Raw genomic sequence first — 144,179 nt, 5'->3', positions numbered from 1 at the left:
AAAAATAAAACAAAATGCATATTGAGGAACAAAAGATCAAGAATCTCAAAGGAAATAATGGGAAGAGGCAAGTGGAAAGGAAGGGAGCATAGCAGTACTAAGTTTCAAACCACATTACAAGCAATCATTATCAAAACTATGTGTTACTGGTTAAGAAAAAAGAAAAGTTGACCAGTGGGACAGGCTGGGTACATAACATACAGAAGCACAGGAATATATTAGTATGGTGTTTGGTAAGCCAAAAGACCCTACCTGCTGGGGCTTACTATTTGACAAAAATCATGGGGGAAACTGGAAAACAGTCTATTAGAAAATAGACTTAGAACAATACATCACAGCATATACCAAGACAAGGTACAAATGGATACATGACTTAGATATAAAAGGTCACATTGTAAAAAATTAGGGCAGCAAAAAATGAAATATCATATTTATTTTTAAATTTTTATTTTATTTTCAATTCATAATTACATCCTTTCTCTTCCTCTCACCTGCCCTTCATCAAAAAAGAAAGAAAAACAAAAGACTTATAACAATTATTCAGTCAAGCAAAACAAATTACCACATTGGTCTGTCAAAAAAAACTCCTCTGTCAGGAGGTGGGTCGCTTGTATCAACATTGATCCTCTTCTATTTTTTCTAGTTTTATTATTTCTTGCTGCCTTATAACATCATTTGATTCCTCTTGCCCAATTCTAGTTTTCAAGGAGTTATTTTCTTCCTTAAGATTTATATTTATATTGGTTAACTTTCTTTTCAAAATTTTCTTAAATTGCTTTTATTTTTTCTCAAAATTTTCCTCGATCTCTCTTATTGATTTTAATTCCTTTTTAAGTTCTTCCAAGAACTCTTTTTGGGCTTGTTTTCTTTTTCTCCAGTGAATCACACAGCAGGGAAATGTGGTTCCCCTTCCCTCCAAATATCAATTTAGTCCTCTCCAAAGCCCAGATTTTGCTTTATAAGCATTTAAACAGCCTGGATGCATCTCCAAAGGCCCACTGCTCCCAGTCAATAGCTTAGGAAAAGCATCTTGTATATGTTTTTGGTCTGGTTTGGTAAACTTTCCTAATTTTCTACCATTCCAGAGCCTGGCACAGTGGTGGACAGTAGGCACTTAAAAGGCTGATAAAATCATAGATCACAGCTGGAAGGGACCTCCGAGGTCATCTAGTACAACCCCCTAATTTCACAAGTGAGGAACCTGAAGCCCAGGGAAATAGTATGATTTACATAAGGCTTCCCAAGTTCAGACATTGGCTTTGAACCCAGATCCTTTGACTCCAAGTCAACTATCTGGAGAGTAACAGAGACAGCAGGGTAGTGAAAAGATCTAGTTCCTGCTTTGTCCTTCCTTTACGTGTGACCGTGAGCAAGTTTTTTAACCTCTGTTGAACCCAATTCTTTATCAGCAAAATGGGCAGGTTTTTACTAGATGATCCCTTAGGCCCCTTCTGTCTCTGACATCCTATGAGTATAGGAGGGAGAAGAGGAGGAACAGGAGGAGAGAAGAGGAAAGGGGAAAGAAAAGAGGAGAGGGAAAGGGAGAAGGAGAAGAAAGGAGGGAGGGTAAGAGGAGAAGAAGGGAAGGGAGAGGGAAGGATAGGAAAGGAAGGGAGATTCAGGATACTGATGCTATTGAAATTCAATACCCCTGGGGCAGTTAGGTTGTGCAGTAGACTGAGCACCAGTCATGGAACCAGGAGAACCTGAGTTCAAATCTGGTCTCAGACACTAACCAGCTGTATGGTTTTGGGCAAGTCACTTAACCCACAATTACTTCCCCCCTCAAAAAATGGGGAAAAGAAGAAATTAGTCCTGATCTTATCTTCTAAACACAGTAGTGTGCTGGTAAATGTTTAACAATAGGCTCTCTTTAAAAAAGTATGCTTATATACTTTTAAGTTTAATCTGTATTCTTAACATTTTCTTAAGTCTAGACAAACAACAAACCAATAAACCAAGCCCTGATTGGTAGCATCTGCTAATTTTTAAGGTGCAAAGGCTCACATTGAAAACTTAGTTACCAGTTCCTGTTCAGTTGGTGCCAGGACACCCCTGGCTATACAAGTCAGCAGTATCAGAGAGCCATCTGGCACTAGGCCTACAGCACAGAGAAGAATTCAGCATTCTGTGACCACTTCCAAGGGAATCATATTCTCTTAGTCTCCTCTTCCCTTCCTTCCTTTCCTCTCTTCTCTCTTCTACTTTCCCCTAGTACTAGAATAATGGAACCTAATAACTGAAAGAGGCCTGATGATAGAGTCCAGTAATGGGATTTGGATTTCTGAGCCACATATAAAAAATATAGAACTGATGGCCAGGGGTGGAGTGCTCCTTAAAAGGGCTGGTGAAATATATTCTCCTGGGGCCTTATGGATCTAAGCAGAAGAGTGTTAAACTGGTAATGGAGGGGAAGGTCCTTCAGCTCCAAATTAAGGACTCACTGACTTGATGGAATAAGACCCGTGGATAGAATATGGTTCTGGGAGGGCATGCCACATCCAAAACTAATAGAATAATGCTAACTGAAATTTGCATAGCTATTACTTACATGGTGTCTCATTTGAACCTCCTAGTACCTTTCCGAGGAGAGTGCGACAAGTCTTATTGGCCCCATTTTGCTGGTGAGGAAACCGAGGCTTATCCATGGTCACACTACAATAAATGTTGGACATGGGATCTGAACTTGTGTTCTCTAACTCTGAGTCCTTCACTTTATATATTACATTGAGCTGTCTCTTCCTCATGGCGGGTGGTGGTAGTAATATTGTTACCGAGAATTAATCAATTAGCTAATAAGCATTTTTCAAGTGCTTACTATGTGCCAGGTACTGTCCTAGGTGCTGGGGATACAAAGAAACCCAAAAGATGCCTGCCCTCGCAGAGTTTACACTCTAATGAGGAAGACAGTATGTACATTAATGTGAAGAAATTCAGAAACAAGAGAAGGAAAACGTGGTAGAGAGCATTTGGATGAAGGTCAGTGGAGAAAGAAATGAAAACGATGTTGCTGTGGGTGGCTATTAGTGCACTGGGGACTGGCCAATGAGGGCTCTGCCTGGTTCCAAACCCACGGGAGCCTTACTGAGCCTCCTTCTGAGGATATTGTACACAAAGTGTAATGGAGAGATCCCTCCCTCCACTTCAAAGCACTCTCAGGTATCCTGGGTCTGTTTCCTGTTGGCCTACTGGTGTGTGTGTGTGTGTGTGTGTGTGTGTGTGTGTGTGTGTGTGGTGTGATGATGAAAAGCTTCAGGCTGAGAAAAATCTCTAGCTCTCTTTCCTGGAAGCTCTCAAGTGAGGAAGAACCAAAAATTGCTGTGGGCTTCAAGGGAGAGTGGTAGCATCAGGCCCTCTCTCCTACCTGACTACCATGTGTCCGCAAATGCATGGCACCTCTGTTGTGTTTCTTCTTCCCTTATCTTGGATGAATGACTATCTTGTTGTGATGGGAGCACCCAGGCAGCCACTGAGACCTGGAGATACATCCAGGGATTCCTCAAAGACACCCAAGATCCTACCTACTGTCAGAATCCAGGAGCCAATGACAGCAGTAGCTGAGTCTAGTGAAAAAACTACATAGTAGACCAGAGAAGTGACCAGCTTGACCTATCCCAACAAAGAGCCAGCTCTGCTGAGCTCATCCAACAGCTATGTGACACCCAGAAGGGAAATTGGTGAAGACTCCTTGGAGGGAGAAAAGGACTCCCTGGGCCAGGAAGGCTACCTCCTAGGTTGGGGGTGGGGCAGAATGGATGTTTAGTAGCAGACACTTTAAGTTTGAGTACATTAACTCAAATCTGATTGAGGGGTCAAGTGAGAGCAGACAGGATAATCCACCTTCTAGTTTGGGGGAGGAGGTAGCGGTAATTTTTTTGTACTTTGGTCCTTGCTAATATAGACATTCTCAGAAAATATCCCTTTGTGATAATTAGTGCAAATTAATATTAATTTGGGAGATATTATCTGGTTAAATGATATTGGAGAAATACACCCAGCGGAGGCTTGTCCACAACCTTTCAGGGTTATCCCTAGAACTCTGAATAGCTTTTCTCTGGGATCCCAGCCCACCAGGGCAAGTGAGGACTGGGAGAGGGAGCCCAGAACATCTGATTCACTCTAAACAGCCTGAAGAGAAGGAGGAAACAAATGAGAAGTTAGAAGAGGTGATTAAAGCTGGTGCAGAGATACAATACAAGTGTACTAGCAGGAATCAATGGATGACAGCTGGATTTGGAATTAGCAAAGTGTGACCTGGAAAGAAGGTGAATGAGGGAGTTGGGAAGAGTGGAATCTTCCAAAGGCCCTTCGGAAAATAAAAGAAGCTTTTGTGGGGAACCAGACGGAAGTCAGAGGGCGGTGAACTGGATTTGGGCTCCTGGCGCCATTCTAGAACGGGTTATTAAAGCGACAGTTTGTGAGCATTCAGAAAAGAAAGATGCCAATTCTAAAACTCAGCAAGGTTTGATAATGCTGCTGCTGCTGCCTGGCATTTATACAGTGCTCTATGGCTTGAAAAATATTTTACATAGATCTCACTATATTCTCAGAGGGAAGAGTAGGAGCCCCTCTCCCAATGCAAGCTGGGATTGAGAGAATAGGTCAAGAAGCAGAAATGCCCAATAGTGATGCACAATGATCACAGTGATTAGAAGCGTCTCTCCCTAAAGACTCCATGACTTGGGCAGCACAAATGTTTTCCTCTTGGACTGCAAGTCAGGAAGGCCTGGCTTCCATTTCTGGCTCCAACACTCACTTCTGTGTGTCCATGGTCAAGTCCCTAAATGTCTCTGAGCCTCCGTGTTCTTATCTGTAAAGTGGGGATAATAGTAACTGGTTGCTAATCATGGAGGATACAGGGAGGCTTAAGTGAGATGACGGGTAGCAATTTTCAAACTTTAAAGCCCATGTAAATGTCAATTGTCAGCCCTGTTTTACACATGAGGAAAATGAAGCTCAGAAGGGTTAAATTCAGATCCAGGACAAGAATCTAAGTTTCTATCTCCTTTGTGGTGACCCCACCCACTCCGCCTCTGCCAGCGGGCCGCAAACTCCCCAACATCTACAGCCAGGCTTCTTCCCTTCCCTCCCCTCCACTCCACTCCACTCCACTCCCCTCCCCTCCCCTCTCCTCTCCTCTCCTTTTTTCTTTTCTTTTCTTTTCTTTTCTTTTCTTTTCTTTTCTTTTCTTTTCTTTTCTTTTCTTTTCTTTTCTTTTCTTTTCTTTTCTTTTTTCTTCCTTCCTTCCTTGCTTCCTGTTTTCCTTCCTTCCTTGCTTCCTTTGTTTTCCTTCCTTCCTTCTTTCCTTCCTTCCTGCCTCCCTCCTTTTCTCCCTACCTCCTTCCCTCCCTTCCTTCTCTTCTTCTTCTTCTTCTCCTCCTCCTCCTCCTTCTCTCTTCTTCTTCTTCTTCTTCTTCTTCTCTTCTTCTTCTTCTTCTTCTTCTTCTTCTTCTTCTTCTTCTCCTCCTCCTCCTCCTCCTCCTCCTCCTTCTTCTTCTATCTACATGTGTTTAATTGCCTGAATATATTTGCAAGATAAGCAGCACTTGAGTCTGTTCCCTTTTTCCCCTTTCCATCTCTATTTTTAATAGTATTTTTCTAATTATACATAAAGACAAATTAATTTAATTAATTTAAAATTTTTGAGTTCCAAATTTTCTCCCTCCCTTCCCCCTTCCCCTCCTCCCTTCACTAAGACAGTAAGTGATTTGATGTTGGTTATATATGTCATGCTTCTTTTCTTAATGGCCGAGTGATCTTGGGCAAATCACAAAAGTTCTCTGCACCTCCATTTCCTCATCCAGAAAATGGGACCATAAGATTTACTCTCCCTACCACTATATTGATAGCTTGGTTTAGTGGAAAACACATTATACCTAGAGGAAGGAGACCAGTCTAGGAGGATAGATTGAAAGACAGAAGGGACTTTAGAGGCCTCACTTTACAGATGAGGAAACCAAGGCACATTAGGAACATTCCTCAGTAAACTGTTATAATTAAATATCGCAATAATAGTAATGACAATTTTTGTTGTTGTCGTTCAGTCATCTTTCAGTTGTGTCTGATTTTTTGACCCCTATTTGGGATTTTCTTGGCAAAGATACCAGAGTGGTTTGCCATTTTCTTCTCCAGCTCATTCTACAGGTGAGGAAACTGAGGCCAACAGGGTTAAGTGACTTTCCCAAGGTCACACAGCTAGTAAGTGTCTGAGGCCAGATTTGAACTTAGGAAGAGGATTCTTCTTGACTCCAGGTCCCACATGCTATCCACTACTCCACTGTAGTAGCAATTTAGATTCGAAGATCTTTCCTACCCATTAATAGGCCATGTGACCTGCTTATACAAGAAGCCCAAGTCACATGTGGTAGGAGGACCTTGATGAGAGGAAAAGGAAGTTATGTCATAGGAAATGTGAGAGAGCAGTTACAGCAGTTAGAGCTGAGGGAGAGAGAGCAGACATGTGGTGGCTGTGAGTGAGCTTCTTTGTGGGAAGGCCCCAGCAGGGGGCAGATGGTTTGGGGATGGCAAAGCTCCATGCTGTGATGTTGGGTATTGAATTCTTTGCTGCTGTGATGGATTTGGCGTATTGGTTATGGGATCTGGTCCTCTGGTGTCTGAATCAATGGTTTACTTCTTCTACCTTCTATGTGGAGAGGCTTGTAAACTTTGTGATACAGAACCACATAGGCATGTTGACAATGATCATATATATTGACACACCCACCTAGCTGCCCTGGATGATTTTAATAGCTAACAAGCATATGGTTTGTATATTATTAAATATTACATATAAACTAAGTATGTGGCTTATAGGATTATATGTAGTACTTGCTATATGCCTGGCACAGTGCTAAGGCTTTATAATTATCATCTCATTTGATCTTCACAACAATCCTGGGAGGTAGGTGCTGTTATTATCCCCACTATACAGATGAGGGGCCGAGGGTCACGCAGCTATAAGAGTCTGAGGTTTTGTGTCCCGGATTTCAGCCCAGTGTCCCTTATTGATATTAATGTGAATTGAAATAGCATTGTCCAGCAACAAGATGACCTCTCCTGTAAGGTGGTGTGGCTAAAAGTATTCGAATAGAATGTGGACGACCTCCCCACCAGGTGAGCTTTGGAAGGGATTTCCAAGTCAACTGGGAGCTTGGATTGGATGGTCTCTGCATTAACTGGAAGACTTTACATCGATTCAGCCTTGCTCTCTAAACAGTGGCTTATTCTGCCCTCTGGTGGCAAATGTGTTCCTAGAACTGTGTCTGCCTTGAGCAAAAAGCTAGTTTAGTAAGGAGAGGTAGGAAAGGAGAAAAAGATAGAGATGGGAAGGGGGAGAGAGAGAGAGAGATGAGAAAAGATAGAGAAAGAGAGATGAGGAAAGAAAGAAAAAGAGAGATGAGAAAAGAGAAAGAAATAAGAAAAGAGAGGAAGAGAGATGAGGAAAGAGAGAAAGGGAGATGAGAAGAGAGAAAGATGAGAAGAGAAAGATGAGAAAAGAGAAAGAGATAAGAAAAGAGAGGAAGAGAGATGAGAAAAGAGAGAGAAAGAGAGATAAGAAAAGAGAGGGAGCGATGAGAAAAAAGGGAGACAGATGAGGAGAGTGAGATGCCTCTGAGGTCCCTTCCAGCTCTAGGTCTGAGACTCTGTCATCCCATGACCTCCTTAGTGACAGTCTGCCTCAGTTTCCTCAACTGTAAAATGAGGATGATAATAGCAGCAACTTCACAGGTTGTTGTAAAGATCAAATGAGATCATTTTTGCAAAGGGCTCAGCGCATTACATTGGTAAAGGGACGGGCACATTTACATGGTGCATAGTAGGTGCTCTATAAACGTTAGCCATCATTACTACCATGACTGTCATTCTCCTCAGGGAGCCCCCTCCACTGTTGGACAGCTCCCGTTGTTAGGGTTTTTTTTTTTTCTATTTTCTGGTATTTTGCTGTTAGGTCTAAGTTTGTCTCTTTGCCACTACTATCTATTGAGAAGGAAGGCAATTAACTGAGCATTTATTAAGCACCTACTATGTGTCAGCATCGTATTGGTTTCTGGGGATACAAAGACAAAGATAAAAAGTCCCTGCCTTCCAGGAGCTTATACTCTGTCAAGGAAGATACCATACACACACACTCACACACACATACATATATGTATATATATGAATGTACAAGATCTATGCAAAATAAATTTGAAGAATTGGGAGGGTGGGCTGACATCTGGAGGGAGGAGATCAGGAGAGGCTTCATGAGGCTACAACATGCTATAGAAATGTATTATTATTCCTGCCTCTGGACTGCTTCTCATACTAGGATTCCTGCCTGATAGGCCTTTCTTGGTCTAAGTCTCTCCAGTTCTTTCTTCAAAACCCAGCTCTAAGCCCACCTCCTTCAGGAAGCCTTCTCTGACTGTCCCAGATCTCAGTGATACAAACAGCCCTTAGATTCATAGGATTAGGGGCTGGAAAGAGCTTTAGAAAGGATCTCTTCCAGCTCCCCCCACCCCTTATTTGGACTCAGGCATGGGCCACTTTGCATTATTATTTATTTCATGTGTGCCTGTGACATCCTCCCCAGCCAGACTGCAAGTTCCATGGACCTCTGGCAGAGACAGTGAGGCGGACGACTTTGCGCAGCTCTGCCTCACTCAAATCCAGCTCACGAGCAGGTCAAGATGCCACCCTCATGATGTCATCAGTCCTCTTCCAGAAAAAAGGACCAACAAACAACAACACGGATTCTGCATGAGGTCTTCACTGAGAGGGATTTCCAGAACAGGTGATGTGTGTTAAACCCTGTCACCCATTTCTCACACATGCACCTCACTACAATTACGGCCTAAACTGAAGCCTCCTCCTCCCATTGGGGCTGTGTGCACTCGTGCGAAGGAGTGAACCAGGTTCTTATGAGAAGGTTTTATATTAATTGGCTTTGCCATGTTGTCTGAGAGTAGTAGGAACTGCCCTTTGGAGACCCGACCCGGCCGATTGAACAAAAGCTGGGAAATGTTGCCACTATGTTGAAAGGAAAATTCTCCTTTGGGTTTTCACCCTGATTAATGAGGCAAAACTCAGGCCAAAGAGAATTGAAAGGATTTTATTATAAGTACATCTGGGTAGCCGTCCATTGACAGGACAGCCATCACTGAATATCAGCCATGGCTTCAAGGTGGGGCCAGCTTTTACAGGTAACTCTAAGACAATCCAGACAGGTCCACCTGCGCAGAAGAGGCTCAGCCCTTGCATACCATTCCTCCTCAGGTAGCAAGAACATGACAACTTGCAGGGAGGGGTGGGTGACAAAGAGCAGGTGATGTAGAAAGCTATCAACTTGGTATCTCCTTCCCCATGAAAGCCTCCTCCCAACACTGGTGGATAAGCAAGTCTCAGCAACTCCCCTACTTGGTGCTAACCATAGAGACGGAAATGACTGAACAACAAAACCAAACATAATCTGGTTTGGCACCACGTTCAATCTCATAGTGTCCCTGTATCCCCAACATCATCATCCTAATCTCTGCTGCTGTTTGGGCCAAATTAGCACCTATGAATGAGGGGACTTAAACTCACAATAGGAAACAGGTGTCACAGACCATAATCCATGTTTCCATCAATGTCATAAAATTGAATAAACTTAGTCACAATCTCATGTATCCCCCAAGGAGACAAGCTTTGGTAAATAGGCCCTATATGTAGCTGTAACACACTCAAACCACTTAGAGGGCACGCCATGTAACAATTTTAGAGGGGAGGTGTACATATCAGCCAAGTCACCAAGAAAATTCAGTAAACATAAATACCAGGAAACAAAAGACAAAAGCAATACAAGAATGATCGTCAATATCCAGTAACAGCAGTCCCCTTGTAACCTACTCCCAATGTCCAGTTAATGGGCACGTTTCACCTTGAGTTCCAGATATCCCATGAAGTTGTCTGGTCTCTGGGAACATCTTCCCCTGGACATTCCAGAATTGTGCTCCTTCTCAGGCAGCCCTGGAGAGGTCTCTTTCCAGTGGGTTTGCTTCTCTGCCTCCAAGGCACCTGCAGAGTCCCAGCTGTAAAACAGATCTCAGTACATTCAGTGCTCTCTCCTAAATTTGCTTTTCCCCAGTAATGAGGTTATGTGGTGAAAACCAGCTCAGGCCTCATGATTCTAGGCACATTGACAATAGAGCCATATGAACATCAAATTGAAGAACCACACTTCAATTATGACATGCCACTTCTTTATAATATCAAAGCAATTTTATATATAAAGTCCTAAACCCAACCGATGGCTCTGGAAGAGAGAACAAGGCTGAGGACTTTGTGGCTCACTCAAATCCAACTCCCAGGCAAGTCGAGATGTCCCGCTCCTGCTGTCCATGGTACTCTTCGAGAACAAAGGATGAGGAACACAACAAAAACAAAAGCAAGGCCATGAGGTCTGGGTCACATCCTTTCCATCCCTGGTGCAGAGCAAAACCACATAAACACATCTAAGAAATGCTTGCTGTTGTAGATGATTGCATGTGCTGCTGTTAATCTTGTAGGAATGAAACAAACTGGAATGGGATAGGCCTCAGTTTCCCTGTTTGTAAAATGATGAGGCTGGACAGGAATTGTGGGTATCCAGAACAACCATGACATCACCACCTGAGGGCAGCAGAGGACTTCATGGCAGCCTTGGCCCAAGAGAAGTCAGTGAAGACTGGCTGACTTCTGGAGGAGAAGAGCCGGGGCGATGTAGAGGAGAACCTCCACCCTGGGCTCCTGAGTCAGTGTGGTGCCCCTGACTGAGTCTGAGGAGCTGGGTTCCAATCATACCTGACTTTGTCCATTCCCCTCTCTCCTGTGCCAGTCTTGGGTCATTTGTATTCTCATTATCTGTCCAAATGCCAAGTCCTCTTTCAGACTAGTCTACATGACAGAAGGACCCAGAATCTGTCCAAACAGAAGCCCAGGGCTCCCCACATTCAAAGGCCTGAAGAAATGAGGGATTAGTTTCTTCCTAGCTGAGGACAGTGGCTATTGCTTTGCTTCCCCTGTTCCCCCACAGAATCTTGTAGGACCCAGGACTGAGCACATAGCAAAAGCTCACATTTTTTTTAAGGTGACCAGACCAAGAGTGGAGACCCAGCCCTGACCTTGCCTGGGACCTGGAAGAGGATTCTCTTCCTCCACCAATTATCTTTTATCTGGTTCTTTCCTTTGTGGCCTCATCATGCCCTTACAATTCACTGGATCCACAACCCCAAAGGTGGGGGCAGTCTCTCCACAGGTGCACATTGCGACCCCTCTGTGATGTCTCATCCTGTGCCTCTCTTGTCCTTGTCCTTCTGGAAAGCCTCCCCAGTCTGTTGAAGGCCTTCCTTCTTCTGGGTCTTTTCACATTCAGTGGGTCCCAGTGTATTCTCCCCACCCCCACAACTATCCATCTGAATTACTACCTTCTATTATCCTTTCTAATCTAACAAGCATTTATGAAGCACCTACTGTATGCCCAGTGAAAGGGCAGCATGTAGTCAAACTCAAAGGCTGGAGGAGCCCGTTGGCTTCACCTAAAAATGGAAAAGAACAAGCATCAGGGACTGAGGATTGAGGCTCTTTCATGGGTCACAAGGTCTCATGGCTTTGTCTGTCACCAGGTGCTGTGAGAAAAGGAACCTTACCCATGGAGGGCACCTGAAGGCGATGGTGGAAGCCAGCTGAGACCTTCTGATCACCTCCACGACCAAGCTGGGGGACTCCCAGGCACCACATGATCAGCTGCACAGAACCAGTCTCTCTAAGGAGCCTCCATTCCACTTTATCAGAATTCTCCCAGGAAGCCAAGATGGCTGCTGGAAAGCAGGGACTTGCTTAAGCTCTGCCCCAAATCCCTCCAAACACCTGTAAAAATGGCTCTGAACAAATTCTGGAGCTGCAGAACCCACAAAATAGCAGAGGGAAACAGGTCTCGAGCCCAAGAGAACCTGGATGGTCACCGGGAAGGGTCTATTGCACAGTGCTGGGAGCAGAGTGCAGTCCAGCATGGGCTGCGCCAGGACAGACCAGACCTGGAGTCAGCCAGCTGGAACAGGCCTTAGGGCCATGAATCATTGAGCTGTGGCAGTTACCAGACTTCTCAACCCACAAATACCAAAGAGCAGGTTAGTGGGAAACTGCAGGATCCAGGTTAGAGCAGTCCAACCCCATCCCTGGGGGTGGCGGAGGTGGTGCAGCAGTGAAAGCTCTTGAGGCTGCTTCCAGAGCACCAGCATCAGCTGCTTCCCGAGTCCCTGGCTCATATGGTGGGAGGAATCAAGCAGCAGATCAGAGCAGGAGTGCAAGGAGTGCTTTGTGGGCACAAAGGCAGATTCTCTTGCTATGCCCTGCTTGGAGCTGGAGTGCAGTCCTGGTTAGTGGTTCTTGGGGGAGGAGGAGTGCTGCTGGGACAGAGCCTGGGGTGGAGTAGAAGTAGCTCTGAAAACAGCAGTGCTTGGACCCTAAAGCTTGGGACAAAGTACTCTTTACTCTGTCATATCCTGACAAAAAGCTCAAGGGTCAAGTAATGGGCTGGGAACATGAACAGGCAGCAAAAATGAACTCAGACTCAAACTCAAACACTAGATTCCTTTTTTTGGTGACAAAGAAGATCAAATCATGCAGCCAGAAGAAGTCAACAAAGTCAAAGAGCCTACATCAAAAGCCCCCAAGAAAGATATGAATTGGGCTCAGGCCATGGAATAGCTCAAAAAGGATTTGGAAAAGCAAGTAAGAGAAGTAGAGGAAAAACTGGGGAGAGAAATGAGAGTGATGCAAGAAAACCATGAAAAACAAGTCAATGACTTGCTTAAAGGAGACCCAAAAAATACTGAAGAAAATTACACTTTAGAGAACAGACTAACCCAAATGTCAAAAGAGCTCCAAAAAGCCAATGAGGAGAAGAATGCCTTAAAAGGCAGAATTAGCCAAATGGAAAAGGAGGTCCAAAAGACCACTGAAGAAAATACCACCCTAAAAATTAGATTGGAGCAAGTGGAGGCTTGTGACTTTATGAGAAATCAAGACATTATAAAACAGAACCAAAGGAATGAAAAAATGGAAGACAATGTGAAATATCTCATTGGAAAAACTACTGACCTGGAGAATAGATCCAGGAGAGATAATTTAAAAATTATTGGAGTACCTGAAAGCCATGATAAAAAAAGAGGCTAGACATCATCTTTCAAGAAATTATCAAGGAAAAATGCCTGCTATTCTAGAACCAGAGGGTAAAATAGAAATTGAAAGAATCCTCCCATTGCCTCTTGAAAAAGATCCCAAAAAGAAAACTCCTAGGAATATTGTTGCCAAATTCCAGAGTTCCCAGGTCAAGGAGAAAATACCACAAACAGCCAGAAAGAAACAATTTGAATATTGTGGAAACACAATCAGGATAACACAAGATCTAGCAGCTTCTACATTAAGGGATCAAAGGGCTTGGAATATGATATTCTGGAAGTCAATGGAGCTAGGATTAAAACCAAGAATCACCTACCCAGCAAAACTGAGTATAATGCTCCAAGGCAAAATATGGGAAATAGAGGACTTTCAAGCTTTCTCAATGAAAAGATCAGAGCTGAATAGAAAATTTAACTTTCAAATACAAGAATCAAGAGAAGCATGAAAAGGTAAACAACAAAGAGAATTCATAAGGGACTTACTAAAGTTGAACTATTTTGTTTACATTCCTACATGGCAAGATGATGTGTGTAATTCATGAGACCTTTCTCAATACTAGGGTAGTTGAAGGGAATATACATATATATAGACAAAGGGCACAGGGTGAGTTGAATATGAAGGGATGATACCTAAAAAAATAAAATCAAATTAAGGGGTGAGAGATATATATTGGGAAAGGGAGAGATAGAATGGGGTAAATTATCTCACATAAAAGTGACAAGAAAAAGCAGTTCTGTTGGAAGGGAAGAGGGGGCAGAGGAGGGGGAAAGAGTAAATCTTGCTCTCATCGGATTTGACTTGAGGAGGGAAAAACATACACACTCAATTGAGTATCTTACTCCACAGGAAAGTAAGGGGAAGGGGATTAAAAAAGGGGGGATGATAGAAGGGAGGGCAGAAGGGGGAGGAGGTAATCAAAAGCAAACACTTTTGTAAAGGGACAGGGTCAAGGGAGAAGATTGAATAAAGGGACAGGATAGGATGGAAGGAAATATAGTTAGCCTTTCACAACATGAGTATTGTGGAAGTGTTTTACATAATGATACGTGTGACCGATGTTGAATTGCTTGCCTTCCTAGGGAGCATGTGTTGGAAGGGAAGAGTGGAGAGAATTTGGAACTCAAAGTTGTGAAAGCAGATACTCAAAAAAAGTTGTTTTTGCATGCAGCTGGGAAACAAGATATATAGGGAATGGGCATAGAAATCTATCCTGCCCTACAAGAAAGTAAGGGGAAAGGGGATGGGGGGGAGTGAGGTGACAGACAGAAGGGAGGGCTGACTGGGGAATGAGGCAATCAGAATATATGCCATCTTGGAATGGGGGGGAGGGTAGAAATGGGGAGAAAATTTGTAACTCAAAATGTTGTGGAAATCAGTGTTGAAAATTAAAATATTAAATAAAAATGATAAAAAAATGAAAAAAAGAATTCTCCCAGCAGTGATCCCCTCAGCTTCTCTACATGGGACACATCATCCTAGGCACCTATGCATCCTGGCCCTCCTTACACTGCATGAGGATATGGGGAGACGGAAATAGAAATAAGTGGAAACTGATATTCACTGGCACCCACAGACAGGCCAATTCAATTCAACTAGACAAATCTTTATTAAGCTCCTACTGTGTGCTAGGCACTGGAGATAGAATGACTCCCCAATGTGATGGCAGCTGACATGAAGCCATCCATGATACAGTGAAAGTGAAGGCTGGGTCAGTGCCAAATGGGGTAACTCCATAAGGCACTGATTTGTTCTAGGTGACCCCCACTTTAACGTGCCACCAGCCTGCTTCTTGCCAAGGTGGCATATCCTCCCCTGATGTTTCTAATCCCCCCTTATAGTACCTGATGCCTCAAGATCTTCCCCCTCATCCTCCTATTATGCTCTATAGGCACCAGAACTCCTGAGTGCACTCCACACTGCTGGTGGAGCTGCAAATAGGTTTGGGAAAATATTATATAACATAAAAATTTAAACTATTTAAAGTATGTCAAAAGCCATTGACCCAAGGGTCCCACACTATTTACACTCTCACCTCCTCCCCTTGGAATCCCTACCTTTTTTAAAACATCAATCAAGTGTCGCCTACTACAATAAGACCTTTCTCCTCTTCAGTGCCCAACAGTGAATTGGAAATAGCCAGCAAATGTGAGTTGAAACTCTAAGATTGATTCTGCAGGGATGGAATCAATATGGAAGAATAAAGGCAGGGGCTGGTCTGAGCTCTCCCCAGTTCCCCTCCAAACAACTTTAAAATAATGCCTCAAAATGAGCTCTGGAGTGGCAGAACCAACAGGTTGGGGTGAAATGATTTTCCAGCACAAGACAACTTAGAAGATTTGGAGGAAAGGTCTGTCTCCCTGGGGTGAGAGTATATTGAGGTCCAGACATAACTTATGTCAAATTGCTTGCCTGCTTAAGGAGGGAAAGAGAGAGGGAAAGAATTTGGAACTCAAAATTTTAAAAAGCAAATGGTAAAAATTGTTTTTCAGATAACAGGGAAAAATAGAATATTTTTTTTAAAAAAAGAAATTTTAAGATTCCCCTGTTCTACCTGCCAGATTAGCAGAGTATTAAAAATGACTTTTACAAGTCCAGTGCTGGTTGGATTATGAGGGAGAAAGGCATCTTATTAAACAGTCATAAGTAACGGTGACAGAGGGGGCTTTGTCCCAGGACACCTGTATTGGCGAGTGTGCGTCCTTCCCCTGAAAGCCCTCTAGCACATCATGATTTTTCTAGTTCTTCTGATTATTAATGATCCTCCCCTGTCCCAGTGACACTGTATTTAGTAATTTTGTGTTTTTTTAGTAACATTATACTTATTTTGTTTGTGTAAATGTACTTGCTGTGTAAATATTTCCTCCCAGTAGAATGTAAATTTCTGGAGGGCAGGAACTATTTTTCATTTTATGGTAGCATTCCCAGTTCCTAGTACATTGTGTTATTCTAATGGGGAAGGGAGATGTAGAGGGGATTGGGTCTGCATCTGTGATGGTGATGAAGATGTAAGGATGTAAGGAGGAAAGTCCTTCTATTAACAAAGATCAGCATTTGATGGTCTGGAGAGATACCCAGGGGAATTAAAAAGTCAAGTGCCTTGCCAGGGTCACACAGCCAGCAAATCCAACCATCTGCCAATCAGCAATAAATTTATTAAGTGCTTGCTATGTGCCTTTAACCTCCGGGGAAACAAAGAAAAAAACAACAGCCCCTACTCAAGGAGCCCCCAATCTAATAGGGGAGACAACTTATAAAGAATCAGAACCTATGAGATAAATACAGAATAAATCAAAGGTAGCCTTAGAGAAGGGTGCTTACCCTAGGGCTGTGACCTTACCTGCCTCCTGACTTCCCTTCAAGTCTCATCTAAAGCCCCTCTTCTACGAGAAGCCTTCCAGGATCCCTTTTCATTTGGGAGCTTTCTCTTCAATTGTAGCTTGTTTATACAGTTATTTGCATGTTGTCATACTTGAGATTGTGAGCTTCTTGAGGGCAGGGACTGTATTTGGTCTTTCTTTGTATCCCCAGTGCTTAGCCCAGAGCCTGGCATGTAGTAGGTATTTAATAAATCCTATTAACTGACTGACTATATATATGCATTATATATACAAATACATGTATATGTAATAACTGTATTTCAGTATAATTGTTTTCCTTCACAATTCTCTGTATTATATTTTATCCACTCAAACACATTTTTCTGAGAAGGAGGCTCATAACCTTCACCAGACTGCCTAAGGAATCCACACAAAAGCTAAGAATCCCAGCCTGAAAGCAGGGAACCCAGAGCCAAGGGTAGGAGCAGAGCAACCTCCTGGAGGAAGTGATGTTTGAGGAAAGTCCTAAAGGAAGTTATGTTTTTAATAGTCAGGGGTTGGGAGGGAGAATATTCTAGGCATAGAAGAGCCTGTGCTTTTCACCCCTAAGCAGCTTATACTCTGCCTGATCTTGGGCTTCACACATTTGCTGACTGAGCCACAGTGACATGCAGACAAAAGGGCTGTCAGGCTCATCCTCTGCCGTCTCATGGGCCATTCAACCATCAGCGTCCACCAGACCTGGAAAGACTCAAATGCACCTGAGGTAGCCTTTTGTCTTTCTGAAGACACAGGAGCTACAATGAAAAAAAATGAGCCTGTTTAATGCCCTGAGATTAGGTGGTGGGGTGAAACAATGAGCCAGCTCCCATGACCTCTGTTTCCATAGATACCCCGTAAGAGAAAGAAGAGCCTTCCCAGAAGAAGGGCAGAAATCAAAGTAAAGCACCAAATCTGACCTCTTTTCACCAGGCTAGCCTCCAATACTCTGGTGGGGGCACTGAGCCTGACTTTTTGTGAGCAACTAAACACTCTTCTCACCCAATAGCACTGCGCTGACAGACTTGAAAATAGGAGACCATAGAGATGGTGAGATATAAGTCTCCCCCATCCCCACACAGCAGATGATGGCCACAGTTTCCAAGGGAATGGCTGACATCGACTGTAGGGAGTTAGTGCCGACCCCGGGGCTGCTCAGACCCTAGCGCTTGGCCCGTTTCCTGGGTAATACCAGACAGGCCTAGTAGGAGTTGGAACGGTAGGCGCCTGGAGGAAAGACTTCTGTCCCTAGCAGCCCCCCTAACAGCACCCCCCTCCTGCTCTGATAGCCATCCTTTCTCATGCAGGCCGAGTCCATCCACCAAGGACTCACAAGCCCAATAGGAGGAACACAGCTGGCCACTACCTAATGCTCTTCAACCAGTGCCCAACACAAACATGCTTTAATTAATGGGAACTTCTTTGATACTTTACAAGGGTATCCTGCTCCATGCCTCACATAGCTCATACAGCTCTGATATCAGCTGGCTACATGCCTGAGCCTTCCCATGCCTCCATAGATACTGTAGGATACCACCCCCCATTCTGTTCCCATACTCCTATGGAAACCACCTTATCACAGCCCTAGTTTTCCCATATGCTTGCAGGCAACATAGTTTACAATAATCCAGATTCTTCCCACCAGATATCGATCTTCCCATGCTCTCATCCCCTTACCCCTTGAACACCTGCTTCTGCTTATGTAGTGCAAAACCCTATAAAACTGGATAATGTCTGCCAATAAATCAGAGTTATAACCATCATTGCTCCCGCCTCATTATTACTTACTGAGATAGGGCAACTTGCTGGTCAAGACCCTAACAATCAACCAAGCCATGGAGTGGTTAATGGGTCATAGGTAGTGATGTGTTAAAGGAGGGCAAATATGGTTGGGGACTTTCATGGCCTAGATAACTAGGTCCTGGTGACTGCAGATCGGAAGTTCAGAAACTGCTGCATCCTGCTGCCACAGGCTGATCCAACCTGTGCCCTGTACCCATAGGGCAATCAAGAAAATAGAGATAAAAGAAGCTAGAGGACATGACGAACTGATGAGGGCAGCCCTGACTGCAAAGGAATTCTACCAAGTCCCTTTTCTGACCCACTCAAGGTGAAGTCCAGGTCCCTTGTCAATCTCACAGCTCCTAAAATCTGTGGACCCCTATGGTGGTTGGGGATAGCTGGCTCTCCCATTTTCTGGGAGCCACAGCTATCTGAGTCAAAAGGTAAAGATGGCAGAAAGGCAAAAAAAGGTGTTAAGTTGTCTTACACCCTTCTTATCAAGATAAGGGAGCTTATCCACAGCATTCAAAATCTCTCCATTTGTGGTATGATGCTGGCTGGTGGAGAACCTCTGTTTTCTTGGTGTTAATTGTCAGGCCAAAATGACCACAAGTAGCAGAGAACTGAGCTATATTCTTACATCTCAGCCTCAGAGGCTGCATTGAGCACACAATCATCTACAAACAAAAAGTCATGCACCAACTCTCCCCCTACTTTAGTCTTGGCTTGTAGTCTTTTCAAGTTCAATAATTTACTGTCAGTGCAGTAGCTGACCTTGATGTTGTTTTTGTCCTCTTCAAAAGCATCCGACAATATAGCTGAAAGCATCATGCTGAAAAGCATGGGAGTGAGCCCCCAGCCTTGCTTCATTCCATTGGTGACTGGGAACGTGTGAGAGCATCATCCACAATCCAGAACCCATAAAGCCAGGAAGACATGGGCTCAAGTTCCTCCTTTATGACCCTGGGCAACAATCAGAGACTCTGAGTTACAGAGTGGGTGACTATGTGCTTTGTTAGAGGAAGTTTCCTCATCTGGGAGATCCCCGTACCAGGGATGAAACCATTAGTTTAGGTCCAAAAACAACCACACACATGATGGGTTCCTGGGTCTATCACAAAATCAATAGCTGGACAAATGAGGAAATTGAGACCCGGGGGGGAGGAGTCATATAGCTAATAAATGGCAGGACGAGGCTTGGGGCTGGTTCCTTCTGACCCAGTGCTCTTTCCACAAGGGATTTCCACCATAGGAATTCAGAAAAGGTTAGAGGTCACCGTGGACTGGGGCAGTGGATGGAGACTTCTTGTGGAACAGGAGGCTTAGGCTGGGCAGGATTTGGACAAATGGCCATGAAGAAGGAGGACACTGTGGACAAAGGGTAGGGTGCCATGAGTAAGTTATGAAGAGGAGGAAGAGGAAGATAACTGGCATTTCTACTGCGCTTTGTGGCTGTGATTCCCTAGTGAGTTCATTTGATTTGCAGGTATTTTTGTACCCATTCTTACAGCTGAGGAAACTGAGGCTGAGAACAATTAAGCAGGATGAATGTGGGTGTGGCATCTTCCTGATTCCGTGAATAGACCAGAACAGTAGGAACATCGGTTGTGTGGAGGAGAGCAGAGATGGGGTGGTCTTTGAATTTTTCTCCTGTGGATGTGGAGGGAGCTCTTCCACTGCCGCTCAGATTCAGTCATTTCCTACGTGGGGAATGCTGGAGGTGGCTGGGAGCTGGTCACAGCTGAAGCTTGTTCAGAACATCCGGGGAAGGAGCTTAGGCATAGAGGGTAGACAAGATGTAGATAGGGTGGTGTGAACTTGGAAAATAGAGCTTTTAACTGTCTACATCATTACCATCCCCCATCCCCACCATCAATTGTCTCCCCTTGGACTTTGGTGACTGATGTTGCCACCATTCCCACCCCTTTGGTACTTCTCTGCCCTGTCCCTCTCCCCGCTTCAGCTAGCTTCCTTCAGTGCTTTGTCCTTCCCATTTAAATTATAAGCTCCTTGGGGGCAGGGACTGTCTAGGTCTTTTTGTACTCATATCTCCAGCTCAGTGCCTAGAAGACAGTAGGCATTTAATAAATGTTTATTGACTGACATCAACCTCCTCAGCCATTGACCATTAGCATCATGGAGTAGTGATGGTGTCCCAGACAGGAATAAGGAATTAAGAAGGGGCATCCAGCTTTGAGTTTGGGAAGGGAAGTGCTGAGTCTGGTTTTAAATGTGAATTGGAGATGATGCCAGGACATCAATGTGGGAAATGTGGAGCTGGCTGGAGCCCAGGAGAGACAAGTCTACAAGACATACACAGAATCCCGTATTGAGACATGGAAGGGCCTTGGACAACATCTAGTCGGAGGATCCTCTCCTTGGAAAGGACCTTCATGGCCATTGAATCTAAGCCCATCATTTCACAGCCAAGGCAGATGAGCCTCAGAGGGGTGATGTGACTGGTCCAGAGTCACTAAGTGCCCAAAGGTGGAATTCGAACGCAGCTCTTTCCCCAGCACTCTCTACTGCGCCACACTGCATCTCATACTCATTCCGTCAATTGACAAACATTGAGTCCTACTGGCTGCAGCGCTGCACTAAGCGCTGGGGATATAAAGATAAAAAAAATCAAAGGTTGCTTTGGGCAGGGGGTGGGGTGGCCAGGTAAATGCATAGAGATTTCTGGGACCAGGACATTGGCAACTGGGGGCAGTAGAAAAGGGTTGAACTATGGAAATGTTGTTGTTCGGTCGCTTCAGTTGTGTCCGACTCTTTGTGACCCCTTTGAGGTCTTTTTTTTTTTCAGATTTTTTATTAATTTATTTTAAACTTAAATACCAAAATTTAAAGGCATTGTAAGAAAAAGAAAATAAACCTTATAAACTTAAATAGGAAATAAGAAAAGAACAAAAGCATTGCCATGTGCACAGCAGAACATAAGAGAGGATTCAAAGCACACGGCGATAAATTTCCATTTCCAGAAAGCCTATATAATAAATACCATGCATTGTGTTCTGAGCTGTCCAGCTTTTCTTTGCTTCCTTGTGAGTTTTCTTTTGTTCTCTGCTAAGCTCTTTTTACTTTGTTCTTTATCCCCCCTCTTCCTCCCCACCAAAGAAGGCTACAACTGAGCTCATACATACACATAAGCTCATACACACACAAACGTATATATATATATGCATATATATACACCTACATACATATACCTACATACACACATATATTTATTGCAGCAAAATACTAGAAACAAAGTGGCATCGGTTGAGGAATCAATGACCAAATTGTGGTACCTGAATGTAATGGAACATTATAGAATTGTGATCTCCTCTTCCTCTTCTTCCCTCTTCTCTCCTCCTCACCAGCTGCCTTAGAAGCCTGGACAAAGCCTCTGCCCTCCTGATTTGTGACTGCCTGCCCCAACAACCATTCCAGGAGAAGCTCCTCGATGCCTCCCTTCACTCATGACTCTCCACACTGTCTATCTCCTCCTCCCTCTCCCTCTCCTCCTCTTTCCCTCCTCCTCCTCACTTCCCTCTTCTCCTCCCTCTCCTCCTCTTTCCCTCCTCCTCCTCTTCCTTCCCTCCTCCTCTTCCTTTCCCTCCCTTTCCATGCAGCCACTTTGTCCCAACACAGGTATTCTTCCTCTGCTCTCCCCAGCTTTCCAGCCTCCATTTATTCATTGTCTGGCCCAGGGTCCCACACCATGTGTGTCTGTTGCGGGGGGGCCAGACTGGAGGCCCAGTCTTCCTGGGTTTCTGTCTTTCTATCCACAATACCCCCGCCTACCTCTCAGACCACATGCTCATAGACACAGTACATATGCTGAACTGGACTGGACTGAACTGAATTGAACTGAACTGAACCGAGTCACAGCATCTCTGGAAAGGCTTTCCCACATTGGGGGTCAGGGGGCCGCCCTCCCAGGGCTATGTCCCTCCATGGGAGTCTCCCCAGGAGGTAGTGATCATGCTTACCCCCAGCCCCAAAGCTATAGTCAACTTCCTCTTCTCTCCTCTCTGCCTCCGCCAGAGCTACTGTGGGTTTTTTACTTCTAATGAATTATTTTTAACATATGTTTATTGAAATTTTGAGTTTCGAATTCCCTCCCCCCCTTCCGTCCCTCCCCTCCCATCCCCATTGAGAAGGCAAGCAATATATCAATTATACATGTGAAGTCAGGCAAAACGTATTTCCATGTTAGCCATAGTGCCAAAAATGAGGAGACTGAGGAGCAGGGCAGCTAAGTGACTTGCCCAGGGTCATGCAGGCAGAATCACTGGGTTCTAGATTTAAAGCTAGAAGGAGCCTTAGAGGCCAACTAGCTCAATCCCTTCATTTACAAGTGGGGAAAGTGAGGCCCAGAGATGTTCTGTGATTTGCCAAAAGTCACACAGCATTAAGCAGATAATCTGGGATTAGAACTCAGGGCTCATCCTACTACAGGATGGCAGAAGCCTAGATTTCAAGCCAAAGGAAACAGCTACCCTCAACTCTTTACAAGCATTTTGCAGCCATTGTCTCACATCAGAATAGCCGTGTGAGAGAAGAACAGTTGGTGTGGGCAATAAGGTGACTATTTTGAAGACCCTTCTGAGTCTGTCAGTAGATCCCAGGAAGAAGTTCAACAGGACTGTTATATGCAAGGGTAAGAAGCAAATGACAAACACAAGCCGGCTGGTCAACACCATGGTCACATTCTTGTGGATCTGTCTGACCTCAGATATCTCCCTTCTCTGAACCCTCAATAGGCTGCCCACGATCTGGAATGTACAGAAGACCAGGATTCCTGGTGGAATAAAAAAGCCAGCAGAGAGAATATTACCACTGAGATATGGATCTCTGGCTTCCTCCAAAAGCAGAAGGTGCCATCTTGGATCTGCCATATGATATGAAAAGCCAGCATGCTAATGTATGGATGTATATTTGAGTTCCTGAATTTGGGATTTGGGCATCAACTGACCAAAGGGAAGAGATTTCTGTAATAGCACAATTTCCAAAGACCATCACCATTGGGATCCTCCTCTGCCTAAAGGACTAAAGTAATCCATGTCCTGGCCGATCAGAAGATCAGAGGGGAGGGAGAATTCCCTCTCTTTCCCTCCACCTCCACTAAGCCTCTTGCCCCCAAATAGCTCTACCAGCAATTCCTAAAAATCTCCCATCAAAACTTCATAGGACAATAGATTTAGAACCAAAAGAAGACTTATTTTTTTTCTTTTGCAATTATGTAAAACATTTCCATATTAGTCATTTTTTTTACAAGAAGACTAAAATAAAAGAAGAAAAGAAAGAAAGAAAGTGAAAAATGGCATGCTTCAGTCTGTATTCAGGCAATATCTGTTCTTTCTCTGGAGGAGGATAGGATGTTCCCTCATTAGTCCTTAGGGATTGTCTTGGATCACTGTATTGCTGAGAAGAGCTAAGTCATTCACAGTTCTTCATCGAACAATATTGCTGCTACTGTGTACAGTGTTCTCCTGGTTCTGCTCACTTCACTTTGCATCAGTTCATGTAAGTATTTCCATATTTTTTCTGAAATCATCCTGCTTGTCGTTTCTCATAGCACAATAATATCCTGTTACAATCATATACCACAGCTTGTTTAGCCATTCACCCAGTTGATGGGCATCACTTGGATTTCCAATTCTTAGCCACCATGAAAAGAGCTGCTATAAATATTTTTGTACAAATAGGTCTTTCCCCCCCCTTTTTTGATGTTTTTGGGTTAGACCTAACAGTGATGTTGCTGGATCAAAGGACATGCACAGTTTTATAGCCCTTTGGGCATAGTTCCAAATTGCTCTCCAGAATGATTGGATCAGTTCACAACTCTACCAACAGTGCATTAACGTCCTAGTTTCCCATATCCTCTCCAACATTTTCCTTTTTGGTCATATCAGCCATTCTGATAGGCATGAGATGGTACCTCAGAGTTGTTTTAATTTGCATTTCTCTGATCAATAGTGATTTAGAGCATTTTTCATATTCGTATAGATAGCTTTGATTTCTTTGTCTAAAAATTGTCTGTTCATATCCTTTGATCATTTATCAATTGAGGAATGACTTGTACTTTTATAAATTTTACTCAGTTCTCTATATATTTGAGAGATGAGGCCTTTATCAGAGATAATTTTTGAAATTTTCCCCAGTTTCTGCTTTCCTTCTAATTTTAGTTGCATGGCTTTGTTTGTGCCAAAATTCTTTCAATTTATATAATCAAAATGATCACGTTTACATTTTGTAATGCTCTCTCTATCTTCTTTATTCTTTCCTTACCCATAAATCTGACAGATAAACAATTCAAAAGGTGACTTTGGAGGTTATCCAAGCCAGTCCCTTCTCCTTTTCCATTTGAGGAAACTGAGGCCTAGAGACATCAGCTGCATGTCACACAGCTAAGACAGCCCAAGCCTCAGACAGCCTAGGTCTAAGATAAAGACAAAATATTGATCCATGAGTCCAAAGAAGATCTTGAGTGACAGCGAAGGCAGCCTAAACCTCAGACAGCCTAGGTCTAAGATAAATACAAAATATTATTCTAGTAGTCCTAAAGAGGATCTTGAGTTTCTGGGCATAATGTTATATGTTCCCTGTATTTATTCGCACTTGATTTGTGAGTCCTTCGCATCTTATATAGTTTTGGGGGTAGAGGAAATAAATGGCTGTTCTAGAATGATGCCCATCTCGTACACTGAGTACCTTTTCTAGAATGGAGTTTTGGGTAGACTCTAGACATGAGCGATCCATAGGCTTGGTTTTTAGAGATTTCTCTAGAGGAGCCCAGGTGGAGTAGAGGCAAAGAGAGCATCTGACCCTCTAAGGGCAGGTCCTTCAGGATACACTCCAGCCCATATGAGCCCATCCTTCTCTTGATGGGTTCCCTGGGCTATTGGTGATAGCTTGGAGGTTTGGCCAGGATGTGAGGGTGTATTTCCAATATCGACCAAGTACTTGCTTAATCTCTTTTTGGGAATCCCAATGAGGCTGCTTGTTCTGGCATGGGGTGAAGTCAGACTGTCATTTGGAATACCCTATGTTTTGCAGGGATGCAGTGAGGAAATTTTAGGCTGCCTCTGACATACACTGGCTGGGCACATCGCTCACCAGCTTCCTGCCCAAGCATCCCTCTGAGACTGTAAATAGAAGAAAAGGCTGATTTTGCAGAGGGAGCTTCCTCACCAGAAAGTTCTCTATACAATGAACGATTCTAGTTCCAATCCATCTATCCCTGTGTTCTTCCGAGGCCCACTGAAGAGGTTTCTCCTCTGGACCTGAGTTGCCTTATGCCTTCAAAAGGGTCTGTTGGAGGAATTTCCCATTCAGACAGAACATAGACAAACATGAGCGTGCTATCTGACATTCTGCATCTCAATTATCCTTACTTAACTGACTTGGCAATGGGAAAAACCTGGGTTTGACTCTGGCCTTTGACACTTCCTAGCTGTATTGGCCCTGGGAAAGTCATTTGGCCTCCATGGGCCTCAGCTTCTTCATCTGTAAAATGGGGGTAAAGACAGCACCTACCTCCCAGGGCCACTGTGAGGACAAGACAAGGGGATGTCTTCATGGAAATCTCAGTTTCGATTGTCCTTATTTTTATATAAGTCCAATGACTTGGCCAGCCCAGTTAGATAAAGCTTCCCAATTAACGGTGATTCTGAAAAGAGGAAGGGAGGATTTCCCCTCTCCCTTCTCTCCCCTGCCCCACATCAACACTTCATAGAATAATAGATTTAGAGGTCATCCAGTCCAGCCGCTTCTCCTTGTACAGATCAGGAAACCTGGTCTCAGATAAGTCAGGTAGTTTGCAGAACATCACACAGGTAAGACGGCTTAAATCCAGGGCACTGTCCATGGTAGTGCACTGCCCTCTTCCTTTGGATTCAACATTACCCTCTACAGGCTCTACCTAAAAGACCCTGGGGAGAGCAAGCATTCAGAATGAGAGAATCCTGGAGTGTCACAGCTGGGAGGGACCTTGGAGATTCTTAAGCTCCATCCCCCTATTTTCCTGATGAGGAAGCTGTCACCTAGCTAGGAGGCATCTGAAACAAAGCCAAACCTAGATTTCTCCTGCTCCCAAGGTCATGTCTGAATTCACCCCACACTTGATCAAACAACCTAATTCTGAAAGAAATGGAATAACCTTAGACGAGTTCCAAATGTCTGTGCAGCTCCCCAAAAGGGATTAAGCACTTAAAGTGGGTTGGAACTCCAACCCTTACATCTTGGACCAGCCTCCAAGGTGTTCCCACTGGCCCAGCAGAGCCCATTGAGGGAGGGCCTGGGTTCACTGAGCTGGGCTCCATCTTGAGTGCCCTGCCCTTAGGGAGTCAGGTGGTAAGCAGAGATGGGCCTTTTACACTAAAATTCAGAATTTTTCCTTGTGTGCCAAGCTACCACACAGGTCCCCTTAACTAGAATGTAATGCTTGGGAACTCTCTGAGGCTATCTCCACTTTTCCCTTGTTCACAGAGGTCTGGGTGGTCAGTGCCTGGGCTGCCTTGAGTCTGACTCTGGAGGAATCTAGGCATGCCTAAGAACAACCCTACTTCTTCCTGGAACTCCTGGGCCAAAAGTAATATCCCATGGCATCTAAGCAGCAGTTGGCATAGGCAAGGTGGGAGGTCACCCTGACAGAAGTGACCCCATGTTGAACAACAGGGCAGGAGGTCCCCATATAGTCATGAGCTTGGCCAATAAAGTCACATGCTGGGGGAGGAAGCAGACCACAAAGATGACCAGATTAACTGAAACCACATAGAAAGCTTTGTGGATCAGCCTCCTATCCTGTGCCTTTTTCCTGACCAGGTTCTGGAGTACCCACATGGAACAGAAAACGAGGACCACGAGAGGAATGAAGAAGAAAAAACAATGGCCCATGTGCCCCGAATCTGACTCTTCCCAAAGCAGAAGTTCTGGCTGTCTAGCTTCCAGGCAGCAGGTAAAGAAACCAGGCAGATGATGAGCATCCAGAGGAGAGCACAGGTGCCTGCAGCCTGAAGGGAGGAGCACCACATCCTGGCCCACAGAGCATACTGGATGGCAACGTAGAGATAGACAGTGATGGCGGTGATGACATACATGCTCATGTAACCGTTGATCAGGTAAATGCTCTGGGACACCATACACAGCAAGTCCTCCGAGTGGTCCCTGACTGTCATGTACAGGACTGTGGGCAGGCTTAGCAGGAGGCAGCAGTCTGCCCCAGCCAGGCTGGCCATGTACACCCGGGTCTCTGTCCACTTCCTCATATGGCACCAGAACACCCACAGGGCCAGGTTATTGAGGACAGTCCCCAGGACCTGGAGAATGGACAAATACAGAATGGTGACAGTCTGGGAGAAGTCATTCCTCATGGTACTGCAGTCGAGGGGATTCATCTGGACTGCCAATGACTGAAACCCCATGATACCTAAGCAGAAAGGAACCCTGTGCAGGACAGAACACGAGAAAGCTGTTACTGGAGGGAGCATCAAGGGGTAGAATAAGCCAGGAGGCTAGGTGCTGCCACTGACTGTGTGTGTGTGTGTGTGTGTGTGTGTGTGTGTGTGTGCGCTCTAGAGAGAGTGCACGCCCGAGCATGTGCATGTGAGAGACACACGGACAGAGACACAGAGACAAAGACATAGAGATAGACAGAAACACAGAGACAGAGATAGAGACAAAGACTGAAACAGACAAGGACTCAGAGATAAAGAGAGACAGAGATAGAGAGATAAGAGGACAGAGTGACCTCAGCCTTCATGTCAGGAGGGACCTCAGTTTAATCCCACCTCCCATGCTGACTAGCTGTGTGACCATGAGCAAGTCACTGTCCCTCTTTGTGCCTTGGCTTCTGTGTCTGAAAAATGGGCATGACAAGACTGGAAGGAAGTGGCTGCCTCCCAGAGACACTGACCTAATGTCTGTAAAGTGCTTTGTAAAATTTCCACCACTGAACCAATGGCAGTGACATTGATGATGATAATGACGGTGATGATGGTGATGGTGCTGGCCTCAGTTCCCTTAGATACTTGGCATCTAAAGCTCTTCACAACTTGTCCCCTTCTCATCTTTCTGGTTCTATTGCACCTTCCTCTCCACTCAAACTTTTTCGGTGACACTGGCCTACTCGAAGGGGCTTGAAGGAAACTTCTCATCTCTCCCCTCTGGGCCTTTGTCTCTCCTTCTTGGGCTGTTCTTCCCCTCCTCTTTGCTTCTCAGTTTCCCTGGCCTCCTTCCAGACTCAGCTCCAATGCCACCTCCTCCAGAAGGCCTGGAAGTCCTGCTCGCACCTGTGAGTGCCTTCCTTTCCTAGAATGCTCCTCATCTACCTTGTACATATCTGGTGTTTACCTAGTTGTTTACATGTTGGCACAGGCCTGGAGTCAGGAAAGACATGAATTCAAATTCAGTCTCAGACCCTTAGTGTCTGTTCCTTGGAAAGTCACTCTGCCTCTGCCTGTGTTGATAAGCAAAATGGCCTTTGTTTTCTTTGAGTAATTTAGTGAGCCTTACTAGGTGCTAAGCCCCAGGCCCAAACCCCATTAGGTGTTAACATAATCCATGTGGATGTGAACCTCCCAGGGTCCTAAGGGGAGGGGCCAACTCAAGAACCAATCACCATAGCCTAAGCTCTGGTCATTCAGATGACGTTTGATGATGTCTGAAGCCCTATAAGAAGGGAGGACAGAGCCATTTGTGCGGGGCTCTGGAGATGGTGTTGGTGAGGAGACTCTGGGCAGCTGTAGCTAAGGAGCCCTCCAGCTTGTAAACCCAGATGCTGAGACTCTGTTGAACTCTGGCAACTCTGTGTTGGGATTTGAATCAGACAAGGTCTGTCTGTTGATGTTGGTAATTTGTTTGCATTTTGTTTTGAAGTTCAAGGTGCTGGCTTTTTCCCCTGAACTAACTGAATGATTTAAATGCTGAATTAAAAGTAAGCTTGTCAACCCCTTCACCTTGCTTTCCTTAATTAAGCAGATCAGAAGAACCCATGCTGTTGGCAGCTTTCTGGGTGCTGGCTGTGGGTGGACCTTACACCCCCACAGAAGCTGCTAGCCAGGTTGTTAAAACACTGCCTCAGTTTCCTCATCTGTTCAAATGAGAATAATAATGGCACCTGCCTCCCAGGGTTGTTGTGGGGATAAAAGGAACCAATATTTCTAAAGCACTTTCTTCAAGTACCAGATAAATGCTGGTTATATCAGTGATGGTGATGGTGAGGATCATGATGGTGAGGGTGAGAAAGGTGAGGGTGATGATGGTGAGAGTGAGGAAGGTGAAGTTCAGAATGGTGAGGATGGTGAGGGTGAGGATGGTGAAGGTGAGGGTGAAGGTGGAAAGGTAATGATGGTCATACTGAGAATGGTGAGGATGGTGATGGTGAGGGTGAGGATGGTGATGGTGAGGGGAAGGATGGTGAAGGTGAGGACGATGATAGGGAGGGTGAGGATGGTGAAGGTGAGGGTGAGGATGGTGAGGGTGAGGATGGAAAGGTAATGATGGTCATACTGAGAATGGTGAGGATGGTGAGGGTAAAGATGGTGAAGGTGAGGATGATGATGGTGAGGGTGAGAAAGGTGAAGGTGAGGACGATGATAGGGAGGGTGAGGATGGGGAAGGTGAAGGTGAGGATGATGATGGTGAGTATGGTGAGGGTGAGGATGGTAAGGGTGAAGATGGTGAAAGTGAAGAAGATAAAGGTAATGATGGTGATGGTGTGGGTGAGGATGGTGATGGTGTGGGTGAGGATGGTAAGGATGGTGATGAAGGTGAGGAAGGTGAAGGTGAAGGTGAGGATGGTGATGGTGAGGGTGAAGATGGTGAGGGTGAGGATGGTGATGGTGAAGGTGAGGAAGGTGAGGGTGAGGAAGGTGAAGGTGAGGATGGTGATGGTGAGGATGGTGAAGGCGAAGTTCAGAATGGTGAGGATGGTGAGGGTGAGGAAGGTGAAGATGAGAGTGAAGATGGTGAAAGTGAGGAAGGTGAAGGTAATGATGGTGAGGGTGAGGGTGAGAATTGGTGAAGGTGATGATAATGTCTCCCTGGCTTCCGAGTACAGCTCCAGCTCTAACTCTATGAGAATATACCTGTGTGACTATGAGGGGCTATGGTGGGGGTGTCAAAAAGGCAAGAGTAGATCTTATAGAGATAAAAGGTCCAAAGACAGTCTCTGGGTTGAGGATCCAGGAGGCAGCAGCCATTTGGAGAGGAGGGAGGCTGTTTGAAGGAGGCCTATGGCCACTGCCCACAACCTCAAATTAGACTCTGGGTAGTTTTTTCTGCTCATTATTTCCTGAAGGTGAGCCTGGGTTCTCCTATCAGACCCTGAGCTCAAAAGGGGCTGGATCTGTGACCCAACTCCTGTCTTCCCCTGGTCTCCCCTCCACCCTGGGCACAGACTTACTGAATCTCCTATATTTAAAAGATGGGGAAACTGAGGCTCAGAGAGATAAAGTCATTTGCCTGAGGTCACACAATTACTCCGCATCTTGGGTCTGAAGCAAGAAAGGCTCTGATGGGTCATCCAGTCTAACTCCTTCATTTTACAGTTGAGGAAACTGAGGCCAATGAAAGTTAAGTGACTTTTCCTAAAATCACATATATAGTAAGAGCAGACAAGAGATTTGAACTCATGTCCTTTGATTCCAGAGCCAGTGTTCTTAACAATAATAGCAAGTAGTATTATTGTGTGGCAAGGTTTGCAGATATATGCTAACTCAACAACTCAGGAGAGTAGGTTCCATTATCATCCCAATTTTACAGATGAGGAAACTAAAGAATTCACAGGTAAAGTGACTCACCCAGGGTCACACTCCTAACAAGTATCTGCATCCAGATTTGAATTTAGGTCTTCTGGACTCCAAGTTTTATCTACTACACCACCCAGCCACCTCTATCCCATGCATTCTCACTCTTCAATTCAGTTGCTTTAATGGGCGCTCACTCAGAAGTGACTCCTAAGCCTCCATACCTTCTTGGAAGAGGTGGGGGACTGTGGCTGTGGAGCATTGCCTACAGTGTCCAATTTGCTTGATGTGTTGGTTAGTTTTGCTGAAATGTTTTTTTTTTCTCTTCCTTTTTTATTCTTTATTATAAGATCTGGTTTCCTATACGGGGGAGAGGATGGACATATCAGGAAATGAAAGTGATATGAAAATATCTCAATAATAATTCTTTTTTTTAACAGAATGAAGTTTCTACAACGTTCAAAGAATGGGGGTACGAAGATAAATCCATTATAGACCCTTGACTCAAGAGTCTTACCATATGTGGGTGAGAATCGGACCTTCAGATCCCCCAAAGCCAACAGACTTTACAGTTTCATTGCCAGTCCATGGGAAGTCTTAAATGCTTGTTGATGGGTCAAATTGATTGATTTATAGAAGGGGAGTTTTGAGAGTCAAGACTGTCTTTTTCTCCCTATTGTCTGGCACATAGTAGGTGCTCAATTAAGGCTTGCTTGCCTGATTGGCTGATTGGAGCTCCCCAGGGGGAAGAAAGTCCAAACTCAGTGACTCCACCTATAGTGATAAAGTCACCGATGAAGTGCACGGCTGGGTTCCAAACTCCAGTGACTGGTGCCTCAGCCCAGGCCCCATGGAGACTGGGAGATAAGAGAAGGGGGTATATTCCCAGAAGCATACTCAGGTCCCCTCCTTCGAGTTATCCATACCCTTCAAGGACCAGTCAGTCAACAAGTATTTATCAAGCACCTACTATTTTCTAGGTACTGTATTAAGTGCAGGAAAGACAAAGAAAGACAAAGACAGAAACCCTCCAGGAATTCGTATTCCAGTGTGGTAGACAACATGCAAATAGCCATGCACGAACAAGATGTATCCTGTGTCAATGGGAGTCAGTCCCGGAGGGAAAGGGCTAACATTAAGGAGGGCTGGGCATGGAGTGTTGCAGACAGGAGGATATTTGTTAAGCCTCAAAGGAAGCCCTGGGCAGAGACAAAAAGGAAGAGCCTTGGGGGCAGCCAATGAAAATGAAGAGAGCTGGGATGTGGTTTGTTGTGCATTGGGAATAGCTGGGTGCCAGTGTCATTAAATCATTGTAGGGCACATGGAGGGGAGGAAGGTTTAAGGAAATTGGAGAGGTTGGAGCAGGTCGGGTTCTGAAGGGCTTGTAAAGTCTAACAGAGGGGTTTATGTTTGACCCCGAAAGGAATCAAAAGCCATGGGAGTTTATTGGACAGTGGCATGACCTGAACTCATAGTTCCAACTATAGCACGTTAGTGCGCCTTCCCCCCCACAACTCTGTTTTGTTTTTAGTCCTATTTACCAATCTGATGGGCGTAAGGTGGAATTGGAGCTGCTTTAAATTGCATTTCTCTGATCATTAGTGACCCAGAGCAAAAAAACTAAACACAGACTGCAGCTCATGCAGTCTGAACCAGATTAAAATGTATTGGGGAAAGATTTAACAACATAAATAAAAATACAATAGAACATAGATAATGTTAATATTTGGTTTTCTAAATCAGCATGCAGCCTGCAAGAATCCTTATGTGCAGTTTAGTGGCCCCTGTTTTTATTTGAGTTTGATATCACTGATTTGGAGCACCTGCTTCATATGTTGTTGACAGCTTAGATTTCTTCCTCTGAAAATTACTTGTTCATATCATTTGAACTCTTGTCAGTTGGGGAGTAGCTCTTGTTCTTATAAAAATGTATCAGTTGCTTATGTGTTTTGGAAATGAAACCTTTATCAGAGAAACAGGGAAAAGACTGTTTCCTACTTAAGTCTTTTCCTCCTAATTTTAGCTACATTGGTTTTATTTGTGCAAAAAACTTAAATTTTACATGATTTAGATAGTCCATTTTATCTTCATTATATATAAAGCTAGTTCTAGCATCAGGTGATAAGACTATTAGCGTCTGTGTTCTTTGCTTGATACAATCTGTATTTTCTCCCCTGCTCCTCTTCCCTTCCTCTTATCCAGATCCCAATTACAGATTCTTACATTTTCTTTCAATTCTTACATTTTCTTTCATTCCTTTGAAATCCCTCTTAAGGATCCTTTTCCCAAGGTTAGCATTTGTTTTGCTTATGACTTATCCTTTTTACCCACTTATTCCCTTCTCTCTCTCTTCTTGTTCTCTCTTATTTCTCTCTTGAGTTGAATGCATTTCTGCACAAAATCTCTGCTTATGCATCTTTTCTTTGACCAGTTCAGGTGAAGTTCATGTACTCCTCTCATCTCCTTCCTCCTTGTTTGTACTGAATTGTATTTTTGCTTTTTGTTTTTTGTTTTTGTTGTTTGATTTTTTTTGGACACCAGGTCTCCCTATGTCACCTAGGCTGGAAGTGCAATGGCCATTCACCAATGCTGATCAGCACACAAGATTTGACCTGCTTCATTTCCAACTTGGGCTGGTTTGACCCTCCTAAAGCAGCTTGGTGGTCCCCGTCTCCCCTGGGACTTCGTGCTGACACCAGATCACCTTCAGCCCTCCAGTAGCTTGGAACTCCTGAACTCAAGAGGTCCATCAGCTTCAGCCTCTCCAGTAGCACAGACTACAGGCATCTGCCACCACAGTTGGCTTGTATGGATTTCTAATGCACACTCTGCTTATATGAGATAGCAAGTTTTCCCATCCTTCCTCCTATCTTACCTAGTATATTCCTTTCCCCTTCCCTTTCCTTCTTTCTTTTAATACCATCAAAACACCATGAGCCACTCCCAGAATCCCCACTCTATCTTATTTAATTCTCTCAGTGAGCCCTAGTAACCTTGGGGCTATGTGGGGACAGTGGTATCATCTATTAGAATATAAATGCTGCAGCCTTGAGTAGTCTCTTCTGATTGGTCACTCACACTTACCTTTTTATATTTTCCCCCCATTCACTCCAAATATTTACTGTCATATTCGGGGACCTGACCAAGGTACTATTGGGCTGCAGGGGCAGAGAGAGGTGAAGGTAGGGAAGGAAAGGCTTTCTTCACACCTTAGCAGCTCCTTCTTCCCCTTACACACAGTCACCAGAAGCCAGTCATCAAACTCAAGCACAGAGAAATGTCTGATACAGTAAAAGTGACAACAATCACTTTTCTACTTGGGAAAACGAAAGAAAGAAATCACTCTCTCTCTTCTTGACTGACTAAAGAAATTTACTCAGACAGAAGGGACAAGGCAGGCAGAGGGAAAAGAGAAACTAATCCTGCCTGGTGACGATTAGAGGGAATCGAGTCACAGAAAGTCAGAGACAAGAAGGGATCTGGGAAGTCCCCTAGTCCAGCCCTCTAATTTTACAGATGAGGAAACTGAGGCCCATCCAGATGAAGAGACTTGGCCATGTAAGAAATGGGAGGAGGAGTTTTGTATCCACAGAGCTAAAGGTGTACTTCCCCCTCTCCCCCACCCCAGCTTTAGCAGAAACCAGGCCTCAAGGTTGGTCAGGTGAGAGGTCAGAGGCTTGTAAGCATGCTCATGCTTTTTGAGAAGGCAGTCTGGGGAATTAGAGAGGCCAAACCGCTTGAACCAGTTCAAACTTATCTAGGGTCTGGTCTTGGTCAAGGATCCAGGCCTACTGATTTGCATAATCTGCATATGTTAAAGAGGGAAAGTAGGGGAAGTAAAAGAATGTAGTTTAATACTAAACTAAGACAAGGAAAATCTAATTAACTTCACTTTTGCTTCTGTATCCTTGTTATCCTACCTATACAAACTGTATAACCTAGGAAAACTATGTAAAAAATAAAGATTGTAAACTAACCGTAACTCTAGCAGGAGTGGAGGCAATGGTTACCCCTGCTCCTGCAGCTGTATCAGTGTGAGTGTTCCAGTAAGCACTGCACCAGCTCTCTTGAGGAACATAATAAGTCATTTCATCTGCCTACTCTGGTCCTGAGTTCTTTGGGTGAAAACGGGCAAATCACATGGAAGGGAAGCAATAAGCAGCAGAAGCTCCTCTCAGGGGAACCCTGTGGTCTGCACAGCCTTCTTAAGGGGACATCACTTGGGTCTTCTGGCCCTGTCTCGGGAGCCTTGTGATCTTACTGCTGTTCTAAGGGGCCATCACTTGGGTCCTCCTAGGGTCTGACCCTAGGAAGCCCTATGATCCCCACAGATTAAGGGGGTGGGGCTACCACTTGGCCTTCCCCTGGGAGTCCTGTGCTCTGCACAGCCTTTCTTAGGGATTATCACAGGGTTCTTCCTCAGGACTTTGGCCCTGCCTAGGAGGTCCAGTGATCCCCAAAATCACGTTTCTCACAGCCAGAATCACCCCAGTAGCAAGCAAGAGCATAGAATTTAAAGCTGGAAAGGACCATAAAGGTGATTTGTCTCCGTATTTTAGAGATAAGAGAACAGAAGTCCAGACAAGTGAAGAAACTTACCCAATGTGACATAACTTGTGAGTTGTAGAACCAGGACACAACTCAGTTTTCCTGGAGCCCTGCCCCATGCTTTTCTCCACACTGTGCTTCGAGGAGCTCTAGCCTTTCCCTGTCCTGGTAGAATGGCTCAGCAGTGTCTTCTTTCTCCCTGATCAGGGCAGTGCCTGAGATTCTCACACCTCCACTCATTCAGAGAAAGGGCTCCCTTACCATTCAGTGCTGATGTATCCAGCTGAGAAAAATGAGGTTCTCTTCAAGCAGGAACCATGAAGCCAGGTCTTTGGTCAGCTCCCTTATCTGTCCTCCCCATGCACCCAAAATGGCTGGCCTGAGTCCAGGATGGCCCCTGGCAGCACCTCTGCCTTGCAGTGTCCAGCAGCTCCCTTCTGCTGCTCTCACCTTTGTGTGTCCTGCCACCAGGAATTAGTAAGTTGCAAGGTAAGAATGATCATTTCAAACATCCTGTCCTGAATTCAGGGTTATTTCTGTTGTGGATGCTAGTCACAGCTGAAGCCCCTGCTCCTTTCCCACATCCCCATTCCTTCTGGTGGTCTGAGACTGACACCTCTTCTGCTTTCCTGTATCCCCAGGCTTGGCACCTCACGCAGCTTCCTGCCAGGCTGCTCAGATGCTGTGAGCAGAGTCCAGGCTATCTACAGGAGGAGAAAGGGAAGGTACACACACACACACACACACACACACACACACACACACTCAGACACCACTAAAGATTCCTCTTTTTTACCCTTAGGGTATAGAGGTGGTATCACCAAATCCCTCACCTCAAGGTGAGCTTCCCTCACCCCCAGTGCCACCACTTATGGGAAGCCTTTACTGATCCTGATCTCAGGAGAATGTAATCTACTTGAGGGCAGGGACTACATTTAACTCCTCGTGATATTCCCAAGTACCAAGTATCTAGGAGATACTTAACTAATATTTTCTGAATTGAATCAAACTGTTGGCTTGTATTGTGTCCTAACATGGTAAAGGCCTGGTTCTGATGCAGACCGACTGAGTGGCCTTGGAGAAGTCAGTTTTATCTCTTGCTTAGACTTAATAGATTCTGTAGCACAGTTTAATCTGTTATCAGTCTTCAACTTACTGGGGCATGCTTCAATCTTCTCTCAATCGTGCACACCTAAAAGTGAAGGAAGAATTTTATGACCGTAAATATGAAAGGGCTACCGTCACTAGGGACCTGGAGGGATTTGCAAGTGATGGGGAGCCCAGGGACTCCCAAAGACTTATTTGGATGCTGTGTGTTTGTGTTGACGTACTTGCACATGTATACTATCAGACCAAGAACTCTGAAGGCCGGAGCCTTGCTTGCTGCATCACCTTCAGAATCTAGAAGAAGAAGGCTGGGCTCAGAGTAGATGTTAATGATGAATTTGATAATCTGTTCAATCTAAAACTAAAAGCTATTGGACTGCATCTCTGCCCACTTCCTAGAACCCAGCCCAGCTGATGGTGGCTGAAGAACGGCGCACTAGCCCTCTCCATCTCCTGGCTGACCAGAGATCTCAAGCCACATTCCAGCTCCACACTGCATTCAGCTACCCAGCCACCCAGCAGCCTGGCTCATCATCTACCTGCTGCCTCCCTGCCCCACTTGTAACCTCAGTCCCATACCCTCCTGCTCCCCTGGGATCTTCCCTTCTTTTTCACAGGTCTTCAAAGTCTTTCCATCTCCACGTGCTCTTTCCCCTCTACTTACAAACAAGATTAAGTCTCCCAAAACCACTCTCACTCTCCACCCCACCCTAAAAATAACCCTTCCTAAAAGAGACCTTAGAAATATCTAGTCTGACCTTTTGTGTCAGTAATTAAGGTGGGACTTTTTTTCTGTTTTCTCTTTTAGCGCTTATTTAATCAAGTGCCCTTTAAGAGGCTGGCCTTTGTTTCTTTGATTAAATCAGGAGTCTTTGATGACTTCCTTGCCTCAAAGGAAAGCCTAGTTTATATGGGTTTGAGTCACATGTTTGTGATACCAGAAGCTTGGGTTCTTGTGATTCCAGAAACGTGGCTTTGAGTCGAATGTTGTGACGACCTTTGACTCTGAACAGGGTATATAAGATCCGAGGTTGGTATTTGACTTTTGGGGCTCCCACTCACTGGAACAGTGGCATGTGACCCTGGGAAAGCCATTGTACCTGCCACCCCCCCCTCCCCGCCCCGGCTTTGCTAACCCAGATATTGGTTTGTATTTAGTCTGTTTATGATACATATTTGTAATTTGTTTGTATTTGCTCTGAAGTTCAGGTTGCTAGCTTTTCCTCCTGAACTGAGTTTATATATGTAGGTGTGATTAAAGTGAGATTGTGAACCCCTTAAAGTTACTTTCCTTAGTAAAGCAGATCAAAGAATCCGTGCTAGCTGCTCTCGTTGCTAGTCTTATACCTCAACAGCTGCTGCTAGCCACATTATTGCTACACCTTTTCAATTTAGAGGTGAGGAAACAGGTCCAGAGAGGGAGAAGTGATTTATCCAAGGTCACAGAGCCAGAAAATAGCAAAGCTGAGATTGGAACCCAGATCCTCTGACTCTGAAGTCAATGCCCAGACCACCATACTATTGATTGACCACCCACCCCATTCTGGGAAATCACTTCTATAGGCTCCAGACACTGTGTCCTCAGTGAGGAGAGAGTCTCATACCAATGGACTCTGGGGTTGGGTTCCATTCTAGCCCTGAGCTGAACCTCTTTTTAGACTCTTGTAAAGATCAGCTGGAGCAAATTATGCTCAGTTAATTCAACTATAAAAGGAAAGTAATAATACCACCTACTTCCCAGGGTTGTTGTGAGCATCAAATGAGTCAGTATTTGTAAAGTGCTTCACACAGTGCCTGACACATAGTAGGTGCTCATTAAATGTTTATTCCTTTCCCTTCTCCTTTGGAGTCTCTTCCTGCTCTAGATCCTATGAAAAGACCCTTATACAGTATAAACACAAGCATCAGCACTTTAAAACCCCAATTTTCCAATATACACATTTTGAAAGGCAGTTGCTAGCTGCATATTGGGCTTTGGTAGAAACTGAGCAACTGACTCTGGGCCATGAGGTGATATTAAGGCCTGAAATCCCGATTATGACTTGGGTACCCCAGCATCTCCCAGAATTGGACATGCGCAAGAGGCTAGCATAATTAAATGGAAATGGTAAATTCATAATAGGTCAAAAACAGGCAAAAGTGGAGTTTCTGCTCTACATGAATCTATAGCAAGCATAGACATTGATGAAAATAATAAACCCTCTGAACCAAGGCAACAGTTGGTACAACCCTTGGTAAAATGGAATGATGGATATGATGGACTGACTGAAGAACAGAAGAAACATGCATGGTTTACTGATGGGACAGCAAAATATTTGGGCCACCAGAAACATTGGAAAGCAGTAGCCTATAACCCATGTACTAAGAGAACTTTGGAAAGTACTGGGATAGGTGGAAGTAGTCAATATGCTGAACTTATGGCAGTACATCAAGCCATTAAAACAGAGAAAGGAAGACAGTGTCATATATTCACTGATGAGTGGGCAGTAGCTAATGGGTTAACTACATGGATGCCAATGTGGAAAAATAAAAATTGGAAAATTCATGATAAACAAGTTTGGGGCAAAGAATTATGGGAAGATATATGGGACATGTCTTTGGTTACTAATTTGTCAGTTTTTCATGTAGATGCTCACATGCCCCTCACTACGCCAGAACATGAGTACAATGCACATGCTGATCTACTAGCAAAGATTGCTACTGAACATATTGTCCCTACTCTAACACCAACTGTTGATCTGGTACTAGCAAAGTGGGTCCACCAAACAGCCAGTCATTTAGGAGTCCAGCCCATACACCGGTGGGCACAAGATCGAGGTATTAGTATCTCTTATTCGTTGTTAAAGCAATTAACAGAGGAATGTCATATATGTCAATTGGAAAAGGAAAGAACTGTTCCCCGGGTAGTAACTGGAGAAACAGCAAGGGAAAAAGTTCCAGCCCAGATTTGGCAGATAGATTATATTGGGCCACTACCCCAAGATAAAGACGAAAATGTATATGTACTTGTGTTGACACCTATTCAGGTGTATTAGTGGCTTGTCCTTGTAAGAATGCAACCCAGAAGAACACCTGTAACACTCTAGATATTTTAAGTCTATATTATGGAACCCCAATGCAGATTCAGAGTGACAATGGATCACATTTCAAAGGTAATGAGATGAAGAAATATTGTGTATTGAACAATATACAGCAGATATATCATATTCCATATTATCCACAAGCATCTGGATTGATAGAAAGAATGAATGGATTGTTGAAAGAACAGTTAAGAAAGTTAAGTTCTTATAATTCATATCAACATTGGAAGGATAATTTGTTCACTGCTTTACGTAATTTGAATAATAGACCATTAGGAGGAAGTACACCTCTGGACAGAATGATGACCCTGAATCTGCAAATTAGAAAACAGCAAACACATAAGATCCAAAATACTGAATATTGGACTGTGAGGGAAGATGTCCCACCACTGTATCCAGGAATACCTGGTTCGGTGGGATATGATTTACATTGTTTAAAGAACTTTTGGTTGGATAGAAAAGAGATAAGAAAAATCTCTACTGGGATATGTATGAGAATCCCTAAGAATCATTTTGGACAGATATTACCTAAACCAGGATTAGCAGCTCAAGGAACACATGTATTGGCTGGAGTGATAGATTCTAGTTATCAAGGAGAAATTATTGTGACACTCCAGAATTTGGGAGTTGTGTAAAAATGATAGAATAGTTCAATTGATTATTATTCCTTGTGAAACAATACCTCTTGTGAAAACTGACCCTCCTTCCAAAATAACTATCAGAGGAAAGGAAGGATTTGGTTCTACTGATAGAATAAAATTGGGAGCTAAAGTATGGGTAAAATGGAAGTTGGATGATGTTCCAAAGGCTGCAGAACTTACAGCACATGGGAAAGACAATACTGTAACAGTAGTTTACCCAGGAGAGAATAATTATGAAGTTGTACCCTTGATTCATGTATTCTATCTTGAATGAGGCTATGATATTCCCTTTGTTTCTTTTTGGATTTTTGTCTGTTAAATTTGTTTGTGAGATTTGTTTCCTGCAGGCTTAGTACCATCCACCTGAAGATGCCTGATTACTTAAGCCAGATGTTATCCTCTGATGTGTTTAGATGTCATCTCTGGACCTGTCCATGACTGTGATGTGTCATCCCTGGACCTGGCATCAACCAAGTTCCAGATGCCAGCTTTCTAAATAACTGACCTCTTGAATAGCACTCTTAATCTCTTGGGGCAGGGACAGCTCTATGTCCAATTTCAGCAGGAAGAAGCTTTGGAAGATGAGACCTCTGCCCCTTACCCTAAGATTTTGAGCCCCATTCCTTCAAGGGGGAGAATGATGACATTGTTTTATATACTTATCTTGTGTTATCCCTGTTATATTGTTGTGTAAAGTTCTGTTGACACCAGTTATCCCAGAATTCCCATTGTCCTATGTAATGGATATGAAAGATCTTGGGACTGAATGTAGCAGCAATTTAGATTTGAAGATCTTTCCCACCCATTAATAGGCCATGTGACCTGCTTATGTCACAGGAAGCCTAAGTCACATATGGTGGGAGGAGCTTCCTGGCAGGAAAAGGAAGTTATGTCACAAGAAATGGAGAGAGAGAGAGAGAGAGAGAGAGAGAGCAGTTATGGCTGCTAATGGCTGTTAATGGCCACCCTTGTGATTGTTAGAACTGAACAGGGTAACTTAGCTGTACTGTGAGTTTGTTTTGGGGAAGACTCCAGCAGCGGGTCAGAGAGGTTTTGGGATGCAAGACTCCATGCTCTGATTTGGTGTTCTAAGTTCTTTGCTGTTATGATAAAGTGGGCTAACTGGCTGTGGGAGCTGAATATTTAGTAATGGGATATGGTTCTCTGGTGTCTGAATAAATGTTATACTTCTTTTACCTTCTATATGGAGAGTCTCTCATACTTTGCGATACAGAACTACATAGGCATATTCACGATTACCATTGATGTTGTGTTTATTGCCTTACTGATACACCCTTCAATCTTTTCCCCAAATCATTAGAGGGTTTCCAAGGGGGTGATAGATTCCTGCCTAGGAACACTCTCTTATCTCTTCAGGGTGGGTGTAAATTGATGACCTAGGTGGAGCTGTCAAGAACAGAAATGAGACAGGCTGCAACCAGAAGAAAAGGGAAGGAAGGCTTGTTGGTTGGGAAAAGATCGAATATTTGATTCAGAGGGTAAGTCCTTTTATTCTCACCCAGGACTTTCTTCATCCTATGCTTGAATTTCTCAGATACTTATGCTATCAGATGTAGGATCCTGGAGAACACAGAGCACCTGGCATTGGAGAAGGTAGGTTGAAATCTGGGCTCCTCTACTATTTTAATGATGTTAGACAAATGTGAGGGGATTGGACTGTATCAATGATTTCCAATCTTTGGGCCCCAGAATTTTTGCAACAGTTATATGTCTAGTCATGTACTTCCTCATGTAATGGATATCCACAACACATCTACTTTTATGTGGAAGGGTTTAATGTGAAAAAGAGGTCATCACACATGAAAAGACTGGGATGATTTCTAAGGTCCATTCGAGCTATCATTTGAATTAATTAATTGGATTAGATTCATCAAATAACCTTGACAGAAGGTGCCTGAACTTTTATGGCTAGAAGGGACTTTTGGGATTACCCAATTTATTGTACAGATGAAGGAAATAAAATTCAGGAAGGGAATGATTTGTCACATATGTGAGGAAAGCTCTTTGGAATAAATGATTGGTGGTAGTCAAGACTAGAACTTGGGTCTCTGGGGTCCCAGAATTTTTCTGTTCCACCACACTGTACAATATATATTATACTAATGTATATAAATATATGATATTCAAGTTTCAACCTCAATCCCGTCTTGTGAAAAAGAACCTTAAAATACATGATACAGGTATTATGGACATTGTTCTGTTGGTCCTGCCTTCTTCACACTTCCCTGAATTCTCTACATTCACCCTTCTGTGCAGCATAGTCAGCCTCTTACTAATCCTTGGGCAGACTTTATTTTCAGGTTTTTCTTATTGAAAACAATGGTGCCATGGGCATCATTGAATGCATAACTTCTTTCTTCCTGCTATTAATCTCCCTGGAGTAGAATCCAAGTAGTGGAATTTCTGAGTCAGAGGGTATAAATGATTTGTAACTTTTCTTGCATAATCCCAAATAGTTTGCCACATGATTTAGACCAATTTATAGCTCTACCAGCATTGAAATATCATGGCTGTGTGCTCAAGGACTCTTTTCACTACCCCTACAACATTCCATTTCTTTCTGCTTTGAAACTTACTAAAAACACCACCAACAATACCCTACCCACATGCCCACCACCATGCCTCTTTTCCCCTAACATTTCTTTTCACAGTACTCAGTTCAGTCGTTGGACTCTAAAGTTCCTGATGCTAATCCTATAGATTTATGTCATGCTAGAATATTTGTCCATATTAAAACGTCCCTTTTTCACCTTTGCTAAACATCTTTTAAAAAATAAACTAAGCAGAAGACTCCTAGCCTGAGTGCTGATGTTTCTAGGATTTAAACATTGTCATTGCAATGAAAATTAATATAACATTAATTAATTAATTAATTAATATAACAATATCCACAATACCTGTATCATATACACTCCACTCCCAAATGTTAGATGCTCCTCCTGTTTTCTTTTCTCCTATTTTAGGCTCTTAGAAAAACTTTGTCGTAAAAAATGTTACCCAAGAGTCTCAGGCACTAGGCAAATGGAAGCATTCCAAGAACAGAGTTTTGAAGTGCTGAGAATGGAATTCATAATGTAATATTTCCTTCAGAACAACTTTGCCCCCTCAGTATTGAAAACAGGAAAGAATTTCTCTATTGTGATCAGAATATAAATAAATTTAACTGATCCACATCAAAAGGCACTCAGCGGTGGGAGTTTCAACAAGAGTTCCCAAGCTCTTTGGGGTTCCCATATTGGAGTGATTTGATCAGGAGCACCTGATTTTGTTCCCGTTTCCCAGCTGCAGCTTGTCCTTAGAATCCATTCTGGTTCTTAGGTACCCCTACCACCTTCTGAAAAGCAAAGCAGAGCAGAGTTTATGTTGATCTTGGATCCTTGGAATGGCCTTGAAGATGTTGTGGGGACTGGAGCTTGGGGAGGGAGATAGGAAGTCCCCTTTCTTGTGAGGAAGGGGCTGGGGAGTTCTAGTTGATCTCTACTAGACCACAAGCCTAAGGGGTTCTGTTGGCAAGGGAGAAGATCAGCTGGAGCCTGAGGAGGGTAAGGGGTGAGAGGGGGAGGTACCCCAGAGACTGCCATGGCGGTAGACCACAAGGTCTGAGAGGGTACCACCTCAGAGAGAAAGGCTGGGGAGGAGATGTTGCCATGGGGGCTGGAACAAGAGTAGGGGTTGCCAAGGGGGGAGGTGCCATGCGAGGAGATGCAGAGTAGGAGACATGGATAGTGAAGGAGTGTATTGGTAATTAAGGTGGGACTTTTTTTTTTTTACTGTTTTAGAATGCTAAATTAATTAAGTGTCTTTGATTGAGTCTTACTAGGTGCAAAACTCCTGGCACACACCATTTGCTAACTAAGTGTAAAGCCCCAGGCTCTTGTCCTTTTGCTGATTAGGTGTGAATCCTTTGAGCCCTGAACAGAGTATAAAAGCTTGAAGGTTAGTATTCTGTCTGGGGCTTTCACTCATGGAGGAGTGTTGGTATGGAGACTCTGGGCAGTTGTCGTTAGGAGCCGCCCGGCTTGTGAACCCAGATGTCAATGCTTTCCTGGTAACTATGAATTGTGATTTGGTCTGTTTCTAATGTATGTTTGTAATTTGTTTGTATTTGCTCTGAAGTTCATGTTGCTGGCTTTTCCTCCTGAACTAAGTGAATGATATTTGTATGTTGGATTAAATTGAGATTGGTAACCCCTTAATGTCGCTTTCCTTAGTAAAGCAGATCAAAGAACCTGTGCTGGGAGTTCTTGTTGCTAATCTTGTTGGGTCTTACACCCCACAGCAGCTGCTAGCTGAATTGTTGGTACAAGGAGGCAGGAAAAGAGGGGGGTTGGGCTAGAGGAAAAAGGAAGGAAAACTAAGGGAAAGAGGGGGTGGCCATGGAAGGGGAAGCACAGGAAACAAGAGGGCTAGCGGGAGGTTGGGGAGCATATGGAGGGGCTGGGACTGAAGCCCTGGAGGCCATAAGAAGTGGGTCATCCAAAATGTCCTGCTGACCCCCAATGCCCCTTTGTTGGGGGGCTGTAGCTACGAGGATCTTACAATCTTTTCTGAGAATGGGGTTCCAAGAGAACTCGACGAAGGCCATTATGTAGGAAATTTCCATCCATTTTCCTTCTCTGTGGCAGTACAACTCCAACTGTAAGAGAGTATTCTATTGTAAAGTCCCAAAAATGGGCAGTGCTTCATGGCCTTCTAGGTGATACTGAGACCAAACAGTGTTGCAAAAGAACACCAGCTTTTTATTTTTAAGTTCTTCAGAGAAACTAAATTTTTTCCAGTTTTGTAAAAGACAACCCAAAGGTGAATTTTTGGGGATTGAAAAGGATTGACCTGGGCGGGGGGCAGCCAAGATGGCAACTGGAAAACAGGGACTCACTTAAGCTCTCTCCCAAATCCCTCCAAACACCTGTGAAAATGGCTCTGAACAAAATCTAGAGCTACAGAACCCATGAAATAATAGAGGGAAACAAATCTCCAGCCCAAGATGGCCTGGATGGTCTCTGGGAAAGGTATATCGCACTGTGCTAAGAGTGGAGTGCAGCCCAGTGTGGGCCACACCAGGACAGACCAGACTGGGTGTTGGGCGGAGCAGGTGTAAGGACCCTGAATCACTGAGCTGTAGCAGTTACCAGACTTCTCAACCTACAAATGCCAAAGATAATGGAGCAGGTTAGTGAGAAAACTTCTGGATTGGGGTGAGAGAAGTGTGCGCTCTGGCCCCAACACTGGGGGTGGTGGAGGTGGTGCAGCAGCAGCAGCAGCAGGAAGCTCCTACAGTTGCTTCCAGAGCTCCAGTGAAGGCTGCTTCCAGCCCCTGGCCGGCTGGGTGGGAGGAATCAATCAGCAGATCAGAGCAGGAGTGCAGGGAGTGCTCTACTGGTGCAGAGGCTGGGTTCTCTTGCTTTGCCCTGCTTCGATCTGGGTCGTGGTCCTGGCTGGAGGCTCTTCGGGGAGGAGGAGCACTGGTGTAGCAGAGCTTGTGGTAACTGTAGAGTAGAAGTAGCTCTGAAAACGGCAGTGTGAGGCCCCTAAAGCTTGGAACAAAGCACTCTCCATTCTAAAAGTAGTCATACCCTGCTCAAAAGCTCAAGGATCAAGTAGTTGGCTGGGAACATGAGCAGGAAGCACAAAAGAACTCAGACTCAGACTATAGAATCTTTTTTTGGTGACAAAGAAGATCAAAACATAGGCCCAGAAGAAGTCAACAAAATCAAAGAGCCTACATTAAAAGCCTCCAAGAAAAACATGAACTGGTCTCAGGCCATGGAAGAGCTCAAAAAGGATTTGGAAAAGCAAGTTAGAGAAGTAGAGGAAAAATTGGGGAGAGAAACGAGAATGATGCAAGAAAACCATGAAAAACAAGTCAACGACTTGCTAAAGGAGATCCAAAAAAATTCTGAAGAAAGCAACACCTTAAAAAATAGACTAACCCAAATAGCAAAAGAGCTCCAAACGGCCAATGAGGAGAAGAATGCCTTGAAAGGTAGAATTAGCCAAATGGAAAAGGAGGTTCAAAAGACCACTGAAGAAAATACTACCTTAAAAATTAGAATGGAGCAAGTGGAAGCTAGTGACTTTATGAGAAATCAAGAAATTGTAAAACAGAACCAAAAGAATGAAAAAATGGAAGACGATGTGAAATATCTCATTGGAAAAACCACTAATCTGGAGAATAGATCCAGGAGAGATAATTTAAAAATTATTGGACTACCTGAAAGCCATGATAAAAAAAAAGAGCCTAGACATCATTTTTCAAGAAATTATCAAGGATATTCTAGACATTCTAGTTACCAGATATTCTAGAACCAGAGGGTAAAACAGGAATTGAAAGAATCCTCCCATTGATTCTTGAAAAAGATCCCAAACAGAAAACTCCTAGGAATATTGTCACCAAATTCCAGAGTTCCCAGATCAAGGAGAAAATACTGCAAGCAGCCAGAAGGAAACAATTTGAGTATGGTGGAAACACAATCAGGATAATACAAGATCTAGCAGCTTCTACATTAAGGGATCATAGGTCTTGGAATATGATATTCTTGAGGTCAAAGGAGCTAGGATTAAAACCAAGAATCACCTACCCAGCAAAACTGAGTATAATGCTCCAAGGCAAAATATGGATTTTTAATAAAATAGAGGACTTTCAAGCTTTCTCAGTGAAAAGACCAGAGTTGAAGAGAAAATTTGACTTTCAAACACAAGAATCAAGAGAAGCATGAAAAGGTAAACAAGAAGGAGAAATAATAAGGCACTTATTAAGTTGAACTTTTTTGTTTACATTTCTACATGGAACCATGATGTGTGTAATTCATGAGACCTTTCTCAGTACTAGGGTGGTTGAAGGGAATATACATATATATTGACAGAGGGCACAGGATGAGTTGAAAATGAAGGGATGATACAAAAAATAATTAAATTAAGGGATGAGAGAGAAATATATTGAGAGAGGGAGAAAGGGAGAGATAGAATGGGGGTAAACTATCTCACCGAAAAGTGGCAAGAAAAAGCAGTTCTGTTGGAAGGGAAGAGGGGGCAGGTGAGGGGGAATGAGTGAATCTTGCTCTCATTGGATTTGACTTGAGGAGGGAATAACATACACACTCAAATGGGTATCTTACCCCACAGGAAAGTAGGAGGAAGGGTATAAGAAAGGGGGATGATAGAAGGGAGGGCAGATTGGGGGAGGAGGTAATCAAAAGCAAACACTTTTGTAAAGGGACAGGATCAAGGGAGAAAAGTGAATAAAGGGGGACAGGATTGGATGGAGGGAAATAGAGTTAGTCTTTCACAACATGACTATTATGGAAGTGTTTGCATAATTATACATGTGTGACCTGTGTTGAATTGCTTGCCTTCTTAGGGAGGGTGGGAGTGGAGGGAAGAGGGGAGAGAATTTGGAATTGAAAGTTCCAAAAGCAGATGCTCAAAAAAATTTGTTTTTGCATGCAACTGGGAAATAGGATATACAGGCAATGGAATGTAGAAATCTATCTTGCCCTACAAGAAAATAAGGGGTAAGGGGATGGGAGAGGGGAGTGGGGTGGCAGAAGGGTGGGCTAACTGGGGAACAGGGCAATCAGAATATATGCCATCTTGGAGTGGGGGGGGGGTGTAGAACACACCTCACTGAAAAATTCAAGCATAGATGTGAACAAAGCCTGGCAAGTCACTTAACCCTGCTTGCCTCAGTTTCCTCATCTGCAAAATGAGCTAGAGAAGGAAATGGCAAACCACTCCAGTGTCCTTGCCAAGAAAACCCCACAAAGGGGTCATGAAGAGTTGCCTTTTGATCTTTCCTTTTCCCATTCCCGAAGCTCAAGTAGTTTTAGCCACAGATTTAAATGGGAAACTCCTCAGCACTCTTGGTTCTACTCTCTGATAATGGCTCTTTCCTCCACTGCCTGCCTACAGACAATCTATGTGGCTCAGAACACCAAGGATATGGCAGTCTCCTATTACAATTCTGACAGAATGAACAAGTTCCACCCAGAACCAGGCACGCTTGTCGAGTCCTTAGAGAAATTCATGTCTGGGAATTGTAAGTGATGCAGTGAAGACAAACTTACTGAGATGAGAGTCACAAAAGATGCTCCTGGCAGAAATACTGTTCAGTAAATGCAGTGTATGATTATACTGATCCCTTCTAAGTCTTTGCCCTCTTAAATGCCTTCTTGGTTCCTCTCCTAGATGGCTGTAATGGCAATGTGATACCCAGAGCAGCTGCTATGAATATGCATAGACATTTCTGGGGTTGGTTCATGAATACAAAATAACTCTTCCTCAAAGACAAAACCAAAATATTTATTTGTGTAAGAAATGGGGGGGGGGAGCAGTTTTGTTTCCACAGTGTTGAAAGCAATCCTCTTCCTCCCCCTCCCTGCCCCCACCCCAGCTTTAACAGAATGTAGGTCAGGTGACTGGTTAGAACTAGTTCTAATCAAAGCTCTGGGGTGAAAGGTTAGAGGCTGGTAAGGTTGCTTAAAGGAGCCATTTGAGGACGCCATGACATAGGCAGTCAGGGGGTTGTATCTGGCCAATGAAGAGCCTGGTGGGAGATTTGAAGCACGGTCAATAAAAGGACTGGCATCCATCTGTGTCCTTTGTACTCTCCTGTACTCCGTTCAGGGGACGTACCCATTTATTCAGACCAAATACATGTAAAATATAATTAAAGTGCCCCCAACCTCTACCACTTGGGTGGCATCCTTTCTCATGAGAAAGCAATAAAATTCCTTTTTGGCTTTTCTCAAGAATGTTCTCTGTCTATTTTTAATGTGAGTAGTGGTCTCAGACCCACACAGTTTTGGGGGCCTGCCCAGGAGCACCCTTATTTAAGGAAGTGTCTCCCAATTGATCCAAGGACAGGCTCCAGCTGGCCATTTGCTAGCAGTCCCCAGAGTGACTGGTGACATTTCCTTTCACTCACAAGGAACGGACCTGAGGAGAGACGGCATCAGAGAGACAAAAACGAAAGTGGAATGGAGCTCCTGACTGTGCTAGCAAAGTCCACCCAGAGGAATGGCCAAATTGATCTGGTCACATAAGTTGTGGGCATGACCCAGGTAAGCAAGACCCATGAGTCCTCTAGAGGGCCAGACCAGTGAGCCCCTGGATGACCAAATGGGGCCAGGGCAAGATCAGTGAGCTTCCTTTTAGGAAAAAGAGAGCAAGACCTTTCGAGCCTCAGCCCGCTCCCCTTGGCAAGATTCATGAGCCCTCCTTTTTAGAAAAGGAGAGCAAGAACTTGTGAGACTTGGTGTAAGATGGGTGGCAATAGCCCACTAGGGGCTAGACTAGCTAATTGGGAGTTACCAAAGTACAAAGGGAAAGACAAGAGAAAAGAAAAATGCCAGAGATATCTAATTTGTGCTGTGGATTTCTAAGAATACCTTTGAGTTTTGGGATTCTCCCTGTCATTTTCTGTCTGTATCTTTTCTGGGTTTAAAGCTGGTGGGTTGATCCAGGCAAAGGGATTTGGAAGTTTTGTGGGTGGTCAAAATTCTCTCTCTCAGGGAGAGGTAGATTGATTTCCATTTCAAAACCTTTCACTGCTTCACTGAAAGGTTTGTAGCTTCGAGTTGAGATGTGAGGCATGAAATGTATTATTGTTAATTTAATGCTTGGGATGGGTCTGAATTAGAATTCGAAATTGTCCGTGTGCAATGTCTTGTCTACTGTCTTGTCTGTGTGTTTAAGGAAAGTTTTATGTTTTATGTTCCTGTGGAAGTTAACTCTAGGAACTGAGAGGTTAAAAAAAAGGAATTAATTAGCAAAAGAAGGTCCCTGGAAGGCTGTGGAGAAAGAAAACAGGTTGGGGACAGAAATGGGCTCCTTTAGTATGCAAATTGTTAGTTACTGATAAGGAATTGGAACCAAAGCAGCCCTGAGGAAGAGAGGGCTGATAAAGAGAAGAAAGCTGGGAACTCTGAATTAAGGTTTGATTAGGTGTGAAAGGTTTAAAAAACATCTGTGTTTGCATTTAGTCAATGTATCTAACATCAAGCAAAGTGTTTTAAAATTGTAGAAGTAAAGGGGTCTTCTATATGATGGTGGGATGGTCGCTTTGGGGATTGAGTGTTCTATTTAGAATGTGATTAAATTGTTAGACATTTAACTTTTCAGCTGGAAAAGAAGTTTGGTATGTATAATATTTTTTTCTTTTTTCATTTATTTGAAATGTTTGAGGTAGTTTGGGTCAAGATTAGGAAAGAGATTGAAATTGGAGTGAGAATACAGAGGGTAAAATGCTTCAGTAAAGATTGGGAAAAAGAGATAGAAACTGGAGATAAGGGAATGAGTGGCTAAATCCACTTGTCTTGGAGCCCTGTGCTCTTAGCCATCTTTCCCCCACCCCACATTGGAAGACTGTGGGTGGGTCAACCAGGAGCTGGGGCTGAAAGAAGCCTGTAGCCTGATTGGAAAATAAGGCTTATTAGTTAGTAATGAGAGGTCTTATTGAATCCGGGTATTGACTATGCAAGAAATGGGGGGAGGAGTTTTGTTTCCACAGAGTTGAAAGTGAAACTATCCTTCCTCCCCCACCCCAGCTTTAGCAGAAACAAGGCCTCTGGTCAGTCAGGTGAAAGGTTAGACACATGCTTAAATGAGCCATTTGAGGAGGGCATGATGTAGGCAGTCAGGGGGTTGCATCTGGCCAATGAAGAGCCTGGTGGGAGATTTGAGGTGAGGGTCAACAAAAGGACTGACATCAATCTGAGTCCTTTGCACTTTCTCCTGTACTCTGTTCAGGGGATGTACCCATTTATTCAGGAGGAATAAATGTAATCTATAATTAAAACGTTCCTGGCTTCCCAATGAGTTTTCTTTATTCCTAGACAACATAAGTATGTTCCTAACAACTATAGTAAAGATATTGATTTGTATATTTATAAAATAAGCTCTACCTGTGTAAGGTATGATTGAATGTTGTTTCCACAGAGATCATATCGGGGACTCTACTGGCAACAGCCCTAGACCCCTGGGCACCCTGAAGCCCACACCTCTAGGCAAGGAGAGGAACCTCTCCTCTCAAGCCCACAAGTCCTTACTCCCACACCACCAGAACCTGGAACCTCTGCTCCAAGTTCCCCAAAGCTGAGCAACCTCTCTTAGGAAGCTCATAGGTTTCTCAGGGTCCCTCCTTCTTATCCACCAAATCCCCCTCCTCAGTGGCTCCTTGGACCTTTAATTCATGTGCTCGACTCTACAGCTTCCCAGCAATCCTCCTTAGTCTTTCTTTCTCCCCACTTCCCAAATCCCTGACTCAACCACCCCTGAGTACATAACCAGGCTCTGCAACTGTGGGGAGAGAAGGAAAGCCTCTACACTTGGTAAGCCCAATCTTCTATCAATAATTTTTATATGTAATGATTTGGGAATGCAATTAATGTCATCTGAAATTTTCTGCTTATGTTATTATCGTACTTCTAAATAGTAGTAAAATTCTTCTATATTATCAAAATTGAGTGACCATTGTGAGCCAGAAATGGTGTTAGACAAAGCAATTTTTAATCTGACTTTTGTTGAAACTTAAAGATGGAGGGAAAAGTGTGTAATACCAGTTATGTTACTTTATCAGCCTTGCTAACCCTGTCTTATAATGTTTTATAACTGCCATTTAGAAAACCAGGTATTTCTACCTTTACCTATAGTTAAATAGGAGGTGACAGCTAAAAACAATTTGGCTATCACTTATGAAATTTGTAAGGTTGTTAACTAAGTTATTTGGGGTTACTGTTTTAATGCTAAAATCTACAATGATTAATTAATTACTGTATCTAGAAAGAAGGGGATGGTGTAAAGCCTTATCTAGTTGTTTCTGCCCATTCAGAACAGTTCTCCTGTATGCAGGGAAGTCAGCAGGCAAAGGGCACCAGGCTCAGCCCCTTCCTAGGGTTCATGTCAATTCTCCTTATTTTGCAAACTGCCAAGGCCCCTGGACACCATCTGTATGGGCTAGTTCATCAGCCCCGGGAAAAGAACTTATTTGATTTATGCAGGTCCTAAACAATGAACTTAGCTTGCTAAGAAGTTGCAAGTTTATGTACAATAGATAGGAAGGATTCTAATGATTGGCCTTTAGGACTAAACTAGGACAAGTCTAAATTTTAGAGGGAAAGATGTTTAATGGAATCCCTTATGTAAGTGAGACCTGATAAATCCTTATTGCTTATAGCAACTCCATGAGAGTAAAAGCAACTATATCTGGCTCTAAGCTGTGATTAGTGAAACTTGCTGCTTAATGTAAAAGGCACTTGAGACCGTAACTAATTTTGTTTTGAGTTTGAATATGGATATAGTTATCTGCATTAAATCAGTATCTGAAAGAAATGCCACAAACTACTCAGAGGGAATGTGATCCTGTACTGTTAACAGGTGGAGGTAAGTTTCCCCATTGTGTTCTTTTGGAAAGGAATGTTTCCCACCTGATTATTCCTGAGTTTAGCTATGAGGAGAAACAGATACTGCATGATTGGAGAACTGTAACTCTATCTGAATTTAAGCAAAGCCAAGGATGTTTTATCCTGTCATATTTGGTATGTCACATGTCCCTGCTTTTTTCCTTCTATAGCAAACTTCTATGATCAGAGCCAGTAGTCAGTATAAGATAGGAGCTCTTTTGTGTTATCTTACTGGAAAAATCTAATAATTTTTTTTTACCTAGAACTAGAACATGTGCAGAAATTTATGCAAACTACTTAAGACTCACCTTAAGGCGTTCTCTTTGTTTAAAAGGATTCTAAAAGCAACACTACTTTTCCTGTGATCAGTCTCTTCCTGCTACAATGTGAGATTCTATTACAACACCTTTTGACCAAGAAATTTTTTTGATATTTGAGAATTCTGCAATAATTAAGAATTTAGGTTGCTATAATACTTTGGGAATTTGTGTTACTTAAGGACTTTTGTACCAACTTAGTTTAATGAATTCCAATGTTTAAAGGTTTATTTTTGCTTTAAGGAGGAAGAAAGAGATTTCTATCATTTTAAAACTTTGCAACTAATTTTCCTCATGAAAGTTTAGTGATTATTCCTCTTAACATAAGGATAAAATTTTAAACTGTTTTTTTAAGAAGGGGAACTAGTTCTAGAAATGTTTTGAAAAATCTCTTGTGTGAATTTTAGAAGGCCTACTGTGAATTTGTAGTCATCCCATGACCTAAGCAAGAGTTTAAATTAGTGTTTGAACTTATCATATGTAAAAGATTTAATTCCTGAAGTATCTTATACTTCTAGACTGAGTATAATTAGAGAAGAATAAACAAGCTTGTGAAACAAGGACATAAATCCATCGACCTGTGGACTTAGTCATTAACCTCTTTGTTTAAGCTGGAATGGGATTCCAGTACAGTGGCTATGTTAGTAAAGAGTAATAACTTATGAGCTATCTTTCCTTATGGTTGAAATGTAAAGGAAGGCTGAATAATGAGTTCAAGAGATTTGGAATGATAAATAAAAGGTTTGATTGGAAATACGAAAGGCAGATAAGAAAGTTTGGGGACAAATGGGGGTTATCCAAGCCCCTGCTGTCCCTACCTAATTTCTCTGGATACTAGTTTCAGATGGTTTAAGTATGTTGAGAGAGTGTGGGGAAGTATTTTAGAAGACAGAAAGGTTATGTAACTTGATTGACAATTAATGCTCAATCAAATTTGGCATGGTCCTCCATATTTATTTGCTATTTAAGACTTTATGGGACTACAATTTACTATTGTTTTGAACTCTGATTACCCGGATAGGTGTCATAAAGCCAAAAGTTGAATGGTGTCACTACAGGCTGAGAACTTCTAAAAGTCATGTCTGTGCCCGGGAAGAGTTTTGAAGACAGCCTTGGACACGGCCTAGGTAGGATCTTCCTGACTCTATTTCCCAATTTCACTATTTACTTCTTAAAAAGGAAAACTCCCCACCTGATTACTCTTAAGCCCTACTTTCAGCTTACTATATGATTGGCTATCAGATATGCCTCATGCCTGGAATCAAACAGAGCTAAGGACATTCTTTCCTTCTGTTAAGATATATGATGCTGCCCTTCTTTTTCTTTTATAGCAAATTTATATTATCCCAAAGTTCTGTAGGTACAATGCTAAATCTATGAAGGATAATATTATTTCTAAATATTAATGGGAGAAATTAGACAAAGGGAAAAAGAAGTTTGTGAAATGAGAATACAAATGCAATATTGAGTCATAATCCCATAGACTAAGGCTGGGATTTAAAGTCACTTTGTGTCTATGTGGAATGAGTTCTTCAAATGTTTCAAAGTGATGTAAGAGCAATTGGGTATTAAGACAAGTGCTGTGATTCATTACTGGAATTAAATCAGACATTTTCAGTTTTGGGGAAAATAATTTCAGTGTTCCTTAAAGAGAGATAAGTTGTAGAATATTTTTGCATTGATGGAAAAAGTTAAATGTGGTTATTTGGATTTGAATTCATCCCATGGTCTAAATCATAAAGATAGCATTAGTATTTGAACCTATAATATTTATACAATTAGGTCAAGGACTCGTAAGAATATTATTTTGTTATTGGGTTAGTATCATGCTTGTCTAAAGCTTTGTTACAATTAGTAATGTTAAAAGAAGAATGGCTTGTGGTTTATTTTGTAAATGCCATCAAAGAAACATGGCATGACTAAAAGTTTAAGATTTGATATGTACTGTCTTAAAAATTGGTTATTTAATGTATTTATATATGTACTAGAACCTGTTGTTAATTCCTTAGTGAAATCTCATCCTCCTGGTGAGTAAATTAATAATGGGTTAATGTAAAGTATAAGAAATTGGGTTCTGATGTGAATTTGTTACACATGACAATTGGTCAAAGTTCCAATTTTGAATCTGTAAAAATGATCAATGGATAAGGATTAGAAATGGTAACCCTAAAATTGTGCTAAGGTCACTTTTGTAGGAGAATGGAAAGAAAGCTGGTTCCTACAAGAAGACAAGAAGAAGATGCTGAGGTGCTGTGCTTCAGATGACTGGAACAAATACCAAGACCAGAGGACTTCATTGGTGATGTTCCCTGCCAGACAGCTGTATGGGAAGAGACTTTTGAATCTTAAAGGGACAATTGCATTATTGTTTTCTTTTGGGTCTCTATATCTGTAATTATAAAGGGGACTGCCCCCTCTGAGTTGTCAAGGCATCGATCAAACCTCATCCCTTCCCATATTTACTTAAAGGTGGATGGTTAAGGGAAGAATCAGCGGGGGCAAATCGAGTTTCCTCCATGCCTTTGGAGACAAAAACTTCTTTTTGAGTCTTCAAAGGCCGGGCCTCCAAACTTTCCAGTCCATCCCTCGAGTACATTGCTGGGGCCCTTCCACTGCTCGAGGACTGTTGGGTTTCTGGGCTTGCTTTTCCTATCTTCTGGTGTCTGGAGTGGTGACAAAACGTTGGCTTGAAAGTGGAGTTCAGTTGGGTTGGTGGAGATTGGGTCCCAGAGGCAACCGGGTGGGCAGAGTCCAAACCAGAACCAGGCTGAGGAGCTGGCATCAGGAGTAGAGGGAGCGGCATCTGCCCTGAAACCCCATACCCAACCAGCTGCATGCCCAGATGCCATGAAGTTGGGCGTGGGGGGGGCTGATGAGCAGAGACTTGGGGTAGGGTCCCAAAAGGAGTGGTCTAGTCATGGTCAAGGGCCAGCTTGCCCTGAAAACAGGCAAGACCAATCTCCCAGATGGACTGTCATTGGGTTGGAATACTGTTGTGGTGAAGCAAATGATGAGCTGCTTCATTTAGAGGAACATGGAAAGACTTAGACAGATGAAAGAAGATGCTTCTACCTTCAGAGAAACAGGACAAGAAGCAATAAGCAGAATAGTCTTATAGAGATGTGTTTGAATGTACCTGTGTATATACATGTAGGTTTAGAGATATCTACATACACAGATGTGTCTATGTGTACATGTATATGTTGGAGCTCAATTGTAGGCACTGGGCAGGGGGGAGAAAAAGCAAGCAGCAGCAAACAAGATAGGAAAGAAAAGCCTGACAGCTTTGAAAATCATGCGGACTATTTAATATTTGGTTTTCTTGAAATGGAAATTTCTTGCTTTAAGTTGAGTACCATTGATGTTCTGCTGTGTACACGTCCATGTTTTTTTGGTATTTAAGTTTAAAATAAACTTAAATTTCAGAAGAGCCAACAGACACAACCCAGTCCTCCATCAGCTCCTCGGGGTACTTTTGACAATCCCACTCTCTGCTCACTCCCACCCCCAACCCCCACCCCACCTTGAAAAGAAAAAAATAACTTGTTCTTTCTAGTTTTCTTTTTGAATCTCAATCCTCGCCCTACCTCCATTCCTGCCCCTCCCCACCTCTTCTTGACTAGGCAGAACAGAAATAAGATACTCAGTATACCCAGGAAGCCCTGCTAAAGAGATGTCTACTTTAGGCTTATTATCAGGACTGGGGGAGGGAGGGTGTGGGAGGCTGACCAAGATGAGAAGCACGAAAGATTCCTTGCTTGTCTTCTCATTTTCACTACATTGCATGTACCAAGTGCAAAATATTTAATATTTTTAATTTAATAATTAATTAATAAATATTAATATTTTAAAATATTAAATATTTAATATATAAAATAAATTTCATGGAATAAAAATGATCTATCTTACCTCCCGTGATCCTCTTTCTCTTGTTTGATAGTCAACACTTCTGTTATTCCTAGATCAGACAGGGGCCTTTTTCAAAATTCCTTCCTTGGCCTTAGATGACCCTGAAATAACCCCTCCAGGCTCCAAGTGAAAATAAATAGCAAGATTGTGTTTTGGCTAGCAACCCTTGAGAGTCTTCCCTTCTCAGTTTGATTTTTTTTTTTTTAATGAAAGGGGCCATCCCTAGACTCACTTCTTAAAGGGGCCTATTCACTGTGTGGGCATTGCCTCAGTCAAAGTGAGAACTTGAAAAGACCTTAGGTTCAAAAGGCCAAAATCTCCCACTGCATCCTGGGCCATCTCCTGGTGTCCACATAGAGATCTGGCCTCTGAATGCAGATGGCTCTGGAGAACAAGATGAGTCTGATGACTTTGCTCAGCCCTCCCTCCTTCAAATCTGATTGGATTGTAACTCATGTCATCATCTCCCTGATGTTGTGGTCCACATCAAAAACTAAGGACAAGCCACACCATGACCCTTTATACCTCTCTGGCTGTTCTGGAGGGTAGGGAAGAATGAATGGCATCTCACCTTACCTGCCAGCAATCTTTCCAGGGGCATTCCACCCACCCCCTCTTCCTCTCCCAACATCTCCATGCCCTCCTAGTGCTCATGCCCTGCCTCCTAAGGTTTGGCTCCCAGAAAAAGGGGAAATGTTGTCCTGGACCACTTAACAAGGTCAAGGGAATGACAGGTCAACTCTGCCATGGCTAAGGGCTGAATAAAAGCTACCCACTCTCAGGGCACCATTTCAGCCCATCCAGGTGTAGTGGTAATCAAGGGGGGGGTGCTTTTTGCTGTTCTTCTCTTAAGTGCCTTTAATGATTCTGGCCTTTGTTTGAATGGGGCGGGCAAAATGAGATCTTTTGTCTTGGAGTGTTTCTCAGCACTAAGACAATGTAATGGTAATCAGGGAAGGACTTTTTGTTGTCTTCTCCTTTGGAATGCTGAGGTAATTAAGTACCTTTGATGAATCTTGCCTTTCAAATGTAATGGCCAGCAAAATGGGATTTTTCACTGTTCTTTGTTTGAGTGTTCCTCAGCACTGAGGCAATCAAGTGCCCCAGGGACCTGAGACAGGTATATAAGATCAGAGGTTAGTGTTTGACTTTTGTTACTCACTCCTGGAAGGAGTGTTGAGACTCTGGGCAAGCTGTTGTAACTGCCCCCGCCCCTTTGTTAGCCAAACCCATTGGTTCTTCTCTGGTAACTGAATTGTGATTTGGTCTGTTCATATTGTCTCTGTAATTTGTTTGTATTTGCTCTGACATTTGGGGTGCTGGCTTTAACTCCTGAACTAAGTGAATGATATTTGTATTTTTGATTAAGGTGAGATTGTTAACTCCTAAGAGTTACTTTCCTTAGTAAAGCAGATCAAAGAACCTGTGCTGACAGCTCTTGTGGCTGGTCTTGTGGGGTCTTATACCCCAACAGCTGCTGCTAGCCAAATTGTTGTTACAGGAGGGGACCCTTCCTTCGTCCTTTCTTTGTGCTTCCTTTCTACTATTTCTTTAAAATTTGGCATCTTTCCCCTGTAATACAAGGAAAATTAGGAACCCCTGAGTAACCCCTAGCTACTGACAAGCCCCCCCAGAAAGAATGGACTCAGATATCTTTGGTATTTAGCAAACCCCCTGGGACTCCATGGCTCCTTCCTGGAATGTCAATAGATAGGACCATCCCACTGAGAGATAACCTGGCAGATCCTGTCTAGCAGATATCCCTGAGACTCCTTGGCTCCTTCCTGGAATGTCAATAGATAGGACCATCCCACTGAGAGATAACTTGACAGACCCTTCCTGGGAGATATCCCTGGGACTCTGTGACTCCACCAAGGAATGTAAATGAGATTATCCCACTAGTAGGATAACCTGACTGAATCTTTTGATCAGCCAGGACCTTTGTTCCTCTTCCCCCCCACTCTGTACCCCCATATCCTATATAAGCTAAGCCATCACCCCAACACATTTGCCATTGATTTGTGGTGCCGTACCCCGATGGCCGCCAGCTAATAAATTCTCCACTTAAAACTTACACTCTGTGGTGTGTCTCGCTTGCATCTGGTACAACATTTTGGAGGCCCCAGCGAGATGCGGCGGTATTTCGTGTTACTGCCCTGGAGACACACACAGAATTCCGGACCTCAACAGGGAGTCTCTGCCCCCGATCCACCTTCTCTCACTTCAGAGGGCCGGCTCCTGGGGATTTCTTTTCCTAGGACTCTGATGTGGAGTGATGGTCTCGGAGAATGGGCTCTTTGCTGACCTGTCCCTTTTCGGCCTACGGAGAATTCTGGTTTGTAGACCTCTAGAGGTAAGGTTTTTCTGGTTTGGGGCTTCTCTGATACCATGCTAAACCCTGACGAGGCTGTGGTACAGAGCTAGGAAGCTGGGACGCCACCCTTCCTATTGGGGTGTGGGAAGATTGGGGGTCGTATCCTTGAGGAGGAAATCTTTCCCCTGAGAGGACTTGTTTAGCCTTCAATCAGCTCATGCCATTTGGTTTTCTGTTTTGTGTTTTGGGGTGTGGGGAGATTGGAGGTCGTTATCCCTCCTCCGAGGGAATTTGTTTAGCCTTCAGTCAACCCATGCTGTTTGTCTCTGTTTTGTGTTGGAGTGTGAGAGAGATTGGGGGTCGTATCCTTGAGGAGGAAATCTTTCCTCTGAGAGGACTTGTTTAGCCTTCGATTTCACCCACACTGTGTGGTTCTCTGTTTTGTGTTGGAGTGTGAGAGAGATTGGGGGTCGTATCCTTGAGGAAGAAATCTTTCCTCTGAGGGGACCCGTTTAGCCTTCAGTTCCATCCACACCATGAATTTTGTTGTGTTTTGAGTTCGTCTCTGTTCTTGTGTCTGTGTCAATTGTGAAATGTCTATGTTTTGTTAAAAAAAATCTGAAACATAGGCAGCCAGAGATATCAGGCTGCCACTAGGGAAGCAAAGACTCCCTTCCTTGTGGTTCCCGTTTGGCCAGCGTGGAACTGATGAGGGTTTTGGGTGAGAGGTGCTCGACACCCCAAAGTACCGAAACACTGGGTCCTGCCGAAAGAATTCGACTCAAGCTCTCTCAGCCAAGGGAAAAGATAAAGTTTATTAAGAGTTAGCCACATAGGCCTGCCCCCAAGACATCCCACCCCTTGCGACGCCTGTAAGGAAAGCGGGCCAGACCAATCTGAGCTAGATTGGATCTGACCACCTTCATGGAGGCAAGATGGAGGTTATATACGCAAAGGTTGTGGGAGGGATTGAGGGGTGGTCTGGGGTAGCCAGAGGAGGGGTCTAGGGAAGGACTTAAGGAGGAGTCTAAGGAGGAGCCTGAAAGGACTGGGATGAAGTCAGACTCCTGGGTGGGGGAAATAGCTGAAGGCTATATGGAAATGACAACCCATAAAGGGCTGGGGTAGCAAAGCTAGGGTATAGATATTTTGATCAGGTTTAAGGATGGGAAATAGGATTAAGGGCGGGAGGTCTTGGGAAGACAAGATTAAGGGTAGGAAACAGCTGGACAATAGAGGACTGGGCAAGGTAGGCATTTGGGCTTAATGGTTATAGCCTCAGGCCAAGGCCAGGTAGAGTGGGAAGATTCAAGGAGAGTTCAAGGGTTCAAGGGGTTCCCAGAGACTGCGCCCTCATCATTCCCCCCTCAAACAAATGGGACCCAAATTCTTTTGGGGTCAGGGACAAAGGTCTCAGCTTCTGAAATTGCTTCCTGCTGGCAAAGGGGCGTAGAGCTGTCCCTATCTGGATGGGTTCCATTCAAGGGGTACAGGGGCTGGGCAGTCTTCTGGAAGTTGATGGCTTGGAGTCTCCTTTTATCTCCCTTTCCCCGGAGGGTGCTGGAGTCTTTTCGAAACAGTAGCTTGAGGTCCTCCAAGGGCTCACAAGTATATTCTGGAGTTTCTGGAGGAAAGGCAAGAGGTGACATTGGTTTAATCCTAGAATTATGAGTCCAGCTGGGGAGGCCTTTGAGTTTTACTGCTGTGGGAGTGGTGAGTATGACTCGGTAAGGTCCCTTCCAGGAGACATCTAGCTGTTCTCCCTTTTGGGTTTTCCATGATTTTAAATAAACCCAATCTCCTGGTTGTACTGTAGCAGGACACTCTTTTTCATTGTCCTCAGGTCTTGGAAGACACTTATTGGCATATTCGGTTAGAGCATTCCTGACAGCCCCTAACTGAGTTGCAAATTGGGTGATTAAATGCTGTTCTGGGTCTACGAGGATGTCAGAGGTTAGAAAGGGCCTCCCATAGAGAAGTTCGAAAGGACTAAGCTTGATATTTTCCCAAGGCATGATACGCACTCTGAGAAGGCCAATTGGAAGATTCTTAATCCAATCTTCTTGAGTTTCTATGCACAGCTTAGTAAGGACCCGTTTAAGGGTATGATTCATCTTCTCTACTTTACCTGAGGATTTTGGATTCCAGGCTGAGTGGAGGTGATAAGTGATTTTAAGTGTCTTTGCCACAGCCTGTGTTATCTGTGAAATAAAAGCTGGGCCATTGTCACTCCCTAAGGAACCAGGTAAGCCAAAACGAGGTATAACTTCCTTTAATAGGGGTGGGATCTCATGCTAAAGGAATTTTTCAATTAGTGGTTGTAGTCCTTCCCAAGCCTCAGGCTTAATTGGATATGGACTGCGGTTGGGAAACACATTAGGGTCTCTAAGGCGAATAAGGACTGGGGTGGCATGAGTAGCTTTCCCGGGAATTCCCTGATCCCAAACAATTGGCTTGACCATCTCCCACACTTCTGGAGGAATGTGGGGAGGCCTGCTAAGCAGGGGGAGAAGGGAGATGGGAGGTTTAACTATAGAAAATTGGCTTCCCAATTTCACCATCAGGTCCCTTCCCAAGGGGGCAGGGCCAAAGAAGGAGTGTTCAGACAACAGATACTTGATGCCCATGACCTGATAGGTCGAGGGCCATGTGGGGCCAGAGCCACTAGTTAAAGCAAGAGAACATAGCCATGATAAAGTGGGTAACCTTACCTTCTGCCTCGATTTTGCCCAGGGCTCTGCGAGAGAGGTGGAGAAAGTGGGAGCACAGCCAAACCCCAGGCTTTCCCCTCCTTCCGAGTCTTGAGAAGACTGGAGGACAGGGTGCTGGGAGGAGGCTCTACCACTTTTCCAGCCTCGGGGACACCTCCAATGTCCCTCCTGCTTACATGCTGGGCACGGTCCTAGAGGCCTGGATCCTGGAGGCTTCTTCCAGGGGGGCACCCTAGAGGGGCACTCCTTAGACCAGTGACCCTCCTTGTGGCATCGAAAGCAGGTTTCCCCACTGCCCAAGCCAATGGGCTTTCAAGGGGGCTCCCTGGAGGGGCGCTCCTTGGGTCTTTTCCTGGCCATGGCACCAGCTAAGAATTGAGTGTGTTCTCTGCCTCTAGCTCTTCCCCTGAATTTTCTTTCCTCTGCTGCAACCAGGTCTCTATTGTTTAAAACTCCAAAGGCCGTCTCCGGCAATTAGACCTGAGGTGTTTGGGGTCCCATGGCCAATTTCTGCAGTTTCTTCCTAATATCTGGGGCAGACTGATTAATGAAATACATGTTAACTATTGCCACCCCTTCAATAGAATCAGGATCCAAATTTGTATACTTCTTAATAGCTTCTACTAGCCGGGCTTGGAAAAGGGCAAGGTTTTCTTTTTCTCCCTGAGTAATCTCCCTAATTTTTTGAAAATTTATTTGCTTTTGAAATGCAGTTCTTAGGCCTTCTGACAGGCAAATTACCATATGGTCTCTCTTTTCTCTATCCTCACTCCTTTGATAATTCCATCCTGGGTCACTAGTGGGAACAGCAGCTGTTCCTGGGGGATATTTTATGGGGTTATTGCTAGCCAAACTGTCCCCAAATTTTTGAGCGTGTTCCCATATTCTCCTCTTCTCCTCAGTGGTACAACAGGTAGAGAAGAGGATATCCAAATCACACCAAGAAAGTTCAAATTGCAGGAACAGATCCCTAAAACCCTCAGTAAACTTAGTTGGATCTTCTGAGTATCTCCCCAGTTTTTCTTTAATTTGGATGAGATCTGAAATGTAGAATGGAACATGCACTCTCCTTGTCCCAGCAGGGGAGGCAGGCATTTCCCTCAGGGGAAAAAGCCTTGAAGGTGCTGTGGGACCTGGAGCTTGGGGCTGAGGTAGATTAGACTGCAAGGCCAGGGCATCTGCCTGGCAAAGGAGATCAGCTAGTACCTGAGGAGGGGTAGAGGTCAGAGGGGAAGATACCCCAGAGACCCAAGTGGGTGCTACCTCAGAGAGAGGGGCTAGGGGAGGAGATATTGCTGTGGGGGCAGGGCCCGAGGCTGGAAATTCCTTCCTCCTTAGTAAAGGAGAAGTTGGGAGTAATTGTCGGGGGACAAACAAAATAAACAAGAAGACAAAATATACAGAAGGTACCTGAAACTTTCCCAAATTCCCAGCACCAAAACAATTGAAAGGATCTGGCACATGCTTCCGGATGGGGCATCCGTCCATGTCCTTCGACATGACCACTGGACCGAGAACCACCTGATAGCGTCAGGTTGACCAGGACAGCGTGGCTGTCCGACTCACTGAGACCACTGGACCAAGCTGTCCGACCCACTGAGAACCACCTGACAGCGTCAGGTTGACCAGGACAGCGTGGCTGTCCAACCCGCCGAGACCACTAGACCGAGCTGTCCGACTGGACCGAGAACCACCTGATAGCGTCAGGTTGACCAAGACAGCATGGCTGTCCGACCCACTGAGACCACTGGACCGAGCTGTCCAACTGGACCGAGAACCACCTGATAGCGTCAGGTTGACCAGGACAGTGTGGCTGTCCGACCCACTGGGACCTGCTGAGGTCAGGCCCGAGAAGCACATCCAAAATGCTTGGAGAGCGAGGAGGGGGATCGGGAGAGAGGGAGGCTCACATACCTTCAGTCTTGGCTGGAGAAGAACTTGAGATTAGCAGTGCTTCCCGGTCAGGGAACCATAAATGATGAGGGTTTGGGGTGAGAGGTGCTCGACACCCCAAAGTACCGAAACACTGGGTCCTGCCGAAAGAATTCGACTCAAGCTTTCTCAGCCAAGGGAAAAGATAAAGTTTATTAAGAGTTAGCCACATAGGCCTGCCCCCAAGACATCCCACCCCTCGCGACGCCTGTAAGGAAAGCGGGCCAGACCAATCTGAGCTAGATTAGATCTGACCACCTTCATGGAGGCAAGATGGAGGTTATATACGCAAAGGTTGTGGGAGGGATTGAAGGGTGGTCTGGGGTGACCAGAGGAGGGGTCTAGGGAAGGACTTAAGGAGGAGTCTAAGGAGGAGCCTGAAAGGACTGGGATGAAGTCAGACTCCTGGGTGGGGGAAATAGCTGAAGGCTATATGGAAATGACAACCCATAAAGGGCTGGGGTAGCAAAGCTAGGGTATAGATATTTTGATCAGGTTTAAGGATGGGAAATAGGATTAAGGGCAGGAGGTCGTTGGGAAGACAAGATTAAGGGTAGGAAACAGCTGGACAATAGAGGACTGGGCAAGGTAGGCATTTGGGCTTAATGGTTATAGCCTCAGGCCAAGGCCAGGTAGAGTGGGAAGATTCAAGGAGAGTTCAAGGGTTCAAGGGGTTCCCAGAGACTGTGCCCTCATCAGAACTACGGGGAATGGGTTAAAATTTGGCAAATTCTGGGTTTTAAATTGTTAAAAGTTTGGAAATTGGTTAGTTGAATTTTGGGAAGAAAGAACTCCTGAAATTGTAAAGTCATTCCAGGAGCTCACTCTTGCTGAAAACATCTCCTCCCAATGAATGCCTTCCGGCTAAAACCTCCGTTAAAGTCTTCAGTGGGACTCTTGCATTTGTCTCAGTCCCTGATTCCCTTAGATTCAAGTACAAAAGAGGTTTTTGGGAGTGAGCAAGGGGTGAAGTTTTACTTGAATTACAATCATTGAGATCTTTTCACTAGGGCTGCAGTAAAAGTTAGAGCAGTTAAATCAAACTCCTCTCCTCCGGGATCAGATTAGAAGAGAATGCAGGAGAACTGTAGGGAAAAACTTAAATCGCCCTCCCCACCGGGCAATGAGGAGAGGGACAGAAATTCACAGACTGACAGTCAGTCCTGTGCCCCTGAGTACCTTTGTAGCCCGTCCTTGTGGTAAAGTTTAAAAGGTGAATTTGTGAAAAAGAGAGATAGAAAACCTGTATAAGGAATTTAGGAGGGTTGTAGAATAGCAGCTTGAGATTACCTGTCTAGTCAGGAGTCCATGTGCTCCTCTTGGCTGCCATGTGCTGCTCCTGGCCCCACCCTTCCCCCACCCTCCACATTGAAAGGTTATCAGAGCTGAAGCCAAAAGGAAACTTGTAATGAAATAGGGCTGGTTAGTTAGTGCTTGGAAGGGTAGGCTCCTTGCCCTCAAGGGGCTGCCAGGCCCCACCTAGGGAGGAGCCCCTTAGAAAACTAAAAGGGATTTTTTCCTGCTCTTATCTTCCTTGGGAGTCTGAAAAAAATCCTTTTAGGCATTTTTGTATAAGATGAAGCTTGGAAAAAGTGGGTGCAAAATTAAGTTTCTCTTTCTTTCATAAGTTCATTCATGGCCAGGCAAAAGTTCCTATACCTGGGCCAGAGGTAGTGGTGCTGAAGAATATACAGCTAAATAAAGTGTATTTGGGATGTTAATGTATTAATATATGTGATACATGTATTTATATATTAATACATTAACATATAATACCAAAAGTAATAAGCTGAATAATTTCTATATGTGGAAGTCTGGAAATGCAATAGACGTCATCTGAAAATTATTGTTTCTGTATTTCTAAACTTGCATTGTGTTCCCCAAAATTCTCTCAGATTGTGAAATTTGAGAAGACCATTGTGTGGTAAGAAATGATATTATAGCAATTTTAATCTGATTTTGATATATGTGAGTTGGGTTTTTAAAGAGATGTGATAAAATTTGGAACTGTTATATGTGGTTATAACAAGTAAATAATTAATAATACTGATATTTAACCATGAGAACAGACTTTCTGTGTGAAAAAGTTTTCTATTATGAGAATATATCTGGTGATTTAAAGTTATAGTTTCAAATAATGATATGAAAGATTCTCCGTGCAAGGAGATTTAGAAATGTGATCACCTAAATTGATAAAAGGGTTGTTTCAAGTTTTAAAATGCATAATTATGTTTAGGGCTCTGGTACATTTCTAAATTGTGTAATGTGACAAACAGATGTATCAGCAATATTAAAAAATGTGGTAATCTTTTACAATGCAGAGAGTATTGGGCCTTAGAAATTAAAATGTTACCACTAGTGGTTAGGAATCAGATTTGATTTGCTTATCCAACTCAGTTATGATCACTAGATTGGTAATTAATTGGAATCTGTTTCAAGTTTTTGATAAGTGCTTATAGTGTACTTATTTCTAAGTTAGTTATTATACAAATTGGTTAATATCGCATTACTTGTGCTGTTAGAGAATAATTTCTCTTATAAACTGGATGTTGTTAGATTAACAATCGTAGTTAATTAAGAAATTGAGGTTATTAACTGAAACAAGAACTTTTGAAACCATCTAGTCATGAATTCTTATCAATCTTGTGTGAGTTTTCTGCGTAGAGGAATTCTTATGGAAAAAGCTTTTTTAAGTCCTGGTAAACCTTATTATTGTGATAAGGCTAATTAATTGAGTATGTAATTTATAGAAATTAAGTGTCCTCCCATTATAACACTTTTTGATTAAGGAACTTTGTAATGTCTAGGAATTCTGTGCAATATTTGAGAGTGAGGACATTTGGCACCAACTTAGTTAATGAATTCCAGCATTTAAGGGTTAATTTGCTTTAAGGAAAAACGAGATGTCTATCATTTTAAAACCTTCTAAATAATTGTGTTCAGGAAAGTTTAGCGAGCATGCCTTTTAACATCTGGATAAAAAAATCCTTATTAGAATTATTAGAATTGATGCTTATCTATAGAAGCACCCATTCAATGTCTTATTCAAGTTTTTTTTTTTGAGTAAGGAGGTTCCAAAGGACAGTCTGAATTCCTTACTCCTCCCCGCCCTTAGTTTAGATAAGAAGAAAAGAATTTCACCTTAGCCCACCTGTCAGAAGGGAAGGAAAGGAGAGGGGCAGCATTAAGAGGACGGTAGGGGCCTAGAAGCCTCCAACCTGGCTTCTTTTTAAAAAAACTGATAAGATTAGACTAAGACTTGATATGGGTTTGGCCTGGTAGTTTAATTAGTGAAGTCTGCCAACTGATGGAGAAGAACCCACCTTCAGGGGGAGATGAGATGGCAGATCTTTTTAATAAGTGTTCCTTCTTTTAGAATGAGTTATCACGAAAAAACAAATCCCCTTTTTTGTATCTTTGTGGTTTAAGAAGCTGGAATGGTATTCCAGTATACACAGTTATGACAATGAAAGTACTAACTTATGAGTTGTTTTGTCTTATGGTTGAAATGTAAAGAAGAGTTAGTACTAGGTTTGAAAGATTTGGAAAGGTGAATTAAGGTTGAGGGAAAATAGGAAAGGCAGATAAGAAAGTTTGGGGACAAATGGGAGTTAGCTAAGCCTCTCTTGTCCCGAGAATGATAGTTTCAGATGGTCAAAGTAAGTTGGAGATGAGTGTGAGGAAGTATTTAGAAGATGGAAAAGTTATGTAGCTTGATTTGATAATTATTAGCTCAATAAAATTTGGGCAGTCTTATCTGAAGGATATTTATTTGCTATTTAAGATTTTATGGGACTACAATTTAATATTGTCTTAAGATCTGATTACAGGACTAGGTCACATGAAGCCAGTAATGGCACACCAGGCGTTACAAGCTGAGAATTTTTTAGGTGGGTCTGCCTGGGAGCAGTCGTGAAGACGACCTTGGACACAGCCTAGGTAGGATCTTCCTGACTTTATTTCCCAACTCAGCTATTTCCTTTCTGAAAAGGAAAGTCCCCACCTGGTTACACCTAAGCCCTGCTTTCAGCACCTGGTGACTATAAGATTGGCTATCCGATATGACTCGTGCCTGGAATCAAACAGAGCTAAGGAAGTAAGTTCTTTCCTTCTGTTAAGATATATGACATAGTCCCTCGTTTCTTTCATAGCAAATTTATATTAACAAGAAGTTTTGTAAGCACTATGCTAAATCTGTTAGGTAATAGATAGATGAATACTGAAATATCTCTGAGTTATTATAATAGGATACAGGTATGATACAGCTTACAATTTTAACTTAGGTTCATGACCAAATAAGACATTGAAATAATATAGGGATAACATCCTCCGAAAGGGGAAAATGATTAGGCAAAGCAAATAAGGCAAAGATGTAATGTGATCAATGTCTAATAAAAGGAAGGGATAGCGAATTTTGAAAAAGGCAATCAGATTGATTCCCCTAAGAATTATGTACAGATGTGTATGATTGGCTCTAAAAATTTATCGATTCTGGAAATTTGAGCTGTTAAGTGTGTTTTGGTAATAAGATCTTAAATTTGGATGCTAATACAAGAAAATTGTATAAGATAGTGGTACAAGTGAAAATATATCCCCTTTGTAAAGTATCTCTAAGTTATAGTAAGTTAAAATTATTTGAGAATTTCTAGATCTGAACCAGAGAGGCAGAACTTAGCCCTGCGTGGCTGGGACCTTAATTATCAAATTACATGTGTTCTGGGAACCCCATGTGAGGAGTGGACATCTGGGCCTATAGAAGACCTCGCCCTGCGGTTCCAAGAGCCTGAGAGGTACAGCACCAGATGCGGACGGCTTTCTCAAGGGATCCGGAACCAGAACCTGAGCAAAGACCTGCTTTTTTCCCTTCTGCGTCCTTGTGTTCCCAAGACTGTTTTCCTGAATTTTTATTATGTTCCCTCTGCTTATTTACAATTAGTTTACAATTTCTGCCCATCCCTGGGGATGTCCAAATACAGAAAAGGGAAAACCTGACTCCACCTAGATAGGGATTTTAAAACTTCATTCACCCTGTGGAAAAGAGTTTTTTTTTTCCATACTTTTAATTGGTCTTTAGGCGAAACTTTCAGTTTGCCTTTGACCAAAAAGGGGGAAATGTGGGATGTTTTATACCATTTTTTTAAATTTCTGGAGTGCAGTACCCGGGGAGGCTCCTTGGACTCTCCTTGAGTCTTCCAACTAGGTCTGGCCTTCCCCTGGGGCCAACGACCTAGCGTTCCTTTTATTGTCACCCCTGCTTAGCGTTGTGGTTGGCCTCCTAATTTTATTGCTATGCCCCATCAGGTCGTTCCTTTTTCAAGGATTTGAAACCCCCCATGAAGAAAAAAGTGGGGAATGTAATACAAGGAAAATTAGGAACCCCTGAGTAACCCCTAGCTACTGACAAGCCCCCCCAGAAAGAATGGACTCAGATATCTTTGGTATTTAGCAAACCCCCTGGGACTCCATGGCTCCTTCCTGGAATGTCAATAGATAGGACCATCCCACTGAGAGATAACCTGGCAGATCCTGTCTAGCAGATATCCCTGAGACTCCTTGGCTCCTTCCTGGAATGTCAATAGATAGGACCATCCCACTGAGAGATAACTTGACAGACCCTTCCTGGGAGATATCCCTGGGACTCTGTGACTCCACCAAGGAATGTAAATGAGATTATCCCACTAGTAGAGGAACAAAGGTCCTGGCTGATCAAAAGATTCAGTCAGGTAGTAGGACAACCTGACTGAATCTTTTGATCAGCCAGGACCTTTGTTCCTCTTCCCCCCCACTCTGTACCCCCATATCCTATATAAGCCAAGCCATCACCCCAACACATTTGCCATTGATTTGTGGTGCCGTACCCCGATGGCCGCCGGCTAATAAATTCTCCACTTAAAACTTACACTCTGTGGTGTGTCTCGCTCGCTTCTGGTACAACACCCTAAAGGATGAAAATTCCTGGGAATACTGGAAAGAACTATGGGAAAAAAACTAGGTATAGAAGAACATCTCTAAATTCGAGAATCATGAACAATTATACCTGCCAGCTCTCTCTCTCTCTCTCTCTCTCTCTCTCTCTCTCTCTCTCTTTTCTTCCCTCCCCCCCTCGTCTCTCTCCTACTGTCCCTAGACTTGGCTCGCTGCTTCATGGCCTCCCATCTCCCACCCCCAACAAAAACAATCCCCCTCCCAAAAAAACACCTTCCAAGTGAAGGCAGAAGAATCGCAGAGCCCAAGTCTGCTGCTTATGGCTCTTCTGGATTGGTGGCTTGGCTTGAGACTTCAGGTGCACAGAGAGGAGACCTTTGCCTCACTGCAGCAAGTCTGTCTTCCCTCCATCCACTCCTGGGTCCACGTCTGTTCCCATCCCCAGGTGTTTCTCATCCTGCTGTTACTTCTCCATCTCAGCCTCCACGTGTCCTTGAACCGTGTTCAGGCCCCTTCCCCCACCTGCCCCCCTCCCCCAGAAGGCCAGGTTCCCTTTCCTGCCTCCCTTCCTCCCTCACCTAAGCAGGAAAATTCATGTGAAGTGAAGTGTTAGGTAGAAATCTGCAAAATGGGTCCACTTTTGCTTAACTAAATGGAGAAGTGTCTGTACAGTAGCCTGACTTGGGGTGCTCCCCCTGCTGGCTAATTAGCATATCTGGAGGTAGGGCAAAATATTATTTTGAGGGTTTGTCATCAGGGAGAAAAAAAAACTAATGACAGACAGAGTATTCTTTGGGGCCCTGGGGCCCACAGCTGGACTGACCTTCAAAAAAGCTATCCTTAGTATTTTTCCTTGAATCTGTTCTCCAAGCTTATAGCCTCCCTTAAGGAGAGACCATCAGGACGGCCTCAAGACCACCAGGCCCAATCTTATAACAATGATTTCCAGGTATTGATTCCATGACCTCCAGCCTCCCTTAAGGAGAGACTGTTATAGGGGTCTCCCACTTTGTACTAGAAGACTCTCATGACTGGAACAGAAGCTCAGTACCCCAAAGCTGTGATTCCCTGTGGAACCAATACAGACTCTGGCCAAGCCCTGAGAGTGTATTTGTGCTAAGAAATCTCCCATAGGAAAGAGAAGAATTTGGAGGAATACCATCAGTGATTCTCAGCCCCGTAGGCCTCAGGGAGCCTGGGTTTGGAGTGAGATGACATCTTTACACCTCTGTTTCCCCATCTGTAAAGTGGCCAGTTGGAATCAATGATCTCTTTGTTCCCTTCTCATTCCTAGGAACTGGAAGTGGGGAGGTGTATTAGGAGGGCAGAGTTTATAATCTCAAAGAGGATCATATACATGTCTGAAAGGTTCGGAACCGCCGGATATAAGAAACTCTCAAAGTAGAAGGTGGAAGAATCAAAACATATATTTAGGCTCCACAGTAACCAACCCATGAACCAGCAACCCCATTTTGATATATTGATCAAAAGCTTCCAGGCCCAATAAGCACGCCTTGAAAGAGTAACCAGGAGGCTACAGAGAAGCATGATTGCGTAAAGCAAAATCATGCTTCCCCCTCTATGGTAAAAAGATTACCCACTGGCCTGAAGTCCTTGTTCAGCTTCCTCCCGTAGATCAGCTCTGCCACTGGCAGCTCCTGCTTCAGCTGTGGCTGTGGCTGTAGCTGTGGCTGTGGCTATAGCAGCTTCTGGCTCCAACGGGAGCTGCTTTTAACCATCCGGCTTCTGCGGGGGTGTAAGGTACGCCGGGGAAAGCACAGGTTCTTTCAATCTGCTTAAGCAAGGTGAAGGGGTTGACCAGGAAAGCACAGGTTCTTTCCATCAGCTTAAGCAAGGGAAGCAAGGTGAAGGGGCTGACAAGCTTACTCCAGTCCAACATACAAACAGCATTCAGTTCAGGGGAAAAAGCCAAACTAGTCAAGGGCACTTATTGACTAAGTGCTAAGGAGCCCATTTTTGGTTGCCAACACACTCCACCCCTTGTTATAAGATACATAATCTAATCAGCCATGTATCCTAGAACATACATTGTGATCCAATTACAAAGGAAACTAAAAGATATCATTCATTATAAAGCAAAACATATCATTTGGTGACATTCCTAAATATTGGTTTACGATTCAAATGTGATCCACCCCTAGGTCCCAGCAAGATAATCTCTTCAATCAATCATCCCCAAAATAATTATTAATAATTCAAATGTCCACCCCTAGATCCTTGTATCCATTACATAGGATCAATAATATCATAATAATAAAACAACATAGCAAGGATAACACAAAATAAGTAAACATAGAACACTATCATCATTCCCACCCCCCTTGAATGATTGGGGCTCAAAATCTTGGGGTAAGGGGTGAAGGTCTCATTTTCCATAGCTTCTTCATGCTGAAATTGGATGTAGAGATGGCCCTGCCCCAAAAAGTCCCATTCCAGAGGTCAGTTCTTTAACGAGCTGGCAGGAATTCCAAGAATGCTATGTGCTTAGGCAGTCACCAGAAAGTGCAGGGTGCTTAAGCCTAAAGGAAACAGAACTAGCAACAACGTTAGCCAAAACAAAGGACAAAAAGAGTAGACAATTATGGACTATTATCCTTCAAATAAAATCATCTCAAGTTTGGTTGAGATTTCAGTTATGCAAAGATCCAACATCAGAGCCAAACTCAGGTGGGAAATGTTTCTTTTCAAAAGGAACATAATGAGGAAGCCAAGAGGATCCCTCCCTAGATAGAGACTAAGATTGTCCTCTCAGCCTTTCCCCAGATGTACAAGGAAACACAACGGGAAAATTAAACTAAGAGGATCCCATCCTAGATAGAGACTAGGATTGTCCTCCCAGCCTTTCCCCAAATGTACAAGTTTTCATCCGTTAATCACCTTTCCTCTGAGTGGCTTATGGCATTTACCAGCATCAGCCATACCTGTGGAGTCTGTGAATCTATTATTATAACCTATTCACAGTAAAATATATGGTTCAGGGGTACGATTTGGTAATTATTTTCCCCTGAATAGACAACTGTTACAGTGTTGTCCTTCCCATGGGCTATAACTTCTGCAGCCTTTGGAATATCATCTGGCTTCCGTTTTACCCATACCTTAGCTCCTGACTTTATTCTATCAATGGAGCAAGACCCTTTTGCCCCTCTAGTAGTTATTTTGGGAGGAGGGTCAGTTTTCACAAAGGGTATTTTTTCACAGGGGATAATAATCACTTGAACTATACTATCATTTCTATAAAATTGTACAGGTTTTTTACCCATATTCTGGAGTGTCACAACAATTTCTTTTTGATAATTAGAATCTATCACTCCAGCCAATACACGTATTCCTTGAGCCGCTAATCCTGGTTTAGGTAATATCCGTCCAAAATGATTCTTGGGGATTCTCATACATACTCCAGTAGGGGTTTTTCTTATCTCTTTCCTATTCAACCCAAAATTCTCTATACAATGTAAATGTATTGTTCCTGCTGAACCAGGTGTTCCTGGACTTGGTAGTGGGACATCTTCCCTCACAGTCCAAAATTCAATGTTTTGGATCTCACATGTTTGCTGTTCTCTGATCTGCAGATTTGGGGTCATCATTCTGGCTAGAGGTGTACTCCCCCCTAAGGGCCTATTATTCAAATTACGTAAGGCAATAGACAAATTATCCTTCCAATGTCGATATGAATTATTAGAGCTTAATTTTCTCAGCTGTTCTTTCAACAATCCATTCATTCTTTCAATTAGCCCAGATGTTTGTGGGTAATATGGAATATGATATATCCATTCTATATTATTCAACACACAATATCTTTTCACTTCTTTGCCCTTGAAATGTGACCCATTGTCACTTTGAATCTGCATTGGGGTTCCATAATATAAACTTACAATATCTAGAGTTTTACAGGTGTTTTTCTGAGTTGCGTCTTTATGAGGACAAGCCCCTAGTACACCTGAATAGGTGTCAACACACGTACATACATACTTACATCCTTTATCCTGGGGTAGTGGGCCAATATAATCTATCTGCCAAATTTGGGCTAGAACTTTTCCCCTTGCTATTTCTCCAGTAACTATCCTAGGAAGAGTTCGTTCTTTTTCTAATTGGCATATACAACACCCCTCTGTTATTTGTTTTAACAACGCATGAGAAATACTGATACCTCGATCCTGTGCCCATTGATGGGTGGCCTGGACCCCTAAATGGCCAGCAGTCTGGTGGACCCATCTTGCTAAGGCTGGGTCATCAGTTGGAGTCGGAGTAGGGACAATACATTCAGTAGCAATCTTTGCTAGTCGATCCGCATGTGCATTGTACTCACGTTCTGGTGTGGTCAGGGTTGCATGAGCATCAACATGAAAAACTGACAGATCTGTAACCAAAGACATGTCCCATATATTTTCCCATAACTCTTTACCCCAAACTTGTTTGCCATGAATCTCCCAATTCTGATTCCTCCATATAAGCATCCACGTAGCTAATCCATTAGCTACCGCCCACGAGTCAGTAAATATATGACACTGTCCTCCTTTCTCTGCTCTGATGGCCTGATGCACTGCCATCAGTTCAGCATATTGGCTACTTCCACCTATCCCAGAACTTTCCAGAGTTCGCCTTGTACAGGGGTTATAGGCTACTGCTTTCCAATGTCTCTTCTGTCCTAAATATTTTGCTGTCCCATCAGTAAACCAAGCATGTTTCTTCTGTTCTTCATTTAGTCCGTCATAGCCATTATTCCATTTCACTAAGGATGGTACCATCTGTTGCTTAGATTCAAGGGGCTTTTCATTGCTCTCAGTATCAATGTTCGCCATAGATTCATGTAGAGCAGAAACTCCATTTTTGCCTGCTCTGGACCTATTCTGAATATACCACTTCCATTTGATTATGCTTGCCTCTTGTGCATGTCCAATTCTGTGAGAAGCTGGGGTACTCATTACCCAAGTCATAATTGGAATTCCAGGCCTTAATACCACTTCATGACCCAGAGTTAGTTGCTCAGTTTCTACTAAAGCCCAATATGCAGCTAACAGCTGCTTCTCAAAAGGTGTATATTGCACTCCAGATGAGGGCAGTTTCCTTGACCAAAAGCCTAAAGGTACACTTCGGCTTTGTTGTTTTTGCCACAGACTCCAATTTGCATAGTCATCTTGTACAGTCACTTGTAACTCCACTGGCCCATTTTGCATAGGCCATAAGTCTAGAGCTAATTGGATAGCAGCCTTTGCTTCCTCAAAAGCTCTACTTTGTTCAAGTCCCCAATCAAATTCATATTTCTTTCTGGTGACTTTATACAAGGGTTTTAAAATCTGTCCCAAATGTGGGATGTGGTGTCTCCAATAACCAAATAGCCCTATGAACTTTTGGGCCTCTTTCTTATTGGTAGGGGTGGGAAAATCCTGGATTTTTTGTCGAGCTTGTGGGAGAATTTCTCGCAGTCCTCTATTCCACTGTATCCCCAAGAATTTTACAGTTTGAGCTGGCCCTTGAACCTTTGCGGGGTTGATTTCCCATCCTTTGCTTTTCATATGGTCAATTAATAATGCTAAACTCTCCTCCACCTCCTTTATATTCTTTCCCTGTATCATGATGTCATCTATGTAATGTGTAAGCTGTACACTAGGTAACTTTAATTCATCCAAATGTTCAGCTACAATCCTGTGGCAAATAGTTGGGCTATGAATATATCCTTGTGGCAGGCGTGTAAATGTATACTGTCGGCCTTGCCAAGTAAAAGCAAACTGGTTCCATTGCTTGGGGTCTATTGGGATTGTAAAGAAGGCATTGGCCAAATCAATAACTGCATACCAAGTCCCTTCATGTTTTTGTATTCTCTCTATTAAAGTAACCGTGTCTGGAACAGCAGCATACAAGGGAGGAGTCACTTTGTTCAGCTGTCTATAATCTACTGTCATCCTCCATGTCCCATCTCACTTTCGGACTGGCCAGACAGGGTTGTTCCATTGAGTAGTTGTAGGGACTAACACTCCTGCCTCAACACATTCTCTTATAGTGTTGGCAATTTCATCTTGCCCACCTGGCACACAATATTGCCTCAAAGTAATTACTTCAGAAGGTTCGGGCAAAGTGATTGGATCCATCTTGATTTTCCCCACTAAGACTGCATTAATGCCCATTTTCCTCACAGCAAATTGGTATTTCCTTTCGGGTAAATTTAAGGTCATACCCTTCAATATGTCTATTCCAATGATGTATTCAGGAATAGGCACAATAACCACACTATATTCTTTCTTGGGCAACTGTCCAATTTTCATCATTAATTTAACTTGCCTGGCTGATATTTCAGTCCCTCCTAGTCCTGTAATGGTAATAGGAGTTCCATGGCTGAACTTATCTGGATTTCCATAAATAAGGGTGGCCTCGGCCCCAGTATCTATTAATGCCTCAGTTACCGTACTTGACCCATTTTTCCAATATATGGTCAAGTTAATGTGAGGTCTGCAACCCAGCCTGTGTATTTCCTTAATTTGGACTGGGGCTCAGCCTGTTCCCTAGTATTCCCTTTCATGTGATTCACTTGGGTTTGAAGGTTCAACATCTGTAGCATTTGCAGGAGCAGTTCTTATTTCCCTATCTCTCCTGTTATCAAGTCCTTTATCTCTATACATTCTGTATAATTCATTGGTTGGAATGCCATCTATCATTTCAAAACCTACCCCTGCTCTCAATAGAGCAGTAAACATTTCTTTCCTTGTTACTCTCCTTTGGCGCCAAGTTTGCTGGTTATTCACCCTTCTCTCTCGAGGAGATCTATCCCTTCCCCAGTCACCTAAGTCATGTAACTGTAAAATCTTATTTATCACTGTTGTAAGACGGCTCCCTACTTCTCCAAGTAATAAATTCAAAATTAGTTGTTTATAAGCAGGGGGAGCTGTCCTAATTATTAAATTCCTATGAGGCAGTCCCATTGGATCATTGTAATATTTGTCTGCGGTTCCTATCATAATGGCAGTCTTCATCACCTCCTCCTTTAGTCTCATGATACAATCTCTAAGTGAATACCAGGGTCTGTGCTCAGTGGGCCACATAGAATCAGTAGCATATCTCTTATTGCGTCCCACAGCGGCTAACGCCAACAGAGTAGTCCTGCTATCACCATCTCCTTGCTGATGATGTTCCCTAAAAGCTTGTTGAACTAGAGGATCATGGCTGATACCTATGAATCTCATACAGTCTGTCCTATCTATTGATATTCCACTGGCCCCTTGATCACTGAGTCTTACCATCCAAGATATTAATGGTTCTCCTATTCTTTGGCTGAATCTACTCAAAATATCTGTGACCTCTTGCGGTGAGAAATCTTCCTGAATTTCCCTTGTAACTGAATCTTCACCTCGGGTTTCTGTCTTCCTCCTTTGTATGGGTCGAGCCCTTGTCTGATCATTTAACCATCTCCTATTCTCTGTGTGAGGGACATCCTGAACCCCAGTAGTGTTTTGTGCCTCAGCCCCTAACGTTGTCTCATTTCCCCCCCACTCACTTCCTCTGCCACCATGGCTAGGACGAAGCAGGCAGTCAGGCTCTTTCTGGGCTGGGTTGGAATGCACTCTTGGCTTATTTGGTCTCCTGTTGCTCCTAGCCACATTAATAGAAAAGTTCTCATTTGAGTCAGTTTGGTCTCCTGCTATCTGAGATTCCCCTTCTTGCTGTGGGGTAGGAGTGCCCCCATGTCTTTCACTTAATCTCAATCTTTCGTATACTAGCCAGTAGGCTGATAACACTATCAAGCTTTGCCTAGATAGTGATGCCCTTGACTGAATCCCAACTTCTTGTAAACACTTTTCCAAATCCCTAGGATCTCCTCTCTGTAGCCTTGGTTCCCAGTTTTCACAGGGTCCAGCTTTTTTAGCCAATTCTTTTGCTAGGGAGGAATAAAATGGATCCTCCCATCCTGGGATATTCATCTCTTCCTCTGAAATTGTTCTGCTTCTAAATAGAGATCTTATACCTAGCGATCCCATCCTCATCGCCAAATGTATTAGGAGGGAAGAGTTTAGAATCTCGAAGAGGATCATATACATGTCTGAAAGGTTCGGAACCGCCGGATATAAGAAACTCTCAAAGTAGAAGGTGGAAGAATCAAAACATATATTTAGGCTCCACAGTAACCAACCCATGAACCAGCAACCCCATTTTGATATATTGATCAAAAGCTTCCAGGCCCAATAAGTACGCCTTGAAAGAGTAACCAGGAGGCTACAGAGAAGCATGATTGCGTAAAGCAAAATCATGCTTCCCCCTCTATGGTAAAAAGATTACCCACTGGCCTGAAGTCCTTGTTCAGCTTCCTCCCGTAGGTCAGCTCTGCCACTGGCAGCTCCTGCTTCAGCTGTGGCTGTGGCTGTGGCTATAGCACCTTCTGGCTCCAACAGGAGCTGCTTTTAACCATCCGGCTTCTGCGGGGGTGTAAGGTACGCCGGGGAAAGCACAGGTTCTTTCCATCAGCTTAAGCAAGGGAAGCAAGGTGAAGGGGCCAACAAGCTTACTCCAGTCCAACATACAAACAGCATTCAGTTCAGGGGAAAAAGCCAAACTAGTCAAGGGCACTTGTTGACTAAGTGCTAAGGAGCCCATTTTTGGTTGCCAACACAGGAGGGAAACGAATAGGGAAAATGCCAGTGGGGTAAGGGTAAGAAATGGGAAATGGGATTCAGGGATAAGTTGAATGCCTGGTTCCTAGAATGTATCAGAGACTGAAAGGATTTAAGGGAAAGTAGGGGACAGAGGAGAAAGAGGGGTGTGGTTAGTCATCGGGGGATGGGTCCCTACAGTGAACATGAAGGAAGGTCACCTCCCAGTCTTCAGTCCTTGGACTCCCCATCAAACCAGGCATCTGGCACCCCCTGAATGACCTACACATCTTCTTTGCAATCTGAGGCCCTCTTATGGACCTGGGCAACTGGTCCCCTGCCTGTTCCCCCAGAGACCCAGATGTCATTCCTTTCAACCTTCTTATCAAGGAGCCAGCTCTCCTAGCCCCTGCTTCCTTCACTCCTTGGTGAGGACTGGAGAGCAAAAGAGAATGAAGAGGAGGTCTAGACGACTCACAGAGGCTCCAGACTAGGAGAGGGTACAAGAGCACGGTCATTGCTGGTGGATGGAAATAGACAGACTGGAAGGAGAGTAGGCAGGAAGAGGCCTCTTCATGACCCCTTCCTTCTTGTCCCTCAACAAATGAGCCGTTGAAAACATAAGGCCATAGCCTGGCCTGGCCCAGGTTTCCCGTGGGGGAAGTTCCTGGGACCTTAGAGATCATCCCATTATACTACTTCATTTTTCTTTTTTTTTTTAAACCATTTTATTTTTCTTTTTTTTTATATAAATTTATTTTTATTTTTAGTTTACAACACTCAGTTCCACACATTTTTGGGTTCCAAATTTTCTCTCCCTCCCTCTTCTCTCCCCTTCTCCCCAAGATGGTGTGTAATCCAATGCAGGTTCTACATATACCTTCACATTGAACTTCTTTACATAATAGCCCAGTTGTAAAGAAGAATTATAACCAATGGAATGAATCATGAGAAAGGAGAAACAAAACCAAAAAAAGAAGGGAAAAAAAAGAGAGAGAGCAAAAAGTTTGCCTCCATCTGCATTCAGACTCTGTAATTCTCTCTCTGGATGTGCATAGCTTTTTCTATCATGAGTCTTTTGGAGCTGTCTTTGAACCTTGCATCGATGAAAGGAGTCAAGTGTATCAAAGTTAGTCCTTACAGATACCGTGTGTCTGTAATTGTGTATAATGATCTCCTGGTTCTGCTCCCTTCACTCAGCATCAGATCATATAAGTCATTCCAGGTTATACCGAAGTCCATCTGCTCCTCATTTATTATAGCACAATAATATTCCATTCCATTCATATATCACAATTTTTAGCCAATTCCCCAATTGATGGGCATACCCTTGATTTCCTATGCCTTCATATCTCAAAGGAAGAACCTCAGCCCCAGAGGAGAGGAGAAGCTTGCTCAAGATTACACAGAGATGAATAGATCAGAATGGAAAGAATCACGAGATATCAGAGTCAGAAGGGACAACAGTGGCCATTGAGTCTGGTCCATACCTGAAAGGGCAGCTGGTGGCTCAGCGGATAGCAAATAGGGCCTGAAGTTAGGAAGCTGTTATTGTTCAGCTGTATCTGACTCTTCCTGGCCCCATTTGGGGTTTTCTTGGAAAAGATTTGCCATTTCCTTCTTCAACTCATTTTACAAATGAGGAAACTGAGGAAAATAGGGTTAAATGATTTGCCAGGCTTAGTGTCTGAGGCCAGATTTGAACTCACAAAAAGGAGTCTTCCTGACTCCATGCCGGGTGCTCTATACCCTGAACCACCTACCTGAGTCTGAGGTTCTCCAAATTAAATGAAATGTTTATACTTACCTGCTGATACACACCTCACATTGCTCTACTCTGGAAACACCCCACTGCCTACCTGCAGTCAATCAGGGCACTCTTCTTACTCCTTTATCTGAACTCTATGCAAAGTAACCTCACAAAGAGTTGAAGAGGGAGCCACAACTTTTTCTAGCCTTCTCCTTTGCCAAATAACCTAATAAAATTCTTTCTAAAACTATTTGAGGTTTGGGGGTTTATTCTGAACTAACAGCACACACACACAGACATGCACACACATACACACATATACATACACACATACACACATGCACACATGCATACACACATATACACACATGCATACATACACATACACCCATGTGTAGTAGCAATTAGATTTCAAGATCTTTCCCACCCATTAATAGGCCATGTGACCTGCTTATGTCACAGGAAGCCTAAGTTACATGTGGTGGGAGGAGCTTCCTGACAAGAAAAGGAAGTTATGTCACAGAAAATGCTAAGAGAGTGAGATGTAATGGTTGCTAATGGCCGCCCTCGTGACTGTTAGAACTGAACAGGATGACTTAGTTGTACTGTGAGTTTGTCTTTGGGGAGACCCAAGCAGGGGGTCACAGAGGTTTTGGCATAGTGAGGTTACAGGCTGTGATATGTTTTTAGTTCCTTGCTGTTGTGATAAAGTTGGCTGACTGGCTGTGGGAGCTGAACATTTGGTTATGGGATATGGTTTTCTGGTGTTTGAATAAATGTTATACTTCTTTTACCTTCTTTATGGAGAGTCTCTCATACTTTGTGATACAGAACTACATAGGCATATTCATGATTATTGTCGGTGTTGTGTTTATTGCCTTACTGTTTCACCATGCACATACACATGCACACACATACACTCACACAGATATGCACACATATACACACATGCACAGACACACACATACACCCACGCACACATGCACATACATGCAAACACGCACACATGTACACACATACATATGCATGCACGTGAACACACATATACAGACATGCACAGATACACATATACCTATGCACATACACACATGCACACACACACTCACACATATACACACATGCAGAGATACACACATACACCCATGCATACACATGCAAACATGCATGTGCACTTACACAGATACACACATGCATACACACGCACATGCACACACATATCCACACATGCACAGATACACAATATACCTATGCACATGCACACATAGACATGCATACACACTCACACATACTCACACTCACACATGCAGATATACACATATACCCACGCATACATGTATACACAGGCAAACATGCCTACACACTTATACAGATACACACATATACCTGTGCGCGCACACACACACAAATGCATACACACATGCACACAATACACCAATGCACACATGCATACACATGCAAACATGCATACACATACACACATGCACAGATAAACACATGCACAGATACACACATACACCTATGCACATGCACACATACACACACATACACACTCACACATATACACACATGCAGAGATACACACATACACCCATGCATACATGTATACACAGGCAAACATGCATATACACTTATACAGATACACACATACACACATGCACATGCACACACACATATACACACATGCACAGATACACACATACACTTGTGCACATACACGCACATGCACACATACTTACATATGTACACACATGCACACATATACATGCACACATACACAACACTGCCATTAGAATGATCCCCTGAAGGCCCCAAGGCCCTAAAGTCCCAGGCTTCCCATGACCTCCCCACCCCACAGAACAGTTCCCCTATCTCAGGGGTGTCCTCCATGTGGTGGGGCAGGGGGATGTCAAGGTCAGTTAAAGGGCATCTCCTGGTGAAAAGCAGTGATGATGGGCAGCAGGAGCATCAGGGTGCTAAGAAAAGCAAGAGCTTGGAGCATGGATGTAGCCTGCCAAGATGGGCAAACAGCTTGACAGATATTGGCTCCTTTATCTCTGTGCAAACCTGGTAGGGAAGGGCCGTTATTATCCCCATTCTAGAGTTGAGAAAAGTGAGGCTAGGAAAGATAAGGGGACTTCCCCTGGATCAATCAGCAGGTAAGTTCCCAAAGCAGGATTTGAACACAGGCCCTTCTGACTCCAAGCCAAGCACGCTGGACAGGGCCTGGTACTTCTGGTGCAGTGACATGTGCTCATTTCAGGGTCATTTCTAATAAGAAGGCCATGGTGCTAAGAAGTCATGATGCCCTTGCAGACAATTGGGACCAGGACCTAATAGGCTGTGACATTATCAAAATTCACCACATCTCACCATCAAACAAAGTCTCATCAGAGAAGTGAAGTTAAACCTTGGCCCCTTGATAGGCCTTTGCTGAGGTTCTGTCCTCTTTTCTATGAGAGCCAGCCAAGGATTCTCCCTCACCTTCATTCAGACTCAGGGCTGCCACCATGTTGGCCAAGGGAGCCCCTTTCCTCCAAGTTAATTCACATGGACCATAGTTACCCAGAGACTGTCTCACCTCCCTCAGGTCCTTAGAAAGCTGGGCACATCCCCCACAATTCCACCCACTGAGGCCCCAAGGCCTCCTGGGAAGTTTTTGCCCAGACTGTGGAGCCCTCTGAGGGGGCAGTGAGCTGGAGGCCTGGATGACTCCAGAGAGGGGATGAAATAAAGAAGGCCAGAGAGGATTAAAAAGCAGCCTGTTTTCACTGAATAAGTTTTGGGGGTGAGGTCCAAGGAAGTGCTGAACTGGACAGCCTTCCCTCCCTTCCTAGGCAGCCAGGTGGTCCAATGAATAGGGCACTGGGCCTGGGGCCAGGAAGACCTGAGTTCAAATCCAGCCTCAGAAACTTACTAGCTGTGTGACCCTGTTTCAGTTTCCTCAACTGTAAAATGGGGTCTTAACAGCACCTACCATGCAGGGTTGTTATGAGGATCTAATGAATGAATACTTGTCAAAAGGCGGGGAGGGGAAGCACTTAGGACAGTACCTGGCACACGGTAGGTGCTAGATAAATGCTTCTTCCTTTCCCTTTCTTAGGCATCTAGTTGTCATAGAACCTGCTTCTGGAGGGTCAGGCACCTGACCCTGGTCACCAAGAATGTGAGGACAAAACTGTTGCTTCAGGAGCCTGTTAAAGCTGTGGTCTGAGATCCCACCATTCATTCCTGAACTGACAGGAAATAGCAGGATGACTACTGGATGCTGGACCAACAGAGTCATGTGGGAGAACAACACCCCAACCCTTCAAATATTGGAAGAGAGTAATCATGGACCTTCTTTACGTTCTTCCTCTCAACATTTCTTTCACCCAGGCCTCACCTGGCATGAACTCACTGCCTTTCACCATGCTGGTTGCTCTTGGCTGGAGATCTGCAATGTACGTGTGTCTCTCCCAAATGTGGTGTCTAGAGTTGTATGTGGTAAGACAGATGTGGTCTGGCCAGGGCAGAGGACAGCAGAACCATCCCAACCCCCCTTCCTGGAGCCTTTCCCTGTGAGCCCAAGTTTGCATCAGCTTTTCTGGCTGCCCCAACATACAACTGTCGCTCATTAAAGCTGGAAGTCAGTCCACTAGGACCTCCAGACATTTTTTCAGTTGACCTCTTACCCAGCTAGGTCTCATCACCTTGTGCTTTTAAAATTAATTTCCTGAACTTACAGTTGTAGCCAGTTGAGACGTTTTAGAATCATAAATCTGTCACCCATGGTGTTAATTACCCCGTGTCACCCCCAAATCGGCCAACATGCCATTGATGAAACTTACTGTTTCCCGCATTAGGATATCCTGTCCCCGAGGGCAAGCGCTCAGTATTTCAGTGATCGATTAACTTAAGAACATAAATGACCTAGAACAGAACTCCATGTTTGAGAATTACTGAGAAAACAGGACAGCGTCTGACAGAAACAAGCCTTGGACAAGCGTCTTGTGCCACGGTCCACAGCACGTTCAAAACAGGCATGTGACCGGAATACTAAAGATCGTGTCATTTTATTTTCAAACGGGAGAGATCACGTTCATTTTAAAGCCTCCAGTGAGGGATGACTTCTTAACCAAACAAGGCAGGAGGCAATTAGGAAAGATAAAATTGATCTCTTCGATTGCACGAAATTGAAAAGCTTCTATAGAAGCACAATGTATGCAGAATGGATAAGGGGGGAAGCACTGTGGGGTCTCCCTCCCGGTACTTTCTTCTCTGCCTCTAGAGACAAAGTCCCGAAGATCCTCTTCCATCGATAGGACTTTGACCAAGGGAAGAGGCAGAACAGAAGGTGGCCTTTGGGCAGCAGAGGGCGCCAAATTCATAGTTGTCGGCTGAAGCAGCCTTAGCCAAGATGGGGAGGAAGGGTAGTGGTGACTGATCACTTGAACCCTTCTCTTCTTCCAGAATAGGACAAGAAGGATCAAGAATTCCACCCTTGGCTTCTTCTCGGGAGGGAGGTTCGGGAAAGTCCTTAGTTGGAAGGCATTCAGCTCCTTCTCCCCACTTCCCACCCTCCTTCGCCTAACCAGAAAGCTTCCCTCCTCTAAGCCGAGAAGGCAGGAAAGGGGTGAAGGGGAAAGCACGGCGCACCTGCGGGCAGCAGACCTTAGATCAATGCTGTGTGACCTCAGGCTAGTTACCTCCTCCCTCTGAGCCTCAGGTCACTCACCTCTAAAACATGGTCTAACAGGCTGAGATTCTGCGGTGAGGCAGGGTCGCGAACATAAAGGGAAGCCGAAAGGAGAAGAGGAGAGGAGAGAGGAAAACGGCGGGGGAGGAAGTCCTTTCTGGAAAATTAAGGAAATCTCGGGGGCGATCGGGATCGTGGGCATCAGGGCAAGTAGCTGCCCCGCATCCATCTGTAAACTTTGTCACGGAGAACTCTCTGACTCGGGGAGGTGGAGGGAAGAAGACAGTTGGGGAGAGGGGGCAGGGGAGAGGAGGGAGGACATTCGATACAGGAGCCTATAGGAACGTTACAGCTGCCCGAAATCGTCCTGCGCGACAAATTGGATGAGTCTGCATCCCACACACATCAGTCCGTGCGCACGAGTTTACTGCGGCCCTGGGGATCAAAGCCACTGCTGCCACGCTTGGCTCCATCCCTGCTCGGGCCCAGGAGCCTTATCACAGACCACCTCCCGGGGCGACAGGGCTCCACCTCGTAAGGTTGGACACGTGACTAGGAATATCATAATTGTGCAGAAGGTGGGGGGGGGGGGAATGACGCCCCGAGATGAGGCCTAACCGCCAATAAGGGGCGCCAGGAGCAGGAGCCAGTTAGAGGTTCGCAGGCACTTGTCTACCACTCTACAGAACCTGGGGTCCGAGACACACCCCTCCCTCCCCCCAGGGGTCCATGAACTTGGGTGGAAGGCCGGGGTGGGGAATCACATCTGTATTTCCGTGTAACTGGCTTTCTGGGTCATTCTATGTGTCTTATAGATGTATTTAAAAGCATTATTCCCCAAAGGGGTCCCTAGTGGTTAGCAGACAGCCGGAGAGCTCCAAGACCCAAACACTGTTAGGCACCCCTGTTTACAGAGGTTCCCTCCTATCATGCTTCCTCTAACTCAGGGCTAAGAAAATTCAAAGGCCCCCGGGATTTCAGGGCAGAGAATTATGACGGGATTTGGCCACAGACTCGGAAGTTCCCGGCTTTAGGAGAAAGTTTAAGTTTCTTTTTCCTAGAACACGAACCTTCCCTAACCAGATCAGCTAGTAACCAGTGACGTTTCAGCATCTCCAGTTCTCATTGGCTGCGCCGGAACAAAGTCCAGCTCAAACAAACATTCTGCGAAATTAGGAACGCCTCCTTCCTTCACTCCTGGAGCTCAGCTCTGCCTCCTTGTAAAGAAAAGGGAAAATCTGGGATCTCCTTCCCTTTTCTCCACCTTGCTGTGTGACAAGCGAGTCAGGCCATCTCAGGCCTAAGCTTTGTCATCTGTCCTGAATGTATTTCGATACAATAATTGTAGCTTATGATGGTTGCTGCCCTTCGTTCTGGAAGAGGGCCAAAGTGTCATCCCTATGCTGGAGTCAAGATTCAATGAGTCCGACTGTGGCTGATCAGGCCAATATGAGCTCTTAATGCTCTACCACAGGTCGGGCACAAACAGTGTGTGTGAACATTTGGGGTAGATACTCCAAACTTGCCCATCCTGCCTTTCCTTTGAGCTGTTTCAATTCTGCTTTGCTCATAGAGCACAGCACCTTCTCTGATGTGGGCATGCCATGCCAAGAGGTCCTGTGCCAATGTCTCCCATGTCACACAACAAATTCTAAAACTCTTTAGAGTGTCCTTGTATCGCTTCTTCTGACCTCCTTGTGAACGCTTGCCTTTTGTGAGTTCTCCATAAAATAGCTTTTTTGGCAAGTGGATGTTTTGCAGCTGAACAACTCAGCCAGCCCATCCATGTTGTGCTCTCAGAAGCAGAGACTGAATGTTTGGCATTTTAGTTTGAGGAAGGACCTCAGTGTCTGGTACCTTATCCTGCCAGGTGATCTTCAGAATCTTTCTAAGACAATTCAGTTGGAAGCCATTCAGTCTCCCGGCATGGCTCTGGTAGACTGTCCAGGTTTCACAGGCATATAACAGTGAGGTCAGCACCACAGCTCTGTAGACCTTCAGTATGGTAGTCAGTTTAATCCCTCTTCTCTCCCACACTTTCCTTAGGAGCCTGCCAAAGGAATTAATGGAAGAAGATGCATGAATGTGGTTATTGTCCAGTTTTTTCAGGCTTGTCTGACTCTTCATGACCTCATTTGGCGTTTTCTTGGCAAAGATGCTGGAGGGGGTTGCCATTTCTTTCTCCATCTCATTTTACAGGTGAGGAAACTGAGGCAAACAGGGTGCAGTGACTTGCTCGGGGTCACACAGCTTTAAACTCGGGAAGATGAGGTTTCCTGACTCCATGCCGAGCTGTATTCATTGCACCACTAGGAGGATGAGTTAAAGGATGAAGAGAAGGAGGAATTGATGCACGAGGAGAAAAGAGAAAAGAAGAGAAAGGAGAAGACTTCCTGACCTCAACCTGAGCTTGCTTCATTATTGAACGCCTTCAATGTGGGAGATGGAGAAGAGAAAAGAGACTTTATTTTCCTCAATATTCCTTGGGGATGGAGACCAGAGTCAACCAGCGGGATTCTGGTGGGTCATGCTTTCAGAATTCATTTGACTGTCAATTGTATGGTAGACCTAGAGAGGCTGAAAGGAAAACAAACCGAAGATAAGCTCACTGCTAGGGGAGGGGACGAGAAGAGGGGCGGGGCCACTTTTAGCCTGAGGGCACTAGGGCCGGTCCTGCTTGGGTTAAGGCTGGGGCTGGCTACCTAGCCTTGGGCTAGCGAGATGCTGAGAGACTGAGCCGCGGCTTAGCTGTTCCTAGTCTTAGAGGATTTCAGCCCCCAACCACAAACTCCATCCTGCAAATCCAGCAGGCTGCAGAAGTTTACTCTATCAAAGTTGAGAACTCCCAGGCAGAGGAGATCCCTGGGTGCCCAGGGCGCAAAGACAATCTCTAGACCCAGAGAGCCCCATTCTTTACGACGCTATACACCCAAAGTGGCCCAACGCACTGAATTCGTGGGATGTCAGAAATGGGCCCCAGAAATCACCAGGTTGAATCTCCTTAATTTGGGAGTTAAAATATGAAACGTTCAGCTGGCTTTCTGAACACTAAGTGCTCGTTGTTACCAGGGCAGAGTTGTTCGTCCGTCAGTCCATTCGCTCCTTGGTTCAGTCCGTCAATCATGCAAATAGGCAGGAAGAGCAGCAGGAGCAGAGGCGCCTACAGTTATTCAGGACTGATTCTGGGACAGCGGAGAAGTTCAGGGAAGCTCCCGGGCCATAACCAGAGTGGGGAGAGGCTGGTTTTCCAGGCTTCTTTCCTTCCCCGCCCGTTCTGCCTGTTTTTGTGAAGAATCTGGGTCCGGAAGGCGGCATGCCTGGATCCCAAGCGAGATCCCGGAATTTGTCCCTGACTGGGGCCAGGGGTAGGATGAGGCCATGGTCAGGGCACCGAGGGAGTAGCGACCGCCAGCTCTACTAGCGAGAACTCGAGATGTTTCTGGGAAAAGAAACCGAAAGTTAAGCGGGTCCTTTGATCCTTAAGCCAAGAGAGCCAAGCCCTGGAGGCAGGAGTCGATTCCTGGAACCTTCAAATGGGGAAGGCACCCAGGTCCAACCTGAGTCCCAGTCTCTGCGGGTCTTCGGTTCTCCACTATTTCTCTGGCCCACCCCTGCCCTCCCGCCCACGGATTTTAAACTTGAAGAGTCACTGGGCAAATCAGGTTCTGGCTTCAGCGGATCACAGCGAGGGCGGGGGCGCTCCTATCGGAAATGGGGGACGGGGTGCCGCGGGAAGGGTTGCCTGGTGTGGGCTCCAGGCTCGGGGTCCGAGACCAGAACTGGGGCCTCAGGGAGTCAAGCTAGGGGACTGGACGATGCGGGAGGGTAAGCGCGCTGGGCACTTTCCCGGGGCCAGAAGATGTGCACGGCAGCCAAAATGGGTATTTCTGACAGGAGCAAAGAAGGATGGAGGAAGGGGTTAGGAAGCAGGGGTCTGGCTGGGCCTGAGAGCCTGGAGGCGGCAAGAGAAGCCATTCCTGGAAACACCCGCCCCACTGAACTCAGGATGGGGGGAAAGAAGGATGAGTGAGGGGTGGGTGGGTCCCAACTGGGCAATAGTTTCTAGGGGAAGAGGCTCCCAAGCCATTTTACTTTTGCTCTCCTTGGGGATGTTGGGACCACTAGGAGGGGAGGTCGGGGTAAGAGTGAAGAGAGACTATGTCTGGGGAGGAATCCTGCATGGGCAGGGGAGATTGGATAAGGTAGATCTCACGATGGAGTGGGGGGGGGGGGGAGGGAGGGATCTGAGAATCATAAGCCATCACACTAACTGCTTCCCAGGACTCTTGTGAGGGGACAGACAGCTCTGAGGGCAATTGTTTTCCTCAGTGAAATGGATCTCTGGCCCTTACCCTCACTTAGCATGAGGAAGGGGTTGGCCCTTTTAGGAGAAAAGTCTTCCCATTCCTCCACCCATGATGCCCTGGGGATCATACTGGACACCGAACCGTTACAGGGACTTTAGAGATAACAACCATTCTTTACAGTTAAGAAGGTGATGTGTGGGACGAGTGAAGACCTCTCATAAAAAGGGAACAAATTAGATAAATAGAAATAAGTAGGATAGTGAGTCCCATTTCTCTACTTAGATATTTTCCTTTCTGTAAAGCCATTTCTCTACTTAGATGTTTTCCCCTCCACAAGCTTAGCTAGTGACCATAAGGCCCCCGAGGTTAAGAACAGGACACAGGATGCTCGCATCCTGTGTATTTACCTAATGGCGAGAGGCCTGAAAGAAAGAAGGGTTGAGGTGAATAAGTCAGCAACCATAAAATCCTCTGAAAGTAAGGATAGGACACAGGATGCTCACCCCCTGTGTACTGACCCCAGGATAAGGGACCCTCAGCTCAGCAGAAAAATGAATGAAAAGCTGGAAAGCCAGGTGCAATGTAGACATGCAAGACCAGTTAGGTATGAATGATGGGAGACAAGGTGTAAGGGTACTGGGGATATCCGTCGTAGCCACAGATGTGAAGATGAGGTAACCAACAACTAATTCCTGCCTGTTACCGATAACCGAACTGTTTGTTCAATCGTCATTGTCATTGTCATTAAGACAGATTTACTACCTTGAGGTTGATAGTAGAACGAAATAAGAATGGTGGGAAGTTCATGTTCATCACCTGCTTGTCAAAAATAACCATACTGTTTGTTCCTTGCCATTGTCCCTGGGTAGATTTATCGCGTCCAGATTGTACCCTCAAAGCTTACATCTGCAAGCTGAGAGGAAGGAGGTTGGGACCTATATAAACACCCCAATTTTCTGTGTCCAGTGCGCTCTGACACTGAGAGGACCCCCAGTCCTTTTGATGTCCGGGTTGCCCTTTCCTGCAGGATCGTAATAAATTTTCCTTTCTACTTTCACCTTGAGATGCCTCTGTTTTTAATTCTTGGATTCGTAAAATCCATCCCACACAGTGAGGTCCAAAGAAAGGATGGGATTTGCTCATCTCCTAACATTAGAAGCAGAAGGAGATTCGACCTTGGGTCCTCTGCTTCTTGATGGAGGGACAGTGAATAGGATAGTTTGGCTGATGTGGAGAGGCCTTGAGGGGCACTGATGGGGAATAAGGCTGGGAGGGCAGGCTGCTGCCAGATCATGGGCAATGAGTCCTCAGCTGGACAAAGTCATTGGGACCCCACACTGTGGGCTGGTCCTCAAGCTCAGCAGTGAAGTCTTCAGCACAGGCAGCTGGAATCCTAACAGGGACAACTCATAGAATGGAGAAAGTCTAGGGGAGTAGACAGGGAGTCTTTTTGTCTGCCTTTGTCTCCCAGGAGGGTTTTCTTCCTGGTCACAACATTCTTACCTAAAGATCTTCATTCTTTCTAAACTGCCCTTCTCACTTCCCTCCTCTTTGCCTCCAGGCCCAGGGTCTGCCAGCTGGCTCCTAACTCCCACCCCCTCCCCCATCCAGAAGTGTGCACCATATAGCATCTAGTCTCTTCTTGGGGAGCCAGAAACATTTCCTGTTTATCATATTCACAGTCAGCTTCCTGACCAGTTATACTGTAATCAGTCATTTGATTAACTAACAAGTCCTTGCTACCTGCCAGGCTTTGTATGTAAGGCTCCCTGGGCTGCACATTGGCTTCGAAAACCACATATTAACATTATTTATGTTTTATTGCATCTTTATTTTGTAACCTATTTCCCAATTACATTTTAATGTGGTTCCAGCTGCATTTGACACCAGGACTAGATCGTTAAGGTCTAGGGCTCATCCAAAGGAGAAAGAGAAAGTCTAGAACTCCTGCTTTCTTCATCCTCCTCATTTTTTTTCTTTTCCCTTTGGTTACTCTTTAGTGAGGCAAAGTATTTGTCTTCACTTCTTGTATTCCCTGGGCCATGACAATTGTCCAATCAAATTCTGAAAATTAGGAAATGGTGGAAGGTCTTTTAGAAGATCCCTAGGTCTTTGGGAGTGGTGTGTGCTGGGACCAGGGGGTTCTGGTTTCCCCAAAACAAAGATTAGTTTTCCCTCAAAGACAACAAATCTGTCCCTAGGATTTGATTGGCCCTTGTCTCCCTTGAAGTAGCTTCCTGGGGACCTAAGGTCTCCTAAAGTCCCTGCACAGGGAGTTGTGGCTCCTTCAATATGTTGGCTTCTTTGGAGTCACCCTTCCCTGTCCCATTGACCAGATGAGGTTCCACCTGGACATGAGAGGAGCCCCAGCCAGAAAAGTGTCTCTGTGTCCTCAGTGCACATCCTTGCAGTGTGAGGGCAAAACCAGCCTTTCTTTAATGTTCACTGATTTGTGAGAGTCTCATTTCATCCCAACGTTGAACCTGAACTATCAGAAAGCTGGTGTTGAGCATGCCCCTGACATGAGGAGGGGACAAGATCCTGAATATCTTTGGGAAGAACAAGCACTCCAAGACAGTGCAGGAAGTCACTGGGAGACAGGCCTTTTGTCCCATGTCTTTTTCCTATTACCTCTTTGGCCTCTCATCTCCCTCCTTTCTCCTCACTCAGAGAGGTCCTAGTGACCTGGGCTCTGGACAAGCTGAATGACCCAATACCAACAAAGCTGTGGCCTCGAGTCTGGCTTAGTCACTGATGCCCAGCCTGCAGCCAACAGGAACCAGTTGTAGCTTTGCTTTTTCTGTAATTTTTCTGCATTTTATTTTGAACTTGTGAAATAAAACAAGCATTTCCACAACATAGTTGAATTTAATTGCACATAAAACTGCAAATCCATTATGTGCAACTTGCTATTCCTAGTAAATATATAACAAGCTCTCATGGAAGTTTCTTCTTTTCCCTTTTCTTCTTCCCCTCCGCCAGCACTAGAGATGTATACCATTAGATACAAGTGTGTGTGTGTGTGTGTGTGTGTGTGTGTGTGTGTGTGTGAAATCATTCTATACGTAATTCTACTTATCAGTTCTCTCTCTGGATGCGTAGAGCTTCTTCCTTCATAAGTCCTTTGTGGTTCATTTGGGTACTTACAATCGTCAAAATGACTTAGTCCCTCAAAGTTGTTCTTTCTAAATTTATTTTTTATTTTTACTTTACAACACTCAATTCCACAAGTTTTTGAGTTCCAAATTTTCTCCCCCTCCATCTCCTCCCCTCTCTCCCCTGAGATGGCATGTAATCCGATATAGGTTCTACATATACCTTCACATTAAACTTAGTTACACCATAGTCAAGTTGTAAAGAAGAATTATAACCAATGGAATGAATCATGAAAAAGAAGGAACAAAACCAAAAAAGAAGAAAAAAGAAAGCAAACAGTTTGCCTCAATCCACATTCAGACTCTGTCATTCTTTGGATGTGCATAGCTTTTTCCATCATGAGTCTTTTGGAGCTGTCTTTGAACCTTGTATTGCTAAGAGCCAAGTCTATCAGAATTAGTCATCATAGATACCATGTGTCTGTAATTGTTTATAGTGTTCTCCTGGTTCTGCTCCCCTCGTTCAGCATCAGATCACGTAGGTCTTTCCAGGTTAGTATGAGATCCGTCTACTCCCCATTTCTTATATGACAATAGTATTCCATTTCATTCATATATCACAACTTGTTTAGCCATTCCCCAGTTGATGGGCATCCCCTTGATTTCCAATTCTTTGATACCACAAAAAGGGTTGCTATAAATATTTTTCTATGTACAGGTCCACTTCTCACTTCTGTGATCTCTTTGGGATACAGCCCTAGCAGTGGTATTTCTGGGTCAAAGGGTATTCACATCTTTATAGCCCTTTGGGCATAGTTCCAAATTGTTCTCCAGAATGGCTGGATCAGTTCACAATGCCACCAACTATGTAACAGTGTTCCAATTTTCCCACATCCTCTCCAGCATTTATCATTTTCCTGTTTTGTCATGTTGGCTAATCTGACAGGAGAGATGTGGTACCTAAGAGTTGTTTTGAATTGCATTTCTCTAATCAATAGTGATTTCGAGCATTTTTTCATAGGACTATAGATATCTTTAATTTCTTCCTCTGAGAACTGCCTGTTCATATCCCTTGAGCATTTCTCAATTGCGGAATGACTTGTATTCTTATAAATTTGACTCAATTTCCTGTTATGTTTTAGAGATGAGGCCTTTGTCAGAGACACTGGTTGTAAAAATTCTTTCCCAATTTTCTGCTTCCCTCCTAATCTTCGTTGCAGTGGCTTTGTTTGTACAAAAACCTTTCAATTTGACATGATCAAAATTATCCATTTTGCATTTCATAATGCTCTCTATCTTTTGTTTGGTCATAAATTCTTCCCTTCTCCATAAATCTTACAAGTAAGCTATTCCTTGTTCTCCAAAATTGCTTATAGTATCAGCCTTTGTAACTAAATCATGGACCCATTTTGACTTTATTTTGATATACCATGTAAGATATTGGTCTATGCCCAGTTTTCACCATACTATTTTCCAGTTTTCACAGCAGTTTTTGTGAAATAGTGAATTCTCAACCCAGAAACTGGACTCTTTGGGTTTATCAAACAGTAGATTGCCGTAGTCATTGACTACTGTGTCTTGTGTACCTAACCTACTCTACTGATCCACCACTCTATTTCTTAGCCATTACCAAGTAGTTTTGATGACTGCTGCTTTATAATACAGTTTAATATCTGCTATGGCTAGGCCACCTTCCCTGGCATTTCTTTTCATAAATTCCCTTGATATTCTGGACCTTTTGTTCTTCCAGATGAATTTTGTTATTTTATCCATCTCTGTAAAATAATTTTTGGTAATTTGATTCGTATGGCACTAAATAACCAAATTAATTTAAGTAAAATTGTCATTTTTTTATATTAGGTCAGCCTAACCATGAACAACTAATGTTTTTCCTTTTATTTAGACCTGACTTTAATTATGTGAGAAGCGTTTCATAACTGTGTTCATGTAGGCCCTGGGTTTGTCTTGGCAGATAGACTCCCAAATATTTTAGTGTCTACAGTAACTTTGAATGGAATTTCTCTTTCTATCTCTTGCTGTTGGGCTTTGTTAGTAATATATAGGGATGCTGAGGATTTATGCGGTTTTATTTTATATCCTGCAAGTTTGCTAAAGTTCTTTATTATTTCAAGTAGTTTTGTACTTGGTGATAATGGACATCCTTGTTTCACCCCTGATCTCACTGGAAATGCATCTAGCTTATACCCATTACATATAATGCTTGCTGATGATTTTAGGTAGATGCTAGGTAGATGATTTTAAGGAAGACTCCATTTATTCCTATGCTTTCTAGACTTTTTAATAGGAACGAGTGTCATACTTTGTCAAGAGCTTTTTCTGCATCTATTAGACAATCATATGGTTTCTGCTAGTTTTGTTGTTGATATGATCAATTATGCTGATAGTTTTAATAATATTGAACCAGCCTTGCTCCTGGAATAAATCCTACCTTGTCATACTGTATTATTCTCATGATAAGTTGTTGTAATCTTTTTGCTAACATTTTATTTAAATTTTTGCGTCAATATTCATTAGGGAAATTGGTCTATAATTTTCTTTCTTTTTTGACTCTTCCTGGTTTAGGTATTAGTATCATATTTATGTCATAAAAAGAATTTGATAGGACTCCTTCGCCTATTTTTCCAAATAGTCTATAAAGTATGGAAATTAATTGTTCTTTAAATGTTTGATAGAATTGATATGTAAATCTATCTGGCCCTGGAAATTTTTTCCTAGGGAGTTAGCTCAATTTCTTTTTCTGAGACGGGCTTATTAGAGTATTTTATTTCCTCTTCTATTAATCTGGGCAATTTATATTTTTGTAAATATTCATCCATTTCCCTAAGATTATCAAATTTATGGGCATACAATTGGGCAAAATAATTCCTAGTTATTGTTTTGATTTCCTCTTCGTTGGAGGTGAATTTACCTTTTTCATTTTTGATACTGGTAATTTGGTTTTCTTTTTTTTTTAATCAAATTGACCAAAGGTTTATCAATTTTATTGTTTTTTTCATAAAACCAGCTGTTAGTTTTATTTATTAGTTCAATAGTTTTCTCAATTTCAATTTTATTAATCTCTCCTTTGGTTTTCAGTATTTCCAATTTGGTATTTAATTGGGGAGGGGGTAAATTTGTTCCTTTTCTAGCTGTTTCTGTTGCATGTCCAAGCCATTTATCTCCTTTTCCTCTATTTTATTCATGTAAGCATTTAGAGATATAAAACTTCCCCTAAGAACTGCTTTTGCTGCATCCTGTACATTATAGTATGTTGTCTCATTATTGTCATTCTCTTGAATGAAGTTAGTGATTGTTTCTATGATTTGTTCTTTGACCCACTCATTCTTTAAGATTAGATTATTTAGTTTCCAATTAATTCTCAGTCTATCTTTCCATGGTCCTTTATTACAAATAATTTTTATTGCATCATGATCCGAAAAGGATGTATTGACTATTTCTGCCTTTCTGCACTGGATTGTTAGGTTTTTATGCCCTAGTACATGGTCAATTTTCGAGTATGTGCCATGTAGACTGAGAAAAAAGTATATTCCTTTTTATCTCCATTCAGTTTTCTCCAGAGGTCTATCATATCTACCTTTTCTAAAATTCCTTTCACCTCCTGAACTTCTTTCTTTTTTATTATGAGGTTTGATTTATCAGGTTCAGAGAGGGGGAGGTCCCCCACTAGTATAGTTTTGCTGTCTATTTCTTCCTGTAACTCCCTTAACTTCTCCTCTAAGAATTTTGATGCTATACCAATTGGTGCATCTATATTAAGTAATGATAGTACTTCATTGTCTGTGGTGCCTTTTAGCAGGATATAGTTTCCTCCCTTATCTTTTAATTAGATCTACCTTTGCTTTTGCTTTGTCTGAGATAAGGACTACTACCCCTGTTTTGTTATTTTTTGACTTGAGCTGAAGTATAATATATTCTATTCCAGCCTTTTACCTTTACCCTGTGTTTATCCTCTTGTTGCATTCTGCTATCTGCCTCCATTATATGGAAGGGTTCATTCCATTCACATTCACAGTTACGGTTACTATCTGTATCTTTTTTACCATCCCATTCCCCCCCCCATTTATGTTTTTATATCTCCCTTCTCCCTTCCCCTTCTCAAGAGTTTTGCTTTTGACCACTTCCTCCCTCCATATTCTGTCCCTTTTAGCGTCCCCCTCATCTTACCCTTTTCCCTTACTTCAAAGTTGTTCTTAAAACACTATTGCTGTCAGTGTAAACATTGTTCTCTTGGTTCTCCTCATTTCACTCTTCATTGTTTCCTGCAAGTCTTTCCATGTTTTCATCATTTCTTATAGCACAGTAATATTTCATAATAATCATGTAACAACTTGTTCAGCCATTCCCCGATTGAGGGGCATCCCCATGATTTCCAGTTTTTTGCCTCCACAAAGAGGGCTGCTAAAAATATTTTAGAATATAGAGGTTCTTTTCCTTTTTCCCTAATCATCTTTGGAAATATACCTGGCAGTGGTATTTCTGGGTCAAAGGGTATGGGCAGTTTCATAACTCTTATGGATGAGTTGATTGGTTAGTATTGTCTCTCACACACATATACGCATACAAAGGTACGGATGTATGTATACCTGCACTCATATATGTGAAAAGTGCCTAAGGACACCTAACATACAGTTGTATTTCCCTCATCATCCTGATACAAGGAAACAAGTCTAGTTCTCAATAGTCGTAGTCTAAAGGATTCACACCTGTATATGTTAAATGCTGATATAGTTTATCTAAAAAGATTTGGCCAATATGGTGATACTGGTATGGTCAACTTGACCAAACATTAGTACGCCATTGCTGTCCCATCTATAACATAGATCAGAGCATCTTAACTTGTTTGTGTGTTGTCTGGTGAAGCTTTTAATAAATGCCTTCCCAGAATGCTGTTGTGGTTTCTGGAATTTTACTAGTCAAAGGAATGATTACATTTCAATTAGAAGTTAGGTGAAATAAAGATGTATTTTTTCCCATCCAGGTTCACAGACCCCCTGAAAACTCTCATCAAATTCCTCAGGGGTCAGTGTACCTCAGGTGAAAAGCCCCTGACATAGATAAAAATACCTTCTACTTTGAAGCTGAAGCCCCCTTCTCACTGGGAAGCCTTCCCTGGGTATCCCAGACTAGCGTCTCTGAACGCCCATGGCCGACCTAGCCTGGACTTTGTAAGTTGTGTCTAATCACGACCCTGTGTTGTTTATTATTGTTCCATATGTGTGCAATGTATTTCTCTATGACCCAGAAAGCAGTTTAAGGGCCCTCTGTTTCCAGAATCTAACTTCAATAACTTGTTATTTATCATTGTTCTACTGAATAATCGAGTTTTTAGTAATTATCACTCAGATTTTACTTTCACAGAAAAGTCCTCAGAGGAATGGGTTTGGGGAATGGAGTCAGGCCAATAGCCCTTACTGAGAGTCTACTAGGCACTGTCCTAAGCGGCTGGACCAGAGGGCCTCAGAAGCCCCTACAGACTTTAGATTGCTCATCTCTGTGAAGTCCCCAAGCTCACCAGGAAGTCTGAAGGCTTCAAAGGCTGGTTTGTCAGAGGACTGCCCCCCCACCCCACCTCTCCTCTTCACACTCATCATTTCAGAAGGGAGGAAACTAGAATTCTAAATCCTGTAATACCATGAATATCCACTGGGTGGCAGGAGTGTCCAGCTTAGGAGATAAACGACTGATTTCACACTGGGAGGAATTCTTAGGGTTCTGAAAGGATTCCATGAAAGCCATCATTCCAATGAGTGTCATGATCATTGAGTGACTGCTTGGAACTGGCAGAATCACAGGAACGGGCTCTGGAAAGCAACAAGAACAGCGCGCATTTCTATAATAAGCCTTGCAAAGCACTTTCTAAATCCTGTGTCACGTGACCTTCACTCCCCGCCCCGCCCCCGCGCTGGGAGGGAGGTGCTCTTAATGACTCCCCCCCTTACAGATTAGGAAACCTGAGGGGGAGCTGAAGTGACCTGCTCAGGGTGACAAGGCTATTAAGTGTCTCAGATGGGATTTGAACTCAGGTCTTCCTGACTAAGGCAGAGCCTCCACTGACTAAGTGACCCCCAATTTCATCTCACAGGGATGCATGTGACAATGAGCATCATCTGCTGGTTCAATGTTCCCCTAACTTTGGACAGGGCCGGGGGGATGGTTTCAGGCAGGCCACTGAGGCTCAGGGGCTGCAAACACAGGGGTGGAAGCACATGGCCGGGACACACAGGGAAGCCTCCTCTCCCCTCCCATCCTGCTTATGCCTTTATCAGAGGATTCCAGAGATGCTTGCAGATTCCTGGGGAGATCCCTGCTATAAACAGGGCATTCAGAAGAGGGAGAGCTGCAGAATGAGGCACCCACATTTAAGGGATTAACTGAGATACAGAAGGAAGGTTTCAGAGGCAGACCTGCACAGGTCTATCCAGGCCAGGCTTCACCCGGGGCTGCTGCCAGGATTGGGAGTGTGAGGCTTGGGAGGCCCCATGGTAGAGTGGAAGACCCAAGGTCAAGTCCTAGCTCAGGCTTTCACTGGGTGTGTGGCTCTGTGCGCCTCACTGAACATCTCTGTGCCTCAGTTTCTTCATTAGTGAAATGAAAATGACATTTGCATTGTCAGAGGATACTGAGGCTAATGAGAAGCCCGATCTCCTGCTTTGAACCTATGAGCTACAGGGAGACTGTCAGGAAAGGAAGACGGCACAGCCAAAGTCCTTACAGGGCAAGCTAAGGTTCGGTGTGGGAAGGCCTTGGTTTGCCGGACCCTAACCCCAGCACACATACATGGGACTCTAGAGGGATGTGACCCAACAACTGTTCCCAAGGGGCAGACTCAATGGCCTTCCATGGCCCTAGGAGTGTTGAAAGGGCAGTAGCAAAGGAGCCAGGGACCTCCTTGAAATGAACCAACCATAAGTGTAGAGGAAATCGGCATCACAGACTCTGAGAGCTGTTTGTGCCCTCAGAGGACAGCTAGCTGTAACCAGAGATCTCAAACTCAAGATTTGTTGTTGTTGTCCAGTCGTGTCCAACACTTGGTGACCCCACTTGTGGTATTCTTGGCCAAGATACTGGAGTAGTTTTCTCTTTCCTTCTCCAGCTCATTTTACAGATGAGGGAACTGAGGCAAACAGGGTAAAATGACTTGCCCAGGGTCACACAGCTAGTAAGTGTCTGAGGCCAGACTTGAACACCTGAAGATGAGGCTTTTAGACTCCAGGCCCTGCTCTCCACCCAAACAGAAATGGGAGCCACGGATCTGTATTTATGGGGCACTGCAGGCCACATACTGACTTAGTTTAACAATGACATCTCATCTGCTTTATTGTGTTTTCATTTCTTTGTTAAATATCTTCCAACCACTCCTTAATCTACTTCCCAAGCATTCCAGAACATTGCAGCCAGGCCGCAGGTTGTGCACGAGACCCCTGTGGTCAAACCTAGGATCCACGCTGGAGCAAAGCCCATGGGATTTGGTCACTCAGTCCCTCTAAGGCGGGGCCTCCTGGAGCAGCCCCTCCTGCTTATGGACACCTGTGATAGTTAAGAGGGGGGATCTGGAAAGCTCTGGGGGTCACAGAGTTTAGAGATCGAGGGCAGAAAAGCAACTAAGAGAGGTTTCACATTTCAGTAAACTATTCATTCATCAGAGATGTAAAAGCAGTTATTTTTGTCCTGCTCCTTATAAGCCACTGGGGACAGTTAATCTTGTGTGAAGGGAGAAGACAAGTCCTCCACGTACAACTGGATGACCAAGGCAAGAGGAAGCTTCTGGGCTCAGAGAGGAAGATTATTCAAACCCCTCAGAGCTCCTTCCCTACTTGAACCCCAGGGTCCCCGAATCGTGTCCAGCCATGGTATACATGGTATAGACAGCCTACACCCCATCCACCTATTTATTATTACACAATTCCCGGTCTTTCTTGGGACATGAACAGAGGCTCAGAGAGAGGCCTCAAATCTATGTGCTATGACCAACAAGTGTCCCAACATGACCCCAGGCTCTGACCCGACCTATTTCTAGCAAATATTTTCTCTAAATTATCACCTATCAGCCAGGAGACAGTAGGGCCTCAGTCTCTGCCTGCTTCCACCACCGGGAGCCTGCCCTCCTTACATCAATTAATAATTGCAATGGGAAACTCCCCCACATTTTAGAATAATTAGAGACCAAAACTTGGCCTTGGATGATGGGAAAAAACTGTTCGGTGCTAAGCTGAGATGGTGATTATAAGATGGGAGAGAGATATAGATAATTAAAACATTCCTCTGTTCTGGAAAGAAATTCCAGAGCAGAAAGGAGGGAAAAGCAGATGTCCCCAACAGTGTGGACCACTCCAAAAGCAAAAAGAAAATTGGGGAGGAGGGAAGTCACAGGTGGAGAGAGAGCAACCAGCTCTAACCTCGTATAGGGTCGGACTCCAGGGAGGTAGAGAACGGGCAGGTGCTTCTCTCTATTGACAAACTAGATATTCCCTCCCCCCTTAGCTCCGAAAGGAAATCCTTCCCTTCTTCTGAGGGGAAGAAAAGACCCCACCCTGGGGCAGTCTAAAGAGGGGACAAGGCGGTCACTCAGTACAGTGGCCGTCACCAACAGAGAAGGAACCCAAGGCCCTGGACTGAGGCCTGAGCAGAGGCCACAGAAGCCCAGAGGGAGGCTCCAGCAGTGAAAGAAAAGCAGGGACACACACACAAGGAGGGAGGGGAATGACAACAAAAGAGAATTGGAACTCTCTGAAAGTCGGTACTGAGGGCCGGCCCATGGGCTTGCCACCCAGCAGCCTGTTTGGGCATGGCTCCAGTCCCAGGAGGAGTAGGCAGCCTGGGCTCTGTCTGAAGCCCTGGAACAGATCCCAACAGATTTTGCCCCCAAGTGCCCCTGAGCAGTACAGATCAGAGACAAAGGTCTGCCCCCTCACCATATGCAGTAGGCTGTCCCTCCCCCAGGCTCCTTCCCCTTTGGCCCAGCCCCCACCTGCACTCCCAGAATCAGCAGAGCCAATAAAAGCCTTCTTAGGCATCTCCAAACTTTCATCTATTTTCCCCTTCATGAGGCCAGAACATCTTCTTGTCATCCTGGCCCCCACGATCCCCCACCCAAATGTGAAGCTCAGCTGAGATTGTGGAGAAAAGCTGAAGATTCAAGAACAATCATTTATTAGGCATTTTTTTCAGTCAGACAGAGATCCCAGAGGTCAGGGCCACATCAGATTGGGGGAGGGCTCATTCCCAAAGCCCTCTGGACCTTACTGCTGGTGGTCTCCCTGCAGAGTGAGATAGACAGGCAGAAAGGAAGGATGGGGGGGGGAGGGAAGCCTTAGAGAACAGGGTGAGGGCCCCGATGATGCTGCCCTGGGCTTGGGCCAGTGGAGTCCAGGGATGATCCCAGGGGCCAGAGGTGGGGAGAGAAGCCAGGGGTCAACAGGAACAACACAGGGCCTGGAGACTGGTTTTCTCTCTCAGGTCCATACCAGGCAATTCTCTCAAGCTGAAAAAGGAAAGACAGATTCAGAGGGATCCTGCAGGCACCCATTATTCTGAAGGGCCTGCCTCACCACCCAGCCAATCCCTAGCCCAACTCCCACATACCCTCCCCTCTTGGCTTGGCCCCCTTTACTCCAGCCCCTCTCTCCTTCCAAGCCCCAGAGTCTCACCTCTGGCTGTGAGAGAGACATCTGATCCCTGTGCGCTGTCATTGGCTGGAGACAAAGGAGGGAAACAACCCAGTCAGGAACATACATCCCAAAACCAGGGTACGAGAAAGGAAGGGGACACCAAGGCAAGGCTGCTGGGCTGGGCTAAGCCTCTCCTCTGCCTTCTCACTGCTCGGGTCCCAGAGACACCACGGCCTGGCCCCTTCCTTATACCCTCCGTGGCTACCCCTCACTTACCTGCAGCCTGAACATAGTTCCCTCCTTTTTCACCTGGAAAAGAAAAACAAATTTCACTGAGGAATCCAAGAGAGGAGACCGCACTGAGGTCTCAGAAGGTCACTGGTTTGTCCTGGAGACACAACAAATGACTGGGGCTGTGCCCCCCATTGCCCACTGCAGTCCACCATTGGGCACTTCGGGTTCCCAAGGTTGGTCTACAGCCCCCAGCTGGGGAGACACCCAGGCCCTCTGGCAGAGATCCCCATATTCATCTCTGATCTGAGTCTGAAGCAGATTCCCCACTCAGCCAGCCTGTTACACCCCTGCCAGGCATCCTCCAGAGAAATGGTTTCTCGTTAGGGATTTGTTCACCTTGAGTCTTAGGGCCCATGTGACGGCCCTTAGATGGGAAAGGGAGGACTTGGGGGCAGAAAGACAAGCTGCCGGGTCAGGGGAAGCCAGGATCTCCATGGTGCCTGCTCCCTGAGGACCCCTCTCAGTCCTGCCCACCTGAATTCTTCTTCCTCCAGATCACAACTCCAGCAATGACTGCAATGATGATGCAGAGGACAGCAGCGATGACCCCCACAATGAGCAAGGTGGATGGGGACTGTGGCTCTGAAATGGAAAAGGGAAGGGAGAGGCCCTGATCCCTCTCTGACCTGAGACTCGCTAACCTCTCTCCCACCTTCCCCCAGTTACTCCCCCTCCCTCTGGGCCTGTGGGGTGTGGGGGGATGGCCTTTCCCCAGCCCCTCCTCACTGTCCTTACCCCACTTCAGGGAGAGGGGCTCAGGCAGCCCCTCGTGCTGAACTCGGCAGGTGTATTTGCCTTCCTGGCCCGGGGTCATCTGCACAGCCGCCCACTTCTGGAAGGTCCCGTCTCCTGCAGGCCTGGTCTCAATGAACTCCGTGTCCTGGAGCTGTTCCTCCCCATCCCTCAGCCACATCAGGGAGATGTCCCCAGGGTAGAAGTCCTGAGCCCGGCACCGCAGGGTCACGTCCCCATTGGGGTCAGTGTGGTGAGTCACTCGGGCAGAGGGTGGGTCTGGAGGCAAAGGTCAGAAGCATTTCCAGGTTCCCCTTCTCACCTCCCTTCCGGGGGCACAAGGACAGGTGGGGGTGGGGGACAGCCTGAAATCTGGGCCCTGGGGTACAAGGGGCCCCTGGGGGTGGGGAGCCTGGGGCTGAGGCTGCAGAAGCGGTGGAGAAGGGCAGGGCTGAGGACCTTGAATGCCAAGCACACTCATGCAGGGCTGTAGGCAAAGGTCAGAGGCATGTCCAAACTTCCCTCCAGGGACACAAGGACAGGTGGGGCAGGGGGGACAGCCCGCAATCCCGGCCCTCTGGTATAAGGGGTCCCTGGGGGTGGGAAGACTGGGGCTGAGGCTGCAGAGAAGGCAGAGAAGAACTGTCTGGGGGTCTTGAGTGCCAAGCACACTCGGGCAGGTCTGGAGGCAAAGAGGCTTGCCCAGGCTCCCCTGCAGGGGACCCAAAGATGAGTGGGGGCAGGGGGAACAGCCCACAATGTGGGCCCTGGGGGTGGGGAGCCCAGGGCTGAGGCTGCAGAGGAGGAAGAGAAGAGGTGGACCAGGGGCCTTGAATGCCACGCACACTGCAGTGAGTCTAGAGGCAAAGGTCAGAGGCATTTCCAGGCTCTCCCTTCTCCCCTCCCCTCAGGAGGCACAAGGACATGTGGGGGCACAGGGAACACCCCACAATCCTGGCCCTGGGGTACAAGGGCCACTGCGGGGTGGGGAGCCTGGGGCTGAGGCTGCAGGGGAGGTGGAGAAGAGCAGGGCTGAGGGCCTTGAATGCCAAAGCACTTAGGCAGGGCTGCAGGGAAAGGTCAGAGGCATTTCCAGGCTCCCCTCCAGGGACACAAGGACGGGTGGGAGCAGGGGGAACAGCCCACAATCCAGGCCCTGGGGTACAAGGGGTCCCTGGGGGTGGGGGGCCCGGGGCTGAGGCTGCAGAGGTGCCAGAGAAGGGCGGGCGGTGGGCCTTGAGTGCCGCGCACAGTGGGCCGGGCCGGCTGTACCTGTCCTCCCCAGCGTCTCCTTCCCCATCTCCAGGTACTTCTTCACCCACAGCACGCACTCGTCCTCCAGATAGGCTTTCCATCTCTCCGCGATGCTCCTGTCCGCCTCCCACTTGCGCTTGGTGTTCACAGCCTGGGGCGCCGTGGCCGCCCACGTGGAGGTGTCCGTGTCCAGGGAGATGTAGTCCCGCCCGTCGTAGGCGAATTGGTAAAACCCGCGCTTGAAGGCCAGCTCGGGGGTCAGCTCGCAGCCGTACATTCTCTGGAGAGTGTGGACCCCTGCCCCCCCCCGGCCCGGTCAGCGCGGCCGGACACTGGCTGACCCCGTGCCCCCCGCCCGGGGTGACCCCGAGGTGCCCCCCCCCCGTGTCCCCGGGAGCCGCGGGTGACCGTGGGCCGGCTCGGCCCCTCCCCTCCCCTCCCCCCGCCCCGGCCCGGCACGCACCGCCCGCGCTCTGGTTGAAGTAGCCGAGCGCTGTCTCCAGGTTCCCTCGGAAAACCTGTGTGTCCGCCCGGGAGATCTGCGTGTTCCGCTCCCAGTATTCCGGGTCCTCCTCCCCCACCCGCTCGATCCACTTCGCCCGCGGCTCCATCCTCGCACTCTCGCCCTCACTGTCGAAGCGCACGAACTGCTGATCGTCCACGTAGCCCACGGTGAGGAACCGCGGCTCCCGGAGCTCGGGCCCGGACACGGCGGTGAAGAAATACCTCAGGGAGTGAGAGCCTGGGGCGTGGGGACCGGGCTGGGTCAGGACAGGGGCCGCGTCTGCGGCCCAGCCCGGGGACCCTTAACCTCTGACCCCGCCCCGCCCTCTGCGTGACCCTTGACCCCCGCCACACCCGCGGTGTGACCCTTGACCCCAGACTCCCAACCCCGCTGTCCCAAGATGCCTTGCCCTCCTCCCCCACCTCGCCCCCCCCTCCCCGCACCCTACCCCACTCCCCACTCCCCACCCCCACCCCACGCTGCTGGCACCAAGCCCTTGCCTGGGTAATTCTCGGGTCTATAGCGCTTTGAGATCAGCAAACCTCCGTCACTGACCAACCAGGCAGATCCCGGTGCCCCTTCGCCTGGACCTTGGCCCCCCTCTCCCCGCCCCCTCCTCTGGTCCGGTCCCGGGTCCCTCACACTCCTCACCCTCAGCCCCCCACCTTGGGTCCGCACCTGCCCCCAGCCTCTCCCAGCCTCCCCCACGATCCTCCGTGAAGCTCTTTAACGAAGCGGCTCCGGGTTCTGTCCTCGCCCTCGGATGCGGGGGGTGCGGGGTCCGGGACAGCTCTGCCCCCCCTTATCGCCCCCAGTAGGGTCCGCCCCGCTCCTCCCTCCCGGCACCTCTGCCTCAAGGCGCCGTGTCCTCACACCCACCTACGTTCCACTCACCGCTCCGCCCCCAAAAGTAAAGGATGGACACCAAGACCCCCCCCCCCCCCCGCCAAGCCCAGCTAAGGGGGGCGGGGCAGGCTGCTGTCCCCAGTCACACACACACATTCCCGGCTCCTTCCCTTCAGCACCGCCCTGACCGCACCTAAGACGAGGGGAAACCCACCCCGGGCTGGGGTCCGAGCTTTCTGTAGGAAACCCCATCCCACCCCACGTCCACCCCTGGATGCTGTGTCCTGTCCTCGGCCCCACTTACCCGCCCAGGTCTCAGGCACGGCCACGGTCCCCAACAGGAGGAGAGAGCGCACAAAACTGCCCATGGTCCGTCCCTGGCAGAGAAGAACAGGGTCACTGAGACCGGCTGTGCTAGGTTTATAAAGGGACGAATCCTCGCTTCTGGTTGGCTTCCCAGAGGCGCTGCCGGCCAATAGCAAACGGAAGCCAGAAAGCGTCATTGGTGACTGGGCAGAACGAGCCCGCACAGGTTAGGAGACCAAAACAGAAACTGACTCGGAGGAAATCCCCGGCTTTCCAGGCCTTGGCTCTTTGGGCCATCTCCAGTCATCCTGGTGAGTATCTGGTCACTGGACCCAGATGGCTCTGGAGGAGAAAGTGAGGCTGCTGACCCTGCACAGTCCTCCCTCACTCAAATCAAAGTCAACTGCAAGTTGTGGCATCATTTCCCTGACCTCCTGGTCCTCTTCAAGAACCAAGGACAAACCCAACAACAACACAGAGCAGCCTCTAATTCCATGGAGCCCCAGTCCCCTCCCTCCCATCATCACTCCGGGAACATGGCTCTTGTGCTCCCAGCTTAAACCAGAGAAAAAGAAGGGTTAGGGTTAGAGTCAACCCTCCCCTCCCGCCCTCCTCAGTGTGACCCTTTCCTCTGCTTAGAGATTGGGAAGAAAATGTCTTCACCGCAAATTGAAGGCATCTGAGGACTGAAGAAATCTGCACACTTATTTGTGTGTTACCACCTTCATTTTAATGACCTCTATCCCAGCTGTGACTCAGGCAAATCTTGTAACCTTCCCAGGCCTTGTAGATAAGCAAGCAAGGGACCCAGGAATAAAGAGGAAATCAGAGTCCAGTAAATGGAATTTGGAATTGGAGGAAAAGACTTTGTCTCCATAAAAGGGGCAGCTAGGTCCTCCCAGTGGTTACAGCTCAGGGCCTGGAGTCAGGAAGACCCGAATTCCAGTCTAGGCCTCAGACATGTACTAGATGTGTGACCCTGTGCAAGTCACTTAATCCTGTTTGCCTCAGTTTCCTCATCAGAAAAATGAGCTGGAAAAGAAAATGACAAACCAGTCCAATTTCATTGGTGGTGGTACTATGGTAATGAAGTTGACTCACTCATTGCCAGAGCTAGCTCAGTGTTTGGGAGGCTCCGAAGGAAAGTGTGGGAGAGAAGAGGTATTAGACCGATCACCAAACTGAAGGTCTGCGGAGCTGTGGTGCTGACCTCACTGTTGTATGACTGAAACAACTCCATAACAATAAAAGGAAAGAGCTCATTTATTAAAATGAGGAGGAGAACCATTTCAGCCTAAGGTTGGTTCTGAACTGCCTGACATATGAAGGTGTGGAATCCTAGTAACTTTTTTTTCAGAAACAATGAACCTGGGCACATTTGGTAGGATTTTCCCTCTTTCTTGCCTCATCACCCCAACTAGGAAATTTCAATGGAGAGCATAAAGTTATCCCTGGAAAAGATCTTGGAGATCATCTTTACAGATTAGGAAACAGAATACCAACAACTTACATACGCCTGAACAACCAACTCCGGTTTCTTCTCTTTACCAGACATTGCTCCCTAGTTGCTAGAATATTAACTCTAGTCCTGAGCCTCATTCTGTTTTCAAGAACATCCAGATGTCTCCTTTTGTGCAGTTTATCAGCAACCCTACAGCCTTCTTTTTCTGTTTGGCTAACTTGTGGGTCAGAAGAATTGTTTCCTCTTATTTCAGCACTCTGTGATTGTCGTGGACAAAATTTAACCCTTCACAAGAGATAGCAAGATTATTTCACATGACTTTCTCTCCTTATTGTTGCTTGGAGACCTGCTTTCATGTGGTCATTTATAGTCATCAGGACTTTAGAAACTTCCATATTCTTTCAGCTCTCATCTGTGGGCAAAGGCTCTTGGTTTACGTTGGTGTCAGTTCTCTCTCTATTTGGATATAAACGACTTGTTTTGGTCACATTTCATGTATCATTTGATATATTTACTACTCAACAATTTCTCCTCGTATTTGATCTTCATTTATTTTAGTGAAGCCTTTCACATTTTATGTAGTGAGGGCTATCTATTTTTTTAAAAAGTCTGCATATCTTGGATTAAGAATGCTCCTTAACATAGTTGTGGAAGGTATATGGATGTATTTTCTTCTGATTTTTTCAAATAAATTTTTTTTCACTCAGCAAAACCTCCACTTACCCTGCTCAGCCTTCTTAAATTGAGAGAGGAAGGAAAACAAAATCTCTCTTATAAACTTGTCTACTCAAGAGCAGCATTCCAGCATTGTTCATGCCCCCCCCCCCCCAAGATGTGTGTATATATGTATAAAGTTCTGTGCTCTGAATCTTCTGTCTCCATCAGGAAGTGGGGAGCATCTTTGATCATTTGCCCTCTGGAGTCCCTCCTTTGACCATTTCAAATGAGACTGATATTCTGTTGCCAGACTCTTCCCCCACCAGATCCTCCTCTGTTGTACAGACTTCTGCTTACATCTGGAATATGTGAGATCATTGTCCCTCACCTTACCCCTCCTCAGCAGCCTTTGTTTCCTGGAATGTTCTAAGCTCTCTGCCCTTTTCTAGTTGTGACTGGTAAATAGCACATCATCCTGTCTGTGGCTCCTCGTTGTTTCAAGTCTTTCTGGATGCTTGCAGTATTTTTTCTTTGACCTTAAGCTCTGGATTTTGGCTATGATGATCCTGTGAGTTTTTATTCTGGGGTTTCTTTCCAGAGATGACCAGTGATTTCTTTTTATTTCCATTTTGACCTCTAGTTCTAAAGATATCCAGGAGGGTTTTTATGTTTCCTTGAATTAAGATTTATGGCCGTGGTTTTAATGAAGGCCAATGATTCTTAAATTCTCTCTCCTTAATGTGATTTCCAGGTCAATAAGTCTTCTTTACATTTTCTTCTGTTTTTCAGCCTTTTGATTTCATTTTGACCTTGCTCATTGCCTCTTAGAGTCATCGCATAAGGTTTGGTCCATTCTGATTTTCCATACGATTGTTGCTTGGACGAGGTTCTACACCTCTTGGGGCAAGCCTGAGAAGATTAAGATTCATCCTGTATCATTTTCTTATGGATCCTATTTACAATTAATTGATTTTGTTCTGAAACTACTTTTTTCCTGTAATTGTCTAAGTCATGGCCCTTTGTCTCTGAACTTGGTTCAGAATTCAGCTGGTCTGTAATTGATTAAGTTGAAAAATCCAACTCTCCTGCTCAAGGAATTTTGCTAACCTTGGAAAATGGGTGAGAAAGCCAGGGAGTTTGGGCCTGACATCTTTACACCACCAGGCTGTCCTTCAATGGCATCTGCTTTGCTGTCCAGCAGTCTGGGCCACTGTCTTGCACCTGGACTCAGACAATGAGGACATTTTAGTCTCACAAGAGAAGGGAGGCGTTGCTAGCCCCCGTTACCAAACGGCCAACCAATCAGGTTGTTCCCTGGCCTCAGCTGCATAACTGGGTATGTTGCCCTTAATCCCACGATGTCATCTACCCTATTCTGTTCTTTGTTCTGTGCTCCCCAAAACCCATGTAAGGGGAGCTGTTCTTTTGCTCAAGACCCCTGGCATAAATGGAGGCAAGCCATTGACCCATTTATTGACAGGTAGTATTCCCCTGCTAATCAATGTTATCTTGCTCAGAGATCAGCTTACCCTTTCGTTAAAATTCAGTTTTGACAAGCCCTTTATTCCACTTCTGATTCTTTCTTCCACAGCTGTCATTTAAATTCCAGTTCCTCCTCAGTGAAAAACATTGTCTCTAACTTTTTTTTACTCTTTTAACTCTTACGGGGTCTGTTCCAGAAATCCTACTTGAATTATGCCCACACTGTGCTTTTCTTTGAGGCTTTGTGTGTTGATGTTTTGAAGTCATTCTCTTCTGGGTTTGTGTCTTGAGCATCCCTGTCCTCAAGGTAAAATTTGTGGTGAGATCCTTTATCGTTTGCCTGTTCTTTCAGTCTTCTTCCTCACCATGGACCTGATCTCAGGGCCAGGCTCTCTCCACATTCTGAAGGGAATGTCCAGGGTAATCTTGTGGCTGCTTTTTTGAGGTAGTGAGTTATAGCTTATTTCAGGATCTCAGGGAAAGCTCGCTTCAGAGACCTGTAAGTTTTCAGTGCTCCCAAAATTGTCTGATTCCCTATCCCCACGCCCCCCCATCATAGATCTGCAAATTCCTGAACTATGTTTGAGTCTGAGCAATACATCTGTGGGCTGGCCCCATGTGGAGACTACTGATGGATTCAGTCACTATAAGCCAACTGGAAAGCTATGCTGGTAGAAAGTGTCAGAACTTTCTAAGACATCTAAGACTCCTTCCTTGTAGGCTTCACACTGGACTGGAAGCTGGACCTGAGACCCCACTCTGTTCCTGGGATTGGAACCACAAACTGCTGAATGTGTTCCCTGCTTAAGACCCAGCCTAGGGCCCAGCACCTGCCCCTCACCCTGGATCTGCCACTTCTAGGAGGAGATCCCCTCAGTCTGCCCTAAATGTCCAACTCCAAGTTGGGCAATAAGACATAGAGCATCCAGGCACACTTGTTTCTAACTCCTTTATGCTGGATTCAGGACCCCTTCTTGGCCTGAAGAACAGCCTCTCCCTGAGCTGGAATGCTCAGCAAAGCCTTTCCTGGCTGGGACTATTCCCCAGTTTCCACAGAACCCTCTCTCTGTCTCCCTACACTGACCTGATCTGGAACAATGCTTCTCTGTGTGGTCTCTTGGATTTCCCACCCAGGATTCAGGTTGGGCCATGTTCTCCATCTGCTTTTAGAAGGTGTAGAGGTGCCAAGCTGGGGGTTCTTTTTCCTTCTCCTCCTGCATCTTCCTTCTTAAGTCTTTTAATCAGTGACTTTTATGGTCAGGTACAGTCTCCATTTTTAGTGCAACATAGTAAGAGGTGGAAGCTGGGAGTCTAAATCTGACATCCCAAAATTTTTTCCAGTTTTTTCTGCAGTGCTTGTTGAAAAGGGGAATACTTCATCGGCCTGGTTGTGTTCTTGACTTTATCCAGTGCTGGACCACTGCCTTCAATTTCTTTGGGTTTTTCTTACCTAGTTCGTACCCCTTCTTGTATGAACTGATGCAGAGAGAAATGAGTAGAACCACGAGAAGCATATACAGGGTATATTATGGTTGTTGTCCTTCATTCTAGAAGAGCACCAAAGTGACATCACTGCATTAGAGTCAAGTTATGACTCTAGAGTCAAGTGTGTCCGACTGTGGCTGATCCAATTACTTTGGCAAAATTCACTACTAAATCCAGCTGGTCCTGATGCTTTTTTCTTGCAAAGCTTGTTAATGGCCTGTTCAATTTCTTTTTCTAAAATAGGTTTATTTATTCCTCTTCTGTTAATCTGGGCTGTTTATATTTTTGTAAGTATTCTTCCATTTCACTTAAAATGTTAAATTTATCATCATATAATTGAGCAAATTTAGACAGGATGTCAGAAATGGGAGCCAGCTCATAGTTCTGTCACCTATTCCCTAGTTCCTGGTCACAGTTCCAGGGTGGAGAGGAAGAGTCATAAGCAAGAGAGTGCTTAAGCTATACACTGAGCAAGGAACAGGTTCTAAAAACTCTAACTCTTTGGCTCTCAACCCATGAGCAAGGTGAAATTCTAACCTTCAGCCCTGCACATAAATGTACAGTGGAGTGACATGGGCAGTATACCACGATCAAGGGGGAGCCACAGCAAGACAGCAGTTCAGTCCCTTTAAACCTAAAGAATCTCCCAGTATCCTAACAGTGACAAAGTCCAATAGCAGTCTACTGAAAGTTGACCATACGTTATCCAAGAGACCAAAATTTGCATCATGGACGTGCAGAACTCGATCAGGAGGGCAGGGAACAGACTTCCCAATGGACCCCACCACTTTGGAAGGACTGACAACATGCAGGTCCCCCAAATGGCAGAAGCATAGTGAAAAGTCTCTGGCATGTTTGCTTCACCCTCCTTACTCAAATCACAAATTTCAGCTTTAATTAGTTTGTTGTCATTGTTCAGTAGCTGGAGCAAATGTGGTCGACCTTTTATATAGAAATCACAGGGCCTCTTACCTCTTTAATCGCAGCTGCTTTTTCATATGATGGGTCTGCTCTGCCTCAAGTCCATCAGGGGAATCCCTTCCTCACAGCCATGATTGTTAGATCGCAAAAATGAGGAGTTAATGAGAAGTTTCTTGGTTGTCACGTGCAGCAGCCTGAATGTAGGCTGAATACATACATGGAGAGGGCCTGCAATTTCCCCTAAATTGCCCCAATTTTTATACCTTTGAATGAACACTTTTGATGTCTTCCCTTTACCAAACATTGTCCCCCAGTTGACATAATATTGACACGTTTGCCCCTTGTGCTGAAAATGGCTCCTTTCATGTGATCCTGCATTTTATGAACAACTCTACTGCCTTGTTTTCCTGTTTTGCAGCTGGTGAGTCAGCATGAATTCTGTTCCCTTATTTCATTATTCTGTTACAGTCAGAAACAAAACTGAGCCCTTCGCCAGTGACCTCCACCTTCCAGAGAAAGGTATAGTCCCACTGAGCACATTCATAAGGCTTCTTTCCAGTGTGAATCCTTTGATGTAATAGATGATCTCTGGCTAAAGGGCTGCCCACTTCTCCCACTTTGAATCTATATACAAATTGTACCCAGAGTGAATTTTCTGCTGTCTAAGAAGCTCTGTACTCCATTTGAATGCCTTTCCTCATACATGTCAGTTATAAGATTTCTATGTAGTATGAATTCTCTGATGAGAAGTAAGGACTGACTTTAGCTTGAAGGCTTTACCACACTGATCACATTCATAAGGTTTCTCTCCAGTGTGGATTCTCTGATGTCAAGCTATATTTTTCCTACATTGAAAGCTTTTCCACATTGATTACACTCATAAGGTTTCTCTGCAGTGTAGATTCTCTTATGTGTAGTAAGACTGGTCTTCTGTGAAAACCTTTTTCACATTTATTATATTCATAAGGTTTCCCGTGTTTATCCTCTGATGTCCAGTAATACGCTTCCTACATCTGAAAGTTTTTCGACATTGATTACATTCATAAGGTTTTTCTCCAGTGTGGATTCTCTTACGTAAAGCAAGATGGGAGCTCTGCACGAATGTCTTTCTGCAATGATAACATTTATAAAGTTTCATTCCAGTGTGGATTCTCTGATGTAGAGCAAGACTGTAGCTGCACCTGAAAGCTTTTCCACATTGATTACACTTAAAAGGTTTCTCTCCATTGTGGATTTGCTCATGTAAAGCAAGATGGGAGCTCTTTCAGAAAGTTTTTCTACACTGATTACATTCATAAGGCTTCTCCCAATGTGGATTCTCTGATATACAGCAAAGATTTCTCTCTAAGTGAAGTCACAGGGACCATCATTCCTGAATCTTTGCTTGTGAGTTTCTTCCACAGAAAAGCTTAGTTATGGAGGAGTCTCTCTCATTTCGAGTCTGATCTCTCCTTCTGAAAGAAACAGACAATAAACATATATACACAGACACATATACACACATACATAATTATATCCCCCTTCCCTCCATGGGCAGAAAGTAAACTGATTTACATTCTCTCTTCCTGGACAAAGAAAAAAGTCCTCAAACTTAACTGGACAGAATCAATCATTTGAAAATGCCATTAGCTCACATCCCAACTTCACACACAATCACATTGGATTCTTACAACAAACCTCTGACTCAGGCAGAGCAGGTATTCTCATTACATTCACAAGTCAGGCCATGGGCTCAGAATGACTCAGAGTGACTGGACCCAAATCCCAGAAGCTGAGACTAGAACTCAAACCCTGTGACTGGGCATGCTCTGTCCACAGTCTCTCCATTTCACTTTCACTTTCCCTTTCCTTGTCTGCACTTTCAATCCTTTCTTCATACACATTATGCCATTCAGGGACTAAATTTCATATTATTTCATGGTCTGTGATATCTGTAAACATAATGTAATTTCCCTGGCCATCAGTTTCAATCTTATTTTTTCTGCTGCACCGAGATCACATGATGAATGGTAGCACTGTTTTTTGTACTTACCTGAGGCATAAGAGGTTTTGTTTGGGCCCATTACTTTTTTGGGACAGATATTACTTATTTCTTTTTAAACAATTTATATTTAAATGGCCCTGCTCACTAAAATAAAAATAAAATCCTTATAATAAACACAAGTTTTTAATAAAAATGCATGGCATCTTCCTGTGTCTGAAAATGTGTCTCATACAAGAACATGAGTCCACCATCCTTTTGTAAGGAGACAGAGGGCATGCTTCACTATTAGTCCTTTCCTAGCCCTTCCCATTTAGTCCTTCCCAAACCCTTTGGAGCTTTGAGACGATGGTCCAAGGGACTGGAGCTAAAAATTTGTTCACAGGACCTTAAGCAGTAAAGAATTGTTCAGTTTGGTTACAAAGATATTCTTCCTCTGGGACAACAATCATGTGCATGTTTCCACCATAACACGTTTCTTTCTGCAGTGATTCTGAACTATCATGATCAGGCCCATAATGCTTTGGGGATCATGCTGTGATGACATCAAACTGACTGCCTCTGACTAAGTGCAACATATTCTTTCAGTTTCTCAACTTGACACCAAATTGTTTCCAAGCTTTCAGGAAGGTTGGCCATTCATGTGCACATGGTCACAGGCATGCACAGACCATGGCTGGCTGGCTGTTACTGTGCCCATTCCTGGATTACCTTGTAATCACATCTCACTCAACCTATAATCATCAGATCGAGCTGTTACTCTTGTAGCAGACATGGTAGGATCTTTGAAAACCATCGTTGCCAGGCATTCACAGTAGAGGCCAAAGCATCATGGACCCCCACAACTGTTCTATAGAAACAGACCTTAAATTGCCACTCATTGCAATGCCAAGGGTGTTTTCTGATTTGAACTCACCTTCCACTTATGTTACTGTTCTTCTATTTGGAAGATATTCAAAGGAATTGGTCAATGATACGGGTTAGTCATTCAGCAGAGTTTCAGTGAGAGTGTAGCCCATTTGCTACTGGCAGAAAAAAAGTTATATTGAGGAAATATTATCCTTGCAAAGGTGGTTTTATACATAAACATTGTTTTTAAAAAAGCAATACATGCAATTGACCAAGTGCATTTATCGTTTATTACACCACTTACCGTGAGCCAATAGAAAAATAAATCTTTTATGTGATAATTAACAATTCATTTTGTTGACTGGTTAGGGAACTAAAAACAAAAATAAATTTTCATCCCTTAGCAAGAGAGCTGGCCAGTTGTCCTCCCACTTCCCACCTCATATGTATGTGAGCATTTTCACAGAATTCTGTTTAAAAATCAGAATACGGCTGATGGCACGGTGGCTAGAACACTGGGCCTCGAGTCAGGAAGATCCGAGCTCCAATCCCACCTCTGTTTGCCTAGGTTTCTCCTTCTGTAAAATGGGCCTAGTAAGAGCACCTAACTGGTAGGGTTCTTATGAGGGTCAGATAAGATCCTATTTGTAAAGGGTGTGGCACATAGTAGGTGCTACGGAAATGCGCTGTGGTTTTTATCATGATTATTTTGATGTTGGCTATTTCCTCTCCAATTGTGCTCTCCTTAAACTGTGACAATCCTCACTTTTTGTAGTCTCTCATTTCCCTTTGAAGGACATATGTTTCCATTCCAAACAGTCAGCTAAGAGTGAGGTTTAGGATCTGCTGCTGCTTCTCAAACCATCTCTGTGTTTGTAAACTCCCTTCTGAGCTCTGGGACAGCAGGGATTGTCTTTTGCCTTCCTTTGTAGCCTCGGGGCTTAGCAGGGGTTTACAGAAAGGTGCTTCCTCAATGCTTATTGACTGCCTGGGCCCAGGGCTGATCCCAGGCCCCAGCCTCAACCTCAGTCCCTGCATTTTGGTCTCTCTCCTACTGGTGGAATGCATATTCTCAGCCAGGTTTCTGTCTCTTGCACCTAATCACCTCTACGTTGTCACCTTTGTCAGGTTCTAACCCTGATGGAAGCTGACCAGACCCAACACTGAAGCTCACAGAGACTTCTTTGCCATCTCCCTCACTGACTCCCCATGCCACTCACCATAGCAACTTTTCCAAATCTTCTCATTCCTCTTCAACTCTCCCTTATGACTTGCTTGCACCTCCCTCCCCCATGCACACCTTCTCACCTGAGGACTCTCACCTTGGTCTCTTATTTCACTGAAAAGAACTATATATTTTTCAAGAGCTATCTTATCCTCCTCATCTCACAAGAATGAGATGCCTTCCTTCCCTTTTTGGTCCCAGTCCCAGAGGAAAAGATCATCCTTCTGCTTGCTAAAGCAGACCCCTTTACCTGTGCAAATGATTCCATTCCACCCCATCATCTACATTGTTCTATTCTGTCCTCTGGTGTCCCCATCATTCACTAATTTTGCTCTCTCCCACACTGATGACTCCTTTCCTATTGCCACAAATAAAACCATTTCTCTCCAATCCTCAAAACACCTTCACTTGATCCATGCATCTCCATGAGATAGTGTCCAATACCTTTCCTCCTTTCCAGGGCTGAACAGCTAGAGATGGCCATTTACAACTGCTGTCTCCATCCTTTCCTTTGCTTTCTTTGAAACTCTGCAGTTTGACTTCCAGCTTCATTGTTCAGCTGAAACTTTCTTCTCCAAAAGTACCAATAATCTTGAAATTGTTAAATTCGATGACCATTTCTTAATCCTCATCCTTCTTGACTTTTCTGCAGGCTTTGACACTGTCACTCTCTCCTTTTCTCCATCCTCTCCTTTCTGGGTTTTGGTGACACTGCTCTCCCCTGGTTCTCCTTCTACCATATCCCAAACTAACCTCATTCTCTTTCTCCCAATGCTCCCATCTTCCTACTTTCCTAACGCGGTCTGAGGCATTGTCCCAATAATCCAGTCTCACGTAGAAGGTGCCATGCACTCCTCACTGAGCCTCACACATCCACACTCCTGACTCCCAGGCTCAATCTGTTGCAAAGTCCTGGTGATTCCACTTTGGTGACATCTCTCACACATACTACCTTCTCTCCCAATGCTGTCACTTTCTTGGTTCAGGCCCCAATCACCTCACTGAGATAGTGTCAGAGCCTGCTGGTTGGTCCAGCTGTCTCAAGTCTCCCCCCAGTCCAGTCAGTCCTCCCCCCAGTTGTCAAGTTCATCTTCCTAAAGTTCTCACCTGACCATGTCACCACTTACTCAACAACCTCCAGTGGCTCCCTAGCAAAAGAATCCAATATAAAATCCTCCCTGGGGCAGCTAAAGCACGTCATCACCTTCTCCTCACCTACTCTGCCAGTCTTCTTTCACTGTATTGTCCCCCCTGCCCCCATATATGCAATAATGCAGTGGTGGGGGCCTTCTTTCTGTTTCATGAACAGGACACTCCACCTCCTGACTCCATGGCTTTTCCTTGTCAGTCCCCCTGCCTAGAATGCTTGCCCTGGCTTCCCTGAAGCCCCAGCCAGAGCCCACCTTCCACAATAAGCCTTTCCCAGTCCTCCTTAACTTTAGGGCCTTTCCTCTTTTCATTAGCTCCAATTTATACTGTCTATAACATGGCATTTAGAAAGGTTCAAGAGACATAGTATCTAGGTAATTTAATCATTTTATGATTAAATATTTTATTTAGCTCTATTTAAATATAATTTTATTTAAGAAGGCCAGCACATTTATTAATAAAAAGCTGTCTCTCTTAGACCAAAGATCCCTCATGGCACTGGGCTCACAGTTTATATGCCCTTAAAAGAGTGGGTGTTCCTCGGAATGGCAATCAACGCTGATTGGTTAACAATTAATGAATATTACAATGAGAGGGCGGGATATATTACAATGAGGGTCTTGGGGTACACAACTTCCGTCACCCAGACCTTGGCCAAAGACACTTAGAAATTTCCATAGCACCTGTCTGACAAAAGGGAGAATCAACACTTCCCAGATCTGTCTGAGCCAACAGTGAGCTGGAATGCACCCATTAGTGTAAACTTAGAAGTTCTTTTACTGTCTGAAGAGATTTCCCACACTTTCCCACTGATTTCTGGATGAGGAAGTAGAAAAGGGGAAAATCCTGGATCCTAATACAATGATTAGTTATTAAATACAAGAAAAATAATCATTTCTTACAATAGCATGTTTCTACATAGTTGTTGATGTGTTGTCTGCCCCAGCAGACTGTGAGCTCCCTGGGAGCAGGGGATGTCCCTTGCAGCTCATTATGTCCCTGGTGCTTACCTCAGGGCCTGGCACATAGTAGGCACTTTGTTGACTTGAAGGTCTAAGAATGAGATTATATTGGAAAGCCTAACCAATTTTTTGCACTTTCAGAAGAATTCCATGTGCCCAAATTCCAAACATTGACTTCTTGTAGGATCATGGATTGAGCCCTGGAAGGGAGCTGAAAGCCATGGAGTCCAGCTCCCTCACTTTACAGATGGGGAAAATGAAGCTCAGGGTTCATCAGTGACCAGACCAGGAAGCCACTGCTGAGAAATATCTGAAAAAGAATTCCAAGGCAGTTCTTTGTGCCCCCAAATCCAGCGCTTCCTTCCCCACAACACGCAGCAGCCTCTTGTAATCCCAGCTCTCCTATACCTGCCTTCACCTCACTCACCTGGAGAACAGCTCCTCAGGCCTTCTTGCTCCAGCATCCATGGTGCTTCCCTTTGCTGAAAAGAAGAGATCACGTGTTCTCTGGGAACTGGAAGCCCTGGACATGGGGAGCCAGTTAGGGATGTGCTTTCAGAGAAACACACAATTTAGTTCTCTTTAGGGAAAGGGGTACAGATCTAAAGCTGCTCCATTTAGAGCTCCATTCTGGTCACAACCTCTGCTCCACTTCCCAACCCCCAACCAGCCCCCTCCTGTCTTGCTCCATTCTGGCAGAAACTCCTGAGCCCAAAACTGGAGGAAAAAGGGTTATTGGTCTAGATTAGCCTCAAGCCCAGAAACAATGACCTTGACAAATCATCTTTTGCCTTGTCCTTCTACCCTGCTCCTCATTCCCTGAAACCGATGGAAATCTTGCATACTGTTCATTCAGAGAGAGTTTGCATCTTTGGTCTCTTTGCTGGCAAACTCAACACACCCTCATTGGTCCAAATCCTGATTCTTGGCCAGTCTGTTATTCCCAGCGACACCAGGGGCAGGAAAGCAAGGACTCCAGGATGGTTCCCAGGACTCCTGAAGGAGAGTTTCTGTAGCATTTATTTTGCGGAGAGGTGGGAGAGAAGAGAATGGAGCCACTTTGAAATTAGGACATTTGGTCTTGGTGCACCTTCTTCATAGAAGGATGGACTCTTTGCATGGTTTCCATTATCCAGAAATCAGAGGCAGCTGGTAGCTTTGTGGAGTGAGCCCAGGGCCTGGAGTCAGGATTGCCTGAGTTCAAATCTGGCCTCAGATGATTACCAGCTATGTGCTCCCAGACAAGACCTTCAACTGCTGTTTGCTTCAGTTTCCTCAACTGTGAAATGGGGCTAATGTCACCTAACTTGGTGAGAAGAAAGTGACATAATATTGTCAAGAAAGCACTTGGCAGAGCCCCTGACAAACACCAGGGGCATAGAAATGCTTCTTCCTTTCCCTTCCTTTCCCATCATCTGTGCTGGAATCTGAGGCCAAAAGGGAGGACAATTAAGGACAAACCTGCTACCCTGGCCACAGCTAGGAGCTGAGAGCTACAAAGTGATGCTTGTTAAAAAGAAGAATATTCCAATGCTAAGCCCATCCCTGAGAGGAACGGGTCCCAAGCAAAAGCTGCCTGAGCAGTTTGCAGAGGTCTGACAGACAAAATTCACATCCAGGGAGGGGTTAGACTAAATGACCTCCAAGATTAGTTCCACATCTGAGATTCTTCCACACTGATTGGATCTTTGACCTGAAGCTGCCTAGAATTGGTAAGAGAGAGCTTTAGGAGCAACAAAGGGAACCCTCAGGTTCCCATCACACAATGCAAAGGTCTTTATAGGAAAACCAGACAGCAGGAGGACCATGTCTTGGACAGAGGAGACCAGCACTTTTCCCTTTCTGTTCATTGATAAATCTTCCAATCCCTGCACCCTCAGAAATGAAGACTCAAGAGTTACCAAGGGACGTGTCCTTACCCAGGGAGAGCAGGTTCCAGGCATTCTCCAGCATCACCTCCCTATACAACTCTTGCTGAGGATGGTCCAAGAGGCCCCACTCCTCCTGAGTGAAGTCCACAGCCATGTCCTTGAATGTCACTGTCTCCTAAACCATCAACAGCCATAGGAGGTAGAATTTGAAAGACACTTGACAATTAAATAGTCCAACTCCCATCAATTTACAGGAGGAAACCTAAGCCCAGAGAAGAGATTTGCCCAAAGGTCATGCCCTTTATGAGTGTCAGAGTCAACTCTTGAAACCACACACAGTCAGTAAGCACTTGGAACTTGGAAAAAGGCACTCACTTCTACGATCAGTTGGAATAAATCTGAGAAATGTCTTGTTATGGAATGTGTCTCCCTGTGGAATCAGGGAGACAGTATGTGTTCTATGTGTGAGATAGGTGGATCTGTGGGGGAGAAAGAGAGAAGGTGGTAGGAAATTTCTTCCTTGTCAGAACTGATATAAGTGATGTGTTCTAAAGAAAATTCTGTGAAGTTTGGGAGAAGCTGGAAAGGATATTGGGGTGGGGGAAGTTTTATATGATCAAGAGAACAAATGGCTGAAATAAACTGAACTGAATGGCTGAAATAAAATCTTATCTGGATGAACACATGAAGAGGACTCTAAAGGGATATTCATCACAATCTGAACTGTGCTGAGTGGTATGACATGGTTTCCAGCCAGGTGAAGAAGGGTTATCTACTATTACACTGAGGGCTTGAGGTCACTCTGGGGAGGATGTGTCATAGCCAAAACAACTTATGCCTTTGCTTTATGATTGCTTTCATTTGTCTATGGCATATATTCCTTTGTTATATTTCATTACATAGAAATAAAAGAAACTAGAGTGGAGAAAGGAGGGTTCCTTCATTGATTAAAAAAGCAGTATTAATTACCTTGGGTTTCGTTTGAGTTAATTTGTGAGGAAAACTTGCCATTTTCTTTATGAGAAATAAATGATCTAAACATATTCCTAGAAATCTAGAAACTTAAGAGAACAAGAGCAAAGAGAATGAGTTAACAAGCCGACTGATGGTCCATATACAGGAGCTGACCAGATCTGAAAATACCCTGATACTTTTGAGGGGTCATCCATATTTCCAACCTGCTACATGCACAACGTGTATCTGGCCAATGCACTTGGAATTTTATGGTCTTCCACCTAGTTTTCTTCTATTTCTATCATAAGCACATGATTTGCTTTATCAGAGATTCTGATGTTTAGGGACAATTTTCGATCCAGTAGACAAAATTTCCGTTTCACTTTTCATCATTGTGATTTTTTTCCTAAAACAGCTGATTTATGGTCTCATCCTTCACTTCCTTTATTATTTTACTTCAGAACAATTGAAGAACTTGTTGCTCTTTTACTTTTTCTGAGATTCCCAAGAACTTCTAAATCTCTCCTTCTCTCTTAGGTCTCTAGATTTGCCCTTCTTCACTACATAGCATTCACAATGTGGGTTCTCACTAAAGGAAGGTGCTCCTTTTTTTCAAGGGTAGCAGATCTCTAAAGGATTCCCAACTCACATGGAACAGAAAGTATTCGAGTCATCTTTTAACAGCAAGTGGGTGAGGTTATTAACTCCAAACCTCCTTTTAAGGAGAAAGCTCATCTCAGAGATCTCCTCATTTCTCACCTGGCTGGGAAGGAGTGGTATTCTTAGCCCAACAGGAAATAGAGGTAATCATAAAGATAAAACAGAAAATCTTGAATACTTGAAATGAAAAAGTTTCCGTATGAACAACATTAATGCATTCAGGATAAGGAAAAGAAATGGTCAAACGGGGGAGAAACATTGGAGAGAAGTGATCACTTTTCTATTATATTAATAACCAATTATTACATTAGGATTTTTTATCTTTTTCTCATTCAAGGACCAGCCCCTGTAAGTCATTCAGTCTCTGAAGGACATTGCTAATGGATGAGATTGCTTAAATCCTTTGGGAATTTATTCGCTTGCATGGAATCCCACCCAACTAGGAGATCTTACTTCTGCTCAGAGTGTAAACAGAATCTAATCCAGGTGAATTCCAGCCCCAAAGCATTAAGCCCAAGTCTTTGCACCCCTCCATTGAAATCTAAGGTAACTCAGCTCATGAAGGAGAAAACCAAGCAGAGTGGTCTGGGTAGAGATGGATTCCTTTGTCCAGGTTGCTAGAGGCAGATGAGTCTCATGATCAAGCCACATTTTCAGCAGGAGGAGCCAAAGCCTTTCAGCCCACCTCCTCATTTAAAGTCCCTCCCCCCATTAATTGCTCAGCAAGCAGGTTTGATTTTCACCTATCAGGGGCACTCCCTTTTCCAAAGGTATTTAAGCATTCAGTGATCTCTATGGCTGGATCTTTGGTTACCAAGAGAGGCCACTGACTTACTTATCAGCTAGCTTAATTAATAAATTGATTATTAATTACCCGGAAACTCTGTCTCTACAGCTTTTCATTTGTCTCACTTTGGTATCAAATTTCTCTTATAAGAGTTTGGTATCTGAGATATACAAACATAAGACTACTAGCCAATCTCTAATAGCAAAATAGTCAAAAGTTATGAATAGAAAGTTCTCAAAAACAGAATTGCCAAGTATTCACAACCACGTGAAAAAATGCTCCAAACCACTAATAAGAGAAATGCAAACCCACACAGCACGGAAGCTTCATCTCATAATCTGCCAATTGGCAAAAATGACCACAAGGGCAAAGGTCAATGTTGAGCTGTGGGAAGATGGGCACTTAAGACAACGCTGATGGCGCTGAGAAATGGTACAATGGCATGAAGGTCTGAGTTCAAATCCAGGCCCAGAAACTTACTAGCCATGTGACCCTGGAAAGTCACTGAACTTCTGTTGTCTCAGTTTCCTGAAGTGTGAAATGAAGACAGTAAGATAATGAGAACACCTACCTCATGCGGATTGTTGTAAAGATGGTGGAAAGTGGATTTGGGGAGAACACGAGCTGTTCTTTTGGGTCAGAATTACCTTTGAGCAAATTTATCCTTCAGCCCCCCCAGAAAAGAAAACTCCCCGGACTACCCAAGAGTTCCATGGGCTCACACCTTTCTCCTTACCTTTCTAAGAATAAAAGTACAGGACCCTAACAATGCGGATTAACTAGCCGACAGTCAGGTCTGGTACAAAGAGCTGTGCTAAAGGCTTTGGAACACATGAAGCTCCTCTTCTGATGAGAAAAAAGCACCATTTCTGAAACTCTTTCTGTCTGAGGGCTGTACTTGGTTTTACTGCAAACACTTTGACTGGGGGTTCTGGGTTCCGTGCATGCACACACATACACACACAGACACACACAGAGACACATACAGACACACACATATACACACACATATACACACAAACACACACACAAACATACACACCTATGGAACTTAAGATCACTGGTGTCCACTGCCTCCTCATGATATATGTTTTCCTTGGAGTGGATATATCCTGCTGCATCCTGCATTGCCTTATTCAGGCTGTCACTAGCAAGGACCATGACAATTCTTGCAACAGGATCCAATGAACCAGAATGTAGAAGATGCCTGGCCTGGTGTAGGAGCGTCAAAGCAGCTCCGGCCTCCTTTCCAGCCTTTTCTCTGACCCAGGGTCACCAGCCTCCTGGCTCATCCAAGACCCTCTCTGTCTCCTGACTTTGGGCTGTTCCAATGGCTGGGAATGTCCTCCCTCCCCACCTCAGCCTCCTGGCTTCTTCAAGTCTCAGCTACAATTTCAGCTTCTGAGGTAATGATTTGTCTGGTCCCCCAAACTGTTCGAATCTTTCCTCTCAGAGCACTTCCGTTTTCTGCTGCAGAGAGCTTTTGGGACACAGCTTCTGCCATGTCTCCCCCATTAAATTGGGAATCCCCTGAAGGCAGGAACTGGTTTTTCCTTCTTTTGTATCCAGGGAAGTTTTGAACAGTGCTTGGCATGGACTAGCCACTTTCTAATTGTTTGTTGACTTGACCTAAGAAATGGTAAAGGGAAGGGGTTCAGAGTGACCCGACGCAGGACATGAGCAGTGCCAGGAGCACAATTTCTGCTCTGATGACAACACTGCAAAGGACAAGAGCAGGGGAAGCTTTCAGGGCTCTGCTCCTGGCCTGTTCAAGTGTGAAGGGTTTTCCTGGACCTTGGGCTGGTACATTGGAGAGCTTGGCCAAAAGAATCAAGGGGTGAGAGAGAAGCTGGGTATAGGGGGAAGGGGTGGTAGGCTGGTATAAAGAGAGCAAAGACATGATCCTTATGGAACAGAGACTAATGAATGAAGCGGTCATCCTTGTGGGTCCTTTGTAATGAGGGAGAACTTAAAAACAATTTGGGGGAAGAGGAAGAGTTAATGCTTGAGATTCCAAAGTGCAAATGAATGAGAAGCAGAGAGCAGGGCAGTGTGGCTACTACTACATTCAATTTCATGTCTGTTTTTGTGAAGGAAGGGTCCCTCCGTAAGGTATTGCCAGCTTCATAGCCAGTCCTCTATGTCTATGGGGATGGCCTTATTGGCTGATGTTGGTCAAGTCTGTGGACAGACTGCACTCACCTGGGCTGGGGCTTGGCTGCTCCCAGGGGCCATTGCCTCTGACGCCAGGCTCTTTGTGTAGGTAGCAGAGGAACCAAAGTGACTCCATTTTGTAAAGTTCTTCCACCTCATCCCTGGGCCTTCTCTACCTCAGCAGCCCTTGCTTCCCTCACCCTTTATAGCACCTCCCCAAATGTGAAAACAGCCAAAGTTCTTGCTAAGAGATGTCTCAACTAGCCATGGAATGTTTTAATTTGACACCTTTCTGACAACTGTGAGACAGCCTGGAGCCACCTGGAAAGTCCCTTCCTTCTTCACCGCAGCATAGAAAAGCCCATCTCCTCCACTCCCCAAATCCATGAGGACTGCCTTTGTGGTCCTACTCTGGATGACTGCAATCTCATGATAAAACTGCTCTAATCTCCCTCCAGCTTTGGTGTTTCCTTTTGACTCAAGACCTTCTTAGGCCAGGCCTTAGTCCTCTGCAGACTGAGCTGGGGAGGGAGAAGGGTCCCAGAGGGGGAGAGGTGTTTCCCCTCTCTTCCTAGGCAGCCGGCAGGCCTACAGGGATATAGAGAGAGTGAAGTCACACAGGAGTTACAAAGGCCCAGGCTCTGCTCTCAGGGGAGAGATTCCAACCTGTATTGGGAGGGACATAGCTGGTAGGGTCAGTTTTGGAAATGAAGATGATCTGAACAGGAAGACTACTCCCCTTCCTCTCTTACTCCTCTTCTCCCCCACCCTCCTCTTCCTCACCATACTACATGATGAGGTTTGAGGGGGGTTCAAGGACCCCTCAAGGACTGAAGTACAGGAGAAGGTTGTCTGGAATGAATTCACGGACTCAAACATTCTTTAAGTCTTCTCTTCTCTGACCCTGCGGTAGGGTGTCACCATCTGCTCATCTTGTCACACCTGGACTATTGCAAAAGCCTGCAGGAGGGTCTGCAGGTCTCACATCTCTCCCCTGTCCAATGCAGCCTGCACTCATCAGCCAAAGTGAACTTCTAGAAGCACAGGTCCAACACTATTGCCCCCTACTGGCCTACTCATTACAACCTCAATGGCTCTCTATTTCCTCCCAGATGAAAGATAAACTCCTCTGTTTAGCTTTTAAAGCCTTGTAAAACCCATCTCTGACCCATCTTCCCAGCACCATTGGACAATATCCTCCCTCTTTTACACCAGCCAAACTAGCTTTCTATTTGTCATATGTGACAATCCATGTCCCATTCCTCTGCCTTTGAACTTGCTGTGTCCCTCATGGCCGCAATGCACCCCTCTCCCCTATAGAGTCCCTCTCCTTCTCTAAGATGCCGCTCAGTCACCATCTTCTGTCTCAAGCCTTCCCTGATACCTCCCCAACGGCTAGCATCTTCCCTCCCAGACTAGTTTGTCTTTACACATGATATATGTGTATATGTACATGTATATGTGGGCACACATGCATTTGGTGTGTGTATATACACAATACATATATGTGCCTTATGTATTTAAATGTCTTCATTGGATATTGCACTGTGGCATGTGTATATGTGAATATGTATTGCTGTGACATGTATATACACATGCACATGTATGTATGTATATGTGTATATGTGCATTGCTGTATGTATATGTACATGTATATCCGTATGCCTTTCTAAACAATCTTTCAATTAAAAATGTTTATAAAGCACCTTCTATGTGCCTAGCACTGTGACAATAGCCATGCTGGAAGTCACATACCAAAGACCATGGATGCCTCAACATAAGTTAGTGGTATACCTTTTTTTCTCCCATATGCTTTATAAGGAAGGTACAAGATAAAGATGGAATGGTCCCTGCCCTCAGGGATCTCATAATCTATCAGAGATGCATCTACTAGAGTGTATGCTCTGTTGGCAGAGCTGCTGAAGACCCAGAATGCCCTGGGCCCTTCATCAATGAGGCATCACAGCTAGATTTTAGGAGAGGATCTGATCCCCCAGGAACACAACAAAGATACTTCTTACCAAAGGCACTCAATCAATGTGTGGTCTGTATCACAGCAGTGACTGAATGGGCAGGATCCAATGTACCTGTGAGATGGTAAAGAAAGCCAGCCTTGGAGCCAGGAGAGTCTAGGTTAAAGCCCTGCTTCTTACCTCAACTCTTTTTTTAAATGTGGTACTGTATTTGTATTTGTTTTGTTGAACATTTACAATTATATTTTTATCTGGCTCAGCTGCACTCAGAAACTTTGCCGGTTGCCTTGAAGTAGTGTAATTTTTAATTAATTTATTAATTTTTAGTTTTCAACATTCACTTCCATAAGATTTTGAGTTTCACATTTTCTCCCTCTCCTTCCCATCTCCCCCCCACCAAGACAGTGTGCAATCTGATCCAGGCTTACATATACATTCATATTAAACATATTTTCACATTAGCCATGTTGTAAAGAAGAATTAGGACCAATGGGAGGAACCATGAGAAAGAAGAAACAGAGAGAGAGAGAGAGAGAGAGAGAGAGAGAGAGAGCAAATAGTCTGCTTTGATCTGCATTTGGACTCTAGAGTTCTTTTTCCAGATGTGGATAGCATCATACCTCAACTCTTGCTGCCTCAGGCAACTCTCTAGAAGGGTCAGTGACTATATCTGTGGAAGGTTTTCAACATCTGGAGTTCTCTCCCTCCCCATTAAAGAAATCAAGAGAGGAGCAGAGAGGATCTGCCCCCTTTGCTTAGATGACAATGTCCAGCATGGGCTCCAAATTTCCATTTTATTTTACCATCCCTATCAAGCACATATTTACCATTTGTCTCATGGCTGATGAGCTTGGCAGATATTTGATAGATTGGGGCAGGGGCAAAGGCAGCATTTCACATGAAGATGATGTTAGGTTACAGTTTACAGTGGCTGGTCAGAGCAAGAAAATTAAGCACTTAATCTGAAAGGCACAAAGTGGGCAGGTCAGAAGTAGGCAAATGTTGGTAGGATTGGTGGGAAAAGAATGTGCTCATTAATCATGGCTAGAATCCATCACCATACCTACTTACCTGATAACTGCACTGGATGTGTGAAAAGACTGGACTTGATGCCCATCATTGAATCTTCTCCCCCAGAAAGGGTGAACTCAAATGAAGCCTAGAGTTCTCTACGTGGTCCTCATTTCTCCCCCATTAAAGGGACCACTTGGTCTCTTTAAGCAGATTGGTTGTACTATAACACAAAGTCTATTACTACTGTTACATTAGAAAATTATGGTGAACTGAGAGACAATGGTCTCAGCATGATCAATTTATGAGTTAGGCTAGCAGTAACCAATAAATTGGGTCAATGGCCTCTCTCAATGACCAAAGACTCTGAGCTGGGGTTTACTACCTCTCTTATAGTTTGGGAAGAACAAGAGAACAAAGAACAGAGTTGGGTAGGCAGGGAAAACAATGTCATTGATTACAGGGTAGACAGCATCATGGGGGTGGGGATGAGATAATTGATTGGAGATTGATAATGAGGAGCTAGCAACAACCTCCTTCCCCCACCCCCGTGACTAAGAAATGTTCACCATTTGAGTCCCCCTACAAGGTTAGAAATAATGGTCGAGTCTTCTTTGGATAACAAGCCAGACATCCTTAAAGGATGGCTTGGTGTGTAAATGTACTAGACCAGATTCCCTGGTGTTCATCTGCAACCCTCAAGAATCACAGATTTCCTTGAGGCAAGAATAGAACAGTGATTAGCAGGAGAACTGAACTTCTAAACTTAGCTCATAGGCAAAGAGCCAAAGAAATGTGTCTTGAGCAATCACACAAAATGGGGCAATGATACAGAGTAGGACAATTACAGAAGAGAATCAATAATAAAATTATCCAGAATCCATTTAATTTCTTCACCACCATTGGGACGTTCACCTTCACAATCTGGGAGTGGTGGTGATTTTCCAGGTGCTTTCTGCTTTTTCACAGAGAGGACTCCATTTCTGAAAAGCTTGAAGGGATTTGTCAAACATCATCACATGAGTCATATCCACAGCATAGCTGCATTCTGTCCAACCAACATATTTGCTTTTCCTTATACATGCCATATTACCTCTGCATCCATGCCTTTGCACAGGCTGTGACCTATGTCTGGAAAGCAGCCTCTTCTCCCTTCCAGCTACTGGAATCCCTAGCTCCCTATGACTCAACTCAGATGCCACTTTCTATGAGAAATCTGGAAAAGTTATTTTGAAAACTGCATTGCAATATAATTGGTTTCCTTTGTAACCATATGTATTTTATGCATTTAAAAACCTTTTGAAGGGGGATCTTTAGATTTGACCAGCCTAACAAAAGGGTTCCTGACAAAAAGACTAGGAACCCCTGTTTTGTCAGATCATAGTTTGAACTGGGAGGGTCCTTTAGAGGATTAGTTCAAACCCTTCATTTCAGAGTTGAGAAAGGAAGGTCTAGAGAGACTTCCTGACATGACTGTGGTCACCCAGCTAGTAAGAGAAAAGTGGGTTTGAAGGCAGATCTCCCCAACTAGAACGTCCACTGGGCCATGTAAGTTTATTATTATTGCTGATTTATCTCTTGGGGTAAATGGTGTCCCCCTCCCATGTCCAGCCATCCCCAGTACAGCACAAGCTGCTCGAGGTCAGGAACTGTTCGTGTATTTACCTTTTTACCCTGGGCAGCTGGCACAGGGATGGATCCATTTTTGTCTCTATGTTTTGTTTGTTCATTTGGTTCCTGGACCTGCAGTTCCATTAGTTTTATAATTCCCAATGCAGAGTTTTATCTACCAATGGAGATGGGAAACTTCACTACACCTTATAGTCTTAGGTGCCTTAAGAAGTCCTTCGAGCTTTGCAGCTTTCCCAGAGATACAGAGCCAGTGTGTGGCAGAGACAGTGCTGTCGCTCAGGGCTCTCTGGCTAGGAGGCTGCTTCTCTCAATGCTAGGGTTGCTCTGCCTCTGGTGGCACCATAGCAGGTCCTTAATAGACACTTGGGGAGTGAATGAACAGAAAGAAGGAAGTGTGACTGTCCATGTTAGAAGGAAAGAAGGACAAAAAATACACAGAAGGATTTAGAGAAACTGTGGTGGGTCATTGACATAAGCTTGAATTCATGTTTTAGGGTCTAGGGATCTCCAATGTGTGTATGGATCTTAACGAAGAAGTGAGCATGGGACCAGACCAATCAAATCATTGAATTCCCTGGAGACTATGGTAGACTGATTCACACTTTCTCTACTGGAGATCACTAAAAGTCAGAGAGTTTAAAAGAGAACTGATTTGGCTACCTAGTTGAGGCTTTCTCCCTAGAACTAATATATGATTATAGCTTACATTTATGTAATGCTTACTGTGTGCCAAGCACTGTGCTAAGTGCCTTACAGTTATTATCTCAGAACCGCAGGAGGTAGGTATTATTGTCCCATTTTCAGTTGAGGAAACTGAGAGAAACAGGGTCTAAGTGACTTGCCCAAGGTCACACAGCTAGTAAGTGTCTGAGGGCAGATTTGAATCCAGGTCTTCCTGACTCCAGGTACCACCTAGCTGGTTTGGGCCACTAAATGAGGATTCAAAGTGATTCAAGCAGGTTTGCGAACACCTTCATGCCTTGGCCCCTTCCACTTCACCCGTCTTATCCTTTGCTTTACTCATGCTATGATCTAACGGCATTGGCCTTTTGGCTCCCAACTCTGGGCATCTTCATTGGCATGCAGCATGCCTGCAACACTTCCTCTCCTCCCCTCCACCTCCTGGTTTCCTTTGGTTTCTTCAGCTATCAGCTAAAATTCCACGTTTTTCACCTGAGTTCAAACCCAGCCTCAGACACTTCCTAGCTGTATGACCCTGAGCAAGTCACTTAAATCTTTGTCTGCCTCAGTTTCCTCACCTGTAAAATGTTCTGAAGAAGGAAATGGCAAACCACTCCAGTATCTTTGCCAAGAAAACCCCAAATGGGGTCACAAAGAATCAGACATGACTGACAGGACTGAGCCACAAGGATAAACCAGCATCAGCAAAAGCCCCTTTGAGGACCCATCCCAAGGCTACTGAAGCCATCTCCCTGAGAACAAGAAGAAGGCCCATGGAGGGTGAGGGGTTCACCTACTGTCAGCTGGGCAGCAGCAGCAAGACCCACCTGGTTTTCCTGGTTCCTGTTCATTGCTAAGTGATGTCATTTTGTTTCTGAGGGTGATTTTTTTCTTCTGCTTTTTATCTGTGGATCTGAAATGTTTGTCTTTCTTGCCCTTAATCTCAAAATCACAGACCTCTGTCTCAAAGGGCCCTCATAGGCAGCCTAGTCCAGCCCTTCATTTTATGCATAAGGAAACTGAGTCCCAGAGGAGTGACTTGTGCTTCTCCAAGAGTGACACAGAGAATGAAGTGGCAGAGCCTAGCTTTGAACCCTGGACCCCTTTGGTGCTCTTTCCCCTCCACCACACTGTGCTGTTTCCCTCTTACAGGTAGGAATCCAAACTAGGTCAAAGGAGCCCTAAGAATAGGACTGTTTCCTCAGAGCTCGAGCTCCCTACTGGAGACCTTGGTGTTCCCTAGGACTTCACCACTAGAGGGCACTGTTGATATGGTTAACTCCAGAGGGCTAACTCACGCAGTGGAGAGATGGAGAATGTGGCAGGCTGCCCCAACTTTGTGGGTTCCCATTGTTTTGTTCATCTTACTTAAGACATGGGCTGCTTCACCGCTATCAGCCCCCTGGTCGTCATTAGTCACTTCTATTGCTCTCTTACCCTGATTGTTAAGTAATTTTATCCACCAGTCCTTGTTCACCTAACCCGGACCCTAAATGCTCCAGTTTCCCCATCATTGGATTTACCATGGAGCTTGGAAGCTTGAGGAGAAAGGGGTCTGCCATGCAGCAGAGCACAGAGACTGATGATCTTTGGTTATCAGTCCTGTCCAGGCACAGAACGTGTGACTTTGAAGAGCTAACCTTGTAAACTGAATAGAAGAGGGAGTCCCCTCTATGACTTCCCTGTTCTGGGGAACTCTCGGGTGAGAGGAGTCTTTTCACCGGAGCAGGGCAGTGCCCTCTGTGCACTTTGGAGCCTTAGAGAGATGCCTGAAGCACCAAGACAGGTCTAGGTGACTTGCTCAGGGTCACAATCTGCATGTATCAGACAACCCAGATGACCCACTGTCTCTCCAAGGAAGACTGGAGCCTGATTTAATCAGTACTAGTTGGGGGTGGGGTGTGAAGGGAAAGACTGTTACTATGGCTAAAGGCTTCAAAGGTGAGTTTGTCAGAATAATAATTCCAGGAAAATTGGGTGCAAGTCAACATTAAAAATAACACATTACATGGGTTCCTAGATTGGGAGCCAAAAGGTACCTTAGAGATCATTTAACCCAAACCCTTCATTTTGCAAATGAGGAGAGGAGACTGGAGCCCAGAGAGGGGGAGTGACAGTCCCAAGGCTGCCCAGGCAGGATACAGCCTTCCTGTATTTGAATCCAGGTTCTTTGACTCAGTGCTCAATTGTATCAGGAACAGTGCTAGCCTTCTTGCTTCCTCCTTTCCCCCATTCCTCCTACAGGGAGGGCTCCTTAACCTTTTTTGTGTGTCCTGGATCCTTTGACAGTCTGAGGAAGCCTATGGACTCCTTCTGAGAATACACTTTTTGAAGCAAAAAAGAGCTACACATGATTGCAAAGAAAACCAATTATTCAGAAAGATAGTCACAAAAATATTTAACTAAAGAAGAATGCCTTAAAAAGCAGAATTAGCCAAATGGAAAAAGAAGAACAAAAATTTACTGAAGAAAAAAAAAACTCCTTAAAAAGTAGAATTGGCCAAATGGAAAAGGAGGTACAAAAACTCAGTAAGAGCCCCAGAATGGGATCTTGAACCTGTGGTCCTGCCAGGCCCAAAGGCTCATGAACTGATGTCAGAAGGTTCTGCCACGGAGGTCTTGCCAACCCAGTTTCCCCAATGGCAGATCCAAATCCAGTTTGTGTTGACAATTGTGGTACATGTTAAAGCCTCCCTATAAAATCTAAAGGCTCCAGGTGCAGTCACTGCCTCATTTCAGGCTTTAGATCAACAGCCCTTAGCAATGCACCTTGTGCTTTTTCTTTGGTATAGGCCAGAGATTTTATTGGTGCAGGAAATTCCCAGTCAAGAAGGCCCTTCTCTTACTGAAACTCCTAGCTTAATAGATGTTGGCTGGATTGGCTGGGATTTAGGGGAGGGGCAGCTGTATCGTCTGGATTAGCAGGAAGCATTTCTTTCTGCTCTCTGCACAACAGCTCTATCCTCTCAGGGTGCTGAGCAGCTAATTTTAGAGATTTGACCCAACTGGGCAGGGGATGGCTCCCTTCCTGATTTGGAAACTTAAGACTTTTACTGTTGAGCAGAGAGGGGAGTGGGTCTGGCTATCTGTGACTTTCCCCCTGGTCTCTTCCAATATTAAGCCTTGGTTCTAGACATGAAATAGGGAATGGAAGGAGACCATGGAGTCTGAAGCCGAGGTCATCCCCAGTTCCCCTCCCAAGCCCAAGAAAAGGACACAGACAATTGTCGAGTCTTGCCTTTGAGTGGCCCCAGCCTACTTGGGTCTCTCATTTGGACCTGAGAATTTGGGACAGCTGGAAATGCAGGTATCCATTGAAAGGTCCAAGAATTGCCAACTGGCAGACGTTTTGGGGTTGGAAGAATGCTTTAGATTGCTTACGCCTCTGCGGAGTTTCTACTGATGTGAATGTTTCTCAAGGGGTTAGTTAGGCAGCGTGATGGATCCCTCTTTTGTCAGCATCTGCTAGCAAACCACAGGACTCCCGTGGCCCTCTGTTTGCCAGCAAGAGTTGCTGTGCTCAGTTTGCAATACACTTCACATTTACCCTTCAGCACTGAGGAGAGAGGACAGAGAACAGGGACAGGCACAGGAGGGGATATCCTGGGCCCTGGCACCGCTTTAGTGCTGTTTGCACCATCTTTTCTACATCAGGCTGGAGATGAGATGAACTCTGGGCTCGAAATCAGAAGACTTGGCTCCTCACCCTCATTTGATTGTGTAGCAAGTGGCCCAGATGCATAGATTCCCCTCTTTCATATATCAGAGGGGAATAGCTACAGACACTTTGCCTTCCTTGATGGATCTTGGAGGTTCCAGTGAGCTCTGGTGATGTTCTAGATCTGGACCCCTGGGAGTTCATCCCCCAATGGGAAGCATGAGGGTTATTAGCTCTCCTCTCACTTGCTTCAGGAGCGCCTTGAGATCTTGCCCTACGATCCCCTTCACCCAATACAGGGCAAAGCCCAGCAGGGCCTCAGGAGATGGCTTCTTCTTGATTAGGACAGGACAAAGTTCTTCCCCTGACCCCTTTTCTTACCCATCCTTCCTAGCTTGAGATCTGGTGATGAGTGTGCAGTGTTTCTCTAAAAGCTTTTCGATGTGACTCGGTGATTTGGGGAAGGCCAGTCTCTAGATTCCTCTGCCTGCAGAGGACCTCCTACGGAAGGGAGGGGAGCTGCCACCCTTTGCCAAAAAGCATGGGCAGCATCAGTTCAGGAGCCGTTCCAGACGGATCATCCCTGGGCAATTTCTGTGTGTCCTCATGTTCTCCCAGAGCTGATCCCTCATGGCTAATTGTGGACACTAATCTGGCTGGACCGCTTACCCTGGCCTCTATGCCCTAGTCTTCTGTTCTGAGCTGAGTCAGCGCCAGTAGATAGTACAGGCCGGCCTCATTTTACTGCGCTCCACTTCATTGTGCTTCACAGACGCTGCATGTTCACTAAGTGAAGGTTTGGGGCAACCCGGCCCCCAGCAAGTCTGTCCGCACCATCTACCCCAGGGGGCGCTCACACCATGTCTCTGCGTCACGTCTCCGTCATTTTCTCAGCATTTCAACTTTTTCGTTGTCATTATTTGTGTTACGGTGACCTGTGATCAGTGACCTTTGGTGTAACCATTGTCACTACTCTGGGGCACCGTGAACCACACCCGTGTAGGAAGGTGAACCTGGTCAGTGTTGTGTGTGATCTGACTGCTCCACTCACCTGCACTGCCCCATCTCTGTCTCCCTCCCTCCCCTCCCCCCCATCTCTGCCTCTGTCTCTCTCTGTGTCTCTCTCCTTCCCACCCTTTCTCTCTCTCTCTCCCTCCTTCCCCTCCCCCCACCCCCGTTTCTGCCTCTGTCTCTGTCTCTCTCTCTCTCTCTCCCCCCCTCCCTCCCCTCCCCCCTCTCTGTCTCTGCCTCTGTCTCTCTGTCTCTCTCTGTGTCTCTCTCCTTCCCACCCTTTCTCTCTCTCTCTCTCCTTCCCCCCCCCCTCTCTGTCTCTGCCTCTGTCTCTCTGTCTCTCTCTGTGTCTCTCTCCTCTTTCCCAAAATCTGTCTTTCTGCACATTGATTCTGTCACCGTCAGGTAGCAACATGAACTTCTTCACCCTCAGTCCTCTGGCAGACATTATAATACAAAGGGATTCAGTGAAGAGTGACAGCCCACCCAGAGATAGCTTTGAACAAAGGTGATTGCTTCTCACAAAGGGAGGAGAACAGCCTCCAGGCGGCGCAGTCCCAATACCCGACATCCAGGTCCCTCAGTGGGCAGCCAACAGTGAGGGGCCTGGGGAGGCGGAGCAGGGTGGTAATCTGTGCTTTAGTCAAAGGCCCAGAACCCATTAAGTCTCCAAATTCTATAGGGTCTTAGACAAAGAGCTGGTATGGTACCAATGGGAGGGAGCCCACAAGTGTGGGACTAGTAAACCGGATGAGGAATGAGGAACAAGCATATAGGGAGCTGAATCCTAAAGATACCATTTCATCAACAGGTTCCAAAGGGAGAGGAGGTAGGGAGCCCAGTCTCTGGGCTTTTTAACCGTGGCATATGGCATTCTAAGGGTGTGGGTGGAGCTGAGGCTGGACCAGTCCTCAGGGATCATGGCTGTTTATGGGATTGGCAGGGTATGTCTGCTGCCCATGTAAGGTGTGTGCGTGTGTGTCTATGTAGGGGTGTGTGTGTGGACATGGGTTGTATAAATGTGGCTCCTGGAAAGCATGAATAAGTATCTCTGGGATCTGACCCATCTCCCTCTAAGGGAGACTTTGATTCCTGCCTGCATAAGGGACAGTAGGATGGCCATGCTGTTCTCTAAAAAAAAAAATGAGTCCAGGACTAGAATTAGATGAAGCTTCACAGCCTCCCATTCCTCCCCACCCTGCCCCACCCCCACCTACACTATTGCTACTCTAAGGGAATGGTTTTTTTTTTTTCAATTCAAGCCACTTTCTTGATCACTATCTTTTAAAAGGACAGCTTCCCCTAAGCTTCTATTCACAGGCTTAACTTCTTCCCACCAAAGTCCAGTTGCACAAAAGACCACCAGAAATACTCAACAGCAAATAAAGTCACTTGTTATACCAAAAGCAAGTGAGACACGCCACAGCGCATAAGTTTTAAGTGGAGAATTTATTAGCCGGCGGCCATTGGGGCTGCAACCCAAATCAATGGCTGAGTTTTGAAGTGACAGGATAGTTTATATAGGGAATTTACATGCCAGGTCACAGGGTGGTCTGGGGGTACAGGAACAAAGGTCCTGACAGATCACAGATTCTGACAGGTTATCATTAAGTGGGATAACCTTATCTATTGACATTCCTTGGAGGAGTCACGGAGCCCAGGGATGTTTGCTAGACTCCAGAAGGTCTGAGTCCACTCTTTAGTATGCAAAACTGGGGTTTGTAGTTAGGGGCTGGGGGCAGGGTTTTTCTAGCAATAGCTGGCTACTCAAGTATCACATCTCCCACTTCTTTTATGGAACATTTCAAATATTTGAAAAGGAATGACTTGATCCAGAGCACCTGAGGTTTGGGCTGCTAAAACAGGGACAGAATTAACATGAGTACAAATAAGGTTGGAGATATGAGAAAGTAATCAGGAACCTATAGTTACAGACAGGATCAATAAAATGAGGGGGGGCCAGCCAAAGTGCTAGCAGGGTGGTGAGCCAGGGGGGACATTGGCCCCCTGAAAATCTCTCAATATCAGCTTAGGCTAGTGCCAGGTGAAAAACTTGCAGTAAAAATTCCCTAAACGGATCCTGTAAAGCAGGGATTTGGGAAGTAACTGAAGGCTTGCATATAGTAACAATAGAGGGCAAGGCTTCAGGCAGAAATTCAGAAGCTTCTTCAATTAGAGTGGCTGTAGCAGCCAGGCAGTCTAATTGTTTTTTAAATCAGGCAACTAGCTTAGGCAACTAAGGACTGGTTAGGACTCTCAAAGCCTGTGCTCTCCCTTCATCAACATGCCAAGTGAAAAGTTTGTAAAGACAAGAGTGTTGACAAGGGTCAGTTAAAGTATATACCTGTAAAATATTAAGCAAGGTGCTCCTCTCAGGATTAGGGTCTTATCCCTTAATGGCTAACAGGGGAAAAATATCCTTAAGTAAGCCTGATCTGGCCTTGTCAACAGAGGTAGGGGTGTTTCCTGAGCAAAGTTTAGAGAACAAAGAAGCCCAAGTCCTGGATCTTCTTCCAGTTACTCATTAATTCAGGCTACAAAATGGTATAAAACAATCCACATTTCCCCCTTTTAGTCAAAGGCAAACTGAAGGTTTCGCCTGAAGACCAATTAAGGTACGGAAAAACCTCTATCTTCCTCGGGGGTGAAGTTCTAAAATCCCTATCTAGTTGGGGTCAGGTTTTTTCTTTTCTTTTCTGTGTTTGGACATCCCCAGGGATGGGCAGAAATTGTAAACTAATTGTAAACAAGCAGAGGGAGCATAATAGCTAAAAATACAGGAAAAACAGTCTTGGGAACGCAGGGACTCAGAAAGGGAGCTGTCCTTCGTGCAGGTACTGGTCCAGAGTCTCAGGAGGGGCTGCCTGTGTCTGATGCTGTCCCCTTCAGGCTCTTTGAAATCTCAGGACAAGGTCTCCTATAGGCTCAGATGTCCGCTCCTCAGATGTGACAGAAGGAGCAAGGAGTCGATATCCACCTACCAGGGGCTCCCAGAACACATGTGATTTGATGATTGAGAGAAAAAGCACAACATAGGTCCCAGCCATGCAGGGCTAAGTTCAAATAAATACAATAAGTAGTTCAGTATCCCAGCCACACAGGGCTGAGTTCAAACAATTACAATAAAGTTTTTCCCATAATTCACAAAACTGCACAATTATCTTGAGTCAGGTACAGACTTAGATGATTCACAATAGAAGGGGAGATTTGGGGGCAGCTAGGTGGCACAGTCAGTAGAGCACTGGCCCTGGAGTCAGGAGGACCCAAGTTCAAATTCGGCCTCAGACACTTGACACATGTACTAGCTGTGTGACCTTGGGCAAGTCACTTAACCCCAAATGCCCTGCCAAAAAGCAAAAAAAAAAAAAAGAGGGGGAGATTTGCATGTCACATGTTTTACATTTACAAATTAGATAACCAAGAAAACTTAAACATGAACCATACAGAGTAATGCAATCATTATTAACAATGTTGACTAACATTAAATTCCTAGTAGTACAGCACATATAACATCATAAACCTTTTAGCCATGCCATGTCTTTTGATGGCATTTACAAATAATCCACAAACCATTCCTAACAAAACTAAAAATGTTTCTGATTTAATTCCAGCACTTAATTGCACATTTTGTATACAAAGTAACTTTAAATTACAGTTACATATTCACAATGTCCATTCAAAGCAGTATTTTTAATTCCCAGGTGCCTGATTGCAGTTATCCCTTGATAGTAAAAGAGAGTTCTGCTTCTCTAGTTCAGATCTAGAAATTCTCAGACAATTTAACTTAATATAACTTACAGATACTTTACAAAGGAGATATATTTTCACTTGTACCACTGTCTTATACAATTTTCTTGTTGCTAGCATCTAAATTTAAGATCTTATTACCAAAAAATACTTATCAGCTCGAATTTCCAGAATTGATAAATTTTGGAGCCAATCATACACATCTGTATATAATTCTTAGGGGAATCAATCTGATCCTATTGCCTCTTTCAAAATTCGCTATCCCTTCCTTTTATTAGACATTGATCACATTACATCTTTGCCTTATTGCTTTGCCTAATCATTTTCCCCTTTTGGAGGATGTTATCCCTATATTATTTCAATGTTTTATTCAGCCATGAACATAGGTTAAAATTGTAAGCTATTCATACCTGTATCCTATTATAATAACTCAGAGATATTTCAATATTCATCTATTACCTAACAGATTTAGCATAGTGCTCACAAAACTTCTTGTTAATATAAATTTGCTATGAAAGAAACGAGGGACTATGTCATATATCTTAGCAGAAGGAAAGAACTTCCTTAGCTCTGTTTGATTCCAGGCATGAGTCATATCTGATAGCCAATCTTGTAGTCACCAGGTGCTGAAAGCAGGGCTTAGGAGTAACCAGGTGGGGACTTTCCTTTTCAGAAAGGAAATAGCAGAGTTGGAAAATAAAATCAGGAAGATCCTACCTAGGCTGTGTCCAAGGTCGTCTTCAAGACTTTTTCCCAGGCACAGACATCCCTTTAAGTTCTCAGCTTATAATGCCTGCCATTCTACTACTGGCTTCATGTGGCCTAACCTGTAATCAGAGCTTAAAACAATATTAAATTGTAGTCCCATAAAATCTTAAATAGCAAATAAATATCCTTCAGATGAGACTGTCCCAAATTTCATTGAGCTAATAATTATCAAATCAAGCTACATAACATTTCCAGCTTCTAAATACTTCCTCACACTCTTTCCCAACTTGCTAAAACCTCCTGAAACTATCATTCTCAGGACAGGGGAGGCTTAGCTAACTCCTGTTTGTCCCCAAACTTTCTCATCTGCCTTTCGTATCCCCTCAAGCTTTTATTTACCTTTCCAAACCTTTCAAACCTATTACTCAGTGTCCCTTTACATTTCAACCATAAGACAAAACAACTCATAAGTTAGTACTTTTTACTGACATAACTGTGTATACTGGAATCCCATTCCAGCTTGCTTAAACAAACAAAAGAGGTTAGTGACTGACCTCACAAGTTGATGGATTGTCCCTGTTAACTCCTTCTGGAGGAAAAAAGAACACTTCAGGGATTAAGCCTTATACACATTGTTAAGCTCTAACTCTCACTTAAAATCACAAAAACATTTTCCAAAATACTTCTAGAATTGTTCCCCTAAACTGAAGATGTCTCTGATTTAGTCGCAGTAATTAATTACACTATTTGTATCAATACCTAATTGCTTTTATATCACTTTATAACATCTAAGAACTCTATTTCACATAAATACAATATAACTTTAAAATCCCAGCCTTAGTCTATGGGATAATGATTCAACCTTACATTTGTTAACAATATTGTCTCATAAAACTTCTCTTCCCTTTTTCCCAAATTATTCTCATTAACACTTTAGAAACCATGTTATCTTTCATTTGGCTATACAAGAGTACCAATATAATCAGTCATTTGATTAAAACAACAAGATTTCACATATATGCATTTATCCAATTTCCCATTTTTTAAAAAACAACTTTTTTCACAATGGTAACAGATTCTGGCAGATAATTTCTCTTTTGTCACTACCTGCTTATTTCTGATTAAAGAGATCTGCCACATCATCTCCCCCTGAGGGAGGGTTCTTTCCCATCAGATGGCAAGCTTCACTAATAAAAACTGTATCCTTAAGACCCACATTCTCCTCAAAACCTAATCTTATTCTAAAAACATCATCTTGCTGTGTGGGATGGATTTTACGAATCCAAAAATTAACAACAGAGGCATCTCAAGGTGAAAGTAGAAAGGAAAATTTATTACGATCCTACAGGAAAGGGCAACCCGGACATCAAAAGGACTGGGGGTCCTCTCAGTGTCAGAGCGCGCTGGACACAGAAAATTGGGGTGTTTATATAGGTCCCTAACCACAATTCCCCCTCCCAACCTCCTTCCTCTCAGCTTGCAGATGTAAACTTTGAGGGTACAATCTGGACGCGATAAATCTACCCAGGGACAATGGCAAGGAACAAACAGTATGGTTATTTTTGACAAGCAGGTGACAGACACCATTCTTATTTCATTCTACTATCAACCTCAAGGTAGTAAATCTGTCTTAATAACAATGACAATGACGATTGAACAAACAGTTCAGTTATCGGTAACAGGCAGGAATTAGTTGTTGGTTACCTCATCTTCACATCTGTGGCAAACTAGCCTTTCCCATCACCCTTACATCTGTGACGGATATCCCCAGCACCCTTACACCTTGTCTCCCATCATTCATACCTAACTGGTCTTGCACGTCTACATTGCACCTGGCTTTCCGGCTTTTCATTCATTTTTCTGCTGAGCTGAGGGTCCCTTATCCTGGGGTCAATACACAGGGGGTGAGCATCCTGTGTCCTATCCTTATGTTCAGAGGATTTTATGGTTGCTGACTTATTCACCTCAACCCTTCTTTCTTTCAGGCCTCTCGCCATTAGGTAAATACACAGGATGCCAGCATCTTGTGTCCTGTTCTTAACCTCGGGGGCCTTACGGTCACTAGCTAAGCTTGTGGAGGGGAAAACATCTAAGTAGAGAAATGGCTTTACAGAAAGGAAAATATCTAAGTAGAGAAATGGGACTCACTATCCTACTTATTTCTATTTATCTAATTTGTTTCCTTTTATGAGAGGTCTTCACTCGTCCCACACAGTTTCAAATGATGAGATGAAAGATTCTCTGTGCATGGAGATTTAGAAATATGTTCACCTAACTGATAAATGGGTTGTTTCAAGTTTTAAAAAGCATAACTATGTTTAGGGCACTGTTATATTCTAAATTGTATAATTTGACAAACAGATGTATCAGCAATATTGAAAAAATATGGTTTTAAAGGCAATAATCTTTTCTAAGTATTGGGCCTTAGAAATTAAAATGTTACCACTAGTGATTAAAATAATTCCTCTTATAATCTGGATGTTATTAGATTAGGAATTGTAGTTAATTAAAAAATTGAGGGTTTTAACTGAAACAAGAACTTTTGAAGCCATCTAGTCATGAATTCTTATCAATCTTGTGTGGTTTTCTGTGTAGAGGGATTACTCTGGAAAAAGCTTTTTAAAGTCCTGGTAAACCTTATTATTGTGATAAGGTAAATTTAATTGGGTATGTAATTTATAGAAACTAAGTGTCCTCCCATTATAACACTTTTTGACTAAGGAACTTGTAATATCTAGGAATTCTGGGCAATATTTGAGAATGAGGACATTTGGCACCAACTTAGTTAATGAATTCCAGTATTTAAGGGTTAATTTGCTTTAAGGAAAATACTTTTGGAAAATGTTCTGTAAAATCTTTTTGTATAATTTTAGAAGGCCCGCTGAATTTCCACCTATAAGCCAATTGGTTGCAGTTCAAACCTATTGTGAGTTGTCGGAGTTTCTGGGTGAGAACCTTATTAGAATTATTAGAATTAATGCTTATCTATAGACTCACCCATTCAGTGTCTTATTCAAGGTTCTTTTTTGAGTAAGGAGGTTGGAAAAGACAGTCTGAATTCCTTACTCCTCCCCGCCTTTAGTTTAGATAAGAAGATTCACCTTAGCCCACGTGTCAGAAGGGAAGGAAAGGAGAGGGGCAAAAATTACTGGGATTTGAGTTTTTACTGAAAGAAAGAACAGTAGGGGTCAGAAGCCTAAAAAAAAAAAAAACCTGGCTTTTTAAAGTCAGCAAAAGTGATGCGTTTTTAGGATAAGATTGGGTTTTGAGGAGGATGTGGGTCTTAAGGATACGGTTCTTATTAGTGAAGCTTGCCTTCTGATGGAAAAGAACCCACCCTCAGGGGGAGATGAGATGGCAGATCTCTCTAATAAGTGTTCCTTTCTTTTAGAATGAGTTATCACGAAAAACAAATCCCCTTTTTTTTGTGTCTTTGTGTGTTTAAGACGTGGAATGGGATTCCAGTATACACAGTTATGACAATGAAAGTACTAACTTATGAATTGTTTCATCTTATGGTTGAAATTTAAAGGAAAACTGAGTACTGGGTTTGAAAGTTTTGGAAAGGTAAATTAAGGTTGAGGGAAAATAGGAAAGGGAGATAAGAAAGTTTGGGGATAAATGGAAGTTAGCTAAGCCTCTCCTGTCCCAAAGGAATACTAGTTTCAAATGGTTTAAGTTAAGTTGAGAGTGTGAGAAAGTATTTTAGAAGACAAAAAAGTTATGCAGCTTGATTTGATTTGACAATTATTAGCTCAATGAAATTTGGGACAGTCCTATCTGAAGGATATTTATTTGCTATTTAAGATTTTATGGGACTACAATTTAATATTGTTTTAAGCTCTGATTACAGGAATAGGTCACATGAAGCCAGTAGTGGAATGGCAGGCATGACAGACTGAGAATTCTTAAAGGTGGATGTCTATGCCTGGGAGAAAGTCTTGAAGATGACCTTGGACACAACCTAGGTAGGATCTTCCTGAATCTATTTCCCAATTCTGCTATTTCCTTTCTGAAAAGGAAAATCCCCACCTGATTACTCCTAAGCCCTGCTTTCAGCACCTGGTGACTATAAGATTGGCTAACAGATATGACTCATGCCTGCAATCAAACAGAGCTAAGGAAGTTCTTTCCTTCTGTTAAGATATATGACATTGTCCCTCGTTTCTTTCATAGCAAATTTATATTATCAAGAAGTTCTGTAAGCACTATGCTAAATCTATTAGGCAACAGATGAATATTGGAATATCTCTGAGTTATTATAATAGGATACAGGAATGAATAGCTTACAATTTTAACCTATGTTCATGACCAAATAAAGATCAGAAGGATATAGAGATAACATCCTCCAAAAGGAGGAAATGATTAGACAAAGTAATAAGGCAAAGATGCAATGTGATAAATGTCTAATTAAATAGGATAGCAAATTTTGAGGAAAAAGCAATAGGATCAAATTGATTCCTCTAAGAATTATATACAGATGTGTATGATTGGCTCCAAAAATTTATCAATCGTGGAAATTCAAGCTAATAAGTGTGTTTTAGTAATAAGATCTTAATTTTGGATTTTTGCACAAGGAAATTGTATAAGATATTATTACAAGTGAAATTATATCTCCTTTGTAAAGTATCTGTCTGATGATTTTAAAAGGAAGATGAATTCAATTTATGGTTGGACCTTTATATTTTAAAGGACTCTTATACGAGGTACAAAATTTAGCTGCCAACATGTGGATATGGACTCCTTGATCCTTCTATCACATCTGATGATTGCCCGTGCTCCTGAGTGGACATCTGAGCCCTCTAGTTTCAAAGAGCCTGAAGGGGACAGCATCAGATGCAGGCAACCTTACCAAGAGCCTGGACCAGAACCTGAACGAAGAACTGCTCTTTCCCTTTCTGAGTCTGCTGGGGTCCCAAGACTGTTTACCTGTACCTCTTGTGTCTTTAGCTTATTCTACTTAGGTGTTCCAGTTTCCCCATTGTACTCCCTACTGATACCCCTTGTAACTTGCTCCCCCTGCTTGTTTACAAGTAGTTTATAATTACTGTGCATCTCTGGGGATGTCCAAACACAGAAAGAGAAAAAAAAAAACCTGAATCCACCTAGATAAGGATTTTTAGCCATACCTTAATTGGTCTTCAGGTGAAGCTTTCAGCTTACCTTTGACCAAAAGGAGGAAATGTGGAGAATATTATACTATTTTATATCA

General features: G+C 44.4%; 2 protein-coding genes and 1 pseudogene across 2 annotated transcripts in view; all 3 read right to left on the bottom strand.

Moving 5' to 3' along the window:
* Nucleotides 1-10,023, bottom strand: part of GPR55 (G protein-coupled receptor 55) — a 61,348-nt gene extending 51,325 nt beyond the window's left edge. The window contains exon 1 of the mRNA XM_036765739.1: nt 9,899-10,023. Within this exon, the coding sequence (XP_036621634.1) occupies nt 9,899-9,944 (46 nt within the window). The 5' untranslated portion in view covers nt 9,945-10,023. The remainder of the gene's footprint in view (nt 1-9,898) is intronic.
* A 16,710-nt stretch (nt 10,024-26,733) lies between these two features.
* Nucleotides 26,734-82,813, bottom strand: LOC118857424 (annotated as a pseudogene).
* Nucleotides 82,814-101,529: 18,716 nt separating this feature from the next.
* On the bottom strand, nt 101,530-106,053 carry LOC118856589 (class I histocompatibility antigen, Gogo-OKO alpha chain-like). The gene is made up of 8 exons (XM_036766970.1): nt 105,946-106,053; nt 104,754-105,032; nt 104,309-104,587; nt 103,040-103,315; nt 102,779-102,886; nt 102,287-102,319; nt 102,050-102,094; nt 101,530-101,883 (listed from the first exon to the last, which is right to left on the bottom strand). Exons 1-8 carry the CDS (start codon nt 106,007-106,009, stop codon nt 101,879-101,881), a joined length of 1,089 nt encoding a protein of 362 aa, XP_036622865.1. The 5' UTR covers nt 106,010-106,053; the 3' UTR covers nt 101,530-101,878.
* Nucleotides 106,054-144,179: the final 38,126 nt, after the last annotated feature.

This window comes from Trichosurus vulpecula, chromosome 7 (assembly GCF_011100635.1).
Source record: "Trichosurus vulpecula isolate mTriVul1 chromosome 7, mTriVul1.pri, whole genome shotgun sequence".
NCBI classification, from domain to species: Eukaryota; Metazoa; Chordata; class Mammalia; order Diprotodontia; family Phalangeridae; genus Trichosurus; species Trichosurus vulpecula.
The sequence above is the reverse complement of the archived record's forward strand: the minus strand, read 5'-3'. Positions and strand labels throughout refer to the sequence as shown.

Excerpts from the sequence above, each read along its gene's own strand:
- LOC118856589 (XM_036766970.1), bottom strand. The coding sequence starts at position 106,009 with ATGGGCAGTTTTGTGCGCTCTCTCCTCCTGTTGGGGACCGTGGCCGTG. Across the intron at positions 105,033-105,945 it reads CGTGCCTGAGACCTGGGCGG|GCTCTCACTCCCTGAGGTAT; the intron begins GTAAGTGGGGCC and ends CCCACGCCCCAG. Across the intron at positions 102,887-103,039 it reads GCCCCTCTCCCTGAAGTGGG|AGCCACAGTCCCCATCCACC; the intron begins GTAAGGACAGTG and ends TTTCCATTTCAG.